This window comes from Martes martes, assembly GCF_963455335.1.
Source record: "Martes martes genome assembly, chromosome: 9".
Taxonomy (NCBI): Eukaryota; Metazoa; Chordata; class Mammalia; order Carnivora; family Mustelidae; genus Martes; species Martes martes.
Genome location: NC_137896.1, coordinates 15879511 through 16021782, shown reverse-complemented (window position 1 = coordinate 16021782; position 142272 = coordinate 15879511). Strand labels below are relative to the sequence as shown.

Genomic DNA, 142272 nt, shown 5'->3' with positions numbered 1-142272 from the left:
AAACTCATGAAGTTGTTAACGTCTTTGTACAAAGACTGCACCATTCTGCCTGCCCTGGGGAGGAAGACTTTGTACTAATCTCCCCGTGCTCTCCTGCAGTAAAGAGCAGAAGGAGGGACAGAAAGCCCCTATCAATGGTGCTCTCACCATCCGCTAACTAGTCAACAAGCCAGAGAGGGTCGAATAAGTGTCTCCTCATAGGGGCCAGAGTAGAGAACAGAGGAAGTGCTGCCTGGCCTCTAGTTTCACAAAATAATAAAATAAAGCCCTGAACATTTGAGTTGTATTCACCATCTTAATGCATGGACTTCTGTAGGTTTTGGATTAAAAGATGCAGGACAGGCTAATGAACAGCCAAAAAATAAAAAAACATCCCCCAAATCTCACCACCCAGAGACAAAAACCATTCGCTTTTAGAAAGCATTCTTTCCACATCTCTACTCCAACAGTCCCCAGCTGGGGGCAGTTTTGTCCCCCAGGGGACATTTGGCAGCGTCTAGAGACATATTTGGTTTTCACGACTAGGAGGGAGTGTTCTGGCATTTAGCGGGCAGAGGCCAGAGATGCTGCTAAACATCCTACAATGCATAGGACAGCCCCCCGCCCCACTCCACACAAAGAATTTTCTAGCTCAAATGTCAGTAGCACCGAGGCAGAGAAACCCTGCTATACGTGTATGGATGTGTGGCTCTGTGATCATTACATAATTGAGTTCACACTCTGCCGGCTGTTTGCCGTCCTGCAAGAACATATGTATTGCTCGTGGTCAAGCACTGCCCATTCCCTAGAGAGGAACTCGTTTAATTTTTTACCAGAACTCTGTAAGAGAAGGGAATATTACAGATTTTATAGCTGGAGAGACTGAGGCTCAGATAGGTGAAGTGTCTTGCCCAAGGTTGCACAGCAGTTAGTTCTGGTGCCGAGTCACAAGTCCAGGACTAAGGGATTTCAAACCCCTCTTTTCCCACCAGCTACAGATTTACTCCCTTTTTCTCCCCAAAGGACAATGAGGGACCTGAGAGTAAGACCCTTGAAACTCCCTTGCAGAACCTAAGGGAGACAAGGCTTTAGTCGTTCAAGTGATTCTGTTATTTAAACCCTCTCAGTAGTCTGGTTTGTATTTTCATCAATATGATCTGTCAAGAATTAAAAGAACACTTTCAAGTTTCTCAATAACCGCTTTTCTGTCAGTTTCCAGTTGGCATTGCAACTTTGTTTCTGTATTTATTTATAAGCTACGTTCCATCCATAGCTATTATTATCTTGGTTGTGGATTAAACCCTCCATCAGTTTATCAAGTGACCTTAGTCTCATTGAATTTCCCTTCTTTTTTTTTCTTTTTTCTTTTTCTTTCTTTCTTTCTTTTTTTTGAGAGAGAGAAAATGGGCGGGGGCAAGCAGGGTGGAGTGGGGCAGAACAAGGGAGAGAAAGAATCTTAAGCAGGCTCCACACTCAGCACAGAGCCTGATGCGGGACTCCGTCTCCCAACCCTGAGATCATAACCCGAGCCAAAATCAAGAGTCAGATGCTTAACTGACTGAGCCACCCAGAAGCCCCGAATTCCCTTCTTCTAATAGCAGTGTTGTGACCCCCTGCCTTCTTTTTGTCTGCATTTGGCTGGTGTATCTGTAATTACTGTGCCTTATTTAATTTCAGGTATGTGCTTTGACGTTGTATATGGTCAGATTCGGATTGAGTTTCCCCAATCTGAGAGTCATTACCTTTTAATGGATAGGATCTTTTTTTTTTTTTAAAAGATTTTATTTATTTATTTGTCAGAGAGAGAGAGAGTGAGCACAGGCAGACAGAGTGGCAGAGGGAGAAGCAGGCTCCCTTGGAGCAAGGAGCCCGATGTGGGACTCGATCCCAGGACGCTGGGATCATGACCTGAGCCGAAGGCAGCCGCTTAACCAACTGAGCCACCCAGGCGTCCCATGGATAGGATCTTTTTTAATGTATAGGTACTTTTGTCATGGATATCTTTGGTCTTAATTCCATTTTCTTGTTTTATGTTTTATATGCTTCTGTTGCATCTCTTTTTTCCTCCATTTTCCTACTTCCAATTAATTTGGTAAACAGAATATTTTTAGTGTTCTGTGGTCTGAGTGTTTGTGTCCCCTCAAAATTCATATATTGAAATCCTAATGCCCGATGTGATGGCTTTAGGAGGTAGGGCCAGGAGGGTAGAACCCCAGGGAATGGGATCAGCGCCCTGATAAAAGAGACTCCTTGCCACCATGTGAGGACACAGCAAGAAGTCTGCCCTCGCAATCCAGAAGAGGCCCCTCGCCAGAACCCAACCCTGTGGGCACCCTGACCTTGGACTTCTACCTTCAGAACTGTAAGAAATAAATATCTGTTGTTTACAAGCCATCCAGTCTGTGGCCTTTTGTTATAGCAGCCTGAACAGACTAAGACTCATCTTCTAATCTTTCCTACCTCCTGCTAATTTGATAAACAGAATGTTTTTAGTTCTGCCGGTGATTATTTTTATATCTTTAAATAACACGCTTTAACTTCCATGTCTGAAGATACTAAATTCAGAAACGAAAAAAATAGCAATTGACTCCCTTTCTGAGAGATTAGAAAATCCGTTCCCTCGTGTGTCCTCGCTCTCTCTCCACGCCCTACTTCTGATCTTTGGGGGTATGTTCTGGGTCGCCTCAAGTAAAATTGTAGGGTTATTTTGTTAGGTATATTGTTTAAAAATTATAATAGCTACATTCTTATAAAAGTGTACTTAAAATTATATTTTATAGGGATGCCTGGGTGGCTTAGTCAGTTAAGTGTCTGTCCTCGGCTCAGGTCATGATCCCAGGGTCAGGGGATCGAGTCCCGCATCTGGCTCCTTGCTCAGTGGGAAGCCTGTTTCTCCCTCTTCCTCTGCCTGTAGACCCCCTGCTTGTGCTCCCTTTCTCTCTCAAATAAATAAAACCTTAAAAAAATTGTATTTTATAGAATTATAAAAATTTCATAATTGTTCAATGGTCAATTAATTTAACTTTACATAGAAATAGTTACAGAGTATTACCACCAAACAATGCAACAGCTTTCCTTTCCAGGAATATACTAGATGCTTTTCTCTCAAGTTCTTTGTTTCAATTCGACTCCTGGTTGACCAGAGTACATTTTCAAGTATTTGCTTCCCACTCCCTTCCCACCCCCAACAAGGATATACAGATGATATACTTCCTAAACCCTTGCATATCTGAGTCACATGTAAATATCCACTGCCATGGGGCATTTCTGGCACCATCTATTTTTCTTTCAGTTGCTTTAGTGCTTCGTCTTCTTCCGGATCTTCTTCCCACTATCAGAGTTGAAGAGCTAAGGCCATCAGATTTTTATTTTCTTTGAAGACTGCCTGCTTCTTCTGCCTGAATCTTTATTAGAGTTTTTCTTTATCCCCGAAATGCAACAGTTTCATCCCAATATGTGTCTATTAGGTTTTTTTATTCCCATTCAGTTTACTCAGCAATGCTTTTTTAGCTGAAAATACTGATCTACCTTTGCTTTCAGAATGTTTTCTTCTATTTCTTTTTTGAATATTGTTTCAATGACACTTTTTCTATTTCTTGCTGTCCAGGAGTACAAATGTCCCTATGTCAGCTGTAGATTTCCTTCTCCAGATCTCAGTGTGTGGGTCAGGATCAGGTCAGGAGACAAGAACCATGCCCATTACAGAAAGATAAACTCAAAATGGATTAAAGACCTTGATGTGAGACGGGAACCCATCAAAATCCTAGAGGGGAGAACATAGGCAGTAACCTCTTCAACATCAGCCACAATAACTTCTTTCAAGACATGTCTCCAAAGGCAAGGGAAACAAAAGCAAAAATGAACTTTTGGGACTTCATCAAGATAAAAAGCTTTTGCACAGCAAAGGAAACAGTCAACAAAACCAAGGGACAATCCACGGAATGGGAGAAGATATTTGCAAATGACATTACAGATAAAAGGCTGATATCCAAGATCCGTAAAGAACTTCTCAAACTCAACACTCAAAAAACAAATAACCCAATCAAAAAATGGGCACTTTTTTGAAGTGAAGAGACACTTCTCCAAAGAAGACATACAAATGGCTAATGGACACATGAAAAAATGCTCAACATCACTAGCCATCAGGGAAATACAAATCAAAATCACAATGAGATACCACCTTACACCAGTTAGAATGGCAAAAATCAACAAAACAGGAAACAACAAATGTTGGCAAGGATGTGGAGAAAGGAGAACCCCCTTACACTGTTGGTGGGAATGCTGGTACAAGCTGGTACAGCCACTCTGGAAAACAGTACGGAGGTTCCCCAAGATGTTAAAAATAGAGCTACCCTATGACCCAGCAATTGCACTACTGGGTATTTACCCCCAAAGATACAGATGTAGTGAAAAGAAGGGACACATGGATCCCCGATGTTCAAAGTAGCAATGTCCACAATAGCCAAACTGTGGAAGGAGCTGAAATGCCCTTCAACAGATGAATGGATAAAGAAAAATGTGGTCCATATATACAAAGGAATATTACACAGCCATCAGAAAGGATGAATACCCACCATTTGCACTGACATGGATGGAACTGGAGGGGATTATGTTAAGTGAGGTAAGTCAAGCAGAGAAGGACAATTATCATATGGTTTCACTCATATGTGAATCATAAGAAATAGCATGGAGGACAATAGGGGAAGGGAAGGAAATCTAAAGGAGGAGAAATCAGAGAGGGAGATAAACCATGAGAGACTATGGACCCTGAGAAACAAACTGAGGGTTTCAGACAAGAGGGGAGCTGGGGGATGGGGTAACAGGGTGATGGGTATTAAGGAGGGCATGTGTTGTGATGAGCACTGGGTGTTATATACAACTAACGAATTATGGAACACTACATCAAAAGCTAATGATGTGCCATCACGATCAAAATTCCACCACATTTTTCAAAGAGCTGAAGCAAACAATCTTAAAATTTGTATGGAAACAGAAGAGACCCCAAATTGCTAAGGAAATGTTGAAAAACAAAAACAAAACTGGGGGCATCACGTTGCCTAATTTCAAGCTTTACTGCAAAGCTGTGATCACCAAGACAGCATGGTACTGGCACAAAAACAGACACATAGACCAGTGGAACAGAGTAGAGAGCCCAGATATGAACCCTCAACTCTATGGTCAAATAATCTTCGACAAAGCAGGAAAAAATATACAGTGTTAAAAAGACAGTCTTTTCAATAAAGGGTGCTGGGAAAATTGGACAGCTAAGTGTAGAAGAATGAAACTCGACCATTTTCTTACACTATACACAAAAATAAACTCAAAATGGATTAAAGACCTCAACGTGAGGCAGGAATCTATCAAAATCCTAGAGGAGAACATGGGCAGTAATCTCTTCAACATTGGCCACAGCAACGCCTTTCTAGATACGTCTCCAAAGGCAAAGGAAACAAAAGCGAAAATGAAATTTTGGGACTTCATAAGGTAAGAAGCTTCTGCACAGCAAAGGAAACAGTTGACAAAACAAAGAGGCAACCCACAGAATGGGAGAAGATATTCACAAATGACACCACAGACAAAGGGCTGATATCCAAGATCTATGAAGAACAACTCAAACTCAACACACACAAAACAGATAATCATGTCAAAAAATGGGCAGAAGACATGAGCAGACACTTCTCCAAAGAAGACATACAAATGGCTAACAGACACATGAAAAAATGTTCATCATCATTAGTGATCAGAGAGATTCAAATCAAAACCACATTGAGATACCACCTTACACCAGTTAGAATGGCCAAAATTAATAAGACAGTAAACAACATGTGTTGGAGAGGATGTGGAGAAAGGGGAACCCTCTTACACTATTGGTGGGAATGCAAGTTGGTGCAACCACTTTTGGAAAACAGTGTGGAGATTACTTAAGAAATTAAAAATAGAGGGCGCCTGGGTGGCTCAGTGGGTTAAACCTCTGCCTTCGGCTCAGGTCATGATCTCAGGGTCCTGGGATCGAGCCCCGCATCGGGCTCTCTGCTCAGCAGGGAGCCTGCTTCCTCCTCCTCTCTCTCTGCCTGCATCTCTGCCTACTTGTGATCTCTCTCTGTCAAATAAATAAATAAAATCTTTAAAAAAAAAAAGAAATTAAAAATAGAGCTACCCTATGACCCTGCAATTGCACTACTGGGTATTTACCCCAAAGCTATTGATGCAGTGAAAAGAAGGGCCATCTGTACCCCAATGTTCATAGCAGCAATGGTCACAGTCGCCAAACTGTGGAAAGAACCAAGATGCCCTTCAGCGGACCAATGGATAAAGAAGATGTGGTCCATATATACAATGGAGTATTATGCCTCCATCAGAAAGAATGAATACCCAACTTTTGTATCAACATGGACGGGACTGGAAAAGGTTATGCTGAGTGAAATAAGTCAAGCAGAGAGAGTCAATAATCATATGGCTTCACTTACTTGTGGAGCATAAGGAATAACACAAAGGACACGGGGAGAAGGAAAGGAAAAGTGAATTGGGGGAAATCAGGGGGAGACAAACCATGAAAGACTGTGCACTCTGAGATACAAACTGACAGTTTTAGAGGGGCGGGGGGGTGGGGGGTTGGGTGATCCTGGTGGTGGGTATTAAGGAGGGCACGTATTGCATGGAGCACTGGGTGTGGTGCATAAACAATGAATGCTGGAACACTGAAAAGAAATAAAATGAAAAAAAAAAAAGCTAATGATGTACTATACAGTGGCTAACTGAACATAATAAAAAATTTTAAATAAATAAATAAATAAATAAATAAATAAAAAGAGCTACGCCTGTTGTTTTAAGTAACTTAAAGTAAATAATTGTTAACTGGTGTAAAAGGACTAACTAGGTACTTGAAAAGGCAAAAAGAGAATATTATACGCCTAGCAACTCTAGGGAGCAACTACCACCCCGAGGGCTGGGGAAACAAAGGGAAGAAGTTGGTTTTATTAAAACTTGGAAGTTTGGAGGAAGGGCTCCACACAGCTGAAAATCAGCCCTCTGAGGAGCTGCCACCCCTGGGCTGTGCTGGTATCTCTGAGCTCAGAGATGGAGCCCCTTGATGCTGGGACCAGACCTTATGTTTCCTGTGCTCTAACCCAAGCGTGTGATGTCTCCTGCCAAGGCCTGCAACTGTGACAGGTCCTATGCAGGACACTTCAAGGCCTTGGTTCCCAACTTTGGTACACACTGAAATCATCTGGGGAATATTAAAAAGTACTGATGCATGGATCCTATCCCCTGAAATTCTGAATTTTCTGGTCCAGGTGCTGCTGAGAATTGAGTTTTAAAAGCTCCCCAGGTGATTCTAATATGTAGCCAAAGTTGAGGACCAGTGGTCTAGAATTATCTACGCATAGGACCTATTACTGCCTCCGAGAAAAAGGATAAGACTCGTGTTCACAGCACTGGTTTTATCACATCATGATAATCACCAAAGAAAGCTTTTTTTAAACTGGCAATGCCCCTCTTCCCTGCCCCCGCCAGAGGCACTGATTTAATTCATTTGAGTTGGGGTCCACATTGGAATTTTTAAATCCCTAGGAGTTCTAATGTGCAGCCAGGGTTTAGGTAGAAGAAAGACCCATAATACTTATTTCTCCTGATGGGAGTTTTGATGGCTGGATAAGATATCATAAGGATGCAAAAATTTTTTTTTTAAGATTTTATTTATTTATTTGACAGACAGAGATCACAAGTAAGCAGAGAGGCAGGCAGAGAGAGGGGAAGGGAAGCAGGCTCCCTGCCAAGCAGAGAGCCCGATGCGGGGCTCGATCCCAGGACCCCGAGATCATGACCTGAGCCGAAGGCAGAGCCTTTAACCCACTGAGCCACCCAGGCGCCCCCAGGACGCAAAAATTTCTAACATCATGTTAGCATTGAGAATGCTAGGTTGGTAGGAGAAGTCTAACAATTAGATGACTATAATAGGGAACCTCTCCACCATGACATGTCAGAAAAGGGGATAAACCCACACACACGTGCACACACACGGTGGAGAGGACAGCGTAGGAGATAATTATGAATGTAGGATGAAAAGATAAAAAGATAAGTCTCAACTTCCTTTAATGTAATCGTCAGTTAGCTTTGGCCCACGTTGCCCTGGGTCAGTTGTTCCTAGAGCAGCAGCGATAGCATCACTTGCGATCTTTGTAGTTTCTGACTCTACTGAGTCAGAAACTGGAGGTAGGGCCCGGCCCTACTTTAACAAGACTTCTCGATGATTATCATTTCTCAAATTTGAGGTCCACTTTCCAAAGCAGTGACATCTGGAAGAGTCACAAGAGAAAAAAACAAAATGCCAATAGGCATTTTGTCCTCCTATGTCCCAGGACCCCCTTCGGTAGACAACTACAGAGAGTAGCCTACCCTCCCTCTGATAGACCAACTGCATCACCATAGCAACATGGATGCTCCTGGTGGGTCTCAGACATTCACCATGAGAACAGCTTTTCTTAATAAACTGAAGAATTTGTACATAAAATCGGATTCCTGTGCCCTTTGTCCCTTTGCCTGCCTATGACAACTAGTGCTAGCTCTTCAGCTTTTCCTCTGGCATGCTGAGGACTTATTTTTGTCTAATCCCACCTTATCCTCTCAAACTAGTTCAGAGTCCTCCCAGATTTTGACAACAGATCCGCTGATGGTCCTAACTTTTGCCTACTGTTGTGAATTTGGTTCCTTTAGCAATGCTTTCATTAATGCCTCTGTCAAATTTGGATTTTGGAGGGCCACATCAAACTGTGGACACTAATTGAGCTCAGAATAAAATAAAGCCCCTTATTTATTTTCCATGGGTAATTCTAAGCCACATCTTCTCTGTGCATTTCAGCTGTTGGCACTTTATTTTTTTTTTTAAGATTTTATTTATTTATTTGACAGAGAGAGAGATCACAAGAAGGCAGAGAGGTAGGCAGAGAGAGAGGAGGAAGCAGACTCCCTGCTGAGCAGAGACCCAGATGCGGGGCTCGGCCCCAGGACCCTGAAATCAGGACCTGAGCCAAAGGCAGAGCCTTAACCCACTGAGCCACCCGGGCGCCCCGAGCTGTTGGTACTTTAGATCCGGGGATACAATCTCATAACATCTCAAGAGATATTAGCATGTCATTATTTCTTGATTCAATTGTGACCAGCTACCAGACACAGTTCATGTTGGGGTGAGCCACTGTCCTGGTTTGCCTGGGATGGAGGAATTTCCCAGGAAGCAGAACTTTCAGGACTAAACCCAGGAAAATCTCCCTGGAGCAGATTTTAACCAGTAAAAATAGGATCTGATGAATAAACCAGAAAACTTGTTTCTTGGTGGGTACGATAGGCAGCCTCCAAGATGACCCCCAATGACCCCACCTTTGGTATTCAGACCCTTGTGTGAGCTCCTTCCTTTGAGATCTAAAACTTGTTAAATAACAGTAAAAGTGATGGGACACCATTTCTGAGATTAGGTTACAAAAAGACTGAGACTTCCAACTTGCTGGCTTTCTCTCATTTTCTTCCTTGCTGTCTCTAAGAGAAGTCAATTGCCCTGCTGAAAGGTACCCTACAAACAGGTCCACATGGCAAGGAACTTGTCTCTAGACAATTGTTATGGATTGAATTGTACTTCTCCAGAATATATGTTGAAGTGCTAATCTCCAGTACCTAAGAATGTGATTTTATTTGGAAATAGGGTCATTACAGATGTGATTAATTAGATGAGGTCATACTGGAGTAGGGGAGGTTCTTAATCCAATGTCCTTATAAGAGATGTCCTTATAAGAGAAAGGACACAAAAACACAGACACACAAGAGGAGAAAATCATGTGAAGGTAGAGACAGGCTGTAGCTGTAAGCCAAGAAATACCAAGGCTTGCCAGCCATCACCAGAAGCATTACCATGTTATGTCAACTATATCGTGAATTTTTGTAACCTTCATTGGGTCCTTTGCACAAACTATCCCTCTCACTGTGTGTCCTCTCCATCATTGTCCCCCTCTACCTATTAATCCTTCAGTTTCTCCTGGGTGACCAACCATCTAGGTTTACCCAGGCACGGGGGTTTCCTGAGACACAAAACTTTCAGCATTAAAACCAGAGCAATCCCAAGCAAACTGGGATCAGTCACCCACCCCAGCTGAGATGCCCCTTTTTCCCAACAGCTGCTCAGAATCCAAGGACAACAGTCAAACACTTACCCTAGGAAGGCTCTTGCCTGTTTCACTCTGCAGTATCTCCGTACTTTCTACCTCCATCAGCTTGTCACTGAGAGCTATTGTTAGTTAACAATGTATTGTAGACCAGAACTAATTGCAATCAATATTTTATTAATTCTCAAACAAAAGGTTGCCTTCAATTAACCAAGTGTGAAAAAAGTTGATTACAGTGGTTTGCACATATGCCCATAGTCAACATCACCAATTAGCAGGCTTGTGCCCCAAAAGCGCTCATTAGTGCATGCAATGATAACACATCAACAAAAATAAACAGCCATGGTGCTGTGGCATGGTTTTTCTAAATTCCATCAAGGACAGGGAAAGAAACATAGTATTATTTATGCAAGATTGTGAAAGCAAGCTTTACACATTATGATATGAAACACAACCACATTTTCAAAGTGTTTGCCAACTGTGCAATCCCCTATAGGAGACATACCTTACCTGAGATGCTACCATGTTTTACGTGCAAATGATACACCATACAGGCTTGTTAAATAAAGTTGCTGAACCTTAGAGCTACAAAGGGTCTTGGAATTAATTCTGTGTGATCACAAGGCTCAGAAAAATGAAGTGACTTTGCCAGGGTAGCACAGCTGTGAAGTAGAACTAGGACCAGTGATTTATTCTAGAACAGGGGTTCTCAACCTCAGCACCACTGACAGTTTGGGTTGGATAGTTCTTTTGTTTTTTAGACTTATTTATTCATTTACTTACTTGCTTATGAGACAGAGAGAGAGAGGAGGCGCAGAGGGGGAGGGAGACAGTCTCAAGCAGACTTCCTGCTGAACGTGGAACCCAATGCGGGGCTCAATCCCAGGACCCTGAGATCATGACCTAAGCCAAAATTAAAAATTTGGACCCTTAACTAACTGAGCCACCCAGGTGTCCTGGGCTGGATAATTCTTTGTTGTGGGGGCTGTCCTGGGCATTATGGGATGTTTAGCATCCTTGGCCTCCACCCACGAGATGCCAGTAGCAGCCCCTCACCCAATCATGACAAACTGGATTATCTCCAGATATTGTTCCCTGGTTGCGGTGAGGGTGGGGGGAGAAGGGGAACAGAAATGCCCGTATTCAAGGGGCGCCTGGGTGGCTCAGTGGGTTAAAACCTCTGGCTTCGGCTCACATAATGAGCCCAGGGTCCTGTGATCGAGACCCACATTGGGCACTCTGCTCAGCAGGGAACCTGCCTCCTCCTCTCTCTGCCTGCCTCTCTGCCTACTTGTGATCTCTGTCTGTCAAATAAATAAATAAAATCTTAAAAAAAAATACAAATTTTGGGAGCCCACACTCTAGACCCACTGCTTCTGAAACTCTGGGGGTGGGTCCCAGTAATAACGCCTTCAGGGGGCTCTGATGCTCCCTCAAGTTCGAGACAGTGGTGTCAAATGTGTCCCTATTTCATAGACAAGGAAACTGAGGATGAAGAACTCCCATGCCTGCCCAAGTTCGGATTTAGTCCTGACTTAGTAACAGCAGAAATAGACTTGAACCTCACTCAGTATGACATCAGGGACCACTGCTTCTGCTCCACTACATCTCCTTAAAGACGGGCAGCAGGGGATGAGACTGGATTAGGACCCAGTCTGTCTCTTTCAGACCATGGACACCGCAAACTCCAGGTCACCAACCCCAGGCCCCTTTGTGGTGACTGTGGCCTTTGGGATCCGAGGCAACGAAGACAAGCATCAGAGCCTGGAGAAGTGTATCAAACCTGACTAACTGTTCCCAGGTCAAACTGAGCACCTGGGGAGCAAAGGCACTGAACAGCATCTCCAGATCCTCTCTCAAGTGAGCATTCTGAACAAACTCTTATTGAAAAAATATTTCACCAACCCAGCTCACCCACAATCTTTGAGGGAGCCTTCACCCCATTCCTCTGGCTACTACAGAAGCAACCATTGCTTCTGTGACCTCACTCGTCTGGCCTCAGCTGGGTACTTGACCTAAGTGGAATCCTTCCCTGGGACTGAGAATTGAACTTATCACTCCCTGATGGTTAAAACAGTGATATTTCAAGTTCTGGAGATATCAGGCTTCCTGTGTTCTACTACTACTACTACTATTACCAGCACAGAAGTGTCTTTCACTTACAACCAAAGAGTCCTGACTCAAATAAGCAAGACTTAAAAACAAAAGAGAAAAAGTCCCTTTCACCACCATGACTAACCCAGGGGAAGGTAACATTGTTGATAACATTCAGGAGACAAGAGGGAAACGTATTACTGTAACTCTCACCTGTAACTCAGGGAAGTTTGATCGGGAAAGTCCCCTCACATCTTCTCCAAGGCCTGACTTCTGAGGATGGTTCTGATCCTCCCTGAGAAACCAGAGCCATGCCAGAACCCTTGGCCCCAAAAGTTATCCTTGGATCTCACCAACATGCCCAGCAACAATAGCTCAGACTGATAGCAAAATTTCACATAGGAAGGAGGAAGGGAAAATACGAGTGAGAAGGACTACAAGTTACAAAAGGATGGAGGCTGGTTCAATAGATGAGGAGGTGCAGGAGTGATGGGGAAATCAGAGACAAAATATTTTTTGCAACAGCTATGACTCCAGAACTTCCTGCTTCACTGGGGAACCCAAACTCACCCTACACACACACTTGATATGCACCTTTGTATAGCCAACAACAAAAAGTATCTGTGGCAGAGACATGATTTTTTTTTTTTTTTTGGATGGCAGGATGAAGGGATGGATGGTAGACGGATGGATGGATGGATGGATGGATGGATGGATGGATGGACGGTGGGTGGATCATGGATGGTAGATGGATGGTAGATGGATGGATGGATGGATGGATGGATGGATGGATGGATGGATGGATGGTGGGTGGGTGGATCATGGATGGTAGATGGATGGTAGATGGATGGATGGTTGGATGGTGGCTGGATGAATGGACAGATGACAGACAAATGCTGAATGAGAGCATGTAAGTCCTCTAGGGGCAGAATTAGGAGCACCCAATTGAGGTGAGGCAATACCTCAGGCTGGTAGATCTGTTAGGTGAGTGGAACAAGTGACTATGAATGGTGTAGAGAGAATACTGCTCAGGGAGACAAAAGCACACCTTTCCCCTGACCTGCTGTGTGACTCTGACCCACTCCCCGCATCTCACCATCCTCATTTTCACATGTACACAAACACATAGGGCCATCCTAGCTCTCCCTCTCTCTGGTTCCTTCCATCTCCTGGATGTGAGGAATCTTCATGAGGTTGGGTGTCCCCAAACTGTTAAAGCAGAGCCATGTTCCAGGCCCTCTGCAGAGCAGGTTTCACTGCCCATCTGCCAGTCCTGTTTACAGAGTGACACCAAGATGGGTGGGCAGTTGGGAGGTCTCCAACTTCTCTGAGAACATCTCTGCAGATGCTTCTGTAAAGGGTGAGACGTGGGCCTTGTAGCAAGTGAGAAGTTTGGAGTGCTGCCATGCCATCCTGCCTGTCCCCACGCTCACCAGACAGGCACCATCCCCTGAATGCGAAGCACCAATAATTCCCCATGGGGGTTCTGGGTCCTTCCATGAGATGAGGGAACCCTGTCCTGCCTTGGTGTCAAAGGATACATTCCTGGAACCACTGGAATGATGGTGTTCATGGAAATGGTGCAATGCTACAACCTCTGGCGTAGTGGTTCCCCTTTGCCCCATTTTGGGTGCTTCCTGCTGCTCACCGACCAGGGCACTGTCAACTCTCCTTTACAAAGAGGTTCCTGAGTCCCCGTGTAACCAACGGGCTGACAGAAATGTATACTGAGGGGCTCAACATTCTACGTTCTCTCCTAAACCCAGTCAAGATGTCTTGGTGAAGATCATTAACAAACAATTTCCTTTTATTATCATCAGGCACTATGTCATAGGTCCTGTGCCAGGGTTCTTCCATTTAACGCTCACAGTGACCGTGCAGGAGGTAGTTTCTCTCCAATATAATACTGATGAGTAAACTGAGGCTCAGAGAGGGTGTTAACTGGCCCAAACCACATCGTGAGCCAGAGGCAGGACTGAGATGAGAATTTTAGTCCATACACAGAGCTTGTACCCTAATCACCAGGTCACACTGCTCCTCAGCATAGCCCAGATCTTAGCACCAGAGACTCTCTGGCTGCAACCTCACCACACCCGTTGCAGTTCCGGGTCTCAATATCCCTCTGTTCACACCATTTCGTCTCCCGTAAATGCTCCAGGCTCTCCTCATGGGTCCCCTCTGCCGTGAAGATATTCTAACCCTTCCAAGCCCCCAAGGGAAAGTGAACCCATCTATCCTGCCTGCCCCCACTGACCCTGCAGGTCCATCTATCACAGGCAACATTTCCGCCAATGTGTAGATGCCGATCTCAGCCTTCTGGCTTCTGGCTTCCGGGAAATACGGTCCTTGTCTTACCCATTTCTATTTGCCCAGGATCTAGCTCAGTGTTTGGCACATGGAAGCTCTCAGCCAATAGTGGATGGAGAACCAAATGGACTGAAAAACCTCATCAGAAATCCAATTTCAAGCTAGTCCGGAGAGCAGGTTCCTAGGGCAGGGGTGCCTGGCACACAGTGTGTGCTTGCTCATAAAAACTTGCCTCGTGATGAAGAAGAGGAATGAATGAATGATGAGCACAGCTGAGCATTTACACACTGATTCACTGAACGTCTTCCTAAGCAACCAGATGCAATCACAGCATTTAGAAACGGAAACATCAGGTACTTTCTAGTAAATTGACCATTAACTCTAAGGTCCCTGTTACAGGCTGAAGGTCTGAACCCCACCCCACCCCCAAATTAAATATGTTGAAATTCTAATCCCAATGTGATGGCATTTGGAGCTGGGGCCTTTGGGAGATGATTTGGTCATGAGGATGGAGCTCTCAGGAACAGAATTAGTGTCCTTAGAAGAAGAGGACAGATTGCTAGCTAGTTCTTCTTCCACCACAGGAGGGTACAATGAGAAGCTGGCAGTCTCTGACCCAGAAGAGGCCCCTCACCAGAGCCTGACCGTGGTTGGCACCGTGATCTCAGACTTCTCAGCCTCCGCAACTGTGAGAAATAATGTCTGTTGTTTATACGCCACTCAGACTATGGCACTTCATTACAGCAGCCCAAACTGACTGAACGGTCTCAGAGTAACTTTTCAAACCTTAAACCATCCTTCTGAGACAAGAGAACTTCAAAACGCAATAAGAAACTAAGCCTCAATTCAAAACCTAGACAATAAAAGGATATTAGTCCCTCACATTGCAGATAGGCTTGGCCTAATGCTGGAGGGCTAATGAAATCCTCAAAATAAAATTTTAATATATAAAGTCTTTTTAGAGTTGAGTTCTCCCAGATGGGGACCCTGAGACAAAGGTTTAAGGGCAAGCATTTTATTTGGGAGGCAACCCCAGGAGACATCAGCAGGGGAGGGGGGCAGGAAACACAGAGGAGGGATGGAGGCCAATTAACAGTGGTTATCAGTCCGGTTACTACCGTGGGCAACTACAGCTTGATCCTACAGGGGACTCTGGGAGACAGTACAGACCCACTGAAGGGCAAAGGGAGCTGGGTGGTTATTTTCCAATTCCCATCTGCCAAGCCTGCTCCCAGGGGCATTAACTCCCCAGTATTTCCACCCCGCCCGCCCATGCACCGGGGCTGAGGGATAGCCCCTGAGTGGAGAGTGGCCAGTTCCTGCAGGAGACAGCCCTCAGCGTACTCAGGAATGGCGAGTGCCGAATGGGTGGGAATGAGTCATCGACAGTGTCTGCTACAAAGCCCAAGGGAAGAACTGAGCAAAGCAGCAGTGTTGATCTCCAACTGACTAACTAAGAGGTATCAGAACCTAATGTAAACTAAGCCAGAAAAGTGGGGCCCTGAGACAAAAGCAAGCTCTGGGCAGAGGAGACGCTAGAACCTTCCATCTGTCTCCTCTCCTCCTTTCTTTGGAGGATATATGTCTGCCTTTCGTCTGTTCTCCCTCCCCAACCTGGAATCTATTTTCTTCTCAGCCTGTGCCTTTCTTCCTCTTCCCCCTCAATATCTTCCACCCACCCCTCCTGTCCCTATTTTCCCATCTCTTAAGAGCCCATAACATGAAAGCAAAGTATCTTGCTTAATATTTGTTTACTTAGGAACAGTGAGTTTTATGTACACTGTTCTTAATTAAAATCTCAGCAAGTTTCTATTTGTGGATGGAGAGGCATTCTGCCCAAGAAGGGGGGCTTTCAAATCTTGGCATCTTCTTACCAATGCACCCCCAGCACTTGGAATGAACACTTGGGATTCAGCCTTTCATTTGGGGCCCATGAAGCTATTCATGTTCTCAGCAACACCAATTATTGGCAATTTCACTGTGTGAGGGAAGTGAATTTCCTTCCAGACATGCTGTAGTGGTGGTTCATCACTGCTTCATCTGTGTGGGTGGCCCGCGAGATAAATGCTCATCCGAAGTGTCAGGCAGGGTATCTACAGCAAAGCACTTGGTCTCCACCCAAACCATCGTCTGGAGTAACTGCTCTCTCCTGTCACTTTGGGGGGGCCTCCTCTAAATGACTGCATCAAGAAAGAAAGTTTCCCATTGTCTTCCAGACCATCTTCTTCCCTTCCAATTCATTCTCTACCTTTCTCTCCTCAAGATCACTCAGGTGTCACCTCCTCCAAGAAGCCTTCCCTGGCTTCCTCAAGCTGGCAGGCATTCTCTCCTCTGTGCTCCCTGAAATTGGGACCACTTGCTTATGTGGCATGGTTTTGTCTGCTCACCAGGCTGTGGGCCCATAAAAGACAAAGTCCCCATCCTGGTCAACTAGTCTCACTGGAAATTCAGCAGAGAGTACAAGTTTGGTAAAAGTTGAATGGATGGATGGATGAAATGAATGCTGGGACTTACTAGAGGCTGAGACCAACTGGCAAGAACTCTTGGGCTGATAGCCAGTGACCAATGTAAGGAATCCAGAGGTCAGGAAGCCCAGGGGGTGGGTCAGGGGGCCAGAGGACTAAACCTCACCCATATGGAACCAGAATGTACCACTCCTGTGGATTTTACATATTGGGCTTCTGGAAATGGAGTTCCACTTCTTTAAAAAGTTGGAGAACTATGACTCCACAGTTCCAACTGCTGCTTTATTTAGAGGGAGGGTGGTTTAGAACCTAGATTTACTGACTCCTGGTCCAGTGCTCACTCAGCTCAATACCACAGCCAAGTCCACCCAAAGATGTGGGTCTGCTCCCTAAGAGGGGAGTCTGGGATGAGGACATGGGGGTTAGGCAGCAGTGGGGGTGTGGAGCAGCAGGACAGATGCTTCCCACCCAGAGTGGGAGAAGGAATGTGGCCTCCAGGTGTTGGGGAGCGCTAGAGGGGATGGGCTAGGGACCTGAGATCAAGTGGAGCTCAGGAGCCTCTACTAGGTAGGGTGTGGCGGATCCGAGGCCAGGAGAAGACCCCTCTACCTTCCTAGGCAGGTGGATCAGGATGGCCACAGGCCTGAAGGGTGGAGGTCAGGAGCGGCCTGGAACATGCAGTGAAAGGGGAAAACCCCCGCTGGACCCAGGTCCCACCCTGCCCACATCTCACCTTGTAGGGAAGAGCAGAAAGGCCAGCAGCCTCTGGGAGGCTGGGAAGATTGGGGGAGTTTCCCAGTGGCTCCCTGCCCTGGAGCCCCGGCCAAGAAGCAGAAGGGTGGTGGCGCCACCTCCCGGCGCCTTCGGGGAGTGCAGCTCACGCCCAAACAGCCTCAGGCCCTAGGCAGTAGGGGTTGAGGGTTCTGAGAAAAGGCAGGCCCCAGAAGAGCAGATCAACCATTTACTATTCCTTCTCCTGCATGTTATCATGGACAACTTCGAACATAATCAAAAGTAGCGAGAATTGTCACGAACTCCCAGATACCCATCACTCTACTTTGCCAATTAGTGCACAGCTAATCTTGCTTCCTCTTTACCCTTTCTCCACCTTACCCCTTCCAAATTATTTCAAAGCAAATCCCAAACAACACGTCATTTCACCCCTAAGTGTGTTCTTATGTCTAAGTACTTTTACAATGTAACCACAATACCACTATCCCACCAAAAAATAATGTAATTCCTTAATATCGAATTTCCAAATGTCCCATGAATTCACACATGTATTTCTACAGTGTATTCAACAGAATCCTAATCAAGTCTACATATTGTAACTGGTTCCATGTCTTCTGAGTCTTTTTTCCCCCTCAAACATCAGCCACTTATTATCACTCACCAGTCTTTGGGTTTTGACTGGGTGGCTCTTCTGCCCCATATGGTGTATTCAGCTGCGTACCTGGTTCCCTTTGCTTGGGCCTCTCCATATGGCTTCCCTCTTTAGGAGCGTAGAGAGTGGGAGGTTTTTCTTCATCTATAAGTTTCTCCTCCATTTGGGTTTTTTTTGGGGGGGTGGGGGTGGGGTGGTTTTTTCGTTGGCTTGTTTTATTGGAAGCTCATTTGTTCAAAGAACCTAGTGATTTGTCCGACATTTCTCACAGTTGGGATTTTTGTTGCCTGCACCCCTGCGGTGTCATTTAATATGTTCCTCAGATTTCTGAGTTGTAAATTCTGTCCGTTGGAGTTGAATCCAGAGGTTTACTCAGAGTCTGTCTTGATCACTTGTTCACGAGGCAGGTGACATCAACTGACCTCTTCTCGTGAGGTCAGCGACCACCATGATCACTATCTACATCTGTTACTTCACTGGGGATTGGAGAACTCCAATATTCTAATTCCATCACTCACTGTTTACTTTTAAACCCAAGATTCATTATAGATTCAGAATTACTTCCCACAACAAAATGGGCCCCTTGGGAGAAAATCTGCTCCTGGACCCTGGGACAAGTCCTCCCCCTCTTCCAGAACTGTGCTGTCCAGTGAGGTAGCCACTACCCACATGTGGAACGTGGCCAGCCCAAATTTGAGATGAGCTGCATGTGTAGAATATGTTTCCAGGTTCAAAGACTTGGTATGAAAAAGTAATGTTAATATCTCATTCACAATTTTTATATGATTTGCATGTTGAACTAATATTTTGAATAGATTGGGTTGAATGAAACACACTATTAAAAAATTAATTTTACCTGTTCCTTTTTACTTTCTGAATGCGGCTACTAGAAAATTTTAAATTACATACGCAGCTCACATTTATGGCTCACATTCTATTTCTGTTGACAGCGCTGGTCTAGGATCTAGTTGTCTCAGTGAATTCATTAACTCTTCCTAGAGCTCTTCCTATGTGACAGGCAGTGCTCAGAAAATACAGCAGTGAACAAAATAGACAAAGCCCCTGCCCTCATGGGGCTTGGATTCCAGAAAGAAGAGACATACAATTAGCAAATCTCAAGTACATCAGGCAGTGAAAAAGTGTTGAGGACAGGGAGAGATTAAGGAGGAACCTCTGGTAAGGAGAGCTTTGATCAGGAAACCAAAAGAGGCACAGAGTGGCCTCTGGGCATATATGGGTGAACAAGTAAAAACAGACGTCAAAGGAGAGAGGACAATCTTGCAAAACCCATGGAAGGAATTCGGTAGGGTTTTATCCTTTTTTTTTTAAAGTGAGCTATAATTTACACATGGTAAAACCCACCTTTCTGAAGTACACATTTCTATGAATTTTGACAAATACATAGAATCATGATACCATGACCAAAATCAAGACACAGAATATTTCCATCATCCAAAAACATTCCCCTTGGCACTTTCAAGTCAACTTCTCCTGCTACCCCCATACTTGAACAACTACTTATGTACTTTCTGTCCCTATAATTTGGTCTTTTCCAGAATGTCATATAAATGGAAACATATGAGTCTGGCTTCTTCCACTTAATACAAGGCTTTTAAAAGTTGCCTGGTTCTTGCATTTATCAGCAGTTTGTTCCTTTTTATGGTTGAATAGTATTCCACCGTATGGATGTGCCACTGGTTATTTATTCACCAGCTGATGGACAAAAGAAAATTAGAAAGCAATAAAAGAGAAAAAGGTAAACAAAAAGAAAGCATACTAAATGGAAAATATGAAATAAGAGAGCAAAAATGAGGCCTAATATAATACTATTTATAATAAAGATAAATGGGTAGAAGTCGTCGGTCAAAAGGTAGAGAATCTAAGATTGGGTAAGCAAAACAAGATCCAGGAGTATGCTATTTACAAGCAAACACTTAAAGGATACATAAATTAAAGAGAAAATGATTTAAAAGTATATATCAGTAAATATGAACCAAAAGAATGTTACAGTAATCCTAATAGCAGCAGTCCTAAGATCTGACAAACAGAATCCAGTGGAAAGCGTAGTAGCATAAGAAAGAATAACAGATTTTCAAAGAACCACCCAGGAGCATATATTTTCATTAAAAAAAAGTACCTTCAAAATAGATGAAATGCCAACTTGCAGAATTAGAGAAATAAATAAATTATTTTTTAATTTAATTTATCTGTCCCAGAAACCAATCAAACAGACAATCAGCAAGCTGATACAGGAATACAGAACTCCTAATCTTACAATCAGCCAACACTCTTTCTGAGCACACACAGGATATTTATAAAAATTGACCATTAAAATAAATGAAAATAAATTTTGAAAGATCAGTATCAATCTCTTTTTTGGACAGTATGCAATAAAATCAACAAAGATAACTGATAAATTTCTCTTTTATCTGGAAACGAATATATTACTCAGTAACCTATGGATTAATAACAAAATTATAAGAACTAAGCAACCAAGTACTACATGTCAAAATTTGGGAGAACACAAATAAAATCTTTTTTATTTTTTTTATTAACATATAATGTATTATTAGCCCCAGGGGTACAGGTCTATGAATCACCAGGTTTACACACTTCACAGCACTCACCATAGCACATACCTTCCCCAATGTCCATAACCCCACCACCCTCTCCCTACCACAAATAAAATCTTTAAAAAAAAAATTGGGGAGAATAGATGAAAACAATATCTAGAGGGAAATGCATAGGTTAAAAAGTATTTATCAGAAGCAAAACAAACAATAATAGAGGGAAAAAAGAGAGAGGCAAACCAAGAAACAGACTCTTAACTCTAGAGAACACACAATGGTTAACAGAGGGGAGGGGATGGGGGATGGGTGAAATAGGTGATGGGGATTAAGGAGGACACTAGTTATGATGAGCACCAGTGTTGTATATAAGTGTTGAATCACTAATTTGTATACCTGAAACTAAATTACACTGTATGTTAAACAGAATTAAAATAAAAATTTTAAAAAGGAGGAAAACAAAAATTATTTATCATAAAATCAGAAAGATTTAACGCAAACAAGTTAAATGTTCAATAAGGAAGATGAAAAAGAGCAAGAAAGATGATAAGAGCTTGAACCAGAGTAGCAGAGATGAAGATTTGGGATATTTTTCAAAAACTGAGTGAATGGGATGGATGTATGAATCTGGAACTCAGTGGGATAGCCATATGTGGACAGATAAACCTGGAAACCATCAGTATATTTAAAGCCATAGTCGGAGAACTAAGTGTAAATAGAGAAGAGCACCTAGCTCCAATAGCACCAAGAGCACCAATAGAGGACCTAGGTGAGTTCACCAGAGCCTTAATTCTGAGTCTAAGCTGGTTAAATTATATTGGAGTTCCCAGTATATGCTAGGTGCAGAGACACTGCCTCAGACCAGCAAGTCACCAGAGCCTGGGATGTAAACAAGAATACCCAACAATGAACGTAACTATCAGGTAGACCAGATGTTTTCACCATCATCATCACCATCATCACCATCATAATCATCACCATCATCACCGCCATCACCATCATCACCATCATGATCACCACCATCACCATCACCACCCCCACCATCATCACCACCATCACCATCATTATCATCATCATCACCATCTTCACCATCATTATCATCACCATCATCATCATCACTACCACCATCACCACCATCACCATCACCACCACCACCATTATCATCACTACCATCATCACCATCATCATCATTACTACCACCATCACTATCATCACCATCACTATCATCACCATCACCATCATCACCACCATCACCATATCATCAACACCATCATCACTACCATCATCACCATCATGATCACCACCATCATCATCACCACATCATCATCATTACCACATCACCGCATCATCATCATTACCACCATCACCACCATCACCATCATCATCACTATCATCACCATCAACACCATCACCACCATCACCATCATGATTACCACCATCATCATCACCACATCATTATCATCACCACCATCACCATCATCAACATCAGCATCATCATCACCGCTACCATCAGCATCATCATCACCGCTACCATCACCATCATTTATTCAATCTCTCATACTCAGATGGTATTATTACCCTGTTATGTGAATGAAGGAGACTCTGAGGTTTAGCCAACTTCAGTAACTTTGTTCACAACAATGGTAGGATTCTAGTCCAGACCTCAAGTACTGCATTGCCAGGACCAGAATACTCACTGCCACACTGTTTACAACAGCAAAAAAACTGAACAAAACCCAAACTGCTATCACTGAGGGAACGTTCAAACAATTATATGTATGAGGTACAGATTGATACATCTAAGATCTACTCTAAATTCCATAATAGGTAGAGAAGCAGGAGCACTGCACATGGGCGTCCACCGTTGGGACTCAACCGTCCTATACCACTGATAGGTATGTGACTTGCGGCAAGTCATATCACCTCTCTGAGGTGATATGATCCTCATCCATCCAGTTTCCTCATCCATTCAGTGGAGGAAAGGCTCCCTTTCCCCGCGAGCTCACAGGTCTGTGGTAAGCCAAATAGAATCAGATGTGAGAGATTTTCATGTCAACAGAGGCCTTTGTAAACATGGGGGGAGGGTGGCTGCTGCTTCCAGAACAGTGAACAGGCCTGGCTCCACTCAGGGGATTCCTAGAACTTGGGGAGGCCCTGTCCTGCCAGCAGTGTGAGAGGATCAGATTTCAGGACCTCCATGTCTCTCTAGCTTTGCACACACACACAGAATTACCCTTAGACTCTAGCAACCAGGACCTCCCTGCCTTGTACCCCTACTTTATCTTTTTAAAGATTGTATGTATGTATGTATGTATGTATGTATGTATGTATTGAGAGAGAAAGAGCAAGACAGGGGAGGAGCAGAGAGGAAGGGAGAGAATTTCAAGCAGACTCCACTCTGAGTGCAGAGCTCAACACAGGGCTTGATCTCACGACCCTGAGATCACGACCTGAGCCAAAATCAAGAGTCGGATGCTTAACTGATGGAGTCACCCAGGTGCCCCTTGTACCCCTATTTTCTTTCTTTTAAAGATTCTATTTATTCATTTGACAGACAGCATGCAAGAAGGCAGAGTGGCAGGCAGAGGAGGAGGGAGAAGCAGGCTCCCCGCTGAGCAGAGAGCCAGATGCAGGACTCGATTCCAGGACCCTGGAACCATGAACCAAGCCAAAGGCAGACGCCCACACAACTGAGCCACCCAGGTGCCCCTGGAGGGACATCTTCTGATGGCCAATGCCCCCTCACAGGGCAACGAATCTGAAGCAGCAAGAGATTGTGCCTCCTGTAGTGCCCCCCTTCCTAAATCATAAATCTAAATCAGGCTGCAGTTCCCCATGGCCCCAGAACTCCCTGCCTAAATGTCTGCTACTGGGAACCACTGCAATCCTTCTCTGGGTCCTTCCTCCTAGGGGTGGGCAGTCCCCAATGTGCGCACCCCTAACCTCAAAGGGCCAAAAGGAGGCCATTTGCAGGAGGATGTCAGGAGGAGGGGAGGGTTGGGACATAGAGAGTGGAGTAGTTGCCCTCATGGAGGGAGACGCCTCGTGGTGCAGGACAAAGCAGGTAACAGGAGGAGAAGAGGAGGCTCCAGACCAGAGCCTCCATTTGTACTCCGCCCCAGACCTCTCAAGTACTGGGCTCGCACACAAACATCCTAACACTTGATCTTTCCCCTCCCCTTCCCCTGCGAGGCTGGTGATAAAACATGGGGAGCAAAAACAATCATTGCTGGAGGCCTAATTATGGCGAGCAGCCTGGTAGTGCCGTATATAGACTCCGCTTTGGGGGAAATGTGCTGATTTATGCAGTTCCCAACATTTAAAGGTGGAGACCAGACTGTAGCTGAATCAGATCTGATCGCTCTCTGGGACAAATTGCACTCCTGAGCCGCTGAGCACAAGTCGGTGAAGCATTGTCTCTCTCGCCTTCCCCTGGTCTATGTTGGCTTCGCCTGGGGTTCTCTGGGTTCCTTGCGCCCACGCCTCAAGATGGCGCCACAGGTAGGAAAGCGAAGTCAGTCATCACTGAGCACCTGCTCTGTGCCAGGCTCTGGGGAAACTGAAGCACATCAAACCAAGGCCTCTGGGAGTTAGTTCGCAGCTAAGAGGGTCTGAGCTCAGACCCTCTTGGCCTGAAGGCTGTCCAGCTGTGAAAGAAGTAAAAATGGCACCCAATCCCCCTCACATCTCACACTGGCACCTTCTTGCGTGTTACTTTGAATGCCTTTCCACTCTGACGCTGGGCTCAGTCAGGTGACTTGTTTTGGCCAATAAGATGTCGGCAAATATGATGTCAGGGAAGGTTTGAAAAGCTCTCTGGCCGTGGGGCTTGTCTTCTTTGGCAGCTCTTGGGAGCTACTATGAGAAGAATGAGAGGCAGCCCAGAGCCATGTGGAGAGAGCATCCTGCTTGTCATCTCAGACATCATAAGCCAGCCCTGGTCACACACACACACAAACACACAAACACACACACACCCACCCAACACACTGCAGACCACAAGTGAACCCAGCCTAATCCAGAAGACCCACCCAACGGGGCTCTGCCGACATTTCCAAACTGCAGACCTTGAGCTCAATGGATGGGTGTTGTTTCCAGCCGTCCACAGCAAAGGAGAGGGCTGAGCTGGACAGAGCAGGATGAGTGGACAAAGGAGGAAAGATACACCAGGCAGAGAGAACAGTATAAGCAAAGGCATGTGGGCAAGAAGGACTCTGTTTTCAGAGAAAGGAGTCACCCAAGATAACTAAACGCAGGGTCTCTGGATAAAGAGGGCTGGAGAGTTATGCAGAAGCCTTGGCACGGGGACCTCAGTGCCAAGTGTGGGAGTTTGGACTTAATCCGGAAAATAGTGGGAAGGTACTGGAGGAATCCGAGCAAGAGAGGGCCAAGGTGAAGTGTGTATTTTGCAAAGGTCACTTTGGCAACCACGAGGGGAATCAGATGCCCCCCCCTCCACCTCCAGCAAGGGGCCAGTGCCCTCAGCCTCTGCCAGGTGTCAGGCAGCAGCCCTTGTCCCTCCTGCCCTCCCCCAACCTCAGACAGGAGCTGCCGAGGAGGTCCCGAAACAAACACATTTTCAGTGAACCAAAAGATACCAGTTTCCAGAAATCAATTTCCATGTCTGAGACAACAGCAGTGCTGTGTTCAGGCCAGTGACAGGCATGCTAGAGTCTCAGAGCCAGTGACAAGGGGGGACAGTTGTGGACAATGAGAAGACAGCTGCACAAAACCATCCCTTTTTGGAGTCGGATGGAACCTCCAGGGCCAGCTGGCCCAGCCCCCTCCGAAGTAGGTCCTCATCACACACCCTTTGTTACATACCTTCAGTGCCAGGGCGCCCGGCACCCTGCCCAAAGTTCTTCATCACAAGCTAATTATTGGCTCATGCCTCCTGCCTCTGCCCACAGTAGTCTTCAGAGGTGACCAGATGCCTACCAAAACCACCATTTGTCTCTTCTCCAGCCTGTACATGATTCTCGAGTGACTGGACTTGCAGACTTCATTCCCCAAACCAAATTTCTACCCATGTAGCCTGAATAAGATTCCATGGCACTCCCATCAGCCCTGCCCCTGCACCACCTCCAGGATCCCCTCTGCAGATAAGGGGGTGTTCTGTACACCCTTCTGTTATAGCTGAACCGTAATTCTTTTCCTACATGGCAAGATGATTAAAAAACAGACCCGAGGCGCCTGGTGGCTCAGTGGGTTAAGCCTCTGCCTTCGGCGCAGATCATGGTCTCAGGGTCCTGGGATCGAGCCCCGCATCGCATCGGGCTCTCTGCTCAGCGGGAAGCCTGCTTCCTTCTCTTTCTCCCTGCCTGCCTCTCTGCCTGCTTGTGATCTCTCTCTGTCAAATAAATAAATAAAATCTTTAAAACAACAACAACAAAAACCAGACCCCAGCGCCAGTTCATCTCTGTCCCTTCCCCACCACACCCAGCCACAGCACAAGGTCCGCGGTAGGGTGGCAGCTCATGGAACGTCCGCTGGAATGACTGGGCCTCTTCCCTGGAGAGTAAGGGCTGCTGGATGGATCCCACTCGGGGAAACAGCCTAGTACCAAGCATAGGGGCACAGGAGCTAGACTGCTTGGGTTCAAGTCCACTGGACCTCCCCACTTAGGCAAACACACCGGGGTAACACTGGTTCTCTTACACACTAGAGAGAAACGCAGCGATGTGTGGCAGACACCCACAGACGACAGCTCACAGTGGTCACATCTCAACATCTTTCAATCTATGGGAGTGATTTTTTCCAAATGGCTATTAAGCTGTTACGACACAGCTATTTTTAAATTGTTTAGACATAACAACTTAATAAACAAGACTACTAGGTATTTCTTTTGGTCTCTGGGCACTTGAAAAAATTACCAAAATACTACAGGTACTGGGAACGGAGAAATTGTGGGACTCTCCATTTCAGGCATTTGACTTCACCTCTCTGGTCCTCAGTTTCCCTAAGGATATATGGGGGAACCACAATAATACATCATAACATTGTTATTAGGATTAATTGAGGATATATGCTGTATTTAGAATAGTACCTGGTACGTAATAACTGCCCTATACACATTATTATTACACAGAAAGCCACATCAGTAGTTGGCAAGATTATAGAGGAAATGTCAAAAACTTAGCAGAAATCTGATCTCTAACATTCTCTTCTTTGGGGGCGCCTGGTGGCTCAGCCAGTTGAGCATCTGACTCTTGATTTCAGCTCAGGTCATGATCTCAGGGTCATGAGATAGAGCCCCATGTTGGGCTCCACGCTGGTCATGGAGCCTGCTTGAGATTCTCTCTCCCTCTACTACCCCTCTCTTTCTCTCCTTCTCTAACAACACACACAAAAAATTATCTTCTCTTTTTTTAACATGCTTATTAATAACTACATACCATGTGCTTTGACATGTGTTGCAGACAGCACTGGACTGGGAGTCAGAAGATGTGTTCTAGTGACAGTGCAGCTTTGAAACCTTGAGCAAGGCACTCCTCCCTAAGCCTCAGTTTCCTAGTCTGTATGTTACTGGTGCAGTGGTGACCCTGGAGATGAGGGGGAGGGAGTTAAGACACTTTCTTCAAGTGTCTTCTGGTCCCCTACAGGGACCAGACCACAGATGGAATCACACCTCTTGTACAATAAACAGTGCAAATATCAGGAAGTGGGTGATTAATAGTGTGCAATTGATATGCTAATTACAAACCATCCTTATTAGCATGTTGCTGCAAATTCCCCCAGGCTTTGGAGGCCACAATCTGAAAGAATGAGTTTCTCAGCTTAGTCTGAGTTGAAGGTAATTAAGCACGTCAGAGCTACAAAACCACATGCTTCAAACTGATTCAGACCTTTCACTAAATTAGACCATCTCAGAATGTGTAGGAATAGTGAGGTTTTGCCAGCTGTATAATCAGTTCCGTATTCAATTCCTTAAATAGAGATTTATTGATTAGCCAACCTACTGTTTTTAAAATGTAGTTTTGTCTTTGAAAAAAAAAATAAATAAAGCTTCCCTTTAAAAAAGATCTCAGTTTTCATCAGATCAAATTTCCTTTGCCTTTTGCCTCTAGGGTTCCTTGGGATTCTAATTTTTTTTTTGAATGTTAAGTTATTCCTTTATTAGATAGTCATTGAAATCGACCTCATTCCCATAGAGGGATGATTATGGGCACAGAAAATGCATTCATTCCTTTTACAAGGCTGGTGGCTGACAGAAGTGATTCTGCTGGTGGCTTCAATGGAAATGTTGTGTTTCATAAAACTAGCACTGAGATTGTCATAAAGCTGATTTTGGTATGTGTTCCTAAATTTAAAAAAAAATGAAAATAGAAAAATGGTTTCTCTTGGATGAGGACTCTACTTGCAGAGATAGGACTTAGAGATCTAAACTCCCCCCCTCTGCCCCACTCCCCAGCTAATGAAGAAGATGGGTGTCACTTCCTGACTTCACCCCCCTGTTAACTAGGCCACTCAGGTCCGTCTCTGAGCCTGGAGCAGAAAGCAGAGCTACCCATGGTTCCCAGATCCTCCCTATGGGCACAAGGCATTTAGATATCATAACCCAAGAATGTTTAGACTCAACGAAACAAACGATTACCTTTTTGGCTTTTAAAAAATTGCTTTATCCCATCCTTGAGACTGACCCCATGAGCTCACACACACCACTGGTAGAAGGGAAGTCCTCCCACAATGAGAGAGGGATGGAGTCAGAACCAAAATCACCCTTACCATAGGCTGCTAGAGTCAGACAGCCCAAACCGTGCTCTGGCACTTACTGGCTGTGTGACTCTCAGCAAGTCACTTACCCTTTCTGTGCTTTGCTTTTCTCATCTGCCCAGTGGAAGTAACAGTTGAGAATCAAATCACTTAATATTGATCAAGAGCTTAGAAAAGGGGCTGGCATACATTATTTGATGAAAGCAAGCTGCTGGGATTTTGTCTTGTGTCTGGCCAACAGATGGCCTCCTGTACTCCCGCGCCTCCTGCATTCCTGTGCCTCCTGCACACCTGTACCCTCTGCACACCTGCACCTCCTGCACATCTGTGCCTCCTACACACCTGCACACCTGTGCCTCCTGCACACTTGCACCTCTTACACACCTGCACACCTGCACCTCCAGCACACCTGCACCTCCTCCACTCCTGCATCTCCTGCACACCTGCACACCTATGCCTCCAGGACATCTGTGCCTCCTGCACATCTGTGCCTTCTACACACCTGCACACCTGTGTCTCCTGCACACCTGTGCCTCCTGCACACCTGTGCCTCCTACATACCTGTGCCCCCTGCACACCTGTACCTCCTACACACCTGCACACCTGTGCCTCCTACACACCTGCACACCTGTGCCTCCTGCACTCCTGTGCCTCCTGCACACCTGTGCCTCCTACATAGTTGTGCCCCCTGCACACCTGTACCTCCTGCACATCTGCACCTCCTACACACCTGCACACCTGCATCTCCTGCACACCTGTGCCTCCAGCACACCTGTGCCTCAGGATAGTCTACTTCCCTGGTAAGCTCACTGCTCACTTTCTAACTTCTGGCCTCTCCTGCCTTCCACTCCAGACAAAAGTCTGTCAGGCCTTGACATTGCTCAAAAAGCTCTAACTTGTTCTCATCTGTCCTCTTACCTTTTCCACAACGACTGTTTCAGACCTGCCTCTCCCATCAAACTGCAGGCCCTCACTCTCAGTCTGTTTCTCCTTCTTTGCAATGAAAATAATGTCATCAGATAAAACCCCCTCAGCCTCCTTCCATACCCCTCACTCTGTCCTGCTCCCAGACGCATGCCCTCACTCTCTGACCCATCCTCTTCCCTGCCAAACTGGAGAAGATCCCATCATTTATCCATCAGAGATTGGTTGGTTCTCATCCCTGGTAGGACCTGATAGTGCAGTCATATGGGTTGTGCACTGCACAAAAGCCGCTAGTCAAGGTGCCAGGAGGAACTAAAATCCAACCCATCTTTCCTTTCCAAGTCCTATACCCTGGCATAAGATGTCCAGATATGCAGGGCTTTTCTAATTCATCCACCCAAAGTGGCCCATTTTTCAAATGTGGACAAAAAATATCACAGGCAAGTGGGAACCTTGGCCCCTGAGCCCAAAACTTCAGATGTTCCTACTATTTTGGAGCCCTTTCTCACTCAATCACCTCTTTTTTTTTTTTTTTTAAGATTTTATTTATTTATCTGACAGGCAAAGATCACAAGCGGGCAGAGAGGCAGGCGGAGAGGTGGAAACAGGCTCCCGCCAAGCAGAGAGCCCGACACAGGGCTCAGTCCCAGGACCCTGAGATCATGACCCGAGCCGAAGGCAGAGGCTTTAATCCACTGAGCCACCCAGGCGCCCCAATCGCTTCTTTATTAGCCTCTCCTTCTCTACCAGGTTCTACTGTTGGTTCCAGAGCTGTCATGATCCGAGGGTAATGTTACAAAAAAAAATTGGCCAACACTTGGAAATGGGGCAATGAAATTCACTGTGTTTCTTCAGTGCTGGGTGTAGCCAGGCAGTTTCCCCCACCTCTCATTATCTGATTTTCTAGGGACTATGCTGTCCAGTACAGTAGCCATTAGCTACATGTGGCTCCTGAGCACTTGAAAAGTGGCTAGTCTGAACTGAGGTGTGCTATTAAGTGTCAAATACATACCGGATTTCAATGACTTAGGGCCAGAAGAAAATTTCCTTGGTCCATTTTCATCAGGAAGACACAAAAATTACAATTACACCTAATATTAGAACTTTGAAATGTGTAAAACAAAAATTAACAAAATCTAACACTCCTCTCAGCTACTGATAGAGCTGAATTTTTTAAATCATTAAAAATGCAAAAGATTTTTAAAAAAATTTTTAAAATGTAAAAGATTTGAACAATCTATAATGTAAACCACCTGATTTAATTTATATTAATAGAACACTATACCCAACAATAGCAGAATACACATTTTTTTCAAATGCTCGTGGTACATTTGCCAAGATAGACTATATCCTGGGCCATTAACTAAGTCTCAAAAATTAAATTAAAGTAACACAGAATTACATTTTTCTGAGCATGACTTTTAAATTTAAAATCATTAGCCATTTAAATGTATGAGTGAATGAACAAATGAATAAAATCATTAGTAATTAGATATATAGAAAATAACAAATATTTGGATATTTAGCAACAAATGGGTCAACGAAGAAATCATAAGGGAAACTTTAAAACATGTTTATATAAATAATAAAAATACAATATATCAGAATTTGTGGAATGCAGCTGAAGCAGTGTTTAGAGGGTTTTTCAGAATCTAAATATTTATGTTAGAAAATAAAACAGGTGTAGGGGCGCCTGGGTGGCTCAGTGGGTTAAGCCTCTGCCTTCGGCTCAGGTCATGGTCTCAGGGTCCTGGGATCGAGCCCCGCTTCGGGCTCCTTGCTCAGCGGGGAGCCTGCTTCTCCCTCTCCCTCCGTCTGCTTACTTGTAATCTCTATCTCTCTGTCAAATAAATAAATAAAATCTTTAAAAACAAAAAAGAAAGAAAGAAAATAAAACGTGTAAAATAAATGACCTAAGTTTCCACCTCAAGAAGCTAGAAAAAGAAAAACAAAGTTAGCAGAAATAGATTTTTTTAACAAAGCAGAAATCATCAAAATAGAAAATGAACAACAGAGGGAAATTAACAAAACCAAAAGCTGTTTCTTTGGAAAGATTAATAAAACTAATAAATCTTAGGGGTGCCTGGCTCATCAGTCGGTGGAGCATGGGGCACTTGATCTCAGTGTTGTGAGTTCAAACCTCACATTAGGTGTAGAGATGACTTAAAAATAAAATCTTTTTTAAAAAATTCAGGGCGCCTGGGTGTCTGAGTGGGTTGGGCCTCTGCCTTCGGCTCAGGTCATGATCCCGGCTTTCTAGGATCAAGCCCCGCATGGGGCTCTCTGCTCGGTGGGGAACCTGCTTCCACCTCTCTCTCTGCCTGCCTCTCTGCCTACTTGTGATCTCTGCCTGTCAAATAAATAAATAAAATCTTAAGAAAAAAAATTAATAGGGCTCCTGGGTGGCTCAGTGGGTTAAGCCTCTGCCTTTGGCTCAGGTCATGGTCTCAGGGTCCAGGGATCAAGCCTAGCATTGGGCTCTCTGCTCAGCAGGGAGCCTGCTTCCCTCCACCCTGTCTGCCTCTCTGCCTACTTGTGATCCCTCTCTCTCTAATAAATAAATAAAAATAAAAAAAATTTAATAAACCCTAGCTTGACTGAAGAAAAGAAGAAAATGTACACAAATTACCAATGTCAGAAATGAAAAAGGAGAAGACCTTATAAATCCAACAGATACTAAGAGAATAATAATGGAACATTATAAATAAGTTTATGCTAAAAATGATTTAGACAATGTACATAAAACAGACAAGTTCCTTGAAAAAGACAACTTAACCAAAATAGATTAAAAAAATAAATAAAACAGAACATCTAAATTGCCAAGTAGCTCATAAAAAATTAAATCCATTGGGGGCACCTGGGTGGCTCAGTCGTTAAGCATCCGCCTTCAGCTCAGGTCATGATCCCAGGGTCCTGGGATGGAGCCCCACATCGGGCTCAGTCGGAAGCCTGCTTTTCTCTCTCCCTCTCTTGTGGTCCCTCTCTCGCTGTGTCTCTATCAAATAAATGAATAAAATATTTTAAAAAATTTAAATCCATAATTTAAAACTGTCCCACAAAGAAATCTATATGTGGTTTCAGCGAGGCTTTTTTTTTTTTTTTTAAGATTTTTATGTATTTATTTGACACAGAGAGAGAGAGAGAGAGCACAAGTAGGGGAGCGGCAGGCAGAGGGAGAGGGAGAAGCAGGCTCCCGGCTGAGCAAGGAGCCAGATGCAGGACTCGATCCCAGGACCCTGAGAGTCATGACCTGAGTGAAGGCAGACACTTAACTGACTGAGCACCCAGGCGCCCTCATCAGCGAGTTTTATTTAAAATTTAGAAAAATTTAGAAAATGGAAAAGAAAACACTTCCTAATTCATTTTAGGAGATAACCCTAGGAACAAACCCCACAAAGAAACTATAGGAAAAAAAATCTATACCAATCTCCCTCGTGAACACAGACACAAAATCCTTCACAAAGTATTAGCAAATAGAATTCAACAACATATATCAAAAGCAAAAGCCATCATGACCAAATTGGGTATATTCTGGGAATCTAAACTTGGTTTCAGCCACACAGAGCCAATCAATATAATTAACCATATTAACAGACTAAAAAGAAAAAGTCAAGACTTTTTTTTTTTTAAAGATTTTATTTATTTATTTGTCAGAGAGAGTGAGCACAGGCAGAGAGGCAGGCAGAGGCAGAGAGAGAAGCAGGCTCCCTGCCGAGCAAGGAGCCCAATGTGGAACTCGATCTCAGGACCCTGGGATCATGACCCAAGCTGAAGGCAGCCACTTAACCAACTGAGCCACCCAGGCATCCCAGTCAAGACTTATTTAAGTAGATGCAGGAAAATCATTTGAAAAAAAAATAATAAATCAATAACCATTCATTTAAAAAAAAAAAAAAACTTTCAGCAATTCAGAATTAAAAGGAAACTTCAGGGCCTGGGTGGCTCAGTTGGTTGAGTCACTGCCTTCGGCTCAGGTCATGATCCCAGGGTCCTGGGATCGAGTCCAAATCGGGCTCCTTTCTCGGCAGGGAGCCTGCTTCTCTCGCTGCCTCTGCCTGCCTCTCTGCCTGCTTGTGTGTACTCTCTCTCTCTCTCTCTGGCAAATAAATAAAATCTTTAAAAAAAAAAAAAAGGAAACTTCAACCTAATTCACGGCATATTCAAAAAACATACAGCCAACATTATGCTTAATAGTTAAATGTCCTAGCCAATGAAGTAAGGCCAGATAAATAAGTAAAAGACAAATAGATCAGAAAGGAAGAAGTAAAACCGTCTTTTTTCACAGATGACATGATCGTTTCCACAGAAAACCTTAAGGAATCTACAAAACATCTACTAGAACTAATAAGTAAATTAGCAAACTTGGAGCTACAAGGACAAAACTCAAAAACCATTGTACTTTTATATTCCAGCAGTGAAAAATGAGAAAGTGAAATTTGAAAAACAATTTCATCGACTGTATTGTCAAAAAACACAAAATACATAGGAATAAATTTAACATGAGATACTACCTCTACATTAAAAACCACTACATTTTAAAAGTTCTGCACCCAAAACCACAAGACATTACTGAGAGAAATTAAAGAAGACCTAAATACTGGAAAGGTACGCCAAACTTATCAATCGGAATATCCAACATCTTTAATATGTCCCTTATCTAGACACTTAATGGATTCTCAACCAGAATCTGACCAATTAATTTAAAGAATTTGGCAAACTGGTTCTAAAATTTATATAGAAATGCAAAGGACCTAGAAATATCCAAAGCAATCTTGAAAAAGGACAACTTGGAAGGACTAGGCATCCTGACTTAAACAGGCAATGACGCCCCAGTAACTGAGATATTACAACACTGGCACAGAGACAAATCCATCCATGGAACAGAAGAGAGAACCCAGAAACATAACCTCATCTACGGGTTCATTTGGTTTTCGGTGAATACGCCAAAGCGACCCAAAATGAAATGTTTTCTTTCTTTTTTAAGATTTTATTATTTATGAGGTGGAGGGAGGGAGGAGCAGAGAGAGAGGGACAAGACTCCCTCCTGAGCGTGGAGCCCATTGCAGGGCTCGAACTCAGGACCATGAGATCATAACCTGAACTGAAACCAAGAGTCAGGTACTTAACCAACTGAGCCACCCAAGTGTCCCGAAAGAAATGTTATTAACAAATCTTTCTGGGACAACGGGATTATCACATGTTAAAAAAAAAAGAGAGAGAGAGAGAGAGAAAGGAAGAAGAGAAAGGAAAAGAAAAGGAAAGGGGAAAAAAAAAGAAAATTTAAAGAAAAAAAAAGTGACCTCAATCCTCACCTCCTCACACCATGTACAAAAGTTAAGTCAAGATGGATCTTGGGCCTAAACTGAAAAGCAAAAAGCACAAAACTTCTAAAGAAAATGTAGGGGACTTTCTTCTCAAATGAGGGAACAGGCGTCTTAAGCAGGGCTTACGAAGCAGTAGTCACTAAAAAAAACATTAAAAAATAATCATAAGGGGCGCCTGGGTGGCTCAGTTGGTTGGGCCTCTGCCTTTGGCTTAGGTCATGATCCTGGAGTCCTGGGATCGAGCCCCATATTAGGCTCCCTGATCCTCAGGGGGGCCTGCTTCTCCCTCTCCCTCTGCTGCTCCTCACTGCTTGTGCTCTCTCTCTGTCTCTGTCAAATAGATAAATAAAATCTTATTAAAAAAACTAAAAATAATCATAAAAGTGACCATCATAGAAAAAAACTGTAAATTAGACTTATCACAATTTTAAAACTTCTGCTCATCAAAAGATCTCTCTAAGAAAACGAATATGCAATTCTGTGAAGAAAAAAATGAGTAAAACATAGGTATCTGACAAATAGAATGTATTCAGAACACATTTTTTAAAAAACTCCTACATTGGGGTGCCTGGGTGGCTCAGTTGGTTAAGTGTCTGCTTTCAGTTCAGGTCATGATCCCGGGGTCCTGGGATCAAGTCCCACATCGGGCTCTCTGCTCAGTGGGGAGTCTGCTTCTCCCTCTCCCACCCCCATGTTTATGTTCTCTCTATCTGTCAAATAAATAAATAAAATCCTTAAAAAAATAAAAATTTTAAAATGCCTACAATTCAATAATTTTAAATTTAAAACAATCACAGTTTAACAAACTGTTAAAATTTTAAATTATTAAAATTTAGAATAATTAAAAAATGGTGACAGTTTAACAAACCCTTCACAAGAGAAAATAGATGAGTGACCCAAATACACATGAGAAAGTGTTCAACATCATCAGTCATCAGAGAAAAGCAAACTAAAATTACAATGGTAAATATCCCTATTTACCAAAATGGCTACATTCTAAAACCAACAACACCAATTTTTGTTAAGACTGTAGCATAACCAACTACTGGGTATTTACCCCAAAGATACAGATGTAGTGAAAAGAAGGGCCACCTGTACCCCAATGTTCATAGCAGCAATGGCCACAGTCGCCAAACTGTGGAAAGAACCAAGATGCCCTTCAAGGGGGCACCTGAGTGGCTCAGTGGGTTAAAGCCACTGCCTTCGGCTCAGGTCATGATCCCAGGGTCCTGGGATAGTGTCCCGCATCGGGATCTCTGCTCAGCAGGGACCCTGCTTCCTCCTCTCTCTCTCTGCCTGCTGCTCTGCTTGCTTGTGATCTCTGTCTACCAAATAAATAAATAAAATCTTAAAAAAAAAAAAAAAGATGCCCTTCAAGGACGAATGGATAAAGAAGATGCGGTCCTTGGGGCACCTGGGTGGCTCAGTGGGTTAAGCCTCTGCCTTCGGCTCAGGTCATGATCTCAGGGTCCTGGGATCAAGCCCCACATCAGGCTCCCTGCTCGGCAGGGAGCCTGCTTCCCCAACCCCCTCTGCCTGCCTCTCTGCCTACTTGTGATATCTCTGTCAAATAAATAAATAAATCTTAAAAAAAAAAAAAAGATGCGGTTCATATATACAAAGGATAAACACCCAACTTTTGCAGCAACATGGATGGGACTGGAGGAGATTATGCTATGTGGAATAAGTCAAGCAGAGAAAGTCAATAATCTTTTGGTTTCACTTACTTGGGGAATATAAGGAATAACATGGAGGATATTAAGAGAAGAAAAGGAAAAGTGAAGGGTGGGAAATCAGAGGGGGAGATGAACTATGAGAGACTGTGGACTCTGAGAAACAAACTGAGGGTTTTGGAAGAGAGGGGGTGGGGGGATGGGTGAGCCTGGTGGTGGGTATTAAGGAGGGCACGGATTGCATGGAGCCCTGGGTGTTGTACATAAACCATGAATCTTGGAACACTGCATCAAAAACTAATGATGTACTGTATGGTGACTAACGTAACACAATAAAAAAAAGTTATATCTAAAATCTATAAGCAAATATTAAACTAAAGTTAATAACATGCAGGCTAAAGTATTTAGAGGTGAAGTGTACAGATACCCATAATTTCCTTTGAAATGCACCAAAAATAAGATGGGCAATAAGTTAAAAGATGAATTAGCAAATGATAGGCAAATACAGCAAAAGGTTTATTGTAAATATAGGTGATGGGTATATCAGTGTTAAATGTATAAATCTTTCAGCTTGTCCATACATTTGAAATTTTCTATAATAAAATTTTAGGGGAAAGAATGCATATGTTCTTCAACTCAACAATTTCATTCCTGGGAATATATCTCATAGAAATAAAAGTACTATTCTATATGTATAAGAATGTTTTCTGCAGTGTTGTTCCTAGTGAACAAGAAATGGAAACAAAATGAATATCCATCAGTACGGGTTCACTTAAATAAAGTGTGGCACATCCATGCCATGGACTATTACATGGCCATTAAAAGGTATCAATCACGGCGCCTGGGTGGCTCAGTCAGTTAAGTATCTGCCTTCGGCTCAGATCATGATCCCAGGGGCCTGAGACCGAGTCCTGCATTGGGGTCCCTCTCACTGCGGAGTCTGCTTCTCCCTCTCCATCTACACCGCCCCCCTACTTGTGCTCTCTCTCTCTCTCTCTCACTAACTCTCGCTCTCAAATAATAAAATCTTCTTAGAAAAGGGAAAAAAAGAAAAGAAAAGAAAAAAGAATGAATCAGAGCTCATCATGATAGTGTAGAGGAATTTCACCAAGATACAGTTGAGGGAGAAGAGCAAGTGTGAATATGATCTTTTCCTTTTTTAAAGGCAATCGCACACATGTGTGCATGTGCACGCGTGTACACACACACACACACACACACCTGCATGGGATTATACACATAAAAAGAAAAAAATGGAAGAACATATATTAAATAGTTAACACAACTTATGGGAAAGACTAAAATAAGAGTGGAGTGCTAAAAAAAAAAAGAGTGGAGTGCTGATTTGGGGCTAAAGGGGGGAAATCTATAGTAAAAACAACATGTATGTGATGCCATTGAAGTTAAAGTTTCCATATGCACGCAGCGTGTGGGACCTAAAGAGATGCATAGAAGGCTGGGCGCCGCAATGCTAACAGTGGTCATCTCAGGGTGGTAGGACTCCAGAGGACTCTTCTTTCCTTTTTTTTGTTGGAAGGAAGCAAGGCAGGGAGGGAAGGAGAAGGTTGTTGTTCACACTATTGCTACATCCTTACCTCTCATTCACTGCTCAAGCCATAGCCCACCCCGCCTCTTGCCAGGTTCCTGTCTTACCTGACCTCTCTCCAGCATTTAACACTGTTGACCCTGGCTCCTTTCCAGGGTCCCTCCTCACTCCCTTCCATCAACTTCCATGACACGCTTCTCCCCACCCCTCCCTCTTTGGTCATTACTCCTCTGTCAATTTCGTGAAATCTCCTTCCTTTTCCCATCTTTCCCGCCATCCTCCTCTGGATATTGACCTCAGACCCCTCCTTTTCTCAATTTAACTGCCATCTATGTGACAACATCTCCCAAGTGTCCTTCTTGTGCTCTGACCAGACATCTCTATTTGGATGTCCCACAGGTTCATCAGACTCAGCATGGCCAAAACTAACGTTATCATCTTTTCCCCAAAACCTAATGCTTCTCATTCTGCAGGCGGATCTCAGGAAACGGCAGACATGGTTGCCCACACAGTTGCTTAAGCCATAAGCTCGGGTATTACTCACTCTCTCTCACCCTCACAGTCGATCAATCACCAAGTGTTATCAAGTCCATCTCTGGGGTCTCTATCACATCCATCCTCTTGTCTGCCCCTCCACTTGGTCCAGGTGCCATTCATCTCTCTTCTAAATGGCTGAAGCAGCCTGTTAACTCATCTTTCTGTCTACCGCCTCCCATTCATCCCCCAGAGAAGCCAAAGAGATCTTTCTGAACCACAAATCTGATCCTATCACTTCCACACCACTTTCCACTTAAGACTCCTCGAGGGCTTCCCATTTGCTCTCAAGACCAAGCTCAAACTGAGTCATGACATATTGGCTTAAGTATATGTTCAGCTTCCACCAACACACGTCCCCTCCAGCCCCTTGACTCTGTCTTCACCCCACAGCTAAGGAAGGAGAGTATTGCTGCTGGTCAAGCTCAAGGTCTAGGGGACGAAGCTAGTAGATGGCACAGACTGAAGGCCTGGAACACTTGGGAGAGGTGAGGATGCCTTTCCCTCCTCAGAAAACGATTTGCTAGATGGCTAAAGTAAAGAGGAGGCTGCTTCTGCTAGGGTGACAGCCTGCCCTCTCTCATGCATGCCTCTGACTCCCAAAAGGTCAGGGATTGGGTGGAGATTGCGCTGCTGACCATAGTGAAGAAAAGTCCGGAGAAGTCAGATTTTCCTTTAGCTTTCAGGAGACGTCTCCGCCCAGCCTTCTTACTAGCATCCTCCATTTTAATTCCTAACACCTCAATATCAGCTTGGGACCAAGCCCAGAGGGTTCCTTTGCTAGGGACTCTCCTCTACACATACACAGCACAGTAACTGTACAATTAAATCTTATCAGTAGAGTGTACGATGTACATTCCCCCCCCCCCCCGCCCCCCGCAGATCCGAGCTCACAAGCCAGCAGATCAGCCTGAACCGGCTGCAAAAACTGAAGTTAAGGGGAAGGGAGAGGGTGAGGCTGGTCAGAGGGGCCTCCTCCCCTTACAGGTACCCCATAAAGTGGTGACACACTACCTTTGGGGTCCACCTGTGGCTTTAGGTACTGGCCCTGTTCATCACTCACTGTGTGGCCTTGGCCTCAGTCTCCTCCCGCGTGAAGACAAGGAGACCTGCGGTGAGACCGGCAAAGCAGCAATGGCCACTACAGATGGGGGTGAAGCGAGCTTTCCAGAAGGGTCCCAACTTGAATGCTTCCTAAAGAACAGTAGGCCATTCTCTTTCTTTTGCTAACTTCCACATTTACATATAAATTGCTACCTAATAGCTCTGCCCTCCTTTATCTTAGCTCCAGGTTCTAATGAGCTGGAAAAATGGTCCTGTGTGAGGAATAATGAAGCTTCCAGGCCGAGGAAGGAAGACAGTGGTTCTTGCCTCGCGGTGCAGCAGGGAAGGCAAGGAGGGAAGGAAGGGGGTACACGATGCCCCTTCCCCACTGGAACACACGTCCCAGTGTCCCAGAGAAAGGGAAAAAAGCATTTTTTTATCAGTTTGGAACGTGGTAGAAAACCAAGCTGAAAATATGTGAAATCCACAACACAGTTTGTGAACAGTGAGTCATAATTTTATTTTTCTGCCCGGCGTGCACATCGCAAATTTTTCATCCAGGCAGAAACTAAAAATAAAAAATGAGCCAGGAGCGCCATCTGGGGTGAGGTCTGTTACTACCTCTGCTGCCCGAATTCAGAGATCTCTGCAGGCCCGTGGGGATGTAGAAGAGATGGTGTGAAGTCCCTCGGCCCCAACACACATGCACACACCTGTGCGCACTCTTACACACATGCACGGACGTGCACGCACCCAACACATACTACTAGGTACTCCGCCCCCCCCCTTCAAGCCATTTCTGCAGAATCTCCACAACGTGTGAAGTTCAGATTCCCATTTGGAGGTTGAGGAAACAAAGACTTCAGCTAAGCAACTAGCAGATTTGGGATTCAAAATCAGGTCTTTGTGATTCTAAATCCCAGGCTTACTTAGATTTCACCACTGAATGTGTCTCCTGGAGCAGAGGTTCTTAACTGAGGCCAGTGAAAAGAATGCAGGGGCTCCATTCACATCTTTATTGTCTCCCACTTCTAACTGAAACTCCGCAAATCTGAACGGGTGCAACAAATCAGGACCGTGACTGTGTCACCCATGGAATCACAGATATTTTCATATCTTTCATACGTTGCTGATATCTCAAAACGTCACTTAGGCTTATCACAATTTGAACATGTCAGTGGTTATTAGACCCACTACAAGATCTTGTCATTTCATGCGTTAACAAAGAAGCACTGTGGTCGCCAGGTGGCTCCCGGAAAAGAAAGCTCTATTGCGCAGTATTTGCTAATTCCCACGGTGTAAATATTCCTACCACTGCCAATTTCAAGGATGGCTATGTTTAACAATTGGTTTGCAAATTTCCTGAAAATTTAATGATCGTTGGTTAAAAGCAGGGACAAGATGGCTTCAGCACACCACTGGCGAGGGAGAGAATTTACCTGGGTTTGTCCTCCTCCCTATAGGTACCTGTCTTTCCTAAAACTCCCTTGGCCTTCAGTATAGTGACGTTAATAATAGCAATCATAGATTTGAAATATATATATTAAATCCTTACTCTAAGTACTTAACATGACCAATATCATTCAGTCCATCAACGACCCTTTAAGGCAGATAGTATCGAAGGGGCTCTCAGTGGAGGCAGGGAGATGTGACTGTACCCCTCCGGGACATTTGGCAATATCTGAAGACATTCTTGATTGTCGTAACTGGGTTCACTACTGGCATCTAGTGGGTAGAGGCTGCTAGACATCCTACAATGCATAGGACACACACACCACTCAACAAAGAATTATCTGGCTCAAAATATCATTAGTGCTAGAGTTAAGAAATCTTGCATTACTGTTAGTCCCATTTTTGAGATGGGAAAACTGTAGCCCATAGAAATTAATGTGCCCAGGGGCACCTGGGTGGCTCAGTGGGTTAAGCCTCTGCCTTCAGCTCAGGTCATCATCTCAGGGTCCTGGAATCGAGCCCCGCATAGGGCTCTCTACTCAGTAGGGAGCCTGCTTCCCCCTCTCTCTGCCTGCCTCTCTGCCTACTTGTGATATCTCTCTCGCTGTCAAATAAAAGGAAAGGAAGGAAGGAAGGTAGGCAGGTAGGTATATAGGTGCCCAAGTTCACAGAACTGTCATATAGTAAGTTTTCTGCAAAAACTAGTTCCTACTCCTTGACTCCCTCACTAGATATAGAGAAAGGAGCTTACTAGAAAGAAAGCAGCCTGCTGAGGTTAGTCTGGCAATGGGTGTCTCAGAGAGGGTCAGGCATGACATGTTAGAGCATCTAAGACCAGCTGCTTAGTGAGAAGACTTGACCCCAGAAATGATTCCCAAGGTGGGTCAACCAGATGGCCCACTGGGCTGCCAAGTTCATTCAAGATAATAAAATGGACAGGGTTAGTGAGGGTTGTTCTGCCACAAAAATTAAGCATCTGCTATGTACCTGCACTACTGTAGTTGTTGAGAATAGCATAGGGAACAAAATAAAAGTGGTGGCTCTTGATCTTGTGGAGTGTACAATCTGATGGAAGAAACAGAAAAGCAAATTTTTTTTTTTAAAGGACTCTTTTTCTCTTTTTTTCTTTAAGATTTTATTTATTTGTCAGAGAGAGTAAGCACAGGCAGACAGAGAGGCAGGCAGAGGCAGAGGGAGAAGCAGGCTCCCCGCCGAGCAAGGAGCCGGATGTGGGACTCGATCCCAGTACCCTGGGATCATGACCTGAGCCGAAGGCAGCCGCCCAACCAACTGAGCCACCCAGGTGTCCCCAGAAAAGCAAATTTTAAACTGGGTTAAAAAAATTACAGTTCATGAGAGATGCTTTGGAGGAAGCAAGTGAGGTGCTATGATAAAAAATTTTAGGAGGACTTTCTTTAGAGAGGGTGGTCAAGGAAGGCTTCCCTGCAGAGGTGATGTGTGAGCTAAGACCTGAAGGATGAGAAGCCGGCCATGGGAAGAGAGCATAAATTCAAAGGGATTAGCAGGTCAGGTGATGGGACTGAGTAGGGAAACAGGTTGACGTGTTCTAGTCATCAAAAAGAGGTCACTGTGACTGGGGCACAGAGGACAGAGGGGAGGGGCAATTCAGGACCTAAGAGTAGTAGGTCAGCAGGGTCCACCCACCTTTCTGTGCAGAGGACTCAGAACAGGTGTGAGAAAGCCAGCCCCAAGCTCTGAGGACTCGGCAAGTGAGTAGACCTGGGATGTGTGGGAGGGAAAACTGGAGGTACCTAGACCAGCTTCTGGCACATTCTAAGGGCTCTCCCACCCGACTTTCTTAACCCAACACTTCTGCTAAACCAAAATTCCCAGATGCCAGGACCCGGGATCCAAAACACATGAGTGTATATATGTGTGTGTATGTGTATGTGTGTAGAATAATGATGGTCACCAAACAGTCAAACAGCATTGGGGAAATCTTCAGCTCCAAGGTCAATCCCAGCACTAGACGCCAACACACCTGGCTCTCTGCTAAGAAAGTTGCCCTAATAATCAGTCATTTGTGGGGCGCCTGGGCGGCTCAGTCGGTTGAGCATCTGACTCTTGGTCTTGGCTCAAGTCTTGATCTCATGTCTGTGAGTTTGAGCCTCGAGTGGGGCTCCATGCTGAGCCTACTTAAGAAAAAAAAGTATTCATTTGTGTAGCCACAGCCCACTTATGCCACTTATCACCACGCTGTTCAACAGCAGCAGGATGGGCTGGTGCTCCAGAGCTGAACGAACTTTGCTGAGCAAGTTCACAAATCCGGTACTAAGCTCTGTGTACAGAAGCCCAGAATTCTGGAACAGGGAGGCTCAGCTCAGAGGACAGGCGCCGGCGGGAAGCTGAGGAGGCAGGGCAGCGGAGGAGGGGAAGAAACGGGCAGAGTGGGTACGCGGCCGGTGCCAGCTGCTCCGCAAATCTTCACTGCACGTGGAATCCTCGTGACAACCCCTGTAGGGGTACCGGTTCCCCCATTTTCCACTCGGGGACTTTAGACGCAGGTCCAGGAGTGGGACTCAGAGCCCCCATTTCTTCAATGAAGTTCCCACCAGAAGGTGGGATTTCACTGCCAGGGATTCAAAGAACTTCTTTATCCACTCAGAACTTCGATAAATGAGCAGAGCGGTTGTGGACGTCTGAGGCAAATGTGGCCTGATGTGGGGAGGTAATGTGAAACAGAACTTGCCAAAACTCTCCAGAAATAGTGCATGCCCAGGAGGTGAGCAAAGTTATTGGGAACTGGAGACCCACCTAACTCCACAAAGGGGAAAATGTTTTCGAAACTATCAAATGGATCCAACTGTTTTGCACCTTCAGGAACCATGACGTTCTGTGTCCCTTCACCCTACCACTCCCTGACCCACTTATTACCTTAAGAGGACATTTGTTACCTTAAGAGGAGTGCAGACACCACCTGAAATAAAAAAAAATCGTAGCTTGGCTTTGAGTCTCTACAGAGACAGCAGTCTTAAAACCTGGCCTGGGAAAAAAAGAGAGAGTTTCTCAATTCCAGAACTTAACCCTACAAATTAAGGGCAAAGTGTGGAAGTCTGAGCCTGAAGTTTATGACAAGCGGTCACGCAGTGGGATTCAGGAAATGAGGTCGGGACGTGCCCACCCCGTGAGAAGATGGTAGTCTCTTCCAGGCCTGGGGTGAGACCGAGGAAGAAGGAGACTCAGAGAGAATGTGAATTGGGGAAAGACACTGCCTGGTCTCAGGGACTCATGCCGCCACCTCCCTCGGCCTTGGCCCCAATGTGGGAAGGTAAGAAACTGGCACTCCTAGTAGGTGAGTGGGAAGGAACAATCAGAGGGGTCACTGCTACACTGAAGCTCGAAAAAGACACTATGCCTTTCGGTGCCACCGTGCCCGCATGGAGCCACCAAGATAGTGAAGAAATAGCAGAAAGCCTGGGGTATCTGTCAGGACTTAGTCACAAAAGCAGGGCGTCTTCAAGAACTACAGGAAGAAGGTATTTCCTATTGGAAGGAGAGCTTACATGGGTGTGGGGGGACCTGGGGAATGGAAGGAAGTGAGAGGGCCAGAGAAACAGCCGCTATCTTGTCTGCCAGAGCGCTGACCTGAGTGGCCCCGTCAGAGCTTTCAGGGAAATGCAAGAAGCCACTTCTGACTGCAAAGGGAGACCACAAATGCGGACGTCCTTTGTAGGGGAGTCATGGAAGGAAGATGGAGAAAAGAGAGCAGATTTGAAATCTGCATGGAGGAGTGTCTGAAAGATCATAAAGGTGCAGCTGGGAAGGTACCAGAAGGAGAGGAGCCACAGGGGACCCCAGATTCCTGGCTTGAGCAGCTGAGTGGACTAAGAGCAATCCACCAAGATGGGGAAGACAGACGGGGGGAGGGTGGAGGGCGAGGACCACGCTGAGATGAATGAAGTGCTTGCCTCAGGCACCAAACACAAGGGTGTGCTAAAACCCCCCAGTAATCAAGATAAATAATGTCTTAATGCACTATTTTTTTTAATCAAAATTAATGCAAAAAAAAAAATCCATGATGAACACGATCGGTATTACTGATTTTTCCTTTTGCTTTGGGCTTCAGTATGGCTCGGCTTGGCACCATTACCGATCCTGTCTTGATTTAAAATTCGGATATTTTGTGCATCATGGATTTTTTTTGCCTTTGCTTCTTTTTTTTAACTACTGCATTAAAATATTATTTGACAGCTGTGGGCTTTGGTGCCCTCTCAAATGTTGTACCAGGTACAAGGGCTTCACCTCCTCTAGTCCCAGCCCTGAGGAGAAGAGGAGGTCAACTAAGAAGCCATCTTGGATGTATGCCAAAATTACAGCACTGGCAGATAGATGTTAAGTGCCTGGACCCGAGTAGATCTCCAATACATGTTGAATGGACCCACTGGTGCCTGACTTAAATCCCCCAAGGCCTTATCATTTCAGGGCATGCCAGCTGCCAACATTTGCACTTCCTGCCTGAGGACTGTCCTGGCCCCTGAGTGAGATAGGTTAGAAGGCGCTGCTAATGAACACGCTTACAGTCGACCTCAACCAACCATCCACCGGAGCCAGTGTGTAAATATTCCAGCTCCCTCGTCTCTCAGATGGGGCCATTTTGAGGTATATATGTAACGCCATTTCCGGAGTCCCCAGGTGAGATTAAGCTCCATCACCTACAGTGTAACTGGGTTGATAACACACCTCTAAGCTCTGTCCCTTCCCCCACCTCCCTTCCCTACCCTCTTACCCACATTTTCTGGGATCACCTCCCAGGTAAACGTCACATACTACAATCTTTTTCTCAGGCCCTGCATCTAGGGCAGGGGCATTAGACCTGGCACTAGACCAAACCAAGACAAATGTGTGTCTTTCCCTCCCTTCCCCTCTTCTCTGTGGAAACACAGAACGTTCTGCACATGCTTGGAAGTCCGGGTGTGCCCTCGAAAGAGAGACCCCTGATTCCAGCACTCTCCTGGGAGGGAAGTTAGTAGAGGTAATTGTCAGCCAGCACAGGGAGGCCCGGATCTAGGATGGGCTGGCTGTGTTTCTGTAATCTCTGCACCTAGAGTTGAAAAATAATTGGCAGACACCTTTCCTGGCCATTAATTCTTTACAGCAGACGCTGAGCCCTTGGGGCAAAACCTGATTGTCTGCAGTTCCTGCCAGCCTGGCCCTGCATTCAGAACAAGGAGCAGGACTTTCCCCTCACCCTCTCTACAGACAACCAGGCTTCTCCTTCCTTCTCCTCCTCTACCCACCCCAGAGCCAGAGAATGGCCAGAAAAGCTGTTTGGACGCATTGGAGAAGACGAGAACTAGCCCTCCATCCAGAGGGATGGGGCTAAGAGTTGAAAGCTGTGGTGGAAATCATGAAACATAGAGACATGATTCATGCTTTCTCTTCAGAGAATACTTGTCCAGCATCTACACTCTTCCCCACGATCACCAGTAACCCCTGCAATGATCTCACGCAGCAGGTTTTATTTCTATGCCCATTTGATAAGCCCAGAGGCTTAGAGAGGGCAAGTGGCTTAGCTTAAGGGACAAAGAGCCTCTCCTTGTCCAAACTGCAACCAGGCTCCTCTAAACCCTCCTCCCAACGAGGCCCTGACTTCAGGGATTCTGTGTTCGCCCCCGCTGAAACATACCCTTTTAGCAAGAACCCTGCTAAGTCGGTTGAGCCGGGATCCCCCACCCTTATGGTGATCACCATCTGATCCTCCTTGATGTCCAACCACGTCCCTCGTCCTCCACCATCCACGCCAGGTCTAGCCACCCTGGCCTGCCTTCAGCAAGAACCCTGTGAGGTCACTTCAACCAGAATCCCCCTTACTCCTGATGTTGCCTCTTAGTAATATCCCACCCACCAACCACCCCCGGCTCCTCAGCTATAAATTACTTGTCCTTGTAGTGTTGGGAGATGAGCTCAATCTCTGTCCCCTACCACAAACCCCATAACAGTCACCTCTATACCTATCCCCACGCACTCCCGAAATTAAGTCTGCTTAGCGGTTCTTCACAAGCGTCATCACGAACAATATTCCCTTTAAACAGATCACATAGAGAAGATGTCGACCCAGGTCTAATGCCAAAGGCCTTTTTCTTCCCTATATCATATGTTGTTTTTCTTCCTTCAGTAAACATTTCCTGAGCACCTGCTATGTGCTGGGCCCTATGCTGAGCTCAGAGGAGAACACAAAGGTGAGTAAGAAATATTTCTTTCTGGGGCAGCTGGGTGACTCAATTGGTTAAGTGTCTGCCTTCAGCTCAGGTAATGATCTCAGAGTCCTGGGATCGAGCTCAGGCCCTGCTAAGCAGGGAACCTGCTCGTCCCTCTGCCTCTGTCTGCCACTCCCCCTGCTAGTGTGTGCTCTCTCTCTCTCAAATAAATAAAATAATATTTAAATATATATATATTTATATGTATGTCTGTATATATGTACATACATGTATGTATGTGTGTGTATATATATATGTATACAGATATGTGTGTGTGTGTGTATGTATGTATGTATGTATGTAAATTTATTTCCTCTAAGAGGGAAGAATAAAATCTTTCCCATTCTGCCCATTCTCCAGCCCAGGGTTCCAGGCCTGTATTTACAGTATTTACAGATACCCATAGGGGCTTGAGCTACAAGGCCAGAATGGAACAGGTGCCCACAAAGTCAGAGTACTGACAGCCTGACCCTTTGCAGAAAAAGGCTGTCACCCCCTGGTCTATACCACACCAGGCACTGAAGAAACACTGTCTTCGTTGCTCCTCAATTCAACTCTATGAGCTGCAATTGATTATGCCCATTTTACAGATGAGAAATGAGGCTCGGGGACATTGGGGGACTTGTCACATTGCTGGAAAAGTATAAAGTTGGATAATCCCAAAGCCCACCACCCTCCCCTTCCAGATGTCCCTTCACTGCTCCAAATCCTGTCTAAAATGTTGGTGGCCAAAGTTTTGAAACACTGACCCTGACACTTGAAACAACCCACAACTCCTGCCAGGACTGGGCCACTGGGCCACTGGACTCTGCCAGGAGGGTCTGATTGTGGAAGCTGGTCTGGTCTCCCGCAAGGCATGTTTCCCTCCAGCTGGATCAAGAGGTCTTTCATGTGGTAAACAGGCATTCACCTGCTAATCTTCAAGCTGACGTGGGGTAGTTATTTCTATTGGTTTTATTATTGAACCTTTGTGGGAAGGGCAGGGTGACAACCACAGGGGAAGATGACTGGTTGGGGGGGGCAGCTGGAGTGTGGGGTGTGCCCCGTGACAAAAGTATCTTGGGTTAGTTCACTAGAAGCCACCATCCATACGTTCTGATGGGGGGGGGGGAGGTGCTCTGCAAACAGAGTTGCAAGGGGAGGTGGGTTGAGCTGAGCTAGCTGCTCTGTTATCTCAACGCTCTCCTCCACAATCAAAGTTGAACACCTCGCTGGGAACACCGGCATCTCTCTGCCCAGGGCTTGATTTCTAGCTGTGGGAGACCTTGGCCACAGAATGAACACTCTTGGAGGTGGCCCTCGAACAACACAGCTGGCCAGCTGATAGCCTCACTCCTTGGTCTGAGGGGTGTTCTGCTGGCTCCCAGAGTCCCCAGGGGAATTAAGCTGCAGGTGCCACCGCTGTCATCAGCCCAAGAACTCACCCTTTCCAGGCTTTCTTCCCTTCCCTGCCATGTCCTCCTCTCCCAGGGACAGGGAGGTTTCCTGGGATCACCTCCCAAATTAACTACTTGCACTTTCATCTTATCTTAGATCTCCTTCCAGAGGAATCCAAACTGAGGTAAGTAAGCCCCAGGAGCTCGTCACGCCTTCTCACCTGATCTCTACCTCAGCTGTGGGAGCCAGGATCATCCCCATTTTTTAGAGGTGGAGACTGAGGTACTCATAGAGTTTAGGCAGTCAGAACCCCAACCAGACAGGGATTAGCATGAGCCAGAGGCTCATAAGAGGTTCCTGGTGGGAGGGGATTTGAGCCTGTCTTCTTAACCACAGACTGAAATTGTCCCAGACCCAGGCTGAGCCCCAAATTCACACTCATTCTGCTCCAGCTCCTGTTTGCCTCTCGCCCATGGCCTTCACTCCCCCAGAATCCTCCGTTAGTGAAGACAGCTGGAACGGGGTCAGAGGTTATTTCTAGGATCAACCTGTCATAAAAGATGGAGGACTAAAAGTTCTTAGCTTGTAACAGTTCCACAAAAATGATCTCCGCGGGTACACTGAGGGAAAATGGCGTCGATGAACTTGCATTTATTAAACAGTAATAGCCAAAACCTATTTAGTGCCTACTGTGGTCTCTCTCCCATACAGATGGGGGCCCCCAAAAAATGTGGGGCGTGGGCAGTGAAAGCCACCCATGGCAGAACAAAGGAGATGGGTGTTTACTGAACACACTGCGGGGCGGGGTGGGGGGGTGGTTTGGGTAGAACAGCAGAGGAGAGGCTGTCTACAGGAAGGGTGGATGGGGGCTGTGTTTAAAGGCAGAAGGTGAGGAGGTATGGGAATGTATGGAATCCTCCCTTTTTTGGTAACTGTGTCTGGTTGTAAGTAGCCTATTGGTCAGTTAGGGCCTATGGATATTTTGAGCTGGGTCGCCCGATGCGCCTGTCTGGATTCAGCTGGGGGGGTGGGGGGGCCCTGGCCCTCTGGCCTTGCTCTACGTTCCATTGTTCAAGCCTGTTGCCTAACAGTGGCCTCTACACCTATCTAGTAATTTCTGGGCACTATTCTAAAAGCTTTATAACAAAATACTTTTTTAAAATGCTCACTCTGGGGACGCCTGGGTGGCTCAGTCAGTTAAGCGTCTGCCTTCAGCTCAGGTCATGATTTTAGGGGTCCTGGGGTCAAGTCCCACATGAGGCTCCCTGCTCAGCAGAGAGCCTGCTTCTCTTTCTGCCTACCTCTCCCAAATAAATACATAAAAATAAAAATAAATAAATGAAACACTCAATTTGGGGGCACCTTGGTGGCTCAGTCGGTTAAGCATCTGCCTTCGACTCAGATGGTGATTTTGGGGTCCTCGGATGGAGCCCCATGTTGGGTTCCCTGCTCATCAAGGAGTCTGCTTCTCCTTCAGCCTGCCGCTCTCCCTGCTTGTGCGTGCGCTCTCAAACAAATAAATAAAATCTTTAAAAATAAATAAAAAATAAAATGCTCACTCTCTGAAACAGGTACTATCACTTTTCCCATTTTACAAACAAGGAAACCGAGGCACGAAGAAGTTACGAAATGTGTCCAAGGTCACACAGCTAGCAGATGACGGAAATGGAAACAGAACCCAAGCAATCTGGCTCCAGACATATGCTTTTAATCCTTATTTTTAAAAAAGATGAATGAATGTAGAAACTAATACAACATTGCATTGTATGTTAATTATACTTCCATTTTTTAGAAAAAAAGTTAAAAAATGAAGGAAGGCATATGAAAAATTTTAAGAGTTTGAGTAAAGCCCTATTTGACTCTGGCAGCATTAAACCAACAGTGGTTGGGGCACGCCTCCCTTGGGGTTAGGTGTAAAAACACACAGAGAAGGTAGGGAAACCAAGAACGGAAATTACTTGGTGGACTGTAGCTTAAAGCCTGGTCGGCTCTCTGGAGCTGACTGACCCTAGTGTTTGCCTGATTTGGGAAAGCCTACTTGACTGGGATTGGTTATCCTCACTGGGTTTTGGTTTGCTTACATGGGCCACCAAAGCCTTAGAGATACTTCCCCCTTGTGGGTTCCTGTTGAACTGATTTACCACCCTCTTCACCACCCTGTGCCCGTGGCAGAAAGTGAGGGTGCAGACTGCTCCTTTGCCATTCTGAGTAATATTCCATTTTGCAAATATGTTACCTTTGGTTTATCCATTGACCTGGTGATAGACATGTAGGCTGTTTTCCAGTTTGGGATTATTATGGGTAGAAGTGCCATGAACATTCCTGTCCAAGATTTTCCTGGTTTATGCAGGTTTTCATTAATCAATTAACTAATTTTTTAAAAATATATTCAGATTCAGGGGTGCCTGGGTGGCTCAGTGGGTTAAGCCTCTGCCTTCAGCCCAGGTCACGATCTCAGGGTCCTGGATCAAGCCCCTGGATCGGGGCTCTCTGCTAAGCAGGGAGCCTGCTTCCCCCTCTCTCTCTGCCTGCTGCTCTGTCTACTTCTGATCTTTCTCTCTCTGTCAAATAAATAAATAAATAAAAATCTTAAAAAAAAAAAACAAACCTGAATTAGGGACGCCTGGGTGGCTCAGTGGTTTGGGCCTCTGCCTTCGGCTCAGGTCATGATCTCGGGGTCCTGGGATCGGGCCCCACATCGGGCTCTCTGCTCAGCGGGGAGCCTTCTTCCACCTTTCTCTCTGCCTGCTTGTGATCTCTCTCTCTCTCTATGTCAAATGAATAAATAAATCTTTAAAAAACCCTGAATTTTTACATATATGTATATATATATATATATATATATATATATATATATATTCAGATTCAGAAGGCTGGGGTGAGCCCAGGAGACTTCATTATTTTTTTAAGATTTTTATCTATTTATATGAGAGAGCAAGCACAAGCAGGGCGAGTGGAAGGCAGAGGAAGAGGGAGAAGCAGACTCCCTGCCGAGCAGGAAGCCTGATCCGGGGCTCGATCCTGGGATCATGACTAGAGCCAAAGGTGGACACCGAACCAACTGGACCACCCAGGCACCCCTCATTAATTTATATTTAATTGCCAAGCAATACATGAATGCATTCTTTCTCCTATCAAAAGGATGCAGAAGGCAAAAGGCAAGACTCCCTCATACCTTGCACTGGCAACACTCCTCAAACTTTATAACATGCACACAAATATACCTGGGAATCTTGTTTAAATGTCCGTTATGATTCAATGGGTCGGGGGTGGAGCCAGAGATTCTGTGTGTCTCACAAGCTCCCAGGGCTCGCTGACATGGGCAGGGGCTCCACAGACCACACTTGGAGTAGTAGAATTTCTCAAAGCATGGTGCCCTGACCATCTGCGTCACAGTCCCACCGGAGGACATGGAACAGGCGCATTCTGAGGCCCCGCCCTGCACCCAGTGACTCCACCCCGAAAGGATGGAGTCTGATATATTCTTATTTAAATGGGGCTCACCAATGTCTGAGGACCACTCCTTTGGGTCTGTAATTTTTGGAAGGGCTGACTGGGTCTGTCTTGTTCCTGGTTATGCCCCCAATGCCTAGCACGGTGCCTGGGCCGTGCAAAGTGCTTTTGAAAAAGACTTATTTTCTCTCCCTCTGCTAGGGCGTGGGTTCTGTATCCGGGGCACACCCTTGGGTGCTCTCTGGCATGTTGCAGTTCCCCCCGACTCCCCTATCCTATGACATCAAAGGGCCACCACTGGATGCCGCGTTTGCCCCCAGAATAAGGGCTGTAGTGAAAAGCAAGAGCATGTGCAAAGCACGCAGGAATATGTTTCAGCCTAAACTTGTCAAATAGTAGCATGGAGAACTGATGATGGGCAAAACGTCTGCAAGCCGCAGCCCAGGGTCTGGCAGAAGAATGGAAACCTACATGCACCAGCTCAGGGACCATCTGGGAGGACAGCCCAGCATTGCCTCCTGGGGGACTTTGACAGCGGGAGACCATGGTATCCCTAAAGCAGGCTGTGGGTTCTGCAGCTAGTGTCTTCAGAGTTTCCCCATGGCCTCACACTCCTCACCTGACACGTAGCCAACTAGGATTTCCTCATCACAGCTCTGTCTCCTGGCTGCCCCAGGAACAGAGACTCCCTGCCAATAAGCACTGTTTTTCCATTCTGCTGCCATGCCTGCTTCCATTCTCAAGACAAACACTCTTTGCTACAAATGGGCTAGTCCGACCCCAGTTTGGTTCCATGCAGCAGAAGAGGTAGGGCTGAGTGAGGAATTAGATACCAGCTACCACCATCTCTGCCAACAGCTCTTAAACAATCTGCCTGGAGAACAATATGGTCGCCGCAGCAGTAGCATTGGGCAAGGGCAGGCAAGTCAGGGGTGGGGACACAAGGTCAGCTCTGGGGGCCACACCTGAAGAGGGCCACAAAGGAGTCTGAGTCCAGACTGGTCAGCAGCCAGGGTGACAAACAAACTTGAAAGCAGGCCCCAGGAGAGACTGGGGGACTGTGGGCATTCAGCCAGAAGGGAGGACTCGAACAGAGGGTCTGAGGGCTGCCCCCAAACATCTGGAAGACCGAGGTGTGGGAAACAGATGTAGTTATTTGAATAGCCTCAGGGACATAACCAGGACCAGTGGCTGGACAATTCAAGAATTTACTCAAAATGAGAGATGTCTAAGAAGGGACTCAGCTGTCTGGTTAGGCAGTGAACGCTCCACCACGGGAGATATTCAAGTAAGAGCCAGAAAACCTCTGGGTGAATAAGGTCTTGACAATGAGAAGATTTAGATTCAGGGACCTTCAAAGACCTCCCTCTCCCTAAGCTCCATTGAGACCTGGATGCGGCATCCGGTGAATTCATCTACCGCTGTTATCATACCAGTGGCCACCAGATGGCAACAGAGCCCCATCTTCCCAGTCAAGCAGCAATTCGTTTACAGAAACTAATTGGAAAACAAAACCAAAATAAATAGTTCTGATTCAGACAAAATGACATTCACGGGCAAAGATTATGAATCAAATCCTCAGGAGCTTTAGTCCCCAGCACAATCCACAGGGTTCCAGGTCAAGTAAATCATAAAAATTTTTGAGATAATCCTTTCTTGAAAAAAAATTTTCCGTTGGGGCACCTGGGTGGCTCAGTGGGTTAAGCCTCTGCCTTCGGCTCAGGTCATGATCTCAGGGTCCTGGGATCGAGCGAGCCCTGCATCTGGCTCTCTGCTCAACAGGGAGCCTGCTTCCCCCTCTCTCTCTGCCTGCCTCTCTGCCTACTTGTAATCTCTGTCAAATAAATAAAATCTTAAAAAAATTTTTTTTTTCTGTTGAAGTACAACTTACATATAGCAAGGTACACAAATCATAAGCATATAGCTCAGTGAGTTCTCGCAAATGGGGCACATCTGTGTAACAAGAAACAAAATATGACCAGAATTCCAGAAGCCCCCTACCTCATCACCACCACCCCCGTCCTGACCTCTAATGCCACAGACTAGTTTGGCTGTTTTTCTCCATGCAGGGAATCAGATGGTATGGATTCCTTTGTGCCTTGCTTAGATGGTTATGTCATGAGGTCCACTGATTTTGCTGTGTGCTGTCGATCAGTCTCCTTGCCATGTAGTAGTGTGTGGTGTGAATAAACCGCAACTGATTTCTCCATTCTCTTGTTATCCGAGAGCTCATACACAGGCTACTAGTAAAGGGCTACTACATGTAATGCTGCTGTGAATTTCTAGATTCCTTACGGAGAGCATGTATACAAATTAACTTATGGAAATGCTACGTCGCAGCCATAGATGCTAGCTAGCCTTTGAGCCTTAGTAGACAGTCTAGTGGACATTACCACATGATTTCCAAAGTGACTGCACCAAGTGACATTCCCACAGACAACGTGTGAGAATATCTGGGGCTGTCTGGCCACACCAGAATCCTCTGTCTGGATAAGTTGCAGTGAAAGAAACGTGGGATCTGGAGTGAGCATCCCTGCAGAAGTTCTGAGGGTCCGGGCCATGTGAGCGAGTGGGCTTGAACCAGAAGGAAGAAGAGTCCATCCCACCAGCACGCCCTGATGAGCCCTTCAGCAATGGTATCTGCAGAATGGACAGCCTCACTTCGTGAGCTCTGAACAATATTGCTAGAGCGGCGCTACTCTCACCGAGCGCTCGCTGCATGCCTGGCACTCTCCTCGGTGCTGGGGATAGAACAGAGAGGAAGCAGACATCATCCCTGTGCTAATGAAGCTCACGTTCTAGTGCTGGTGGGCACGGACAGTAAGTCAATGTATGTCAAGTGGTGAAAGTTCTATAAAGAAAAAACGGAACAGGGTAAGAAGATGTAGAGTGCAGAGAGGGGTGCTATTTGAAAATGTGGGCTATGGGGTGCCTGGGTGGCTCAGGGGGTTAAAGTCTCTGCCTTCAGCTCAGGTCATGATCTCAGGGTCCTGGGATTGAGCCCCACATTGGGCTCCCTGCTCAGTGGGGAACCTGCTTCGCCCCTCTCTCTCTGCCTGCCTCTCTGCCTACTTATGATCTCTGTCTGTCAAATAAATAAAATCTTTAAAAAAAAAAAAAAAGAAAATGTGGGCTATGATGAGCTGTCACCTCACACCTGTCACTATTTATGTATCTGACTGTTGTCTAAGAGACAAGAGGCAACAAGCATTGGCGAGGCTAAAAGGGGACCCTGTGCACTGTTGCCGGGAATGCAAATTGGTACGGCGCTGTGGAAAACACTGCGGGGTTTCTCAAAAAATTAAACATAGAACTACTATATGATCCAGCAATCCCACTTCTGGGAGTATACTCAAAGGAAATGGAAAGCATTATTTCAAAAAGAGATCAGCACTCCCACAGTTGTTTCAGCATTATTCACAATAGCTATGGAAATAACTGAAGTGTCCATTGACAGAAAAATAAAGAAAATATATATGGAATATATATGGAATGTTATTGAAATTCCATATATATGGAATATATGGAATATTCAGGCATTTAAAAAAAATCCTGCCTTGGGGCGCCTGGGTGGCTCAGTGGGTTAAGTCTCTGCCTTCGGCTTGGGTCATGATCTCAGGGTCCTGGGATCAAGCCCCGTATCGGGCTCCCTGCTCAGCGGGGAGCCTGCTTCCCCCTCTCTCTGCCTCTGCTCTGCCTACTTGTGATCTCTCTCTCTGTCAAATAAATAAATAAAACCTTTAAAAAAAAAATCCTGCCTTTTGTGACAGTATGGATGGACCTTAAAGGCATCGTGTGCTAGGTGAGATGAGTCGGACAGAGAAAGACAAATGCCACATGTTCTCCCTTATATACGGAATCTTAAAAAGCTGAACTTGTCAAAACAGAGCAGAGTGGTGGCTGCCAGGATCTGGAGAGGCGTTGGGAAAATGGGAAGACATTGCTTAAAGGGTACAAATGCCCAGCTGTAAGATGAGTAAGTTCTGGGGGCCTAATGCACAACATGGTGACTAGGATTAACAATTAACAACTATTAACAACTGGGAAAATGTCGAGAGTAGACCTCAAGTGTCATCACTCCACATGCAACAATGGTAATAACATGAGGGGCTAGAGGTGGTAACCAGCCTGACTGTTGCAACCAACTCGCATTCGCTGAACTGTTGTGTGTTGAATCATCACACATTCTACCATTAGCTTAACCATGTTGTATGTTAATAACATCTCAATAAATCTGGGGGAAAATAAAATATGAAAGAATAAAAAAAGGTAAGTGGTTAGAAGAATGATAACGTGACTTTGAACAGAAACCAGAGATGGGGAAAGAAACCATAGGAAAAAGAGCATCAGAATCAGGGAGCCATTCAATGCAAAGGCCCTGTGGTGCATGTGTGCTTGGCATGTTCAAGGCATAGTGAGAAGCAAGTAGAAGGGTGAGTAAGGAATGCTGGGAGAAAGTTAGTGAGGCCATGATTATGTAGGACCTGCTCTCACTGATGCTCGAAGATAACCATAAACCCAACCCAACACACACATACATACTCAAAGTGTTGGGGCTTGAAGGCCTGGGGCACCCATTGCTGTTTATAAAAATGCAATCGTGTGTATATTAACACTGGCCTTTCTCACTTAACAACGTACCATGGGCATCTTTTTTAAGTTCACAGCATGAATTGGGGCAGGCAAACTTTTTCTGTGAAGACCCCGCTCGTATATACTTGAGCCTCTGTGGGCAGACAGCATCCGTGGCCGTTGCTCAATCCTGCTCTCGTCCACTCCAGAGCAGACACAGACCACACGTGAGGGGTGGGTATGGCTGTATTCCAACAGAACTTAACTTACAGGGTGGCAGGCAAGGAAACCACCTAAGGTGGTAGCTCCCAAACCCTGACATACAGCTTCCGTGTTATACTCCCAATGCCAAGAGTAGTGCCTGGCACATAGTAGGCACACAATAAATATTTGTTAAATGAATAAACTTAATGTATTTTTAAGTGGTTACAGAGTATTCCATTGCTAGAATATCATCTTAGGGCCTGAGGTTTTACAAATTAATCCTCTTATCAAGAAGATTTCCAGGAGTAAGGTGGTTGGGTCAAAGCCTTGTGAACTTTCAGCTTGTCAGTGGCTCACTGCCTCCTTGAATCCCTTTGTTCTCTTGGCTTCTGTGACACTGTACTCTGGTTTCTTTCCCTACCTCTCAGCGCAGTCTCTTTTCCTGTATTGAAGTTTCCAGAGTCTTCCTGGCAGGCAGAATACGGACCCCCGCCGAAGATGTCTACATCCTCCTCCCCAGAATGCAAGATGTTGCCTTACATGGCCAAAGGGACTTTGCAGAAGTGAGCGGCTCAGTTGGTTAAGCGGCTGCCTTCAGCTCAGGTCATGATCCCGGGGTCCTGGGATGAGTCCCTCATCAGGCTCGATGCTCAGTGGGGAGCCTGCTTCTCCCTCTGTCTGCTGCTCTCCCGGCTTGTGCTCTCTCTTTTTCTCTCTCTCTGTCTCTCTCGGTGACAAATGGATAAACAAAATCTTTGGGGAAAAAAAAAGAAGAAGGGATTAGGTCAAGGATGTTGAGATGGAGTGTGTATCCTGGATTATCCAGGTGGGCCCAATGTAATCATGGGGGTGGGGTGGGAGTGGGGTCTCCTAAGAGGAAGGCAAGAAGCTAGCATCAGGAGATTTGACAATGGAAGCAGGGGTCAGGGTCAGAGTAACTGGATGCAAGGTCTCAACCAAAATTCATGGCTTTGGAAATGGAGGAAGGGGCCACAAGCCAAAGAATCCAGTCTCTAGAAGCTAGAAAATGCAAAGGAACATATCCCCCTCCTGGAGCCTCTAGAAGGAATGCAGCCCTGCTGACGCCTGTTTTAACCCAGTGAACCATTTTGGACTCCTGACCTCCGGAACTGTAAGCTAATAAATCTGTGTTGCTTTAAACCACTGAGTTGGTGGTAATTTTTAGAGCAGCCATTCGCTTTATATATAGGAATTAATACAGTTCCCCAGAGTGTAGTTCTGAATTTTCTTCTGCTCTCCATCTAAATGTACTCTTTTGGGGTTTCCATCCAGTTCGTGACTAACTCACAGATTTATATCTCTGGGCCACTGTGTGCATTTTTTTTTTCCACTTGACACTAATAGATTTTATTTGTTTATAGGTTCTTAATGCATGTTTTACTGGGCATGTGCTTGGATGCTGTTGGCCCAAACTCATGTACTCAGAAAGGAAAAACAAAACAACTGCACATTCACAGTTAATCATAATTGGATGATTACATTTCCTCATCATATTGCTCAGATGACAGCAGATATTTAAATAGTTCAGTATATCCCATTGCCTTGAGTGATGAAACCTTGTTATCCTGCCGCTTCTGGTGAAAATTCTGGTTAATCCTTGGACACTTAGAACGCAAAAGAAGCCCATTCTCAGTGCCATACATTCCCTCACCATCACAAGCGATACCTCAGGGGGCAATTCTGTGTCTCAGCAGACATTTGTCAACAGGTCAAGACACTTTCGTTGACCCCCAACATTGGCAACATTTAATCCAATACTGCATTTGTAAAGTACCTTTAATCTCATCCCTTCTGAGGTTCTTTCAATCATCTACTTCCCATCTCTTTTAAACTATGTCCCTGAGGTGCGTGGGTGGCTCAGTGGTTAAAGCCTCTGCCTTTGGCTCAGGTCATGATCTCAGGGTCCCTGGGATTGAGCCCCTCATCGGGCTCCCTGCTCTGCAGGGAGCCTGCTTCCCCCCTCTCTCTCTGCCTGCCTCTATGCCTACTTGTGATCTTTGTCTGTCAAATAAATTAATTAAATTAAATTAAAAACAAACAAACTATATCCATGACAATTTCCATTTCTGAATTCCATTTCTGCAGCAACTCCTGCTACATTTGCTCCACTCCAAGTAAACATACTTGAGTTGCCATGGTTCACCCCAAATCCACTCAGGATGACAGCTTCTGGGATGCTAACATTTTCAGACATCATACAGCAAAACCTACCAGAATCCAGCTTACACACACTTCAAATCAGATGGCATTGGGATTGAAAACCACAATGTGGGCTCTAAACTGTCCAATCTGGGAAATTATGGATTCAAAGTTATTAACACTCTTTCCCTCAATGACAGATTTCAGCAGTTTTCTCCACAATTTTAGAATCAGCAATAGAGTGATCTTTATTTGCCACAATTGTAGGTATCTAAAGAAATGGAACTCCTGTGCTGTACATCTATGATTTCTCCTTTGAGTTGTTCTTCCGAAATAACAACAGAGGTGAGTTAGATCATTAAGACTCCACAGAATGCTGACGACCCAATACCCCCTTTAATGATGATATTTGAGACTTCGTCTACAGACTTTGTCTGTAGCTGGTGTGTTAGGAGGGTTTTTTTTGTAAGAGTAGCCATTGTGGGGCACCTGGCTGGCTCAGTCCATGGAGTGTGTGGCTCTTGATCTCAGGGTGATGAGTTTGAGCCCCCACGTTGGGTATAGAGATTATTTATTTAAAAAAAAAAGGAGGGGGGTTGCCATTGAGCTCTGGGGAAAGAGAGGTGAGAGGAAGCAGAGGATGACACAGATGCATCTTTCTCTTTAGGCAAATGAACTGCAAAGAGAGGCAGCAACACCCCATTTCCTGTACATATCCTTTAGTAAGGATATTACCCCATTACCTTCCCAAAAGGAATGTTCAGTACAACCAACACTGTATCGGTGCTTTTCTTGATTCACCTCTCGCCCATAATGAATTTTAACGATTCTTTAAATATTGACAATTTGATGAGTGTGAAAATGTCTCATCGTTGAATTCTCTTTTCCCTAATTAATATAGCCCATGAATTTTTAAAGATCTAACTTGTACTGTATTCATCTAACTTTAACCACAGGCTCTTCAGCCTTTACCACTAGATGCCAGTATTAACACTTCTCCCCCTGTCCCTGCAACCAGCTTGCGCCTAGACTTTGCCAAAAGTCCCCTGGAGGGCAAAATCGCCCTCTTTCAACCAGCTGAAGAATATTGAGGTTGGACCACTCAAAAGGAGCTGGAGTATTCGGAGATACTTGAACAGCAAGTGATATCTCACTGATACGGTTTCCTCTCTTGGCTTCTGTGACCCTGTGCTCTCCGGGTGTTCCCCGTCTCTCTGCTCCCTCGTTCCCAGTCTGTCTTGCTGTTGTCAAGTTTCAAGAGTACACCAGGGCCTTCTGCTCTCCACCGAAACTTACTTCTTCGGGGTTTTCATATAGTTCTCCAGCTTTAAAAGGTATCTCTATTAATACACTTTTAAAAATGTATATTTCTGCCACATTTAGAAAAGGTGCCTTCCAACCTGTTGGGGGAAGAGATGGCGCTGGGACACCCGGGGACAGCGCACCTCTGCAAGAGGGCTGTCAGGTCTCGCTCGACTTTCTTGGGCCAGGGGCTCCCTTTGCGAGCACCCACAGCGAGCGTGGAATGACCAGGTACACAGCAATCTACAGGTGACTCCAGCTGCCGGAGCTTCCAGAAAGGCCCACGGAGGGAGAGGGGGATGTGCCGCGAGGCGGTCAAGGCTGACGATGGCTGGGAGTGAGACCACCAGGGACAGAGACCAGTAGAGCTGGGCGCTCACAACGCGATCCCGCCCGGGCCACCGCGACTTCGGAGCTCAAGCCCGGGAAGCGGTGAAATGAGCTAATCCTCTGTGTCCGAGCGCCGGTTCCCCGCCAAGCTGAGCGTGAGCGCATCGGCGGCAGAAACGAGCAGCCTCGCTTTCAGGAGCCAATCAGAGACCACGAAGGCCTATTATGACAACTTCAAGAACCAATGAAAAACCGGAATCCTCCCGGCCGGCCTCCCGAGCGCCTGTCCCGGGAGAGTCACCGAGAGGAAGTTTTGTAGAAAGTACAAATTAGAAGACAAGTCTGTGGCTCAACAACGGGACACTGCGTTTACAAAGATGCGTGTAGAAAAGTGTGAGCGAACAGAACCTCACCTCACAGAAACCTCGCGGACGGGGAACTGCCAGTCACCCGCCTAGCCCAGGGCTCTAGCGCGGGAGGGTACGCGCTGCGCGCTGACGTCACGCGCCGGCCCCGCCCCCCAGCCCGCCCGCCCTTATAGCGTAACCCTGGCGCGCGCGCACCATTGTGTGGCTGGACTCGGCCGCCGCTGCGGTGTGAGGCGCGTGTACAGGCTCTCGCCGTCCCCGCACCCGCACCGCGGCTTTTGCCTTGCGGTCCGCTGTTCGATAGCCAGCCTTCGGGGCCCCTGCCCGCCACGGACATGCCGCGCGTCTACATAGGACGCCTTAGCTACAACGTCCGAGAGAAGGACATTCAGCGCTTTTTCAGTGGCTATGGCCGCCTCCTCGAAATAGACCTCAAAAATGGGTGAGTCGGGCCTGGGCGCCCGCGTCCTCCCGCAACGCCCCGGGTCTGGCGGCGGCGGGGCCCTGCCGGACGGAAGAGGGCCAAGGCCGCGGCGCCGCGTGGCAGGGCCTCCAAGATGGCGGCGGCGCGGGGCCGCGGGAGCGCGCCGGGGTGTGGGAGCGAGCGCGTGCGCGTCCCCGGCCTAACGACGCCTGCCGGTTCCCGGCCCTCGCGCCGCCCCCAGGTACGGCTTCGTGGAGTTCGAGGACTCCCGCGACGCCGACGACGCCGTTTACGAGCTGAACGGTAAAGAGCTCTGCGGCGAGCGCGTGATCGTGGAGCACGCTCGGGGCCCGCGCCGCGATCGCGACGGCTACAGCTACGGAAGCCGCAGTGAGTCCCACCCCCGCGCGCTCCGCGTCCTTGGGACCCTGGGGGCGGGGCTTAGGGTGGGCGCAGGCTTAGGGTGGGCGGGGTGGGGCCTCCCAGCCCGGGCAGGCGCGGTGGCAGGGGTCCATTGATTACAGTGTCCCCGGGCTTTGCTGCCTTCGCGCCTGCCCGGGGCAGCCACGGGACGCCGGAGCGCGGGGACTGGGTTGTGGGTTTTGCTTAGCCAGGGTTGGGGTGTTTTGGGGGGCGGGATAAATTTTCTTATTTTTGGTTATTTGCTAAGTTGGGAGGGGGGTGGTTTGGGCCCCTGTCAGCACTGTCGTGGGCTCTGCCCACGGAGGAAGTGAGGGATGGCTGTATTTGTTTTATTCCCCTTGCTTACCTGACAGTGCTTTAGCTAGAAATGGGAATGTGTTAGTGTAGAAGTTTGAGGGCAGGCTGGGTGGGGGTGGGGGGTGGGGACGGGGTCAGGGGAAGGGTGTTAAGTTTAGATCTTAGATTAATTAAATTGGCGGGGGCCAAAGAAAATGCTATTTTGAAGTAATGTGGTATAGTACCACAAAGTAGATTTAAATGAGCTTTATGCTATATTCGAACTAGTTGGGGCATGTTATTGGGAGGAGGTGGGAGGGGTTTGGTTATGTTAAATGTTTGATGTTGAAATTGTTGCATGTTGAATTCAAACTTTTTAACAAGTCCTTGATGTTTCAATTTGAAAGTGACCAATGGGGCTGAGGCTGTGTCCACTGAGGCTAAGATGACTGCCTTTCCTGATTGGCCTTGGCTTTTCCATACATTGTGTGACCCTTGCCCTATGACCCTTTGGCTGACCTTACCGGAAGCCATGACGACAGCAGCCTTTTGCCATTAGACGCAGGGTGATGGTGAGGATTCCAAGGGTTAGACAAAACTGGTTAATCTGAACTAGGTGACTGTTACCTTGCGTGTTTTGTGGCCAAACCACCACCAAAAACCTCACACTGTGATGTAAGTACTTAGTGTAACTAGTAAACATTTTTGTAAAATGTAGAAATGCATGTAATCAGTTAAGTTTTATATTTTACAATGTTCTGTAAAATAAAACTTAGCGAGGTAAATTGAATAAAGGAGCAGTCACTCTCTAACAGATTGTAGGAGAAGTTTAGTTGGATTTAGTCTGTTTGACTTGCCCTTAATTTAATTTATGGCAAATCACAACTGTATCGAAGGTTTAGCAGTATAATAGCAAAGTCCTACTCCAGTAAATAAAAGTTGATATGTTTGTACTAACTTTCAAGAAAACATGCATCCCTATCATTACAAAGCATCTAATTATTCTGTTCATGTGATAAAGGTGGTGGAGGTGGATACAGCAGTCGGAGAACCTCTGGCAGAGACAAATACGGACCACCTGTTCGTACAGAATTCAGGCTTATTGTAGAAAACCTTTCTAGTCGTTGCAGTTGGCAAGATTTAAAGGTATGTGCTATAATTTGAGATAAAAATAATATGACTAATGTTGAAAAGGTAGGCTTTTATTTCATTTTACATCTGAGAATTGAGTACAGTATGTAGATCTTTTTCTTTACGTTTCTAGGTTTGACCAGTCTTGTTGCTTTCTTAGGATTTCATGAGACAAGCAGGTGAAGTAACCTATGCGGATGCTCACAAAGAACGCACAAATGAAGGCGTAATTGAGTTCCGTTCCTACTCTGACATGAAGCGTGCTCTGGATAAACTGGATGGTACAGAAATAAATGGCAGGAATATTAGGCTCATTGAGGATAAACCACGAACGAGCCATAGGCGATCTTACTCTGGAAGCAGATCAAGGTAATTTGTTGAAAGATAGGGGAAAGGAGAGGAAACAGTACTTGCCAAGAGCAGAGGAAAATCAAATGGCAGTACTTGAATTGGAACTTAACTGAAACAAGTTCATTATTTGGTGTCCTTTTTATTGTGCATCATTGGTTTCTTTTCCAGGATGCTTTCAGGTGGATTTAATTTGCAGTAAATGATTAAATTTTGTTTGCGTATTTTTTGTAAACGACACAAAAGTTCGTTTTGAGATGTATTGAGATTAAGATTTTTATTGTGTTTCTGGTTATAGGTCACGGTCTAGAAGAAGGTCACGAAGTAGGAGTCGCAGGAGCAGCCGCAGTAGATCTCGAAGTATCTCAAAAAGCCGCTCCCGGTAAATAATAAGCTGTTCAGTTTTTTTTTCTGATTGTTACTGTGCTTGTGTGTTCTGGCAAGGTACTGAAAAAAAAAATCAACTCTTCTTGTCCAGATCCAGGTCTCGGAGCAAAGGTCGATCACGTTCTCGATCAAAAGGCAGGAAATCTAGATCAAAAAGCAAATCAAAGCCCAAGTCTGATCGGGGCTCCCGTTCGCGCTCTCGAAGCAGATCTAAGGAGTATGAGAAATCTCGAAGCAGGTCTCGTTCTCGATCTCGTTCCCCCAAAGAAAATGGAAAAGGTGATATAAAGTCAAAATCTAGATCAAGAAGCCAGTCTCGTTCAAATTCACCCCTACCTGCCCCACCCTCAAAGGCACGGTCCGTGTCCCCTCCACCAAAAAGAGCCTCAAGATCCCGCTCTAGATCTCATTCAAAGTCAAGATCACGGTCCAGATCGAGTTCCAGAGATTAACCTAGAACTCTATATTCTTTGCACACTATTATGGAACACTTTCCTACTTGCTTAGGCAGTTACTCTTCCATGTTTGTACTTGGCCTCTTCTGCAAGAGGAATCTCCTGAAAATGGGGCACACAGAAATTTAATTTGTGGCCAAATTTGATGAAAAAAAAAATGAGGTTCTAAAGAAATGGTGGCATGAAGTCAAAGACCCTCTCCCTTCTTTGTAGAATTAAGATAACTTTGATTTTATAGCTTTTGAGCTAAAATAACTTTTGTAAAGACTAAGCTCATTTAGATTTTTTTTAAGTATTTCAGCAGGATCTGCTGCAGGGATTTTGTTGTTTTGTTTGCTTTTAAATTAACCGTTTCAAGCTTTGAATACCTAAGGCTTTAGAGGGAGATCCCAATTTTCAATTATGTTGGCTTTTTATAAAGCTTGAGTTATGTAAGATTTCAATAAAAATTTGCTACCAAGTTGATTGCCTTACTGAATAGGTCACTTAAATTCCTTTAAATATTGATAATTTGTTCTTTGTGAAACAGTGTAAATTCTACATAAGTGTAAAAGAAGGCGAGTCTCAGACCAGCAATAAATTATTCCATTTGGATAACATTTGTGCTGTTAATCAAATTTGCCAAAGTCTATCTGCCCCTTTGAGTTAAGTTAAAAATAAAAGGTATTTTGTAGTCAGTTAACATGATTTTGCCTAAATTGGTAGGTTTTAAATAATGAAACTTTTTAAACTTATGTTTGCTCCAAACTCTTGGAAGAAGTAGTTCTTAACACTTGGGATCCCATTTAGCCTAGTAATTCTACTTTCTGGAAGTGGTCAGTGTAATTAGTGTTTTGTCAGAGTATGGTTCTGTGGTCTTTAATGTTTGTTATATAAAAATGGAAGTAGCCTTTCTTTGATTGGAAATTTAGTATATTCTTGTTCAAAGTGGAAAAGCAAATACTGCATTTTCTGCTGGAAGATCATTACATTTAACAGGCACTTAACAGGTTGCTTGGTAAAATCAGCTTATTAAAGTAAAATTCTACCCAACAGTCAGTCCTCCTTGTAGTTGATGAGGTTATGTAATAATTGGTTAGATCATCCCTGTAACTTTACGACATATGGTTGGCTTGAAAAGAATTTACATAGATAAACCCTAACCTTTCTGTACTTTATTATGAAGTGTAATATGCTATGGAAGCCAAATTATACTGCAAATTTGTAGGAGGTACTGGGTAACCAGTTAGTCCCTGTATCTGTAGACCTAATTAGTTAAAATTGCAGTTTGAGAAATGAATTACCTTAGATCTTTTTGTTCAGGTACTTTTCAATGAAATTAAAGCACTCATTAACCTTGGTTTGAAACTGAGATGTAGGTTATTTGACTCAGCTTTTGTATCTTCTAGGAGCTGTCACTGTAGGTATCAAGGGCTGGGTTGTACTATATAATAGGGCATGATGGTATGGTGCTCATCATGCTGCAGGTATGACTAGAAAGCATGATAATCTAGAGTTGGTTTATAGGTTCAAATAATCCAGAAGGCATACCTGATAAAATGAGGCTACTTTAAAAAAAAAAGGAGTCAAAGATTTTAGGCATCAGAATCAGAGTAGCTGGCAGTACTTGATAATGAGTAAAAAGACTTGTTTTTGAGAAATTTCTGGGCTTCCTGTTAACAGAATCTTAGGAATACGGTGCCCCAAAAGATTGATGCTTCTTCCATAACCTTATTTTCTTTACTTTCATACTTCCTAAAATTTAGATATTCATAAGAAATGGGTTTTTTTTTCCAGTATAAACTTCAGGATTTCAGAGAAGACACTGGTGTCTACAGTCGTAGTTCATTATTTTGCCTACTTGAAAGAACAGAAATCACAACTCTTACATGAAGAGGCACATCTCCAGCTGCCTTTCAAAATTCGGTTTAAGAATTGGCTTTGACCAAAGGTCTCTTGTTTTCAGGGAAAAAACAAAAGCTTTTAAAACCACAGCCTTTTAAAAAGGAAGGGGGGGAATAATCACAATGTGAAATTTGACTTTGTAAAGTCATCCTTCAACCGGGCTTTCTTGTATTAGTGTAACATCACATGGTAATAGGTTTTGTGTACGTTGTTAGCTGCCCCCGAAGTGGGTAATTGGAAGGTAAATGCCTATACCCATAAGTTTTCTGGTAATAGCAAAGACCAACTTAGTGAAAACCTAGTCCTAGTCCATACCTGTGGACCTGTACATCATTGGATATGCTAAAGCCCTAGAACACTGATCCACTTAAGAACAGAATTCACTGAAATGTTTAGTTCCTTGCTAACTTATAAGTAGAATCTGAGAGTCTACAACATGCCATGTATACATCTGTGGCTAGATAGAGTATTAAACAGAGTAAAAACAGAAAAGAGCAACTGAGGATTCCCCTTTCTTTTACCTGATAATGTTGATTGATACGCCATAGTGCCTTTAAGGCCAGTTTGAATCCTACCAGTTCCTGTGATTACGTTCCAGTCCTGTGTTGTTACTACCTTCATCTTGGTATCTTCTTTTTCCCACTTTGTTAACCAACTTTATGCTTTATCTCCTCAATAAAATGCTTACTGAGGGAAAGGCTCGTTTTGAATTTATTTGTATTCCCACTTAGTGCCAAACATTTGGCACATGGTTTTTTGAACTAGAGTTGGCCATTGGCAAGCCATTCCTGACTTGAGTAGGAGAAAAGGGCCTTGTTTTCAGTTCCCCAGAGACCTGCGTTTAGGATCAACATAGTGGATAGCTTATCTTGGGGGAAAGTCTTTACCAGTCAATCTTGAATGTTATCCATGAAATGGTAAGCATAAGTCGTGAGTTGTGAAGATAGGTTAATATCTAGGGTGTCTGGCTGGCTTGGTGGAGCATGTGACTTGATCTCAAGGTTGTAGGTTTGAGCCCCATGTTGGGTATAGAGATTGCTTTAAAATCTTTTTAAAAACAAAGGTTAGGGATGCCTGGGCGACTCAGTTAAAGGGGCTACTTTCCACTCAGCTCGTGATCCCAGAGGCGTGGCATTGAGCCCCATGTAGGGTTCTCTGCTCAACAGGGAGTCTGCTTTCTCCCACTGCCTGCCATTCCCCCTGCTTGTGTGCTCGCTCGCACTGTCAAATAAAGTCTTTAAAAATAATAAAGGTTAGAGGGAAGTGTCCAGAATAGTACCTAATGAGTACTATCTGCCACTGTGAAGAATTAAGCATACGAAACCTTTTTTATATTGTCTTACCTTATTTTCACGTGAAATTTACTTGTTACCTTGTAGTGATTGAACATTTTCCGTAACAGTTATTTCTCAGGAAAAGTAAGAAGCTTTAATCACCTTTTCCAAAGTCCTTAACCTAATTTCCTTAATTTAGGACTTGGAGCACGCTAAACTTGGGCAGTAATTCACATTGTTACTTACCTTTTTTTCGTAAAGTGTTTTGTCACTGTTCAATTTCAGTCCTATGGCAGTTGAATGATCTTAAGTTTTTTGGGGGGTCTTTTTAAAGATTTTATTTATTTATTTGACAGATCACAAGTAGGCACAGTGCTAGGCGGAGGGGGAGGGCAGGCTCCTTGCTGAGCAGAGAGCCCGATGCGGGGCTCCATCCCAGGACCCTGAGATCATGACCTGAGCCAAAGGCAGAGGCTTAACCCACTGAGCCACCCAGGCGCCCCAAATGTTCTAAGTTTTGACTTAATTTTAATTACAAAAGAATATGTACTTAGGAACATAAAGTGTCTTCCCTTAGAGCCCTTTGGCTAAGGTAGCTGCTCTTAACAATATGTCTGTGCCTAGATTTTGGTCCTAAAATCTGTTCCAATAAGCTGTTCTTACCACAAGTGGTATTCTACAACTTGTTTTTACTTAGAGATCTGCTATTTTAAATGACCGACAAGTATACTCCTGAATGTATAAACATACTTTTTCAGTACCAACATTGTTTTACTGAAGTAATCCCTTGGCTTATGTGGCAGGAATGAAAAATACTACTTTTAATATTCAGTATCAAACAATGAGAATATAGAGAGTTTTAACATAGTTTAGTACCTGGTAAATTTACAAACATTAAAGTTTGAACTTTTTTAAGCGGTACCACTTACTGAATAAGACGGATACATGTATGTTTAACACCATGTATGCTTCTGTGTGCTAAAAGGATGAGTTGATGGGATTATGTAATTGATCTAGGTCCTCAATAGCTTGTTTAGATTGTCTTGGCTGTGTAACAGCAGCCCACAGATGGGCCCCCAGAGTAGTACTTAATAAATGCTTAACTTTTTTTTTTGAGAGTTACTTACTTATTGTAGAGAGAGCACGGGAGACTTATTGTAGAGAGAGCACGGGAGTGGAAGAGAGGAAATCCCCAGACAGACTCCCCACTGAGCTCAGAGCCTGACTGGGGGCTCTATCCCAGGAGCCTGAGATTGTGACAGAGGAAGTGAAGAGTCAGCTGCTTAACCAATTGAGCCATGCAGGTGGCCCAGTGATTAAGTTTTTATACTTGAACAGGAAAGAATTGTGGTTCCTTCAGAAGTTGGGAGAGAAGCATAAAAGAGTTAATAACAGCAAATTCTACCTTTGACCCTTTGGAGGAAGCCAGGATTGCTAGTTTTTTGTGTATCCTTCTGGAAATGCAAATCTAGAAAAATTGATAGTCCCCAGATAGTTTATCATAGGTCACTGGAATTTTACAAAGACAAGTAACAATAAGTATTACAGCTCAAACCCTAGGAAACTACTTGTAATTAAATTTTTATTTACTGTTAACATCCATCTATTTATACCTATTATCAGTATCATTTCTAAGGAAGTCCTAGAATTATGATTTATAAGCAGAGGTAGAATTTAAAGCCTAGTTCAGTTCCTAACAGCCCTGAAGCATTAAAAAAAAAAAAAATGTGTGTGTGTCAGATAATTCCTAGTGAAAAGCACTTAAGAGATTAGATTGAGGAAGGCTCAGAAAGTACAGAATGCACATACTTTCAAGTAGAATTATTCTGGTAAGTAGGAAAACTCTGTACGGAAAACTACCCTTTTCAAATTCGCTAATTATACTTTGTTTCATTTACATGGGTTTTTTGGTTTTTTTGCTCCTGAATCCTAGGAAAGTAGAGACACCTTGCTGTTCTATCCCTAAAAACTATTTCCTAGTAATGGGACACTGTCTATGTAACTACAGTGCCTACCAAAAATAGCGTCAGTAGTTTCTATTCCACGATCCGTAGTTCTGTTTCATTAGTGGTCTGCTAATATTCTTTACATTAGTCAGGATCATTTGCCACATTTTGTTGTCCTGGTTCTTTGGTCTCTTCTAATCTAGACCGGGTCCTCTTGACGTCATTTTTGAAGAGTAGAGGACAGTTAACTTTGTAGAATTTTCCCTCAATTTGGGTTTGTCTGATGTTTCCTCATGATTGCATTTTTAGCAGGAATATCACAGGAATGAGACTGTGCTCAGTGCACCGTATCTAATCATTTGTAATAACCTGTAAGTCACTATTTCTGTGAATAGACAGTCTTATAAAGTTAAAAGAAGGAGGGGCGCCTTGGTCGCTCAGTGGGTTAAAGCTTCTGCCTTCAGCTTGGGTCGTGATCTCGGGGTCCTGGGATTGAGCCCCATATCAGGCTCTCTGCTCTGCGGGGGGCCTGCTTCCTCCTCTCCCTCTCTGCCTGCCTCTCTGCCTACTTGTGATCTCTGTCTGTCAAATAAATAAATAAATAAAACCTTAAAAAAAAAGTTAAAAGAAGGAGTTTTTGGCTTTAGGGAGGGAGCCAATCACTCAAATTTAAGAGCTGCTGAAGGGAGAGCTTTATTGGCAACAGATAGTACTCCATTACCACTGAAAGCAGGAGAGTGATTCTAGCCCAGGGCCAAAAAGGGAGCAGGAAGCCACTTTAAATAGATGAGAGATGGCAAAGATGAACTAGAAATAAGCTGCGTCCTCACATAGAAAATAGTGCCCTCTAGTGTTGTGGGGGTAAATGGCTATTATCCAAGCACTTGGCAGATCCTTAAAGATTAGCTGCTCTTAATAAAACATTCTGTAAATAGTCAAACCCTGAAACTTTTAGCCAATGGAGGAAAAGGTAGGCAAAGCAGAGTTGCTGAATATGGTGCCCAAGTATGAGAGTAATTGACCACTACTACTTTTTAGCTATCATAAACAGCTTTGAGTGTGCTATTTAAATATATCGCTGTTCTTTTGATTTTAGAAGATTGCAGACACCAGCTAGAGAATAGTGATGAACCTTGGGTAGTTACTCGGCTTTAACAATATAGATCTGTCTGCTTCCTCTCCAGGTAATTTTGAAGGAAATCCTAGACATTACAGCTGAGGGTAGTTCACTATATACCTCTAAAAATTATCTTAAGTCTCCTCAGTTTCTTGTTCTTTGTAGTATATTTGTTGATGGTCACTGTTGAGTAGTTTCTTAGTCTTGATTTTGCTGATTGCGTTCTCATGGTATCGTCTAGCATGTTCTGGACCTAAGAACAGTGGTTCTCAAAGTGTGCATGGACCAGTAGTATCAGCAGCATCCTCTGGGAATTTGTTTAAAATGGAGTTTCTCAAGCCCCACCCTAGATCACTGAATCAGAAACTAATTTGGAGCCCAGCCATAGGGGTGTTATAATAAGCCTTCCAAATGATTCTGGTCCATGCTCAAGTTGGAGATCCGTTATTCTAGAGGCTTTGTCAGATTCTGGTGGATTTTTCCTTCCCAAAACTACTTGGGTATCTTGTCATTGGCAGGCATTGATGATCTTTGCCTAGGTCCATTAAACCATGAAACCATGATTTTAAACACCTTTTTTTTCAATCCATGGCAGTTCTTCTTACTGGTGTTGCCTTTTTCTATAGTCAGTGGAAGTCAACTCAGGTTGCCTCCTGAGTTCATTCAAAGCAGCCCTAGTAATCTTACCAGTTTCCTTGCTTTCTGATATGGTGGGATTTCTAAACTTAACTTTCTAGTCCCAGACCTGGAAGCAGCCATTTCTCTAATGAACCCAGGTTATCTTTATTTGGAAACGGTATTTAGCAAGCAAAACCTGAGCCCTTGTGTGTTCATTGCTTCGCACTGGATCTCTGCTCTTGTGAAGGTCCTTTCCTGCAGGCTAAACATCCCCTCAGCTGTCTCAGTGTGGCAGTTTTAAAGCCCCTAACCATCTGTGTTGTCTCCCTGTATTCTGGGTGGTCAGGTCCCTCTTACAGAGCGGGGCCTGCTAGTCAGAGACAGCACTCCAGATTTGCTTTAACCTGCTCAGAGCAGGGGCGCCTGGGTGGCTCACTTGGTTAAGTGTCTGCTTGCAGCTTGGATCCTGATCTGGGGTCCTGGGATCAAGCTCTGCCTTGGACTCCTTGCTCCATGGAGAGTTTGCTTTTGCTTCTGTCCCTCCCCCCTGGCTTGTGCATGTGTGCACACGTGCTCTAACTCTCAAATAAATGAATACCAATCTTTTTTTAATATCATGAAAAAAAACTGCTCAGAACGAGCAAGTAGTTACATGTGGACACCTTGCCCTAATAGACGCTTAGCTGAATTCTGGGTCAGTTCTGGCAAAGGAATGAGGAAACTTTTTAATATCCCTACAGAATATCTTCCACTCCTTCAGAGTGTTTAAGCAAATAATGTGTTCTCTTGCTCTGGGTAATAGGAATAGCCGGAGAAGGAAATTCAGAGCATAAATTTCAGTGTGGTTGTAGAGTACACAACAGCATTGTAATTGGAATCAGTAAATAAGATCTTAAGTTACAGCTTTTGCTCACCTTTGCTATAGATGACATTCCCCTGCAGACCCAGCATCGATAACTGGCTGATTGTAGTAAACTGATTAGTGTAATATCCTTAGTCATAATGGTCCAAAGTCACATTCAGTAAACATTTAGTAAGAGCCTTGCCAGATTCGTTCATAGATCTACATATATTTCTGTAAATCTTACCCCCCCCCCCCCGCTTTTTGATCAGAGTACCGCCTGTCCCTTGATTTTGGCCAGTGGAATTTTGGCAGGCATGACATGTTTAGTAAACCAGATGTTACCCTTCCCTTCCCTAAAGATGCCTACCTTCTAATCCTGTAACCTATCAATATGTTACCTTACGTGATAAAAGGAACTTTGTAAATGTGACTAAGGTCTGGAAATGAGAAGATTATCCTCGACTATCCAAGTGGGTCCAGTGTAATTACAACAGGAAGGTTGAAAGTAAAAAGATAAGAAAAGGTTGATGTGAAAACAAGCAAAATGAGAGATTTGAAGATGCTACACTACCGGCCTTGAAGATGGAAGGGACCACTAGGCAAGAAACTAGATTGTTTACAGCCTCTGGACGGAGCACAGCCCTACCCACAGCTTGACTCTGAAGGTCCTCTCCAGGCTAAACAGCCCCTTCTCAACTCATTTTGGACTTCTGATCTCTACAGCTGTAAGGTAACACATTTTTCTTTTAAGCCACCAAAGTTGTGGTAGTTACTGCCGCACAAGGAAAAGCCCACTTGTACAAATGGGCTTGGTCTTTGGCATCTCAGTCATCACCATGACAATAATCCCCTTTGTAAGCCTGCTCGTAGGGGATGAGACAGGTGGGGCAGAGCTCTCAGTTAGCCTCAGCCACCTACAGCTTGAAACAACAGCCCAGCCTAAATCCACCAACCTGCAGAGGAATGAAAAGGGAGAACTTAGGGGTTATTTCATTTTGCCTAAACAGATATTTGACTTTTTTTTTCTTTTTTTTTAAGATTGGAATACTTCCAGCAGCTCCCTCCCTGTAGAGTTTAGGTTGGTGGTGGCCCTCATTGGAAGGGCATAGTGTCTTCTACATACAGCCCTCTTTTTCCAAGTCCTGATAACCACTGTCCCATTTTCCTAGCCCAGTGATCTTTTGCTAACAATTGTGATTTTCCAGCAACCGACACACACCTTTAAAAACAGACCCTTTATTAAATTCTCTTCAAATTTACTTAGAGTGTATTCCATGTTTCCTGTCATGACCCTAACAGATAAAAAGTAAATATTTCCTATTTCAATAAAGTATAAAACATTGCACTTACTTGATGAAGTCTGCTTTTTTCTTTTGCTATCCAAAGCCAGGAAAGGTTTTCTTGAGTTAACAAGTACACCAAGGAACTTTATTCTTAGCTCTCAGTAGGTGAGCTTTTCTGAGGGACATATCCACCCACTCTGCCACCCTCATATCTGGCTAACATGGTCCAAGTACCTGGCTTGTACCAGAAAGCCAGTGTGTTTGTTCCTCGAGTGGAAGAAGAAGGGAGATTGGAAGGTAAGTTCCTAGCAACCCCATTCCAAATAGATGATTGTGTGTTAGGAAGTGCTATGGACTCTGTATCTCCACAAAATTCATGCAGCAGCCTAATCCCGATGTGAGGACACAGCAAGGTGATGGCTGTGAAGCCAGGAAAACTTCACTAGACATGAAATCTGCAGCACCTTGATCTGGATGTTCCAGCATCCAGAACTGGGAGAAAGGAGTTTCTGTTGTTGTAAGCCAGAGTCTCGTCTGTGGTGTTCTGTTCTAGTAGCCCGAGTGCACTAGGACATGAAGGTATGTGGAAAATGAAATCAGAAGATGGCCTGGAGCAGATAGAGCCAGAACAAAGCAACATACTGCCTTGTACAGAGACCAGGATCTTGGACCACCTTTCCTAAGTGGTATTCGTCCCCACTGACAAAGCAATTCTTTGGGAAGAAAGTCCTTGGTACTGGGAAATAACACCTTGAGATCCAGTGAGACCCAGTTTGGGCTTCTGACCTCCCGAACTACAAGGTAATTTGTGCTTTTCTAAGCCACTAACTGTAATTTGTTCCACAAAAGAAAATAAATATTCCTTGATTCAGTTGATTCTTTTTTGTTGGGTACCTAGTGTCCTAAGACAGGAATTCTATCAGTATGTTGAGAACAAGGTTCAAATGTTTAGCAGGGTGGGGGGAAGGGAAATAGCTGAGGCTCCCCCTCACCGAAGCAAGTTCTAGCGGTTACAAACATAAGCTTCCATTCCCAAAGCCAAATACAATTTTATCAAGTTCTGAGTAACCCATGTGTGGGGGAGAGCAAGACCTGAAGCTGATCATGTTTGGGAACTTGGGTCTCCCTTGCCTTTCCCACTATGGACCCACAAATACGTAGTCTGGGTATGAGAAGTGTCCAGTCCTCACACTGGTTTCAGTTCATACTACTCCCAGTATCACCTAGACTTAAGGTGATCTCCATCTCCTGCCATTAAGTGTGTGATGAAACCCAAGTCCTTAGCAGCTGGTCCCCATCTCTAATCAATAACCACCTCCAGGACAGGAGAGACACCAGGCCACCCCTACTCCCATGGCTCTGTTTCCCTCTTTCATTTCTGACTCCTGGTTACCCTTTCAGCCATGAATTTACTCTCCTTCCTCCTCTGCTTGCTTTTTTTCTTACAATATTTTATCCATGATTCTGGGGTGTTTATGCTAGAAAAGGCTCCCTATTAGTAAAGTCTGTTAGGTCGTAACCAGGAGTATGTTCACATTGAACAAAAAGGGCACATTTTGGTGATTTTCCTAAATAGACTGCCTCAATGGTGAATTCTGTAGAAACAGAAGTGGGCTTAACAATTTTCCCAGTGCTTCTGTTAACATTTCAAACAAATTTGGGTCCATTCTTGGGTAGAAGGTCAACTTGGAGTAGACACTGGGGGTTAGTGATTTGTACAAGAGGGGTCTGTCACTTGAGGGAAGGACAGGACTTGCTTCCTTGCTCCTGAGGGCATATAGGAGCAGCGGAACAAACGGTGGCCTTAGGAGAAGCCACCATCCCCAAATCCCATCAGCTTGGGAGGAGCTCTCCATCCCTGAAGGTGTTCAAGCAAGCAAGACCACTGAAAGTGCTAGGACCACCTGTTAAGACTGTTAATGGGCAGAACAATGATGTCTCAGCAACTCCTGTTGGTTCCTGCATCCTGCTAGCTCAGATTCCACTTGTCTGTCTGAATCACTGTAAGACACATTTGTAATTGAGAAGCCATGTGTTTATGTAGTTTCATCACTTTCTTATAATCCAATACCTAAAATAAATCTTTTGGAAAATCTAGAACAAGCAGTCTGGGTAGAGATGAGAGAAAAAGAGGATGGTTGTGTGTGTATTGGTGTGTATAAAGAGACCGCTATTGTTATGGCAACCAGCATCCTCAACTGATGCAGTTCTGTTCCCAATAATATGAGATGTGATTAAAAATTGACATTGCAGCAAGGAAGAACACATGTAATGCGTTGGTGTAGCAACCAGAATAAAGTCTGCATAAATTTAAACCCGATGATCACAATTTGGGGGATTTGTCTACGATTAATTAGGAATCCTTTTCTCATCTGGACTGAAGTCAGGAGCCTGGAGGTCTGACCTGTGTCCATGACCTTAGGCCAAAAGGACCTCAATGTCCTTTTCTGTAAAATAAGGTATTAGGTTTAATCCTTTCGTGTGGGAGGGGGGCCCCCAGCTCTAGGCTATACCAAGAGCTTTCCTGTTATCTGCATGCAGCATATTACTAGCAACTATTTATTGAGCACCCACTCAGTATCCAGTTGAGTGCTAAGGATACAAAAAACTGTCTCTTGAAGCTTGCAGTCTCTCTCTCTTTTTTTTTTTTTTTTTAAGATTTTGTTTATTTATTTGACAGACAGAGATCACAAGTAGGCAGAGAGGCAGGCAGAGAGAGAAGGGGAAGCTGGCTCCCCGCTGAGCAGAGAGCCCGATGCCGCACTCAATCCCAGGACTCTGGGATCATGACCTGACCCGAAGGCAGAGGCTTAACCCACTGAGCCACCCAGGCGCCCCGAGCTTGCAGTCTCTTAACCTCTCCAATTACACAAATCTATGTGAAGCTACAGCTGTGGTAAGTGTAAAAGGAGGTATTTTGTGCTATAAGAACCAACAACAGATGTAACTAGTTAGATCAAGGATATTTAAGCACAAAGCGACAGTGACTTGCTCAAGGTAACACCACAGCGGGAACCATATGCCATGAAGCAGTGAGTCTTTACAAATGGAGAAATGAAGTACCGGGAGGATAAGGTGATGTCCTCCAGGTCACACTAGAAGCCATGGCAATAGGTCATCTAAACGCAGGCGCGGCTAATGAGGCCCTGTATGCCTGTCAGGGACGGAATCGGAACCCGTCGCCCTGGGCCTCCTATCCTCTGGTCCCAAAGCCCTTCGCCCCTTCTGAGGCCGTTTTCGGACGCTCCCTGGCTCCACTTCTCCAGGGAGGGGATGGGGCAGTCGCGGTGGGAAGGCACTGGACAGCTCAGCGACCCAGCCGGCGCGCGTGCGGGAGGTCAGCCCGTCTTTTGTCACTGACCACTCAGCTGGGGTCCGGCGGGCTCGCTCCTCGGCTCGGCCGGCCCCGCGCCCCCCTGCGCGCTGCTGGCCGTGACGCGGACGGCGGAGGGCAGGATGAATCGCCACCCGCCTCGCCTGCGCAGCCCTCTGGTCGCGGCGGGGAGAGGCCACCAGGCCCACGCGGCCGGGCCCGCGCCCCCCGATCCCGCTCGGCGCGCGCTCCGCGCCCCGCGTCCTGCAGGGAGGCGGGCCCGCCCCCTGAGCGCGCAGGCGCGCGCGGCGCGGGGCTCGGACGGCAGCTCGGCGCCGGGCGGCCACGGGCGGGCCTCGCAGGTAGGGAGCCCTCGGCGGGGGCTCGGCCCGGGGTGCGGGGCGCGGCCAGCCCTGCCGCCCGCCCTGCCGCCAATGCTCGGTGCGCGGCCCATGGCGAACGCCGCCGGCGGGGGGCGCGGGCTGGGGAGGAGAGCGGGGGAGCGGAGCGGAAGGGGTCCGGGCGGAGCGCTGCGGGGCGGGGGTGGCGGCTGCGGGGCGGGGGGCCGCGACCGCGAGCCGGGGCGGGGGGGCGGCGGGGCGGCGGCTCCGATTTTAGTGAAATGCAGTCAATTAAGAGTTTTTCATTAATACGACGGAGGGTGTAGAGGGCGGGCTCTGAGGTTTCTTAGGAAATGGGTCATTTGGCAAACTTTCTTTTTCCTACCATTGATTTCCGATTTTTATAACGGGAAATGGGATTATTACTATTTTGCCATAAAGAGAAAGAATAAAAAGAATTCCGCCATTTTGGCGTCTTAAAAAGTAACCGTTGCGCGTAACTGACGGGTCAGTGGCCGCCCCACCCGCCGCCCTGTGTGCTGGTCCCCCGAAGGCTCGCGGGCGGTGGTCCCGACCCGGAGCTGGATTGCCCCCCTCCCGCGTCCCAGCCGCAGCTGCGGGGAGAGGCCCCAAGTTTGCGGCGCTCAGTCCTGCCGGGGCTCTGAGTGTGTGTTGCTCCCCACCCCCAACACCTATAGCCAGGGCTTTTATTGAGCGTCTGTTGTATACGAGGCCTTGAAGGGCAGGCAGTTGGAAGGAACCTTAGCAGAGAGACGACGAGAAAATAAACAGGGACATCCTCATGCAATAAATATTTATTGAACATATGCTATGGGCCAGACACTGCTCTGGTGTCCAGGGACCCAAATGGGTATTTTGGGTCAGGTTCCTTGGAACCAGACTCCGAGAGGGAGATGTGAGCGCAGGTTTACTGGAGTGCCCTTGCGAATATCACCTGTAGGACAGGGAAGACAGCAAGGTGGTGGGAGGAAGTTGAACAGCCAATGGCCTGGGACAGGCCCCAGCCTGTCCCAGGGGAAGCTCTGGAGTGGACAGGGAGGGCGCTGCTGACATAATCTCAAACTGAGGCTAGGGGGCGAGGTCTTTATTCCCCTTATCAGCTGGTCTAACAGGATGGCTGCTTCCAGGAGAGGGCACTTGGGCGAGGCAGCTCCCCTGGCTCAGGGCAGTTCCCAGAGAAGCTGAAGACTGCCCCCTGACAACCTGCAGGGCCGCTGGGACCTCCCACTTTATCCCCTCCTGGAGGAGTCCCTGAACAGCATTGGGGTGGGGGGGGGGGACGTGGATCGAATTCCAGCCCCTAAGGCAAGAATGGCTAAAGCTTTTATGGATTTCAGTACCATTGTTTCTTACACTGTTGACCACTTTTTACTCCCAGCTCTCTGATTCATTCATTCAGTGCCGATTTGAGCGGGCCTGTCAGGCTTTTCGCACGTCGGCAGCTTTGTTCCATCCCTGGGGGAGACAGACAAGTTAATGCATAGTTAGACTGTGGTGGAGTGGAGTACAGCCGAGGGGATGATTAACTTTGTTTGGGGGTGGATTCTGGGAAAGCTTCAAAGAAGAGTGTCACTCAAGCTGGATCTGGGAGGATGATTAAGATTTTTCCAGACCTATGGGATGCGGAGAGGTACCAAGCAGAAGGAACAGTGTGTGCAGAGGACAGAGGAGTGGGGTTCTGAGGGTGTGATCAGGCCGTAGGGTAGGAGTAGATGGCTTCCTAGCACGTGGCTTGGGCCTGGGAGCCATTTCAGACTGGTTGCGCTGCTGTGTGTACCGAGTGAGACGATGTTTATGAAAATGCTGCAGGAGCTGCAAACACGAGGGGTGGCAGTGGGAGAGGAAGAGTGAATTCAGATCACAGAGAAAGCAGTTACGGGCCTCAGAAGAACTCATGGTCTAGCTGGGGAGGAAGGACACGGAAGCAGTGGGTGCCGCAAGCCAGGAGGCCACAAGTAGGTGTGATGGGTCCCAACATCTCAGATGCACCGGCTCCTCTTTCCTCCTGCGTATTTAAGGACTTGTCTCCTAGAATTATTCTTTTCCCTGCACTGTCCGTTTTTTCCTCTCCATAGGCTCATTTTCATCAAATACAAACATGCTCTAATATCTCCTATTTAAACAAACCAGGGGCGCCTGGGTGGCTCAGTCCGTTAAGCCACTGCCTTCGGCTCAGGTCATGATCCCAGGGTCCTGGGATCGAGTCCCGCATCCGGCTTCTTGCTCAGCGGGGAGCCTGCTTCTCCCTCTGCCTCTGCCTGCCATTCTGCCTGCTTGTGCTCTCTTTCTCTCTCTCTCTCTCTCTCTCTCTGACAAATAAATAAATAAAATCTTTAAAAAACAACAACAAACATACCACGCCCCTTCCTTGAGACCACATCACTCTCCAAATGCCATCCCCCAATTCCATGCATTCTCCTTGACATCACAGCTCCCTGATAGAGTTGTCAGTCCCATTGCTTCCACTTCCCTTTCTTCCATTCTTCTGTGAGGCGCAAACCTTATCATCAGTTTCCCCAACTAGAATGTAGAGTCTGTGGCAGAGGGCAGAGGTTTTTGTCTGTTTTGTTCAGTGACAAATCTGCATTGCCTAGAACAGTACCTGGTACATAGTAGGTGTTCAGTAAACATTGAGCTAATCCAGGATCTCTCTCTGGAACCCACTCCAATCTGGTTTATGTGTCCACAGCTCCTCCGAAGTGACTCTTGTCAAGGTTTCTAAGGACCTCCTTATTGCCCCAATGGTCAGCTCTCAGCCCCCACCTGACTTGATCTGTCAGGGGCATTTCACACTGAGCAGTCCCACTGTCCTGAAACTTTCCTTCTGTGTCCTCCAGAAGTTCAGAATCTTCTGGATTCCCTCTGACTTGAAGGCAGGCTCTTTTCCAGATCTTCCTCTTCCCAACCTATAAATTTTGGTGAGCTCCAAAGCTCCTACCTGTTTCTTTATACTCAGTTCTGTGCTTTTCAATACCAGCTATCCACGATGGTTGTCCAGTTCACATCTCCAACCCAACCTCATCCCTTATTTCTACAATATGTTTTGTGAGAGCACTTTTGTCTGGTTTGAGACTGTATTCCCAGAGCACAGAATGGAGCTGACACCTAGTTGGCCCTCCAGTGTTTGCTGAAACAAGGGCAACAAACCCAAGCAGAAGGGCAGTCCCCTTGGCCTCCCTTCCTGGACACCCCCAAAACATGTGAGAGGTTCTGAAACAGGAACGGAGTTCTTCCAGGAGTAATCACATGCATTCTCAGTGACTGCCAAGATTTTGAATAAAAAGATTGACTCTATCTAAAAGAACTTAAAAGTGGTACAAGTACATCAGCTGCGAAAAGCAAAATAATTAGAACTGAAATTCAGGGAATTCTATTTTACAATCTTAACAAAGGGAAACACACCTTGGTTTGAATATTGCCTCCATTAATCAGGTTATATATCTAGTCTTCACCTACCTGATGATATAATACAGAGGATGGATTCTCTGTTTTAGGGAGGAAAAGCTGGAAAGTAAACAAGTGCACAGGAACAGCAGGTAGGAGGAAGGTGGGAGAGACAGCAGCCCCTCCAAGCTGACTTTGCTAGCAAGCAGCTTCTATGTTACCAGAAGTTACCCAGCTCCCTGGAATTTCTTTTTTATTTATTTTTTTTGAAGATTTTTATTTATTTATTTGACAGAGATCACAAGTAGGCAGAGAGGCAGGCAGAGAGAGAGGGGGAAGCAGGCTTCCTGGTGAGCAGAGAGCCCAATGCGGGGCTTGATCCCAGGACCCTGAGCCCATGACCTGAGCCAAAGGCAGAGGCTTAACCCACTGAGCCACCCAGGCACCCCTGGAGCTGAGTTTCACACTGTCTTAAGTCTGTCTTGAGCTAAGGCCATGTTTTCCTTTAACTTTATGCCACAAGCCATTGTCAAGGACTGCCAACACCTTAAAGCAACCAGCAATCAATCACACACCCAGAGCTTTTTATTAACAAGTTGAAATTACTGAAACCAACACATATTTATTTAGCACCTTCTGTGTGCAGGCACTATTCCAGGGGCTGGCTCTATAGCAGGGAACAAGACAGGTAACAGTCTTCGCCTTCATGGAACTTAGATTTCTATAGGGGTGACCGATGACACACAAATAAGTGAATGAAGATCATTATTGATTATAATGAAGGATCCAAGGAAAGAAACACAGTAATGGAATGAGCAGTAGTGGCATGGGTGAGTGGCCAGGAAAGACCTCTTCTGAGGAGGTGACCACTGAGCTGAGGCCTGGAGCATGGAAAGCAGGTAGCCAAGCAGAGAGCTTGGGGAGGAGCATTCCAAGCAGAGGTTAGAACAAGGATCAAGGGCTCTGAGGTGAACATGTTTGTTAGTGAGTAGAAGGAAACCAATATTTGTCAGTGGTGGAGAACAGGTGGTGGAGGATAAGGTCAGAGGAAAACAGGGGTCAGATTCTATAGGGTAAACCTCTATGATTTTATTCTAAGGGCAATGGAGAGCCAGGGAAGAACTTTAGGAAGGGAAATTATGTGATTTGGTTTACATCTTTTTTTTTTTTTAAGATTTTTATTTATTTATTTGACAGAGAGAGAGAGACAGTGAGAGAGGGAACACAAGCAGGGGGAGTGGGAGAAGGAGAAGCAGGCTTCCTGCTCAGCAGGGAGCCCGACATGGGGCTTGATCCCAGGATACTGGGATCAGGACCTGAGCCAAAGGCAGGCGCTTAACCGCCGAGGCACGCCCCTGTTTTACCTTTTTAAAGCTTTCTCTTACTGGAGAATAAACTGTAGGAGGCAAGAGAAGAAGAAGGGAGATCAGGTAGGAGGCAGTTTCTGAAGTCCAAGGAGGGCTGATGGGAGTTGGGACTTGCAAGGCAGCAAGGAGATGGAGAGAAGTCAGATTCTGAGAGGTGTTTTGCAAATAAGCCAACAGGCCAATTATAAGATCTGTAAAGTTTTGCTGTCCAGTACAGTAACTATGGCCACTGTGACTATTAAATTTAATTTAAATTAAGATAAAAAAAATTCAGTTCTTCATTCACACTAGCCACATTTCAGTAACCACATGTGGCTAGTGGCTACTAGTGTGTTGGACAATGTAGGCATAAGACATTTACATCATCACAGAAAATTCTCCTGGACAGTGCTGGTAAGCCACTAGGACAGTGGCCAATACGTTTTAGGAGTTAAGTAAATGATAGATGTTAAGTATAGTTGTTACATCGTTAGGTCTTTTTTCCCCATATATTTACTTATCCATCTGCCTCTTTATTAAATACTTTCTTGCCATTGCTTTATTATATGGAAGAGTCACGCACTACCTGGGTTCTCGAAGAGCACATCTTTGCTTTTCACATGTGTGCGTTTGTTCAGCGGACGTTCTAGTGCTCACTCTGTGCTTGGGGTTGGAAGGATTGCGGCCAGGGGGCATCAAAGAATGTGATTGGGAAAAATGACCTACCAGGAAAATGGACCTTATGAGTGAGAGTGAATTTGGTACTTGAGGGCTCTAAATCCCCACCGGAAGAAGAGTCTAGTGGGGCTGGAGGTGGGGCTTGAGAAGAGGGGAGTTTGGACTTAGCCTGAGCTCTGTCGTTGGCAGCTGGCCAAACAGAACCTTGGCCTGAGACCTACTCCCAGAGTCAGTTGTGTACCTATACATCACAGTTTACAAAGCACCCTCACACCTGCCCATCTTCCAGAGTCCGGGGGAGAGGCAGGGCCTGGCCAGAGCCCTCACCTGGGTGACCTGGTTAGAGCCAGGAGCCAGACTTAGTGTTGGTATCCTAAGACACCGTGCTCTCCTCAGGGCTGAGGCTTTTCTCTGCAGGGTGACCAGCTCCTCCTCAAAGAAGGCTCTTCCCTCCCTGATCACTGTGGGGGTCGTGTTCAGCTTGTAGGCCTACCAGGATGGAGGGGAATGCCGAAATGGAGATGCTGACACTGAAGGGGCCCTCCACAGGAGAGGTCAACATGCACCTGGTGGCCAGAGACAGCCCAGGTTCCAGCTCTCACCTGCCGGCTACTGCCTTCATCATCCCAGGTGGGCCAAGCCAGGGGCCTGGGGGGAGGAGCAGCCCCACACCTGCCTAAGCAGGTGTGGATCCCGAGGACATACTTTCACCTGCCTACACATATGCATGGGCCAGGGCCACCAGGCTCACCTGTGTCATGTCTGTGTGTTTGTTCGTAGCCGGCTCGGCCACCCTTGGCCTGCCCAGCAGTGCCCTGGATGTTTCCTGTTTTCCACGGGAGCCGATCCATGTGGGCGCTCCGGAGCGAGTGGCCGGCAGCGTACCTGTCACGGCCACCGTTCTGCCGCAGTTAAGCCCCGGGCCTGCGGCCAGCTCCGGCGCCACCTCAGTGCGGCTCCTGGAGTGGACGGAGGCCGCGGCCCCGCCTCCTGGGAGCGGCCTGCGGGTCAGTGTCTGTGGGGATTGGCGGGGGGGCTGGCGAGGGGCACCTGTGGGGCGGGGCCAGCGGGCCGGAGGCGGGGCCCGAGGGGAGGGAGGAGGAAGGAGCCCGCGATGGAGGGTTCTGGGGTGCGGCTTTGACTGAGGGACTCTAGGGGCATGGCTTGGGTGGAGGCGCTGGGAGTCTGGCGGGCTGCTGGGGGCGTGGCTTGGAGCGAGGCACCCGGAGCCGAGCCTTGCGGAGTAAGGTCACGGGAGGGGACCTTGCCGGTCGGAGGTGGGTCGAGGGGGTGCAGGAGTCCCGTCCTCAGACCCTCCCATGCTGCAGTTCCGGATAAGCGAGTACGCACCGCTGAACATGGTAGGAGCGGAGCAGCCCGCGAGCCCAGAGCTGCGGCCCGAAGGTGTGGCCGAATATGAAGATGGCGAGGCCCCGGCGGGAGGTGGCGATGCGGGCACCCAACAGCCGGGTAGGACCCCCCAGTCCCCAGGCTGGGGCCCTGCCCTGGTGGGGCAAGGCCCGAGCTCCCTAAGGAGTATCCATGGGGCGGCAGGGGGAGGATGGGGTGGGTGGCCTGGGTTCTGCGGGTGTGCCCAGGAGTTGGTCCTGAGATGGCGAGGACTGGGGAGTGGGGGAGGGTCCTGGGGAGCCTGAGGGGGCGTGGAATCCGAGGTGGGCGGAGCCTGAGTGTGGTTGTGTTGGATGGGAGGCCTGAGGTCACTTTGGCCCCCACAGCGGACCTCCCCCAGGATCCTCCAGAAGATTCCCCCCAGGATCCCCCAGAAGATGATGGCACCTGTCAGTGCCAGGAGTGTGGACCTCAGCAAAGCGCGGTTCCAGATCCTGTTGGTTCCTCCAATGATGACTGCCCGCCGTTGTTCCAAGAGCGGTAAGGGGGAGGGAGTTGCACCCCTACTTGCTCTGCTTTGGGGACCCCATTCCCCCTGTTCCGGGCCTAGGAGAGGGACTGGGTGGTGTAGGGTGGGTGGTTCTTTCTCTCAGGCCATCTGTCCCTCAGGTCAGTCATAGTGGAGAACTCCTCAGGCCAGAACTCCTGCACCAGCGCTTCTGAGCTTCTCAAACCCATGAAGAAGAGGAAGCGCAGGGAATACCACAGCCCGTCAGAGGAGGAGTCAGAGCCTGAGGCCTTGGTAGGAAGAGGGCTGTGGGGAGGGGAAGGGGAGGCTAGAGGCTACACGTCTATTCCCACTGTCCTCCCCATTAATCAAGGCTGTGGGGCAGGGCCAGAGAAGATACATGATGACTCACTCATCCTATTTTGGGGTCCCGTGTTTAACTCAGGTCCTGTACAGGGTTAGAGGAAAATGATTAAATCACCTTCCTGCTTTTCTGGAGCTCCCATCTCAGTCTAGTGTCAAGGCTAAGTCCCATTCACATACACCAGCACCCAAGGAGATGAGTAGGCAGATGGAAAGCTCCATCACTGGAACCCCGTCACGAAGCCAGAGGCAGAGAAGGTTGCAGAGAAGCTGGAAGAGACAGAGCATGAAAGTTCCAGTGGACAAGTAAGATCAACACACAGCAGGTCTGAGGAATGGAGGGGACTGTAGTCAGACTGTGTAACCAGAGGCTGTATGCTCATGTGAGTGTGTGCCCACGTGGTAGGGGGTTGCCCGCTGGAGCCATGCTCCTGCTGGTAACCTAGAAGAAATTCCACTTGTTTGGGGCAGAATACCATGTGACCAGAGAGCCAGGCAGGGGCCTGGAATAAGTCTGGGGCTTCACTCCAACCCATGAGGACAAGAATGAGGCTTGCTTTCCACAGGAGAAGCAAGAAGAAGGAAAGGATCCAGAGGGACAGCCGGCTGCTAGCACCCCAGAGAGCGAGGAGTGGAACAACAGCCAGTCTGGTACGGTGGTCTCCGTGTGTGTCTGCGTTGGTGTAATGTGTGTATACATCTTTGGAGGTGTGAGGCTGGAAGCATGGGTTACGTATGTGGTGGTGTGTTGTACATACAGAGATGAGTATAAATTAGTGTATGTGTGAGGGAGAGAGAAAAATGAGACACGATGTTTCTGGTTTACACATTAGTATATGTGTATTTGTGGAGGGATCGTATCATGTGCTTGTTTATCCTCTATTAGCCAGTTGTGAATAGGCCTCACAGCCAGGCTCAGAATCCAAAGACTTAAACAGCTTTTTATGGCATCACAGGGCATTGCTTCCCTTTGATGGTGTGAACAAGTTTGTGCTGGCCATTGGTCTGTCCTTGCTATCAGAGCCCCCATTCTGGCCTTTTGGTTCTTAAAAGGCGGGGGGGGGGGACATGGGGCGCCTGGGTGGCTCAGTGGGTTAAAGCTTCTGCCTTCGGCTCAGGTCATGGTCTCAGGGTCCTGGGATCGAGCCCCACATCCAGCTCTCTGCTCAGTGGGGAGCCTGCTACCCCCTTTCTCTCTGCCCGCCACTCTGCCTACTTGTGATCTCTCTCTGTGTCTAAAAAATAAATGACTGTTTAAAAAAAAAAAGTTGGGGGGGGAACAAAGGCCATTTATAGTCATCTCTGGCCCTCAGGCCTTCTCCGTTCCCGTGTGACAACAGTCAGCTGGAGCTGAGTAACATTCATCACACTTGTAATCACGTAGGTACTGTATAACAGCTTGTTTAATGTCTATCTTCCTCCCTCAAAACTGAATTTATTTGATTAATCATTGTATCCCCGGTGCTTAGCTCAGCGATGGGTGTTACATAGACTCTCAGTGTTTGCTCGGTTCAGGAATGCATGAGGTGTGTGTTGGTGATTCCGCTCGGACCGTGGCTTAGTTGCCTGAGTGACTGTCATTCCTGTCTCAGAGAGAGCCAGAGGATGAGGTGAGTTCTTAGGACATTCTACCTTGATGGATCCAGTACCAGCCAGAGGAACCCAATCTATGTCCTGGGCTCCGAACTCTGCAGTGTCTGTTAGAAATTCTGCCCGTTGCAAGCAAACCAGATTTTCACTGCTGTCTCTCAACCCAAGGCTCTCACATCAGAAGCCGAAAGCATAGCTCTCATTGGTTTATGGCTTCTTAAATCTTACCTAGAAGAAGGAGACAGTCCAACCACCCAAGACAGTTGCTCAGTTGCTCTTACTTAGGGGATCGATTCATGAATCAGCATTCTTCTAGCTGGGTCCTGTTGGCCAGTATGGTTATCTTTTGATTCATACCTCTTGCCATCTCAATAGTAAATAAACATCGGTGTGGCATTGATTTCTATATATTTTCCTCCTTGCGTCTTTTTTCCTCTTTTCAAGGGAAGATACTCTATCAGTTGGCAGAAGTTTGCATGTATGGCTCAGTTTTTTTCCAGTTGTTTTTGGGGTCTTTTGGCAGAAGAATCTGGCATAAGGGGTAGGGGTAGCAGGGTTGTTTGAGTGTCCTGTGTGTGTGGAGAATCCATGTTATAGCTATACTCTGGCAGTTAGATGGCCAGCTCCTGGGTCCATGCTGTATGGCCTGATGTGTCTAGTCCTGACAGCATGTTCTAGTAGTTCGTGAGTTAGAGCCTTGTAACTCACGTATGCACTCGGGCTCTCTCTCTCATGTATCCACGTTATGTTTTCAACGGCCGCTTCGTGTGAGGAATCTTTTCTAACACACCGTGGTCAAAGTCTTCACAATATATGTCATCATTAATAGCTATTTTGATATTCTCACATCACCTCTCATTCTGCCGACATCCAGATCAGGTATCTGTGGTGGCGTTCTTCGGGGTCAACTTGTTACAGCCTTTTCAGATTCAGAGCAGCCCCCTAAAATTCCTGTTTAGTTACCTCAGACATATGTTTTTGCCCATTCTTTTTTTTTTAAGATTTATTTATTTATTTAAGAAGGTGGAGGGGCAAAGGGAGAGGGTGAGAGAGAATCTCAGGCAGATTCCCTGCTGAGCATGGAGCCCAGTGCAAGGCTCGATCTCACGACCCTGAGCTCATGACCTGAGCCAAAATCCAGAGTTGGACGCTTAACCGACAGAGCCACCCAGGCACCCCACATTTTTATCCATTCTGAATTGGGTTGTTTATCTTCTTCCTAGTCTTTATATATTCTGCATATAAGTCCGTTGTCAGATGTATGTGTTACAAATATTTTCTCCCACTCTGTGGCTTGCTTTTTCCTTTCTAAATGACGGTTTTTGAGGAACAGAATGTTTTCATTTTGATGATGTCAACTTTATCCATTTTAAGCAGTTAGTGCTTCATACATAATTTTACAAAGTAGTGTCGAACAGCTTTATTGAGATGGAATGCACATACCATGTAATTCACCCATTTGACTGGTACAAATTCAGTGTTTTTTAGTGTATCCACGGAGTTGTGCAACCATCACCACATTCAGTTATAAAGCATTTTCATCATTCCAAAAAAGAAGCCCTGTACTCATGAGCTGTCATTCCCCCCAAACCACCATCCTCCTGTAGTCCTAGGCAACCCCAAGTTCATTTTCTACAGATATGATTTGCCTGTTCTGGACATTCACTTAAGTGGGATCATCTAATACATGGCCCTGTGTGACGGGCTTCTTTCACTTAGCCCCGTGTTTTTTGTTGTTGTTGTTGTTTGTTGTTTTTTCTTTTATTTGACAGACAGAGATCACAGGTGGGCAGAGAGGCAGGCAGAGAGAGAGGAAGGGAAGCAGGCTCCCCGCCGAGCAGAGAGCCCGATGCGGGGCTCGATCCCAGGACCCTGGGATCATGACCTGAGCCGAAGGCAGAGGCTTTAACCCACTGAGCCACCCAGGCGCCCCTTAGCCCCATGTTTTAAAGGTTTATCCACATTGAGCGTGCATCAGTATCTCATCCCTTTTTACTGCTGAATGATCGTCCATTGTATTGGATGTATCACACTTCATTTGTCAATGGATGGGTATCTGGGTTCCTTCCACTTCAGGGCTATCATGAGCAATGCTGGTAGGAATATCTGTGTACAAGTTTTTGTGTGGGTATGTTTTCATTTTCCCTGGGTGTGCACCCAGGAGTGAATTGCTGGGTCATGTGGTAACTCTGCGTTTAGCTTTTTTTTTTTTTTTTTTTTTTTTTTTTTACGTTTAGCCTTTTAAGGAACTGCTAGGCTGTTTCCCAAAGTGGCTGTACCATTTTCTCTCCCCCCACCCCAGCAGCATATGAGGGTTCGTTTATTCACACCCTCATCAGTGCTTGCTGTTGTCTTTTTCTATTATAGCCATCCGAGTGGGTGTGAAGGGGTAGCTCATTGTGGTTTTGATTTGCATTTCCCTGATGGCTAATGATGGTGAGCATCTTTTCATGTGCTTATTAGCCATGTATATATTTTCTTTGGAGAAATATTTATTCAGAGCCATGCCATTTTTTAATGACATGGAAGAAACACATTTTTTATCAAAATACAAGGAATCCCTTACAGAGCTGGGGAACAAATTGGGAATGAGTGTGGGATTCAGTATAAGTCATTAATCAGTATGACTCTTCTAGATACCTTCTTAATTGAGGTCCCTAGTCTAAATTTACATGCAAAATTCTGTGAATTATTTATTTTTCTGGGGAGATGGTCCGTGGCTTTCATTAGGTTTTCAAAAAGGTCCATTTATATTTACTGGAAACTGAAGGCCAGGTAAAGATTAGACCATAGCATTTTGGAGCTCACCCTCTTCAGTTCTCTGCTCCCGGTGAAAAGTCTGGCTAGAACCATTAATTTGTGAGTTCTCTCTACTTTTTTTCTTTTTACGATTTTATTTATTTATTTGTGGGGTGCCTGGGTGGCTTAGATGGTTAAGCGTCTGCCTTCAGCTCAGGTCATGATCTCAGGGTCCTGGGATCAAGCCCCACATCGGGCTCTCTGCTCAGCGGGGAGCCTGTTTTCCCCTCTCTCTGCCTGCCTCTGCCTACGTGTGATCTCCCTCTCTCTGTGTCAATTAAATAAAATTTTTTAAAAATCTTAAAAAAAAGATTTTATTTATTTGAGAATGAGAGAATGAGAGAGAGAGAGAGAGCGCTCATGAGAGAGGGCAGGATCAGAGGGAGAAGCAGATTACCTGCTGAGCAGGGAGCCTGATGCGCAACTCCATCATGACCTGAGCTGAAGGCAGTCGCTCAACCAACCGAGCCACCAGGTGCCCCAACAGATTCTCTCTACTTAAACGACTGAAGCAGTGCTGAAGAAGCTTCCTAAGAGATTAAGCAGAAAGAGAGAAAATGGGAGGGAATTACTGTATTTCTAGAGATCCACCATTGAGGAGCTGGGTTGGGGTCGGAGACAGAAGAACCACTAATGGCAAAAGAAGAGAAGGGAGATACAGCTAAGAGGGCGCAGCACGAAGGAAATGTGCAGATGGTAGGGGCGTTGGTAGCACGTGGAGATCAAGAGAGTTGAGGAATGAGAAAAAGTCACTGGACTGTGGCCCTGGTGACTCGAGAACAACTTCACTAGTGCGCAGAGGTGGGCCTGAGACTGGGTGATGCCGAAGGAAGTGTGTCAGAAGGATGTAAAGTTGTTCATAATACCCCCTTATCTTTTAAAGTCTGCAGGATATGTGGTGATATCCCTGTTTTAATTTCTCTTATTACTCTGCATGCCTTCTCCCTTTGTTTCTTTTTCCCCCAGCTCTATTGAGATAGAAGAGTTCAGACTAAGCAAAACACAGTACTGGCCCTTAGAAAGCTCGTAGTCCGATGTCAGGGAGAGATGTACGAACAGGTAGTTATCATGCAATGGTAGAGTAAGTGTTGTGTTTGAGATATGTAGGTACGAAGGACTGTCACAGAACAAACTGCCTCATATAGTCAAGGAGGCTTCATGGGGTAGGTAGGTAGGGTGACATTCCATCTCTGCATCCATACATCCATGCATCCATCCATACATGCATCCAAGCATCCATACATACACGCATTCATACATCCATACATCCATGCATCCAGGCATCCATACATCCATGCATCCATACATCCACACATTCATACATCCATGCATCCAAGCATCCATACATCCATGCATCCAGGCATCCAGGCATCCATACATCTAAGCATCTAAGCATCCAAGCATCCATGCATTCATGTATCCATACATCCATGCATCCAAGCATTCATACATCTAAGTATCCATGCATCTAAGCATCCAAGCATCCATGCATCCATGCATCCAAGCATCCATACATTCAGTCATCCATACATCCATGTATGCATATATACATCCTTCTGGTCATTCATTTAACAAACATTTGGTGATCATCTTTCTGTGTAAAACCCTATGCTAGGTGCCAGAGGTATGACTGGGTCTTGAAGGATGAGAAGAAGATAGGATGGGACAGGATCTATGGTAAAGGGATAGGATGGGCAGGATTTATAAGACAGAGGGATTAGGGTACGCACATGCACAGAAGCACACAGGGGCATGGAAATGCATGATCAGGCTAGTTCACGGAGAGCTCTGTATGCTGCAGAAAGATGTCTGGATTTTTGTATTTTCTGGTTGTAAATCAGAAGCCATCGTGGACTTTAAAGCAGAGAAATAAACCTGTTTTATTTTAGAGCTTTTCTGGTAACAGACTGCATCTAAGGCAGAGAGATCAAGCCAGAGGCTCTTGGACCAGGTTCAAAGACAGACGAACAGTGAGCACAGAGAGGTAGGGATAGTTCGAGAGCCAGGTGGAGCTGGAGTCAGCAGGTCTCAGGGACTGAAGGATCCTTGGGGGTGAAAAAAGAGACCTGAAGGATCCCTCCCAAGTCCGTGGCTTATGTGGCTGGTTGAACGGATGCTGGTGCCACGGACTGAAATAGACTGCACCAAGAAGGCCAGAGAAGCAACCAGCTTGGTTTTGGACAGCCTGGGCTAGCTGAAGAAAGTGCTAGCCGAGAGCACCTAGTCTAAGAAAGCAGGAGTAAGCAAAGGAACGTTTCTGGAAGTCAAGAGAGGATCAGTACCACAGGGAGTCTGTACCATACCTTGCAACACATCGTAAAAAGGTGCCCTTTCTGAGCAGACCCAATTAGAAAAAGGCAACCTGAGTAGACTCAGCAACACGGCTCAGCAAGGAGCCCCAGCTGAATGTCAGCCCACATTCACCCTCCTGGCTGGGCGTCTGTGTGCGACGCACAGACCGCACACCCGTACCCAGGAACTTTGGGACTTCTTTGGTCTGGAGGTTGTACCTAACAGCTCAGCCCATTGTTCACCATGGAAGATGGATGCAGGAAGCTGGAGGAGACTGGGGTTTTGGTCAGGGAGGGGAGGTCTAATCAGGACTGAAAGGTTTAGTAATCAGGCCCCTTTTCCAGTGGCTTCCAGATAATCTCTTTTCTCATCTGTGAAAAGGATTACTATGAATCTTACCTTTCTCCTCAGTACATTGTATGAGGATTAAAGGGGTCCATGGATGTGAAGTCTCTGAGGCATCCCTGTACCCCCGGTTTCTGGCACCAGCCCTGGCACACAGGAGGTCCTACTCAGTGGTCAAGGAATGGTTAAGGTTAATGGAAGTGGTGTGTGAGAACAAACTGCGCCGTCTGTATACTTATTATACATCATGACTAGTGAGAGAATCCAGATAATTAAAGAGCCAAATGACAAGGTTGGGGTTGGGAGGCCAAGGGACAGAAGATGAAGTCAGAGGTCTCTGCTGTGGCATGGAGGGTCTCAGGACTGGGCCACTTTGGGGTACAGCCGACAGAAGATGATCTTGGGAGTTAGGACCAAGGAGGGGCAGAGGTGCCTGAGGGGAGAAATCCGACAAGTGGCTCATGTTACGGTGAGGAACAGAGGAGAGAAGAATGTCATCTCATCTCTAGAGAGAAAGGGATGGATGATGGGAAGGGCTAGTGATAGAAGTGGTGATTTGGAAAAAGTGGAGAGATATTATCCAGGATGATGTGGGACTGTAGTGGTGAGAGACAGAGAGACAGTGCCAGGCCTGGGGTCCCGAAGCCTACTCTCTCCCCTGGCATGTTCAGGAAGTCTGGGGAAAGGCCAAGTGGGAGAAGCAAGGCTTTCTTGAGGGAGCACAGTAGGTGATGTGTTCTTGGGACAATCCAGATTTCACTCAGGACAGAGGGTGTGCTCTGTCTGGTGTGTCCGTGTGGGTCTCTGAGAGTCTGATGATGAAGAAAATCCTTGCTCTGGCCCAGCTGGGTCAGGCTCAGTCCAGTGACCCCGGACCTTAGGCAGCTCCTGGGGAGGAGCTTCTAGCCACTTAGGTTCCAAGTAAAGAAAAAAGCGTCTTTGTGAGTGACAGAGCCCTCGACATTTGAATGACCCAGGGCAGCAGCCAAGTGGGCCAGAGCATGGCAGAGCTAGAATCCAGGTAAGACAGACTTAGGGGAGCCCTAGGGAGTCCCGAAACTCAAGACCAGACTTTGCATTTCATGAGGATCTTTGACTCCCAGCATCTCATTTACTCCTCCAGACGACTCCCTGTGGTAGATGAAGTTGTCTGCATATTGCAGAGGACAAAATGGGGGGCAGAGAAGTTACTAGAAGAAGCTGGAGCTGTTTACCCAAGGGACATGAATTGATTTTTGCAAGTAGTTGCCTCTTTCATTGTCCATGGCCTTCAGTTGAAGGCAACCCAGGCTGACCTCGTGAGCCTACCTCACACGTTGCCAACTGTTCTAGTCTCTAAAGGATGTTTCTCTTCCATGCTGGTGGCCAGGTCCCCACCGCAGGCTAACCTGAAGTTCCTTCAGGGGACTTGGTCTCCCCTCCCCCTCCCCAGTACCTGGAGCTCTGACTGTAGCATGCGTGCACGTACGTGTGTGTGGGGGGGGGGTGGTGCGCGTGCATGTACGGCGTGTGTATGTCTGAGAGGGCCATACAGTCTGTCTCTATTCTGTGGGCACGCCAGACACATGGATATGTATTTGTGTCTCTGTGCATACCTCTGTGTTCAGAAGAAGGAGGATGGAAAAATCAGAGTTTCTCATTTCTGTGTGATCTTGCTCCTCTGTTTCTTCCTCCTTCCATGTTTTCTCTTTCCTTTCTCTCTTCCTCTTTTCTCCCGTGAGCTTAGGTGGCACTGCGATGAAGTCCTCTGGCTCAGGACTTGCCACTCAGCTTTGTCAGAGAGCAGGGTCCCTCTGTGGCTGAGACTTTGTAACCTCAGTTACGTGCTCTACAGTCCAAAGTACTGTGGCTGGGGGATGAGGGCGGACAGGCTTTGGCGTAGCCCCACCGGAGACCGAGGCTCACCTGAAGCCTGAGCCCCTGGGTCTGGCGCCATCGTGGCTGGGAGGGCCTAGAGGGCAGCACGCAACCATAGACAAGGGTTTGTTTTGGAGGTAAGGTAGAGTTGATTCGGGGGAAACTGAGGAGAAGAATCTGTTGGGAGCAGTCCAGGGGTCAGTCTGTCTGTCTCCTGTTCACAGCATCAGGGGAGAAGAAAGAAGGCTGGTCCTGGGAGTCCTACCTCGAGGAGCAGAAGGCTGTCACTGCCCCTGTCAGCCTCTTCCAGGACGTGAGTCGGATAATTTCTACCTGGGAAGAGCTTGTATGCCCAGTCCAGGAACTCACTACCAAATTCAGACCTTCTGGTGTATTGTGTGTCTGATATCCCTCAAACAAACAAACAAACAAACAAACAAACAAAAACTGGCAGAATAGAAGGGGGAGAGGCTGGTTAGGGTCCCAGAATAGGAAAGGACTCACCATGAGAGACTTTCAGGGTAGGAGAAAGTAGAGGGGTGGGACCCAGGCTTGCCCATACTGTACCTGTGGACTTTGCAACCCTCGTACCTTCTACCCAGTTCTGTACGCTCATCTTCCCATGGCTTGGGTAAGGGGGAGCCCTTTAGTCCAGCCCTGACTTAGCCCACATTTTTCAGACGACCCGGGAGCTAGTCCTGCTCCTTGCACTAAAGATCCCCAAATAAGTTACCCCTTTGGTAATATGAGGCGGGTGGGGCCTAAAGGCAGCTCCTTCACCCCAAGCCCACTAGGCAAGGATAAGGCTGGATGGAGGCTGGGTCCTCCCCAATCTGTGCGTTGACAGTACCAGGCAGTCACTCATAATAAGAATGGCTTCAGACCGGGCATGAAGTTGGAAGGCATCGACCCTCAACACCCGTCCATGTACTTCATCCTCACCGTGGCCGAGGTGAGCTGAGGCAGGCACCCACATTCTGGAGATGTCTCTTTGGGTAGACTGATGGGGACTGCTGGGGGCATGGAGGGCCTGGCTTGGATGAGGGAGACGCTGCCCTGCCCTCAGAAAGCTCAATCTTTAGGGGCTTATGGTGGAACACATAGAAAGGAACAAACACCAAAGTATTGGGCATGGTGATGTTACTGAATGGTGTGTCCTTCCGTGTAGGGGCAGGGGGCAGCCCAAGGAGGAGAGGGGCTGAAAGCAGGGATATGTGTGTGTGTCCAACCAAGATCCTGTCCTCTAGGAGCTTGTGCTTTGGGAATCACTGAGATAAACACATCAGCAACATGCAGCACGGGCGGGTGGGGGCGGCGGGGATGGGAGTGGAGCAGCAGAGGTTGCGCAGGGCAGCACCCAGGGGGCAGAAGGGGTTTCATAGAGGAAAGTCCTCCTGCTGAGCCTTGAGGGCTAAGTTGTGAATGAGTAGGGTGTTCCCGGCAGAAGCAGCAAAGGAGCAAAACTACTGGGGCATGGGGAAGGGTGCCAAGTTCAAGGAGCTGCCATCAGCTTGGTGAGGTCAGAGCAGTGTGTGAGCAGAGAGCAGGGAGATATGGTAGCAGAAGGCAAGGCTGTCAGCGACCCTGAACAGGCCTGAGCCTTGGTAGGTGCCCATGGGGTTCTGTCCAGGGCTCCAAAGGGCAAGAGGGTGTCCTAGACTCCGCCTGTCACACCCAGAGCTCAGGGCTCATGAGCACCTGATCTGTCCTCAACGTGGCATGGGAGAGCTCGGGGCCACGTTCGGGATGGGGGGAAGAGTGGTGGGGTGGGGAATCTGCTAGCATTTGAGACCCGAGAGACCACCAGCCTGGGCTAGGAGAGGTGAGGGAGAGGGAGTGGGTGTCCGCTGGCGTCAGAGTCCCTGTGATTCCCCATCCTGGGGCTAGGTGTGTGGCTACCGCCTACGTCTGCACTTTGATGGGTATTCCGAGTGCCATGACTTCTGGATCAATGCCAACTCCCCTGACATTCACCCTGCCGGCTGGTTCGAGAAGACTGGACACAAGCTGCAGCCCCCCAAAGGTAAGGCCTGGCTGGGTTGCTCACAGTGACCTTCCCTTCTTCCCCGTCAGTCCCCCTTCCTTCCTCCCCATTCCACAGCTGGCCTTCGTGCAGTCCCACTATGACTAGGAACCCAGGGCTTCTGCTTTGCCCTTGCCCCTTGGGTGTCTACCCCGGTCACATCCCGCCTCAGCAGGGTTTCCTGGGCGGGCTCTTGAGGGTTGGGAGGTCCTTGGGCTTTCCCTATTCTGGTGCTTGGGTGTGGGCCACCCTTGCTGCGGCCCAGCCTCTGTCTGCACGGCCCTCTCTTCTTCCCCCCCTGAGGGGCCCAGGTTACAAGGAGGAGGAGTTCAGCTGGGGCCAGTACCTGCGCAGCACACGAGCTCAGGCCGCCCCCAAGCACCTGTTCGTGAGCCAGAGCCACGTGAGTGCCCCGGGGCGAGAGTGGACACCACCCTCAGGGACAGAGTCCCTGCCCCGGGCCTGGCTGTCCGGACTCCTCCAGGAGAAAGTGCTCCTACCAGTCCTCTCAGCTTTGTCCCAGCAGGCGGGACCCTCTGGGCCGGCCCAGGGCCAGAGGAGGAGCTGGTTCTAGGTTCTGGCCCGGTTTCCCCTCCGCCCTACTGCAGAAGCCCTCTTCTCCGAGCACCCCCTGTGAGTCCCTGGCCACCAGCTTGGCCCAGGCCCTGGGACGTCACTGTGCTGGTTTCTGGCTCTGGTTTGCTCTGCAGGTCTTGGTGTTAAGGACCAAGGCTCTGTTCTGGAAGCTGCTTTTTTTCCTTCCCTTTGACCAACACCGTAGCTCTCCCACTTACTCCCAACACTCAGTCCTTGCCTTCTTCTCTGTTCAAGGCAGCTGGCAGCTTTATCCAGCAGTTAAAGTAGCTCCTGATCCCCAGCCAAAGGTGTGAGAGACTTAGGGAACCCCCGTTAAAGTTGTCACCATATCAAAAGTGCAGGGTCCCTGCGGGTCAGAGGATCCCCGTGCCATGCAGTCAGCGACCCTTACTCCCCCACCGTGGTCTGGCCCCAGGATCCCAGGTGACTGGGGGCATTCTACCCACTATGAGGACAGGGAATCCAGACGTTTAAGTCAAACTGTTTAAATCCTGGTCCCACCATTGACTAGCACTGTGGTTCTGGGCAAGTTATTTAAACTTATGAAATGGGGATGATGGTACCTATCTCCATGGGGTTGTAGTAAAGGTCAACAGGGAGGTGACAGTTTTGGAAGCTTATGCCTGACAGATGCCCTTCCTCCCCTCTCCCCACCTCACGTCAGCTCCTCCCTCCCCAGTGCCCCGGTGTTGACCCAGCCGCTGCAGTGCAAGCTTGGCCAGGCTTGCCTGGGGAGGAGAGGCTTGTGCTCACCCTGGGGGACTCTGGGGGAATATGTAACTTCCTGCCTGTCACTCAGCTTCCAGCTCAGTGAGGCTGCCTGTGAGCACACCTTGGAGACCAGAAGCTCCCGAGTGGCTCAGGGCTGGGGATTAGGATTCTGCCCTGGAGGGACCCTCTTTCTCAGCCGATTTCTCTCCTGCTCCCCACCCCACCCCAGGGATGACTCCTAGAGAACTTCCTCCTTCCTGGGCCAGGGGGTTCTGGGTTCATGCTAGCCAGCCTGGGGCTGGCCATGGCAGCCCCTCTTCTTGCCCCCAGAGCCCCCCACCCCTGGGCTTCCAGGTGGGCATGAAGCTGGAGGCAGTGGACCGCATGAACCCGTCCCTTGTCTGCGTGGCCAGCGTGACCGACGTGGTGGACAGCCGCTTCCTAGTGCATTTTGACAACTGGGATGATACTTACGACTACTGGTAGTGAGAGGGCCCGGATTTGGCCTTGGGTCGGGGGGGAGGCTGGGGCCCGAGGCAGGGCTTTCAGACCTTAGGCCCCACGTGGCCCCTGCCTGGTCCTGACATTGACGTTTGTTCCGGGCCTCACTGACTGTCCTGTGGCTTTGATCTGTTATATCCTTAGCAACACAGTGTAATATCAGATGTTTCATCTAAAAATACCAAGGTTAGGATGAGCAAGCTGCTGTGTTTCATGGTTTTCCCTGTGATATTATGGCTTATTATAGTTTGTAGTTAATGCTGCAGTTTTCTGACTTTCTTACCAGCCATCTGTGTAGCTGTCACCAAGCAGCAAAATGAGGATGGGCACTGAAGCTGTACTGTCCTTGTCCTCAGAGTGGCCCTTAGGACAATGACGTATTCTCGGTTTCAGGTGTGACCCCAGCAGCCCCTACATCCACCCGGTGGGCTGGTGCCAGAAGCAAGGAAAGCCCCTCACCCCTCCACAAGGTGACCCTGCTGCCTGAGAAGATGTCCCCTCCCGGGCCTGGCCCCACAGCCCTCTCCTCCGCCAACCCCTTCGCAGGGCCTCAGTAGCAGGGCCTTTAGGATCTGGGTCTGGAGCCTCATCTTTTTGGCTTGGGAATTGAGAAGTCTTTGATGTCAGGAGAGACCTGTCAACCCCCGATTCTGTTGAGGTTTAAGGAAGAAAGTTAAATGACCCCCCTCCCCAGCCCCAACACGGAAGCAGGAATCCAAAGCAAAGAAAGTTTCCGATGGGTATGGGGCTAGGGCTGGAGCAGCAGGGCCAGGGAGGGGGAATGGGAGCCAGGGTTCCCAGACAGCCCAGGGAACTGTGGGGTGGTGATGTGCTTAGTTCTGGTTAGCGCCCCTCTGCCTCAGGAGCCTCTGCCAGGAGCTGGTTCTGGTGGTGCTGGGGGTGAGGGGGATTGTACCCCTTCTGAGCTTCTGGTCCTAGTGTGCAGGGGTGCCTAGACATTGTTTTCATCCTCTCCTCCAGACTACCCAGACCCTGATAGCTTCTGTTGGGAGAAGTATCTGGAAGAAACCGGGGCGTCTGCTGTGCCTACCTGGGCCTTCAAGGTGGTGAGTCAGCTCTCTCTGCTCCCAGAGTTGACCTCTGGGAAGGCATGGAACACTCAGCCAGCCCAATGGAAGGCTGCCCCTTGGGCAGGCCACGATTTCCAAGGCACAGCACTTGGCCTCTGTCCTTGGGGCCTCGGCTACCCTGAGCTGGGCATTGGCCTGAAGGCTGCTGTCCCCCCGCAGCGGCCCCCACACAGCTTTCTGGTCAACATGAAACTGGAAGCCGTGGACCGCAGGAACCCAGCCCTGGTGCGCGTGGCCAGCGTGGAGGACGTGGAGGACCATCGGATAAAGGTGGCTCTGGGCCCCTCGGATTGGGGAGTGTACAGGCTGTCTGGGCAGGAATTCCGTAGACGGCTTTGCGGTCAAGGGCATGGCAGGAGCCAGACATAAGGGAGGCTGCAGGTTGTAGGGAGGAGAGCTCTATACTCAAGGTTGAAGATCTTGGGTCTCACTCTGCCCTCGTCCGTGAGTGATCTTGATGAGCTGGGACCAGTCCTTCCCCTCTTTGAGCCTTTCACGTGGGCCTGATGACCCTTGTCCTGTGCCTGGATTGATGGAAGATGCCAGTAACTTAATGAAGGATGCCCTTGGAAAATGTGGTGGCAGAGGCAGGTTACCGTGAGGTTGGCCACTTGGTCCTTCCAATCCAGGATGTCGCTTCTGACAGACCTGGGGGACAGAGAGAACCTCCTGGAGCTTGGAGGATCTCCTGGCTGAGCTGGGCTGCACGAGGAACCCCTGACCGCCAACGGCCTTTCCTCTACAGCTCCACTTTGATGGCTGGAGTCACGCATATGACTTCTGGATTGACGCCGACCACCCAGATATCCACCCTGCGGGCTGGTGCTCCAAGACAGGACATCCCTTGCAGCCTCCTCTCCGTGCGTACCCATAGGACACTCTGACCCTTTCCTACTAAGAAGTCCGCCCCAACCCCATGAGCTCTGACCGTCCCCCTCCTGTAGAATCCAGGGCATTCTGACTGTCATGCACAGGTGGGCTCCAGTGCCCACAGTGAGCTCTGGGTCCCCCATCCTCCCTGCATCAGTGGTCTCTGCTACACTGAGCTGTGCTTCTGGCTTCCCTGGCTGTTGGGTTTAGGCTGCTTCGATGTGCAGGGGCAGGCTTGCTCAGAAGCATGTGCCTAGGAGGGAGCTCTGCGCCCCAGGGGTTCCCTCAGCACCCAGCAGAGCCACACAGAGCACACATTATGTTTGCTGAGGAAGCTGGGTTCCCTTAAATAAAATCCTGGTCCCTGCAGGTGTCCTGGGAGGTCAGATCATCGGACCACTTAGCCCCAAGACACATGTGGTGTTGATCCTTCTCGATTTTTCTCCAAATATGAGTAGGGCTTAAAGAAAGTTACCAGAGTCTCAAGAATGAAACAGGGAAGCAAACAGGGTAACATAATTATGCCTGATGTGGCTTCTAAGCTACCGCCATGCCCACACCAGCTTGGAGTTGATTTTCACCCATAGGGTTCTCCTCTCAGAGACAATGGACATGGCCTGGGGTTTTGACAAAGCGAATGAGAGCCAAGCCCTCATTCCCCAAGGAGGAGCGGATACTCAGTAGCAGGAAATGATGTCACAGTCTACATTAGGGCCCCGTAGCTGGGGCGCTAGCTCCTAGTGCTGACCGTCCCCAGAGAAAGTGTTCCTTCCTTGCCCTCCATCCCCCATCCCACCCCCAGTCCAGGACCTCATGCTAACTCTTTTCTTCCTGCTCCCCCAGGACCCAGAGAGCCCAGCTCTGCCTCTCCCGGGGGCTGTCCCCCTCTCAGCTGTCGGAGCCTGCCACACACTAGGACCTCCAAGTACAGCTTTCACCACCGGTGAGTGAAGGGCTCCTGCTCAGAGACCCTTGGGCATTGTTCAGAGAGGGGTCCTCTACACCTCCTCCGTGTGGCCCATCAGGCTTCCCCAAAACACTCTCCGAAGGGGGCCAGCCTGGGGAGGGGCTCGGTGGGAACAAGTGTATTCAGCCCAGCGTAAGCCTCCTCCTTCTAACTGTCCCCTAGGAAGTGCCCCACTCCTGGTTGTGATGGTTCCGGACATGTCACAGGCAAGTTCACAGCTCACCATTGCCTCTCGGGCTGCCCGCTGGCTGAGAGGAACCAGAGTCGGCTGAAGGCGGAGTTATCCGACACAGAGGCCTCGGCCCGTAAGAGGAACCTCTCGGGCTTCTCCCTAAGGAAGAAGCCTCGCCATCATGGCCGGTGCGGAGGGCAAGGGTACAGGGCCTCGTGTCCTCTGGGGCCAGGCCAGGCACTGATTCCCTGCCACGGACCGGGTCCCTCTCTCTCCAGGATTGGACGCCCTCCTAAATACCGGAAGATCCCACAGGAAGATTTCCCAAGTAAGTCCTGAGTCCTCTACTGCCATGCCCTCCACACCGTGTTCACAGTGAGTGCTTAGTGACTGGTGGGATGAGTCACGAGGGGACCCAGAGGGTCTCCCTTGGAAGGGAGGCCGCCTCTTCCTTTCAATCCCTTGCAGAGCACAGAGCAGAGGCGAGAGCTCAGGAGTCCCTTCAGGCTCCAGCCCCACTTCACCGGAGACCCTGTTGTGAGTCTCTGGGCCTCCGGCTCCCCACTGTGCAGCAGGAGGAGGCCCCCAGCTCTGCTCCTCCTGGGAGGGAGGACTGGCTTGCACTGTCTAGCTGCGTGACCCTAAGCAAGTCACTTAATATCTCCGAGTCTCAGTCTCATTTGAAGACATGACTGATACTTCTTTCGGGCATCAAGTATGTGGAATAACTACTTAGTGATGCTGTTTACTGAGTACCTACTGTGGGCCCAGCACTGCCACAGGCGCTCTACATACACGGTCGCTGACCCTCACAGGCATCCTATAACATGGACACCATTCTCTTCTGCTGAGAGAAGAGGACTGGGAGGCTCAGAGGGCGAAGTCACTCGACTTGTAAGGGGCAGAGCTGGGATTCAGACTCGGGTCTGACTTCTGCTCTGTGCGGCTGGTGTAACAGACTGGAGGCATGTAGCCAGATGTCAGTTACCCCCTCCAGCTCCTTTGTCTTAGCTTGGGTGCCACGACCAAGTACCACAGACTTCGCGGCTTAACCCACAGAAATTTATTTTCTCACACTTCCAGAGGCTCAAAGTCCCAGATCAAGGTATCCACAGGGTTGGTTTCTTCCGAGACCTTGCTCCTGGCTCACGCATGGCCACTTTCTCGCCATGTCCTCCCACAATCTGCCCCCTGTGCATGTGTGCTCCCGGTGTCTCTCTGCGCGTGTCCAAAATTGCTCTTCTTGTCAGGACACCAGATTGGATGAGAGCCCACCCTGATGGCCTCATTTGAACTTAGTCATCTGCTGAAAGACCCTGTCTCCCAGTACAGCTGACCCTTGAACAAAGGGGTTTGAACTGTGCATGTCCACTTACATGTGAATTTTTTATAGCATGTACTGCCAATGTATTTTCTTTGGGATTTTCTTAATAACGTTTTCTTTTCTAGCTTCCTTTATTGAAAGAATACAGCATAAAATCCCATATAACATAGAAAACCTATGGTAATTGTGTATGATGTTGGTAAGGCTCCCAGTCAACAGTGGGATGTTAGCAGCGAAGTTTTGGGGGAAGTCAAAGTTCTACGTGGACTTGATTGCATGGGGTGTTGGTGCCCCTCACCCCCACATTGGTCAAGGATTAACTGTATAGTCCCATTCAGGGGCACTGGGGGTTAGGTCTTCACCATGTGAATTTGGGGGGAACACAGTGAACCCCACGGCATGTTCCAAAGGGAGGGACAGGGTGACTGAGCCTCCCGTTGGGTGACAGATTGACCTCACGGCTTCAGGCCCTGGCACAGGGCCTGACACACAGCAGGAGTGCTGGGGATCTCACCTCAGTCGAGTGGAATGCCCTTGTCTTTGAGGCCAGAAGAGCGGGTGGGAGAGCATCTAGTTCATGCCCAGTTGGTGGGCGGCACTTAAGCTAGTCCAGTTCTTCAGGAACAGTCTCTGCAACCTGGACGGTATCTAGGATGGTGGTTAAAAGCACAGCCCTGGAGTCAGACGGCCTTTTACGGGCTGTGAGACCTCAGGTAGGTGACCCCCTCTCTGAGCCTCAGCTGGGTCATTTGTGCAATGCTAATAATACGCCCACCGCAGAAGGCAGTAGAGGGCTTAAATGAAAAGGTCAAATAAAGGGCTTAACACCAGTCCCTACTGGTATTATTAGCCCTGAGTGTGGCTGACCTCCTCGTGCTGCCAGTCCATACTCTTCTTGGTGGAAGCAGAAGGCACGTCCTGCAGCTTCGGGCTTGAGTGAGGAGGGGCTTGGCCAGCCTCTCAGGCCCCAGGGTGAGGACTTCCGGGAATGGGACTGTAGTGGGCACCTTTTCTACCCGTCTGTGGGACGGACACCTGGCCAGCTTGCCGTCCAGAGCCATGTTCTGACCACCAGAGGGCGTGTGCCTGTGTGCTCATTCCAGAAGCATCCTGAGAACTTAAGTCTTCAGAGACGGAGGCTGTAGCCCAGAGAGGGCGAAGAAGGGCTTACCCAATAATAATAACAACAATAATAATGCTATGGACTGAATGTTTGTGTCCCCCAACAAATTCATATGTGAAACTGAATCCCCAGTGTGATGGTATTAGAAGGTGGGGCCTTGGGGAGGTGATTAGGTCGTAGGGGTAGAGCCCTCACGAATGGGATCCGCGCCCTTATAAAAGAGACTTCAGAGGCTCCAGTGCTCCTTCTGCCAGATGAGACCCTGTGAGAAGTTGGCAATCTGTTAGCCAGGAAGTGGGCCTTCACCATATACCAAATCTGCGGGTGCCTTGATCTTGGACTTCCAGCTGCCATGACTGTCAGGAATACGTTTCTGTTGTTTATAAGGCCAACCCCCCCCAAAACAAAAAACAAACCTTAGCAGGTTTTGACCGGCCCCTAGTCAGTTTGCAGTTCGATAAGACACCCTGACTGCGTGTGAGAGCTCCTGTCCCATGCTCTGGGGAAGAAAGATAAGGAACAAAGCTCCCTACAGCCTCTTGGCCTTGTCCCCCAAGACTCCTCCACCGGTACCTGGAGAACCAGAAACAGGACCTCAAAGGCAGGAGGCCAGACCTGTGGCCAGGAGACAAAGCGCTGGGGTAGAAGCGGGCAGGGGAGAGGCTGCCGGGGCCACAGGTGGGCGCTGAGAGCTGGCTGAGCGGTGCACGGTGGCAGCTTCCTCGTGGTGCCCAAGGCGGGGCTCTCTGGGGCCGACAAGCAGGGATGGCAGGAGGAGCTGCAGAGAACGGCACATGGGGCTGCCGATAGTATCCCAGGGGCTCGGAGGGTGGCTGCGAGGTGCAGAGTTGAGGTGAAGGGCTGCAGCTTAGGGGCCAAAGGGTCAGGGAAGGACAGTCTGTGACGAGCAGGGGAGGCAGAGAGAGAGAAGGGGGTGGTGGCGAGCTGCAGCCACGTGTCCAGAACCAATGCCCTGTGAACAGGGAAGAGGCAGCTCTCTTGGACTGTTAGAGGCAGGGCAAGCCCCGTGGGACAGTGACCACGTGGCTCCAGGCCTGCCGAGGCTGGTGAGGGAGGCAGGGGCCAGGCTTGTCAGAGCGGCCAAAGGTAACTGAAGTCCAGGCAGGCGGGCGCCAGGCCTGGCCAAGAAGGACACCCAGCAGAGCGGCGTCCCTCAGGAGACCCTGTAGCAGCGGAGCCTGGAGGCCAGGAGCCGGGACTGCAGGCAGAGCGGCAGGTGGCAGGTAGCGTGGAGGTGGCGAGCAGGTCTGCGTAGGCAGCAGGCAAACCGGACTGGGCTAGGGTGAGCACAGGGAAGAGGACCGGAGCCGGGGGCAGTGGCCGCGGCTTCCAGGCCGGGTTCCCGCACAGAATCCCCCTGGCCCCCCGCCGGTGGGTCGGGGCCCCGAAGGTCTCAGGAAGAGGAGGGCAAACCGAATGGGCTTCTGCTGCCGGGGCTGAGCTCCTTGGCGGGTGGAGGCCATTCTGCTGCAGGGCATCTAGAGAACGGTCAGGAATGCTACAGCATCTCCTCATGGGGCCCAGGGTGATGTAGCCTCAGAGGGGGCTGGGGTTGCTCCTGACAGCCGAGCCCCGGAAGTCTGTGAAGCGAGGGGCTCACCTGACCAGGGGGCGGGAGCGGTGCGAGAGGGGTCCCATCGCCCTCCCTCTTGGCTATGCAAGACTCTCAGAAAGGGGCCGCGGCCCTCCCGAGGGGCAGGGGTACGAGCAGGCCCTGGGGACCGGCTTCGTCCTCAGAGTCAGCCTGCCGGCCTCAGCCTCTGCCTCCGCCTGCAGCGCTAGCCGCGGACGCCATGCATCCGTCCCTCTTCATGTCAGCCCTGTCGGCCCACCCGGACCGCTCGCTGTCCGTGTGCTGGGAGCAGCACTGCAAGCTCCTGCCCGGAGTGGCGGGCATCTCGGCCTCTGCGGTTGCCAAGTGGACCATTGATGAGGTGAGAGCGAGGACCCATCCCCGTTCCTCTCCCCTACTTTGCCCTCCTCCCCACAGCCTGGCGGGAGGGCTCAGGAAAGGCCCTGGGCAGGCAGAGACAGACTCGGCTCCGGGCAGCATCTGCTGCTCCTGTCTCCTCCCATGGTCCCTCTGGGTGCCCGGCAGGGGCCGAGCAGTGGTTCAGCAGGCCTCCCCTGGCGGGTGAGGGCCACCCGTGCTGCTAGTCCCCATGCAAGTCCAGGGGGAGAGACGTTTCCCCTGGGCCCCGGCTCGCTCACCCAGCAGCAGGGACATAAGCATCCTCGCAGGCTAATAAGGAAAAATGACGCTGTCAAAGCCCCGAGAGCAGCCGGTGCACGTGGGTCCGCCTCCCCCTTGTGCTCCCAGGCCCCCATCCCCTTGGCAACAGGTGCTTCTCTGGTTTCCAAGGTCTTCAGCTTCGTTCAGACCCTGACCGGCTGTGAGGACCAGGCACGACTCTTCAAAGATGAGGTGAGGTACAAGAGCAGAGTGGGGGCAGAAGGGTCGGTCGCTGAGGCAACAGGGAGCAGATGCCCTCAGCAGCGCTGCCCCCTGCCAGGGAGGGCCCTCTGTTGTCCTGCTTGTGGGAGACTGGTCACAGTGACCCACGTCTCTGGGAAAAATCCAGTACGGACCGTGGTCCAGCTTGCAAACCCTGTGTTCAGATCATCGCAGGAGGGAGAATGCCTCTCGGAGACGGGGCTCCATTCGCTCCTCTGCTCTCCGTGCAGCCTGTCTTCCAAACCCAGCTCACTAGGGACAGTAAGTTCAAGTGGGTCCTGAAAGGCATAGGTCTGCCTCTTACTGCCAGGGTCCTAACACATACGTAACACCAAGACCCGAAAATTTACCAAGGACAAGAAGCAGTGAGTCGTACATTAAAGAACCGTAGCTTTACGGACAGGGTGGGTGTGAATCCCAGTTCTGCCAGTTCGAGCTCTTTACTGTGTGTGAGTCTGCATCTTCTTATCTATAAAATGAGATAAAACAGGGATAATGCGGGCCATAACGGTGACAACCTCGCAGGGCTGTCCTGAGCAATGGCAATGATAAATGGATCATGATACCAGAATGTCTAGTATAATTATATCGCTAGCCTGCTATAGAGTAATACACAAATCCTATCACTATAACAGAATGCCTGGTACTGGGGGGCGTGCTCAGTGGTGGTTTTAACTCTGAATAGTCGTCCTTAAGTCCTCAAGTGAAGAGTTTTATCATGACTCTCCGAATTCACACAGTTTGAAACTGGAAGAGTAGCTTGGAATTTGTTTAGATCTTCCCTCCCAAGAATACACGCATCCATCCCCCTTCATCCAGGAAAGTGTAGTCTCAGCTCCCCATAAATGGGAAAGGCGCCCATATGAAAGAAGTCTGCTCCTCTTCCCCGAGAAGACTCACTCCTTCCAGACCCAGCACAGTCGGTTCTTCATAGTAACCTCGTGCGGGGGAGCCCACAGATGCCACCCCATTCCGGGTGCTTGCCTTCTGGGCTGGTGGTCTTACTCTGACATATGTGTTCAGGGCTGTACCCCGGTTTCAGATGCCTTCTGACCAATGCAGAACACGCCGGTTGAGTTCTCCCGTATGTGCTTTCTGGTTTTGTTTTTAAAAGGGCTTTATCTTTACAGAGCAGTTTTAGATTGACAGCAAAATGGAGAGGAAAGTACAGAGATTCCCCATCCAACCCCCACCATGACACCCCCACCTGCCACCAGGCACAGCCTGCTCCCCCACACCTTATCAGCTGCACTCACCACAGGGGCACACTTGTTAGAATCATTGAACTGACACCCAGATGTTTTTTAATGGAGTTTAAAATGTACATGGAGCAAAATCCATGCACCTTAGAAGTACAGTTCCATGAGTTTTGTGAGACGAATGCACCTGAACCCAGCACTTCAGCCAAGATCTAGAACATTCCCATCATACCAGGGAGTTCTTACAGACGTCTTTCTTGGCTCCTTTGTCAGTCCCCGCCCTCATCAGCGGCCACTGTTCTAATTTCTAGCACCGTAAGTTAGTTATACCTGTTCTCAGACGTCACGTAAAGGGGGGTACAGCTTTTATCCTTTGGTGTCTGTCTCTTTTCACTCAGTGTGACGTTTCTCAGGCTCATCCGTGTTACCGTGTATACCAGTGGTCTGTCCATTCGTATTGCTGAGTACTGCTCCATTTTATGAAGAGCCCATGCTTCTCCCGTTACTGGATATTTGGGTTGTTTTCTCTTCCCCTAGTTGCAAACCCTATATATTTTTTTCTTTTCTTTTCTTTTTCTTTTTTTTTTTTAAGTAAAAATTAAGTTTGCACTAGCTTCATTATAGCCACATCAGACCAGCTTGGAGGTCACGAAAGTCCCCAAGTTTATATCAATTATCCATTATAGTCTAACCACATTTCCAGTTTGTTACTTGTACCACTGTTCTTTTTTTTATTAACCTAATGTAAAACTTTACATTTATCCCTATTAAATGTTATTTTGTTGGTTTCATAGTCTCATTGTTTTAAATTTTGATCCTGTCATCTCTAATACCAGTAAGCCTTTCCAGTCTCATACAACTTGTCATTTGGTAACTAAGCCACACCTTTACCACACCTGTTTCACAAGATAGAAGCATGTGGCACCGGTTAGAGGTCTCCCTCTGTGACGACAGTCATAACTCCTTGCTGAGTGCAGTCATTCAGCCAGCCACAGCCACACGAAAGTTAGGTGCTACAGCATCCTCCCCTTGTCAGAAGAAGGGCTCTCTCCCACCCTGAGCACCTGCTGCATGTCTCAGTTCGGCATGGTCTGGGATACAAAAACAGTGGCCAGAAGGGGCAAAGGGTGGACCACCAGCATCAGACGGAGTCTCAGTGGGGAGCAGGACGCCTGTGAGGGCTGAAGATGACCCTTCCCAGGATCTGGTCTGTGGCATCACCTCCCCCAGGGTCTGGGCCACGCTCCAGGGAGTGGCCGTGGTTGGGCTGAAATGGTACACTCAGACACACACACGTCAAGATTCCCTCTGGCTGGGACACAGACCAGTCATTAGAGAGAAATTAGGGCAAAGCAGACTGACGGTCTCATGGGTAGTCAGTTTGTCCAGTCTGGCGGTTGGCCCAGCCCAGATTCAGACTAAATCACTCTCCCGTCCTCTCTCCTCACAACCCCCCAGCAAGAATAGCTCACAGGTGACACCATGTACCTCCCACTGCATCCCCTGTGCATGCCCCCCCCCCCCGTGTCTGCGTGTTGACCTGCCAGCAGCAGGGACACTGACCTGGGGCTTTTCGGGGGAAGCACAACAGCAGGTGTTTTGAGGCCACTGGCTGGGAGGACTCAGAAGACAGTATGCGCACACACACTGACCTCAGACCAGGCAGCAGAAAGAAAGAGAAAGAGTATGTGTGTGAACATGGGGGAGCCAGCGGAGATCTCTGTCCTTCTCTGTCCCCATCGCTATCTTCCTTTTTTCCTTTCTCCCTCCCTCGTTTCTCCTTTTCCTTCCTCTTCCCATCTCTGTCCTCCTCCCCGCCCCCCCCACCACATCCTTGACTCCGATTCTCTTTCTCCCTGCCCACTCCCCACCCACCTCTCCGTCACTCCTCCCCACGGCCCTCTCCACCTTCTCCGCTTTCCGCCTCCCTCCCCCAACCCCTCAGATGATTGACGGCGAGGCCTTCCTTTTGCTGACACAGGCGGACATTGTGAAGATCATGAGCGTCAAGCTGGGTCCGGCCTTGAAGATCTATAACGCCATTCTCATGTTCAAAAACGCCGATGACACCTTAAAGTGAGTGGCTCGGTGCTGGGCTCACCTCCAGCCCAAGCTGGGCCTCCCTCCGCAGCCGATGCTTCCTTCCCAACTCAAGTTCCTCATATCCCACTCACACCCCCACCACCCTCTACGACTTACCAGGGATGGTGCTCCCTCTCTCTGGGGCTGCTTCCTACAAGGTACATGGGAGTCCTAGCCCCCGAGTCCTGGGCTCATCTGCCAGCAGGCACACCAGTGAGGGTGTGACTGGGCTGGGGGAGTAGACCGGAGGGGCCCTGCCTCTGGCCGCCCCACATCTCTAGCTGACTTGTGTGATCACCAAAGGGTCTTTATCTTAGCGGTTAAGGACAATCTGGTAGAAGGGGAATCCTCGGGTCAGAGGCTCATTTCTCTTGGGCCTCTCTCCATGCTTTTCTTGCCTTGGCTCCAGCCAGGAAGTGACCCAGCCACAAACATACGTTCTTGCTCTGCTGTCTGGTTTCCTGGGCAAGGCCCACCCAGACCCCACTGGCTCTTCCCCCGTAGATGGGTGAGCTTCGGAAACAGGTTGTCATAGGATCCGCTGGGCATCTCTGGCTGCTTTTCTCGGGATGCCAAGTCCAGATGCCTTCCTGAGCATGCTGTTCTGGATGAACTGGCATTCTGGTGGCCCACGCCAAGCCCTGTTTCCAGCAGAGTGGATGGTTAGGACCTGTTTCACCTGTGCAGAAGAGGTTAAGGCTCCACATGTGTTCCCCATATACCCTTCCTGTATCAGGTGTGGGGAAGAGGCAGCACAAGGGTATGTCAGACAATCTCTGGTCTTTCTCCCCAGAGGGGCAGCTCCAGCAGGCATGATGGTCCCCGAAGCTGGGCCTAGCATCCTTCCCTGCAGGCATGGATCTCAGCCAGGGTATTGGCCCCAGGGTGAGGACCCCATGCCTGCCAGGCCTCCTGCCGTGGGGATGTGCAGCTCGGTCTAGCACGCATACCTCACAACATCACATTCGACCTGTCCCGTCAATGTCTTGCTCTTGAGGTCTTACAAAGCCCCCTTGAAGTTGGGAGTTGGGAAGGTGAATTCTTCTGTCTTTGAATTCTCTGTGTTCCGTAAGCCTTTCTGACCACTCTCCATCTGTCTTGCACTGCCCGCCGGGTGCCTGCTGGGGCTCGGGGACTTCAACCTTTCTGTCCAAGTGGGGGCCGAGCCTCCACCGAGCCACTGCCAAACCAGCCAGGGTGGGGCAGGGGCGGAGGGCCTGGAGCAGCTGGCCCCACAGGGAGATGAGGGGCAACCGCCAAGCTCCTGTGGCCCCAGGTGCTGCGAAGGGCCTGCGGGGTGCCGAGCCAGGCCCCTTCCCTCAGTTACGTGGTATGTGTGTGCACATCGCCCCCCGCCCCAGAAGTGTTCGACAGGTGCATCTGTGAGGCTCAGTGTTGGGAAAATGTCAAGGGCTATTATTGTTAAAATATGAAGCTTTATCTTTCCCGTAGAAGTGGAACACCCAAAGCTCTATTGATTTCCTGCCGCAGCCCAGTAGGGGACCCTCCCTGCCGTGGGCCCAGACAGCTCTGGGGGGGCAGCCATTCAGCCGCCCCGCTGAACTCCCACAGGACTTCTGATGTTCATGCCTTTCGGCCCTTAGAGGCAGCTCTGAGCACAGCCTTCCTGGGAAGAAAGTGGGTAGGCCCTGCCTCTGGCTGAGGCTCAGGCTCACAGAGGTTGCATTGGTGCCCCCTTGGCCAAGAGGCAGGAGGGGCCGGTCCAAGCCTCTCTCCCTTGGTTTGCTTGGGTGGTGGCAAAACTCCAGCAACTTGGCCTGGTTGGCTCCTCTTTGAAACTGAGGAGAAACTGGCTTTGTGGTGTGAGGAGAAAGGCAGCGAGGATGCACGGCTGTGCTGTGGGAGCTCCCCACTCCCAAGGAGCAGGACTGGGACAGCTCTGCCACGCGGATCTGCCGGCCACACTCCCAGTGCTTGCCGACAGGAGAGGCAGGCTGGACTACCAAAGGGCCTTGAGGAGAGGGGCCCCAGGCCTCCGAACTTGGAGACCTCAGCACTTTCTGCACCAACGTCAAACTCTTTGGAAAGAAACTGTAAGAAAGGGGGAAAGCAGTCTGCCCTCAGGCCCCTTCACCCACATCTTGTCCCTAGAGGAGATCTTTCCACGTTGACGGGGATGCAAGTGAAGGGAAGGCATCAGCGCCTGCGCCCTGCTCTGGGCAGCAGACACGGCTCACACTTTGGCCCCCAACAGCTGCACCCAGCCCCCGGCCCAGCCCTGGCTTAGGTCAGTGAGGACCTTTCTGTTTAATTTCTGAAGCAGAGAGAATGAACCCAGAGTTTGAAAACAAAGCCTGTTTGCACTTTCATTCACATGCACTTTGGTGGGATTGTTTTTGTACTTTCCGTATGTGTGTGTGTGTGTGCGTGTGTGTGCACGCGTGTGCGTGTGTGTGTGTGTGTGTGTGTGTTTAAGAGCATCTTCTGGTTTAAGATAAAGTGACTCTTGGCTCTTGGGGAGAAAAATTTACAAACTGTGGTGTGTTGTCAGTGTATTGAAACAACATAAATAAACTTTGAACATCTGGGTGATATACAGTCAGAGTCTGTTCCTATTTTCATGGTAAAACATCCAGAAAACACAAAATGAATATCAATAGCGCCATTATTGAAGGGAATAAAGCATTCCCTTAGTTGTTAGGGGGCCCTTATTCTATTTTAAAGATAAGAAACAAAGGGTAAAGATAAGCCGGTCTACTTGTCTACACAGAGAAATGTAAACAATGGGAACCCCCAGAAACAGTGGACAGGGGCGGAAAATTCAGCGAAGCCCTACAGTTTTCAAAATAACATCAAACTGGGGCGCCTGGGTGGCTCAGTCTTTAAGCGTCTGCCTTTGGCTCAGGTCAAGATCCCAGCGTCCTGGGACCGAATCCCACTTCGCTTCCAGCTCCCTGCTGAGCGGAGGGGTTCTGCTTCTCCCTCTGCTTGCCGCTCCTCCGGCTTGTGTGCGCGCATTCTCTCTCTCTCTCTGATGGATGAATAAATAAATGAAATCTTAAAAAAAAAAAAAAAAGTAACACCAAACTTTCAGGTGGAAAATGTCAAGCTAAACCGTCAGACTTCATCAAGTTTCCCAGAGACCGAGCAAACAAAAGCGGCGGAAATGCCCTGTCCAATCCCATCAACCCCTTTCTTGTCAATATCCTTCATTCCTTTGCCCCGCTGCTCTCCCAGACTGCTCAGCTAGAACACCAACCACGGAGCTGTCCACGCCCATCTTCTCCACACCTTTACCCGGAGCTTATCTGACTAAGCCCACTGGTGCCATGGTTGACTGGTGGTCTCCAGCTTCAGTGTGGACCCTCAGGGCTGCCCAGGAAGCAGCTGGGTTTTTGAAGGGTTTACCTTTGATTTCCCTTTTCACTGTCTTCAAACCTCCTGCCCTGTTACCTTCCCTGTTGTCTCAATATATGTGCTCATCATCGATATCACAGAGAAAATGGAAGTCATCAGAAGGAATACCCCACCTTCCTGCCACCTCATCTGCCGGTCTCCTCCCACCCATATCCATCCTTCCTTCTTTCCTACTCACCACTGTAGAAGAACTGATCCTTCCACTTGTGGAAACTTTTCCTCCACCAGCCACGGCTGCTATCATAGAAAAAGAAACATTGAGAGGCAAGAAAGGACTTTGGGAAATTTAAAACTGATTGCAGAGATGATTCAACACATGGGTTGAAAGATGAAGTTGATATTGCCCAGAAAGTAGAAGAAGACGACAAGGGGGCGCCTGGGTGGCTCAGTTGGTTAAGCGACTGCCTTCGGCTCAGGTCATGATCCTGGAGTCCCGGGATGGAGTTCCACATCGAGCTGCCTGCTCGGTGGGGAGTCTGCTTCTCCCTCTGGCCCTCCTCCTCCTCATGCTCTCTCTCTCTCAAATAAATAAATAAAATCTTAAAAAAAAAAAAAAAAGAAAAGACAAGGAAAGAAAAAGGGGAAAGAATTTTAAAAATTAGAGGACTAGCTGGAGATCCAGTATACAACTAACAGAAATGCCAATAAGAGGAACAGAGAGGGGCACCTGGGTTGCTCAGTGGGCTGAGCCTCTGCCTTCGGCTGAGGTCATGATCTCAGGGTCCTGGGATCGAGCCCCACGTCGGGCTTCCTGCTCAGCGGGGAGCCTGCCTCCCCTCTCTCTCTCTGCCTGCCTCTCTGCCCGCTTGTGATCTCTCTCTCTCTCTGTCATATGAATAAATAAAACCTTAAAAAAAAAAAAAGAGGAACAGAGAAATTACATATTTTTTAAAAACTTTTTTTTTAAAGTAACTTTCACAGAGTTGAAAGATAGTAGTGGCCACACTAAAACGTTACACTGAATGCCCAACACAGTGGATGTAAAAGGAATGACACTAAACTACATTAGTGCAAAATATCAGAATAATGAGAACAAAGAGAAGATTTAAAAGCTTCCAGAGGGAATAAGACAGGTCTCATCCAAAGGAACATGAATCAATAACATTGAACCCAATGGCAATGCTGGAAACAAGGGAGTGGAGCAATGTCTACACAATTCCAAAGGAAAATTATTTCCTCCCTAGAGTTCTATATCCAGCCAAGTTGTCAGTCAAATGTGAAGGCAGAAACATACAAAGTTTCAAACTTTTTTCTCCTGTAAACCTTTCCTCAGAAACCCCCTGGAGGATTGCTCCATCAAAGTGAGAATATAAGGGTCCTGGAATAAAGTTCTTCCTGGGCTCCCTGCTTAAAGGGGAGTCTCCTTATCCCTCTCTTCCCCCTGCCGTTCATGCTACCTCTCTCACTCTCTCGAAAAATAAATAGTCTTTTTTTAAAAGACTGTATTTATTTATTTGACAGAGAACACAAGCAGGCAGAGCAACGGGCAGAGGGAGAGGAAGAAGCAAGCTCCCCGCTCAGCAGACAGCCCGACGCGGGGCTTGATCCCAGGACCATAGGATCATGACCTGAGCCGAAGGCAGATGCTTAACTGACTGAGCCACCCAGGTATCCCAAATGAAATCTTTTTTTTAAGTGAGAGAATAGGGTACCTGGGTGGCTCAGTGGGTTAAAGCCTCTGCCTTCAGCTCAGGTCATGATCCCAGGGTCCTGGGATCCAGCCCCGCATTGGGCTCTCTGCTCAGCGGGGAGCCTGCTTCCCCCTCTCTTTCTCTGCCTGCCTCTCTGCCTACTTGTGATCTCTCTCTCTGTCAAATAAATAAATAAAATCTTTAAAAACAAAATAAAAATAAAAAAATAAAATAAAAATGAGAGAATAAGTCAAAAAAGAGATAGATTCCAAAAATGCAAGGGTAGTTCAAGTCTATATAATCACCAGTCTATGTAAAACACCACATAACTAGAATGAAAGGGGAAAAAAACATGATCATCTCAATTGATGCAGGAAAGGCATTAATGAAAACCCAACACCATTTCACAGTTAAAACAGAAAACTGGGGGATAGAAGGGAACTTTCTCAACATGATCAAAGACATCTGCAAAAAACACCACAGCTAATATCATACTCAATGGTAAAAGCTTTTTTTCCTAAGATTAGAACAAGACATGGAAACCCACTTTCACCACTGCTTTTCCATATTGTACTAGAAGTTCTCACCAGAGCAATTAGGTAAGAGAAATGAGGGGCGCCTGGTGGCCCAGTCGGTTAAAGCCTCTGCCTTCTGCTCAGGTCATGATCTCAGGGTCCTGGGAACGAGCTCCGCATCGGGTTCTCTGCTCAACAGGGAGTCTGCTCCCCCTGCCCTCTGCCTGCCTCTCTGCCTACTTGTGATCTCTGTCAAATAAATAAATAAAAATCTTAAAAAAAAAAAAAAAAAGAAAAAGGGAAACAAATAAAGGGCACCTAAATTGGAATGGAATAAGTAAAACTTTTTCTATTCATGGATGACATGATCTTATATACCAAAAAATCAACAAGCAATCCACTAAAGCTAAAAATTTAAGCAAAGGTGTCTGTGCTCATGTTTAGGAAGACTTAAGATTGTTTTGTTTGTTTGTTTGTTTGTTTTTTAAAGATTTTATTTATTTATTTGACAGAGAGAGAGATCACAAGTAGGCAGAGAGGCAGGCAGAGGGTGGGGGGAAGCAGGCTCCTCGCCGAGCAGAGAGCCTGATGCGGAGCTGGATCCCAGGACCCTGAGATCATGACCTGAGCCGCAGGCAGAGGCCCAACCCACTGAGCCACCGAGGCGCCCCAAGACTTAAGATTGTTAACATGTCACCACTACCCAAAGTGACCAACAGGTTCAAACCCTATCAAAATGCCAATGGCCTTTATTGTAGGAATGGAAAAGCCAATCCTCATATCCATGTGGAATAGCAAGAGGACCCTAAAGGCCAAAACAATCTTGAAAAAGAACAAAGTAGGAGGACTCTGATTTTCTGATTTCAAAACTCGCTGCAAATATAAAGGAATCAAGACAGTGTGATACTGGCACAGTATCACAGGCAAAGAGACCAACTGGAGAGAACTGAGAGTCCAAAAATAACCCCAAACATCTACAGCCAATTGATTTTTTTAAAGATTATTTATTTATTTATTTATTTGGCACAGAGCGATCACAAGTAGGCAGAGAGGCAGGCAGAGGGAGAGGAAGGGAAGCAGGCTCCCCGCCAAACAGGGAGCCCAATGCAGGGTTCGATCCCAGGACCCTGGGATCATGACCCGAGCCGAAGGCAGAGGCTTTAACCCACTGAGCCACCCAGGCGCCCCTACAGCCAACTGATTTTTGTTTTTTTGTTTTTTAAAGATTTTTTATTATTTATTTGACAGACAGAGATCACAAGTAGGCAGAGAGGAAGAGAAGCAGGCTCCCTGCTAAGCAGAGAGCCCGATGTGGGTCTGGATCCCAAGACCATGACCTGAGTGGAAGGCAGAGGCTTTAACCCACTAAGCCACCCAGGCGCTCCCCAACTGATTTTTGAAAAGAGTGTTCATTCAATGGGAAAAGAACAGTCTCTCCATCAGAGGATGTTGGACAACTGAATCTCCACACGTGAAAAACACGCAGTTAGATGCCTACCTTATACCATATAAAAAATGGAACTCCAGTGGGTCAACAACCTAAATATAGGAGCTAAGACCATAAAATCCTTAGAATAAAACCCAGAGGTAAATCTTTATGATTTCAGAATTGACCGTGAGGTCTAGATGTGACACCAAAAGCACAAGCAACAACGGAAGAAACAGCTGAAGTTCATCAAAATGAAAAACTTCTGTGCATCAAAGGACTTTGTCAAGAAAGTGAAAAGACAACCTATAGAACAGGAGGAAATACTCACAAATTGTGCATCTGTCAAGGGTTCAATATCCAGAATATATAGAGAACCCCTAAAACTAAACAACAAAAAGACAAACGACCCAAATAAAAAATGAGCAGAGGTCTTGCCTAGACCTTTCTCCAAAGATATACAAATGCCAACAAACACATGAAGAGATGCTCAACCGCTTTGTCATTAGAGAAATGCCCATCAAAACCACCATGAGCTACCACTTCACACCCACCAGGATGGCTGTCATCACAAAATTGGAAAATAATAACTATTGGCAAGAGTGTGGGGAAACCATTGGTTGGAATGTACTAGGTTGGAAAACAAGTTGGTTGCTTGAGGAGGGGGTTGCTTTCTCAAAAAGCTAAACCTAGAATTATCACATTACTCAGAAATTCCACTCCTAAGTAGACACCTGAAAGATCTGAAAACAGATACTGGTTGCCAGTGTTCACTGCAGCCTTACTCACAACAGCCTAGAGGTGGAAAGAACCCGGGTGTCTCTTCATAGATGAGTGGGTAGACAAAACGTAGTCTACCCATACAACAGAATATTATTCAACCATAAAGAAGGATTAAACAACATGCAAGAACCTTGAAGACATGATGCTAAGTGGAATAACCCAGGCACAAAAGGACAAATATTCCGTGAGTCCCTTATAAGAAATATCTAGGATGGGCAGGTCCATAGAGACAGAAAGTAGATTTGAGGTTACCAGGGGCTTGGAGGAAGGGAGAGGGATGATTATTGCTTGATGGTTACAGAGACTCTCTTTGAAGCAATGAAGTCTTGTAAATAGGTGATGGTGGTTGTACAACGTTGTGAACGTACCTAACGCCGCTGAATTGTTCACGTAAAGATGGTTGAAATGGGGGCACCTGGCGGCTCAGTCGGTTAAGTGTCTGCCTTTGACTCGGGTCATGACCTCAGGGTCCTGAGATCGAGCCTCGTGGGGCTCCCTGCTCAGCGGGAAGCCTGCTTCTGCCCCTGCCTCTGCCCTTCTCCCCTGCCCCTACCACCGTGCTCATGCTCGCGTGCTCTCTCACACTCTCTTGCTCTCTCAAATAAAATCTTTTTTAAAAAGATGGTTGAAACGGCAAACTTTGTTAAATAGATTTCCCCACAATTTGAAATTAAGAAAAAAGAAAGAAGGAAGGGAGGAAGGGAAGGAAGAAAGAAACATAGGATCCAAGAAACAGGACCTCCAACAAGAAGAGAGATGAAGGGAACTTGCAGAGAGATGGGAAGGGAAGGGCCAGGTTGACAACTGAGCAACTGTCCAAGGGAGAAGAGAAGAATGTGAAAGGCTCCAGGAAGGATGAAAAACAAAACAAATGAACCAAAACTATCATATCATTGTATGAAGAGAATATGTTCCGCTCTGTCAGAGTTTAAGAGAGAATTGTCTCGTGTGTGTGTGTGTGTGTGTGTGTGTGTGTGTGTTCAATGTTTCAAACCATCAAAGGAGGAAGTATTAACTTTAGGAAACGCTGAGCGTGTATTTGGATGGGTGAGAGCTGAAGTCCGACAGTAGAAAGGAACCCACTTGATAATGCTCAAAACCAACAGAGGAAGGAGCATCAGGATGGTCGTGCGATTTAGACAAATGGAAGTAAATACCGAAGGAAGCAGCTTTTAAAAAGTCGAGAAATGGGAAAAGAAAAAACACGATCTTTTTCATTATCTATTTCGTAGTCCTATTTGATTTTTTTAAATTTTTTTAAATTTTTAAATTTTTTAATTTTTAATTTTTTTAAAGATTTTGTTTACTTATTTGACAGACAGAGATCACAAGTAGGCAGAGACACAGGCGGGGGGGGGGGAAGCAGGCTCGCCGCGGAGCCAGAGGCTTTAACCCACTGAGCCACCCAGGCGCCCCCCCCCCATTTGATTTTTTAAATTCTTGTACATTCATACATTTGTAAAAAAAAAAAAAAATTTTTTTTCTGAAAGAAACCTGGGGGCCCATCTCTGGCCTATGTGTGAACTCCATTGGCTCAAAGGTCCTGCTTCCAGCTTGTGTGGGTGTAGGGTCCTTATAGATCCTATGCCCCTTATACCCTCTGCCTGTGGCTGAACCTGCAGGTGTGAGAGGAGGAGGGTGTGCACCGGTGGGGGAAGCGGTAGGAGTGTGGGCGGGGCACCCGACAAAGCAAGGAAAAGTGGGCTGAATGTCAAGGTGGAGGGAATATTCACGAAGGTGGGTGCACATTGGTTCAGGCTGGCTCCCCTTCCCTTCCCTGAGAACCTGTCTTTGATCTTCGCACCCAGACCACAGAGTCCAGCCAGCTGGCGGGGAGAGAAGGGGGAGGAAGGGACAGGAAGGGTGGCAGGGGAGTGGGGAGGCGGAGGAGGACAGGGAGGAGGTGCACCTCTGCCGGAGGGGCCTCACTGTTTTCTGTGGCCTCGTGGAGGGGAAGGGCCAGTTTAAGCACCGCTGATAGCCATGTCATTTGTCCCACTGTCTACAGTAATTTGGTAGATAGGTCAGAATTAACCCAGCCCTCCCCCGTATAGGAGTTTATCAGACAGAAACAGGAGCGCCAGGCCACAAGCTATTAGCACCATGGGTTTCTCCAAAGCCTCGTTAGAATTCTTGTGAAATTGGTAGCAGCCTAGATGTCCAACAGAGAAACAGTTAGGAGGGAACAGAGGGAAATTAATCCCACATTATACAATGTGATGCAGATGTTTAAAAAAAAAAGCTGACTCTGTGTTGATAGGGAAAGAAAGAGTGTGAGAGAAAGTGAGTTTCTGAACCATATGTATGGTGTGGCCTTTTTTGAGCTACGGAGTTTGGGTTGCAGACAAAGGTCTGGAAGGGTGGTCCCCGTTTAGTTCACAGCGGTTGCTTCTGGAAATGAGAATGAAGATGGATTTGAGGAGAAGCTTTCACTTTTTATTCCACATTCTTCTGTACGCTGGACTTTTTCCAATACAGTTTATGCAACCCCATCGTGGGGGGAGTTTGAAAACTGGCTCTGGGAAGGCAGGGGAGGAGGAGCCCAGTGGAGCTGACGCGGGACGGCTCTGGAAATGGCCAGGACCCAGGGCTTGGCCCCAATCTGCTTTGTGCACTTGGTTCAGCCGCAGCCCCTCTCCAGGCAGAGGCCAAGTATTTGCCCCTGTGTGTGTTGATGGAGGTGGGGAGTAGGGCATGCCAGGCTTCCCCAGGACACACTAAAAAGATTAAGTGGCCCCTGCCCTGAGTTGGAACCCTCAGTCTGGGCAGCTTCAGCTCGACCAGGAGATAGCCTTCCTTCGGTGCAAGCTAGGGAGTGCTGAGCCCTGGTTCCTGAGCCCCAGGTCACTGAAGGGCAGAGCAGAGCACGGGACTCATCTCAGCCGGGGTTCTCTTCCGGGGACGGTTCCCCAAGCGGTGCCCCAGCAGGTGAGCACTAGGCCGCAGACTCGGGCTTGGCAGTGTCCAGCAACAAGGCTGGCTCAGGACAGAATGAGCTTTCCATTCCCAGAGGTATCGGGGAAGGGGTCATCTCAGAGGCTGTGGTCCCGCTCAGGGAAGAGCCGGAGAGGAGAGCTGTGTGAGACCAGCCCTTTCAACGGCCAGTCCTCCAGGCACTAGGGGAAGGAGGACGTGATTCAGCTGTTGGAATCAGGGAAGGCCATGCAAGGTCAGCATTTGGGCTGGACCTGGGAGGTGGGGCGGGAGGCATTTCAGAGAATGGAAACGTGACAGGGTTGAAAGGCACCTCCGAGACCCTTCCTGGGAGGGTCAGGACACACGCCATCCTCGGCAGTCCTCACGAGGCTCGGGGAGCTGGCGTCGCCAGTCCAAGGTCACACAACTTGAATTGTGCAGTAGCTCTTTAAAGTTCAGAGGGTCCCCAGGGCCAGGCCTGTCTCGAAGCTGTCTTCGATTCAGGTCCAAGGTTAATTAGTAACCAGAAGGCCCTGCAGCCAGCTCCTAGCTGGCTCGGGAGCCAAGTGAGTGGGTAACAGGTCGCTCCTGACCGAGAAGGTTGTCCAGCACGTCGGGGCTGGGTTTCAGGTCAGCAGGACCATGCAGAGAGACAGGAGGGCAGAGCTGTGCCCCGGGCTGCTCCCCAGGACCTGACAGAGACCCAGCGGTTTCAGGTGAGAGGCTCAGGCGTGAGCAGGACCCCTGCCTGCCAGCCTGTCGGGCTACCAAACTGACAAACGGGTTACCTGGCTGGCTTCGTTTCTGGCGGCCAATGTCCTCCCTTTCCTTCCTAGCACCCTCTTTCCTAATTCCCTTCCTACCATTTCCTTCCTAACTATCCCTGCCATCCTCCCTTCCTTCCTAATCCCCTTCCTAACTTCTTTCCCTTCCCTCCTTTCTGTCCTTCCCTCTCAACTACCTCTTCCGCCTCCCCTGTCACCTAATCTCCTCTCCTCCTAACTAACGCAGCCACACCCTCGCTCCCACCCCGCTCAATTCATTCCTTCCTTTTCTACAGTCCTAACTTCTTCCTGCAATTCCAGGCCGCGGGCTTCGTGTCAGACTGCCTGGGTTCAAATCCCAGTTAGAGCGTTAACTAGCTTGGTGTCTTGGTCAAGCCACTTCACCTCTCTGTGCCTCAGTTTCCTCCTCCTTCAAACAGGGATCCTGGTGGTTTCTAACCCCTGGCGCTGTGGGAACAAAATAAGACCAAGCTGGCCCTTGGTTGCACTGTCATTGGTATGTCATTGGTATGCACTGGCCAGGCAGGCAAATAAATGAATAAATCACAGTAGTGTGAAGACAGGTGTTATAGCAGCAGTGGACACAGAGGAGGGGATAAGAGTTTAGGGGATCGGGGGGCAGGAGGTGGTCTGGCTAGGCTTCTGGGGACGGCAAATGAGGACAGAGGCAACGGGCTAGCCGAGCAGACCAGAATGGTCAGGGCAGTGCTCCAAAGAGACGGAACGGAGTGACCCCCCCCACCCCCGCTGCAGCCAGCAGCCCTCGGAAGGTGTGAGCAGGTTGGTGCCATGATGGGCCAGAGGCGCATGCGTCTAAGCTCCAGCAGTTAGGAGGGATTACACCCTGTGAGTTCAAGGGCATCCCTGTAGGTCTGAATAGTCACGACGAGGTATTGATGCCCAGCCTTTGGCCAGAAAATCAGAAGACAGTGGTGCAGGTAAGAAAGAAGCTACAGGAGCTGTGAGCTGTTCAGGTGTGGGAGTTCCAGTCAAGGTGATGGGAGTGTGGTGGTGGGCAATGCATATGTCAAAGTTCTCCCCAGGCCTTAGTACCGAAGTATTAAGTGAACAGCAACCCCTCGAGACATTTTACACCAAGGTACGAAGATAAAAATTAGCTTAATCCTCTGTCACCTTGGGTTGTAAGCATCCAGCCTTTATTGGTGCCTATGCACAAATGTATATGTGCATGCGTGCCTCTATTTTCTTATAAAGATGGTCTCCCTGGCACACCTACCATTTTGAAATGTCCTTTTTCTGCTTGACATTGTATCACGCATATATTCCCACTCTGATTTACAAATCTATCGTTTTTCAGTTGGGTAATTTTCCATTTTATATATGTACTCTCCTTGATCTTATCAACTCATTCCTTTTTCATTACTCAAATACATACTGAGCTCTGATCATATACCAGATCCTTATCTAGGTATTGGGGACTCAACAGTGAACAAGAAAAGTCTTTGCCCTCGTGGAGCCGATGTTCTAGTGCAAGACAGAAGGAGTGGATGATGAGATGTCAGAGTGGAACCTGCTAAGCAGAGAAAGTGGTCAGGGAGTGGGCGGGAGCATGCTGTACAGTGACCAACCATCCTGCTGTGCCCCAGGACTGCTCTAGCTTTAGCCCTGAGAGTCTCACATCCCTGGAAACCCTCAGTCTCAGACAAACAAGGAAAATCAGTCACACATAAAGAGAAAAGTCCTCTCTCAGAGGTGACATTTGAGCAGAGACCTCTGTGATGTTCCTGGAAGCCAGCCATGCAGGAGTCTGGGGGAAGAGCATTCTAGGCAGAGTGGAAAGGAAGGGCCAGGGATGGGAGGCCAGAGGGTACTTGGTGTGTTTGAGTGACAGCAAGAAAGTCAGAGAGGCTGGAGTGTAGAGAGCATGGGAACCAAAGTGGAGACAGTGACAGGAGTCAGGTCACACAGAATCTCGAAGACCATGGCAGACTTTGGATTTTAATCCAAGGTGTGGTGGGAAGCGACTGGAGTTTCTGAGCAGCCAGGTCACATGGTCTGACTTCTGGTTTAAAAGTGGTGCTCTGGCTTTGGGTGGAGAAACACTGCAGAGGGTCAAGCTAGAAATCAGGAGACATCAGGGAAGCTATTGCGACGATCCATGCAAGCGGTGACAGTGGCTCAGGCAGGGACGTGGCAGATGCTCTGGTGGGTAGCAGTGCTCCCTGGGTTCAATGTGAAGGTAGAGTCTCCTGGGATTTCATGGTGGACTGGAGTTGGGGGAAGGTTCTGTGTCTTTAGCACGAATTCCAAGTTGCTGGCTTGATTTTTTGAGCAGGTGGGAGATGGAAGACTAAGGGAGGAGCTGGCGGGAGCGGAGGGGAAGGAATGGGAGTCAGGACTCTTGGACGTGTTACGAGTGAGGTGCTTCCAGGCACCCAACTAGTGAACGGCCAAGAGCGCGGTTAGATATATAAACCCAGACTTAGGGGGCGCCTGGGTGACTCAGTGGGTTAAAGCCTCTGCCTTCGCCTCAGGTCATGATCCCAGGGTGCTGGGATCGAGCCCCGCATCGGGCTCTCTGCTCAGCAGGGAGCTTGCTTCTCCCTCTCTCTCTCTCTGCCTGTCTCTCTGCCTACTTGTGATCTCTGTCTGTCAAATAAATAAATAAAAATCTTAAAAAAACAAAACAAAGCCCAGACTTAGTGCAGGAGAGAGTTTGGGAACAAGTGTAGCTAGAGGTCTGAGGACGGAACCCTCGGACAGGCCACCGTTTAGTGGCAAAAGAGGAGGCAGATCCGGCAGAAGGGATGGAGAAAGAGCAGCAGGTTGAGATGGAAAGAAAACCAGGAGCTCCGGAAGCCAAGCGGGAAGACCGGGTGTGCCCAGTCCTCCAGAGAAGCTGGGCGAGCTGAGGCCGAGGAGCACATCACTGGCTCTGGAACGTGGGAGTCACGCGCCCAGGGTCTTGGTGGAGGGCTGGGGTTAAAGCCTCTTTGGAATGGGTTCAAGAGAGAAAAGGAGAAAGAGTGGAAACTGAGTCCAGACGACTCTTTCGAGGAGTTTAACTGAAAGGGGGGGACACCGAAGTGGAACCGAACTAGAAGAGGGATGTCAGGTCAAGAGAGGGAGGGTCACAGCCAGCGGGTGCTCTGAGGGGGCCATTTCAGTTAGGATTACTTTCACGATTATTCTCCTGTTCTACACTGGGCTGCCGAATGAAGTCCCATCAGGGTCTTGCTATTGAAAAGAAATGTCCTTGTGGTGGGTATGTGTTTTGTCAACATGACATCCCGCCCATCAGTGTATTGGTTCAACATTTCTAGTTTGTTGAAAGATGGAAGGCTCTGATATTGTTCACTTGGGTTTGCTTTCTCGGACAACCCCCCACTGGTCCCCTGCTTTTCAGAGTCCAGTGAGAACCCCCAAGGCCGCTGGGCTCAGGTCCCTCCCCGGCCAACCTTCTTAGGCCTGGTCCCGTGGATCCCTCCACTGTGGTGAATTGCAGAGGTCTAAGTGTGGCATACGGTAGCCACATAGAAAGTTCCAGAAAGGCAGGGGCTGTGTCGGGCCCCTTGAACTCTTTCATTCCTCAGAACACCTCTCATGAGTGCCTGGGGAGAGGAGGGGACCCCGTGAGTACCTAATTATTGCACCACATACCACTTATATAGCTGGAGAGCTGTAGGCCAACCAGTCCTGCCCTGGAGACAGTGGGCCAGGGCCCTGGAGCTGCCAGCAAGGAAAGGCCCAAAGGGCCAAGTGCTCAGCAGGCAAAGACCAAGACTGGCTGGACTGGGCCGGACACCTGTGCCTGAAACACCTACAGATTCTTGGAAGGCAACGTGCTCTCAGCTGCCACGGATGAGGTCTCTAGAACCTTATGGAGTCTGTCTATGCCCAGCCTGGGTAGGCCCCAGGGAGCACGTCTTCTTACAGACAAGCCCCCTACACACACACAGACACACACAGACACACACAGACACACACACACAGCCAGAGCCATACACTCGCACACATTCGAACAAGTCTCAGACGTCAGCAGGGCGTTCCCGCAGCTGTTGCCCACCCCCTTCCACCCGCCCCCCAGGGGGAGGCGATGTCCCTGAGGGAACTGAGGTCCCTGGTCCCATCCTTAGCGCCACTGGATCCCACGTGACATCAGCAGCCCGCTTGCTGCTGCTGCTGCTGCGGGTAGTTCTGAGCTGGGTGCCGGGGCCGGGCCGGCGCCAGGCACAGACACTTCGGCCGTTGTTGGGAGAACAGAGGGAGGCTCTCTTGTCCACGGCCTGTCCTCCGGCTCCAACCGCCGGTTCTTCCAGTGGCCTCTCCTCAGGCTGCACAGGTACGTGGGGCTAGAGAGGCCTGGGTCCCGCAGAGGGGCCTATGCGGTCAACCCAGGAGTGGGTGTGGCAGCATTATGGGCCCTCGGGGAGCACGGACCCCAGGGCACTGGCTGAAGCCAGGCTACACTCCCTATCAGGCAGATCTAAAGTTCGTTCTCTCAGGGTCCCACAGGCCTGGGCCTTTTGGAGCAACCTGGTCTAGAGGATTCCCTCCTTTCCCCTGGGGTGACTTTGTCAGCACCCAAGGCCACAGGAGTGGTTGCTCCAGGATCCTCCCTTGTAAAGGTTTTTTACCCAGAGAGGCTAGGCTGTTGTCCAGGCCCCCCAGTGGGTCAAGGCTGTGGTCCTGGGATGTACAGTACCTGCATCATCCATGAGCACCTGGGTTCTTAGGTGGGATCTCAGTTCTTACCTTGGCCTTCCAAGCAGGCACGTGCCATGAGCATCCTGAGCCAGAGCCCGGACACACCAGCCTCCTTCAGCCTGCAGCGTGGGATCAGGAAAGACACTGTGCTCCTAGCTGCAGAGACCAGCACTGGCCAGGCTTGGGTCATCTCTTCGTGGCTCTAGCCCAGGCCCCCAGGCCACTTGCCATTCCAGGGGCATTAAGTAGAAGTCCATGTGGCAGGGAGATAATAGTCAACACAACACAGATCCCAGCTCAGAATTCGGGGTTGCAATGTGCCTGTCTGGGAGCCTGGGGAGCCCAGCCTTCCAGCCCTGGCCATCCTCGACTTCCGGGGCTGCCCCGGTACACAGATCTTGCCACACTGGCTGTCCCCAATCCTTGGAAAGATTAAGCCTGGGAGGGATACCCCTGGGCATTCTCCCGGGCTTTCTCTTGATATGTTTGGTTAGAGAGGCTGTGTCCAGGGTACATCAGTTCTTGTCCCTTGCAGGGGTCACTGTTCTTGGGTAGGAGGTGCTCAGACTGTGGTAGGTGCACGGGGTTGGGGAGGGGTGGAGAGTGCAGCAGTGCCTAGACAAGTGACTCTCCTTCCCCAACCACAGCTCTCTCATGCCTGGTCCCTCTTGTGTCCCCAGAGCCTACCTGATCGCTGCTATAGAATGGACTGTAGCGGGGCTGGGACGCCCAGTCCTCCGGTGAGTGAGTCTTGGTTCCCCTACACACCACCAGGGGGCTCACTTCCTCCTCTAGGGGAAATCTGGGGGACGCTCAGGCCAGCCTGGTGGGCCCACCTAGAGTAGGACTGGGGGGCTGACAGGGGTCACTGTGAGCTCACGGAAGTGGGACATTTGCAGGGTAAACAGGGCACAGAGTTGGGCAAGAGCTTCAAGAAAATGGGGTGTTAGGAGAAGCAGATGAGATGGTGGATGGTTGGGTGGGTTGGTAGACCAGTGGAAAGAAGGAAGGAGGAAGCAGACAGGTTAGTAGAGAAGGGAGCAGGGCCTAGGCCAGGAGAAAGCAGGGGGCTGAGGATCCTAACACTCAGTCACTGCTGATCTTACTAACTTTTCTGTCAATGTCTACCAGCCCTCAAGGGCCAATGGGAACATCAACCTGGGACCTTCAGCCAACCCAAAGTGAGTTCTGGTCTTTCAAACAACTTTCCCCTGGGCTCCCTTCATACCTGGCTCCCCTCTCTTTGGGAATCAGATCCAAGTTCTCTGGTCTACCGTCAGGACCCTCTGCCACCTGGGACCCGGCTTTATCTCCCACTAATTCCCCAGCCTTTGCCCATGCTGAGTCGCATGCCTGAAACGCACCCCAAAGTCTGCATTGTTAGCAATTCCCCCCCTTCAGGCCCTTCTCAGGTTTGGGGCAGGGGCAGAGTTCTTGCCTTCTTTGCAGTTGTGTCGGTTTTCTCCCCAGCTTGTCTGTTGGTTGCTCGACTGTGGATCCCCAGGGGCAGGGGCCTTTCCTCCAAGCCCTCTTGGCTGGGAGAACATGGCATGCTTCAGTGGCCAGGAGGCTTAACTCTTGGAAAGCTCCCTCTGTTCCCCAGCTTCCAAGTCAAAGAGAAGCCTGGATTTCATATCAGAAGCCAGGTTTCCCAAGTTCACAAATTCGGACCTGTGTTCTTCTCCTCCCCCCCCAGCGCCCGGCCCACCGACTTTGACTTCCTGAAAGTCATTGGCAAAGGGAGCTATGGGAAGGTGAGTGACACAGGGAGGTTGGGAGACCTGGGTCTTCCCTTCCCCGGCCTCCTCCACCCTCTGCCTGTCCCTTGCATGCACAAAGCGGAAACTCACAACCTGTAGAATCACGGACGCGGGGCCGGAGCAAGCGGCTGATGGAGAAATCCGAAGCTCAGAGGAGTCATCCCTCGTGGGGTCTTATGTTTGTGCTTCTGCTCAGGTCCTGCTGGCCAAGCACAAGTCTGATGGGATGTTCTACGCAGTGAAGGTGCTGCAGAAAAAGTCCATCTTAAAGAAGAAAGAGGTACCAGAGCTCGTGCTCAGGCATTTCCCCTCCTGCTTCTTGACCCCAGCCTAAGATGTTTTCCCGAGATGGGTCCCAGTGCTGAAGGACCCACGGGGCTGGGTGCAGCCGTGATCATAGCAGACAGAGGGCCGGGTGGTGCTGAGGGTGCTGACCCTTCTCAGAGGACCCAGCCAACCAGCTCACCCATAGGGCTTTCGGGAGGCCCCCGTCCCAGCCCTCCGCCGTCCCCTGGGAAACTCAGGGCTCCATGGCCGATGAGCCCTCTGCCTTGTCTAGGCGCCAGCCTCCCTGTGTGTGCAGTGTTGGAGCCCCTCAAGCCACAGCCACCCCATAGTTCTAGCTTCTTCAGCTGACTTGAGTCTCTTTAATTCCAACCCCTTGAGGGGTACAGAGCGGACCGGGAGAGAGGACCATCAATCAGAGGGCTGAGGCGAGGAAATTGATGTTAACAAGGACATCCTGAGGGCAGATAGCAGAGGTCCTTTAGGGAGGAGATGGCCTGGCAGTTAGCCTCAAATGTGCGGTGTCCAGGCAGGAAAAACAGCATGAACATAACCATGACTGGGACTCCTTTTATGCGGTAATCACGTGTGCTTTCCTTATCGCCCCTGGAGAGAGGGTCAGAGGTTTCTGACCCAGGGGCTGGCGCTGCACGCATGAGGCTGGGGATGAGGCTGACCATTCAGAATCCTGGCTACTATGTAGGGAGCCTGGCTCTGAGGGCACTAAGGAGCCACAGTGGGTATTTGAGCAGGGGCATGAGAAGGTCTTGGGCAGGGCAACCCCATGAATGGTGAGGCCACGTGGGCTGTGCCGAGGCACAGGGGGCTGTGTGGGTGGTGACGTGCGCCCCTAACTATGACCCCACAGCAGAGCCACATCATGGCGGAGCGCAGTGTGCTGCTGAAGAACGTACGGCACCCCTTCCTTGTGGGCCTGCGCTACTCCTTCCAGACGCCTGAGAAGCTCTACTTTGTGCTGGACTATGTCAACGGGGGAGAGGTGGGTGGACTCCTAGGGAGGATTCCCTCGGCCAGACTCTTAAATGCCTGGTACGTGTACCAGATTCTGGAATGATTATCACCTCATCCTCACAACAGACCCATTTTGTAGCTGAAAAACTGAGGCTCAAGAGATAACTCCCTTGCTCACAGCCACCCAGCCTGTCCCTGACAGAGCCAGGATTTGAATGCAAGTCTGTTTGGCTCCCAGCCCCCCATTTCTTGACTGCCCCCACACAAGGCTGCCCAGACTCACTTCAGCACACCTGGGCAAGGTCAGTGTTAGTGGAGTTCTGTGATCAAGATTTCCAATGCCCTCTTTTTTACACCATAGGCCACTGCGGGGGCGGGGGGGGGCGTGATGGGTCCCTGTGGTGAACAGAGACCCAAGGCCACCTGGTGACCCAGAAGCACAGCAGGGATCTGCTGGTCTCCATCCTGAACTGTCTGTCTGGGCAGGTGATCCCAGATTGAACCTGTATGACCTCATGACTTTTGGCCTGATACCAAGATGTGGGTTTTGCTCTGGATCCCTACGTCCCCTAGTAGCGGTAAAGGCCTTTCCCAGGCCAGCAAAAGAGACCAAAGCAGTTGGCCCCCAGACAGACCTAGGCTGGGCTCAGTTTGACAGCTCCGAGCATCCTACTGCCTGGGGCAAGGAAAGATGCATCATTGAATGACCCGGGGTCCCATGGCAGCTCTGCCAGTTATGCGCTACCTGGCCTTGGGCAAGTCACCTGACCCCTCCCAGTTTTCTCTTAGGTGAAACTGGCATCATATTTGATGCCCTAAAGGTAGTCAAGAGAATTGAATGAAGTAAGAGACATGAAAGGATCTGGCTTTGACCCTGGAATCTGGTAGCTGCTCAATCCATGTGAATTAATCTCTCCTGCTGACACGTTGGACACCCATGACTGCTCTGTAGGGTGGGGGCCAGCATGCCCCCCCTTTTTAAGTAGGCTCCATGCCAGCATAAAGCCCAATGTGGGGCTTGAACTCACAACTCTGAGATCAAGGACTGAGCTGAGATCAAGAGTCAGATGCTTAACCGACGGAGCCCCCCAGGCGCCCCAAGCATGCCTCTTTCCATCTGAGTACATTGCAGCTCAGAGAGCGGGTGACTTGCCCAGAGACCCTCTCTCACACACCTTCTCCCCGTCCAGCTCTTCTTCCACCTGCAGCGGGAACGCCGGTTCCTGGAGCCCCGGGCCCGGTTCTACGCTGCCGAGGTGGCCAGTGCCATTGGCTACCTGCACTCTCTCAACGTCATTTACAGGTGAGTCCCGCCTGTGGCTCCGAGCCAGCTCTGGCCCTTCTGCCACAAATGCCAGGGGTTGTGTGGACCCCTAGGTCCTGGTGAACTTGGCCCTTTGTCCAAGGAGGACGGCTCAGCAGTGGGAGTGGAGTAGGAGCTTCCTTTCTGGCATCAAGTGCCCATTCTCCATGGGCTCTCCCTCCACATCTCCGTGAGCCTCCAGGAATAGTCTGCCTGCCAGGACCCTGGGTCCCCTGCTCTACCTCACTAAGGGAGACATCACTGTGCTCTTTTCTCTTGTTTTCTGCAGGGATCTGAAACCAGAGAACATTCTCTTGGACTGCCAGGTCGGTGTGAGTGTGTGTCTATATGTGTGTACTTATGAGCATGGGTGCAAGCATCATGCCTCGTGCATATGGGTAGGGATGCATTCAAGTATGTGTGCATATGTATGTGCGTGTATGTGTGTGTGTGTGTGTGTGTGTGTGGTTTGCGGGGAGCAAGTGGAGGCTCTTGGACTTTGTAGTTTCTCCATGTCTTAGACTGGGTCCCCTGGAAACAGATGGAGTGTTGAGTGCAGATGGTTATTGGGGAATGCTCTTAAGAGATCCAGTTTTAAGGGGGGAGGAGGCAGGACTAGGGAGAGGAGGAAGCCCACCTGCATTGTGGTTGCAAATGAGGTTGCCTTGGCTGATCTTACAGGGGTGGGGAGGGCCCAGGCTGGGGCGACTCTTTAGAACCGTTCTAAACTGAGGCAAGGAGCCTGGGCTTTTGTGCCCTCAAATTGACCGGTCACTGGGTGTGGACCGCCCCTTGGGAGGAACGTAACTTTGGGTGAGAGGAATGTCCCAGAAGTGGGGTATGGGCATGACAGCTCCTAAAGGGGAGATCTGAGCAGAGCCCCACAGTATCCACTCACTCTGTGACCTCCACCAGCCACCTGGCTGCCCAGCTGCCACACGATATGGTTGCTTTCTGAAACACCAGCTCTCTGCCAAGGGAGCTGCCACCACCAGTCCCCTACAGCGAGGATATTCATGGAGCTGCCATGTTGCAGGGCATGGGTCTAAGTCTGTGATAAGCTTGGGAGGGAGGGGGCGGGCAGACAGTGGAATGATACCCCCCCCCCCCCACCTTGCCCCTTGTACTGCTCCTGGCATCCAGTCTAGGAGCTATGGGTCTCTAAGTGGAGCCTATAGCCCGTGTCAGAGGCATGAGACTCCCCAGCTGCTGCCCTGGGGTAAAGCATCTGGGCTTTGGGATTAGGCCTGACCATCCCTTTAGCTTAGACCACCTTCCAGCCCCTGCTCACCCTCCTCTGCAGGGACATGTGGTGCTGACGGATTTTGGCCTCTGCAAGGAAGGGGTAGAGCCTGAGGAGACCACGTCCACGTTCTGTGGCACCCCCGAGGTAAGCCAAACCTTGTAGGAGAGGTCAGAGGTCAGGCCATGAGTGGTTGAGCTTCAACTCTGCTTAGAGCCAACAGGTTCCACCGGGGTGGGGGAGGCCCAGTCCTGTCACCCAAGCCCTTGCCCTGAGCTGGCTTGTCCTCTGCCTTGATTTCTTTGTCTAATGGGGGCATCTGCTCTGGGGGCTGTTAGGGAAATTCTGCAGCAATGCCGTCCTAGAGGAAGAGAAATAGCCATGCAGACTCTATACTCAAGGTAAGGTTTCCCAGCAGCCACATTTAAAAAGGGAAAAGAAACAGGTGGAATTCATTTTTATAATATATTTTAATTAACCCAGTATATACAAAATATTGTCATTTCAGCATACAATCAATATAAAATTGTTGAGATAGATTATTCTTTTTTTTTTTTTTTTGAGATAGATTATTCTTGTAGCCATGTGCAACGAGTGGCTGCCATATTGGACAGCCTGCCCTACAGGGTGAAGTCCATGTGCAGCAGGAGGGCTTGGCCTGACAAGTTAAGATCAGGGCTGGCAAATATAAAACGCTGGTCCACTCCAGCTGCCAAGAGCCTGGGGGGCTAAAATCTGTGGGTCTCAGCAGTAATCCATACATGTTTGTGTGTCCTGCCAAGGCTTCCCTGGAGCCTTGCAGGTGAAAACCTTTCTCTGGACTCCCAACAGTGTTGACCCTTGGACCTTGGACCCAAAGGGGTTCCCAGTTGACCGATATCTGGGTGGGGGCTGGGAGGCAGAGGCTGTAGGACTGGGAAGTGCCTCCTGATCTGGCATGGGACAGGACTTTATCTGCTCTGTTGTTCTCTGTATGCCAGAAAATCTGGATCTCAGATCTCAGCTGGGCCTCCTCCATTTGGTTTTGGAGCAGCTGATGGACAGGTGATCTCTCTGAGCAGGAGCCATTGTCTGTGTTTGCATATATGGCAGGGTGTCCACGGGACAGAGCTGGTGTCCCAAAGCCTGACAGCCCAGCCATCCCTTCCTTGGACATTGCCAGGGGTGAGGAGCAGGGCACAGGACATCCAGGATTGTGGAGGAGACATGGGGTTCCAACACATCACCTCTCCCATAAGTCAGCTACTGCTGTGATGCCGGGAAGCACAGACAAGAGTACCCATGGTTGCTCCCATTGTTCAAGGCCTGCACACATATCCTGTTACGCCCAGATGAGCACATAGCCTTAAAACAGCCCCCAGGGAAGGATCCTGCAACCGCATTTTACAGAGGAGGAAATAAAGGTTCTGGGAGGTTAAATGAGCCCTACTTAGGGCTCAGGTCTGGGTAACTTCCTGTCCCTCCCACATTCACACAGTCTCTCCAAATGGCTCTTGTGGGTTGCTGAGACTCAATGGCAGAGATGCCAGACTAAGGGGTCACCACGCCCTTGGGTTTGGCAGAAAGCATAGATCTGCCTCAGGTAATCTTCTTGTTGGAAGGCACAGCTCTTTGGCATGCATTCATCTATCACTAGGAACTGAGGTGTCCCCTCCTCTTTCCTGATTCCTGTGCATCTCTCTGTTACTGAGGTTTCCAGTACAAGTATGTGCCGCATTTACTTAACACTTCAGCATTAGTCTCCCCAGTGCACTGTGAGTACTCACAGGGTTTTCTGGTTCCCAGGACACTGATAGGATGCTTTTGTGCAAATTAGATAAAGGCATCCCCTTGGGCACATTAATTAGAAAGAGTTATTCTATTAAACATTAATCAAGTTGCCAGATATAACCCTATACTAGCATTATGGCTTGGTGAGTTAATCACTGCCAGGCTTACATCTCCGTACATCCTTTTGGCTGGTACTTTTGTATGGTGCGCCACTTATACAACTGTGTAAGTCTGCCTTTGCACGTTGGCAAAGGGTCAGGCACAGAGCAGGCCTTTGGCAGATGGATGATGACTGAACATACGCACATGCATATCACAGCAGGATCAACCCCTGGTGATCTTTTCTTCTAAGTGCCCTGTTTACAAATGGGGAGACTGAGGCCGAATGTCTTTCAGATAAATGTATTTTCTCCTCAACAGTACTTGGCTCCAGAAGTGCTTCGGAAAGAGCCTTATGATCGGGCAGTGGACTGGTGGTGCTTGGGGGCTGTTCTCTACGAGATGCTGCAAGGCCTGGTGAGTGGGGCGTGAGCGTCTGCAAGGGACACGTGGCTCCAGGAAGAGATGGTGGTGGGTCTCTCCCTTGTGTGGCCTCCTCTGGCCCCTCAAGGAACTGAATGAGCCATCTCTCTAGCTCAAAAAGATGATGTCAGGATTATGGATGTTGCTTTAATAAGGTTAGTTAGCACTTTACAACACACCATCTCATACATGACCCCTTTGGCACTGAGAAACAGCCTTGGGAGGCTGCCACTGGAGGAAATGGAGTTGTTCTTATTTACTGGGAGGGAAACTGAGGCCCAGAAAGGTCACAGTGCCAGTAGTCTGTGGAACCAGCCCCGGGCTGCCTGCTCAGGGGGAGACTTGTGTAGACTTACCCCAGCAGACATTGCTCTGGGCTGGCTTCTCCAGCAGAACGTGGTGGATATGAGAGATGGGCTCCGTGGAGTCAGGAAGAAGAAGCGGAAGCAGGAGGCGGGATGAAGAGTCTCAGGAAAGAGTGGGCTCTGGGCCTGGAGCCGGGCCTGGCTCTCTTCCTGGCCATGTGTCTCAATCTCTTGAGCCTTGTCTCGTCCAACAAATTACTACCCGTCTTCAAAGACGGCTGTGAGGCTAGGCTGGAACGATGAGGGCAAACGTGTTCACTTTGCAAAGCGCAGATCTGGTGCCCAGGCTGGGTTAAGAGGGCTGGGATAGGGGATGCTCCTGGGCGGTCCCCTCTCAGCCTTCCCAGCGGCCCTCTCCCCTATGCCAGAAGTGAGGTCTCTGTTTCTCTCCAGTCTGTGGCGTGAACCATTGCACAAGACGCAGTCTGGCTGAATTCTTCCATTACCTGGCTTTGAGCCAAGTCTCCCTGAGACCTTTCCCCACTTTAGCATGGATGAGCCTCCAGCTTCTCTCTCTCTCTCTCTCTCATCAGCCACCATTCTACAGCCAAGACATGTCCCAGATGTATGAGAACATTCTGCACCAGCCGCTGCAGATCCCTGGGGGCCAGACTGTGGCTGCCTGCGACCTCCTGCAAGGCCTTCTCCACAAGGACCAGAGGCAGCGGCTGGGCTCCAAATCAGACTTTGTAGGTGAACCGCCAGCAGAGCACTAGTCCCTGACGGGGGTGTTCAGCTTCCTGCAGAAGCAGCTCAGAAGCACAGTGATGGGCATCCAGCTCCCCTCCAAAACCAGGCATTGCAAACTCCTTCGTTTGGAAATTCACAGCTGCTACTACTGCTTCATTGCTTCCTTTAGTCCAGTTCTTGAATTCATCCAATGTTTACTGAGCATCTACTACGTGCCAGGCATTGAGCTAGATTCTAGCGATTCAGTGGGCTGTGTCTATGCCCTTGTTAAGCTGATTGGGGGAGGCAGACAACAAACAAACTATGGTATATAATGATTACAGAGTGTGATAAGCAACAGGAAATAAATGAACAACGAGCCAAGATAGACAATAATGGGAGGGAGTGTATTTATACTGGCATGGTGAAGTAGGTCTACTCAGAGGAGGTGACACCTTTTTTGCACACAGCATGTGCAAAAGTCCTGTGGCATTAACAAGAAGAGTGGTCCACTTTGGCGGATTTTGAACAGGGCTCTGGCAAGACCCAATTTCAGTTTTAAGATATTCCTCTGGTTTCTATGCAGAGAGAGGACTGGACTTGTTTTTTGCCAGTGCTAGGCTGCGCATTCAGGATACAGAGATGAGTAATTCACTCTCGATTTCTATAATGAATTCAGGATTTAAAAAATTTATTTTTATTTTTATTTTTTAAGATTTCATTTATTTATTTGACAGAGAGACAGAGATCACAAGTAGGCAGAGAGGCAGGCAGAGAGAGAGGGGGAGGCAGGCTCCCCGTCAAGCAGAGAGCCCGATGTGGGGCTCGATCCCAGGACCCTGAGATCATGACCTGAGCTGCAGGCAGCAGTTTAACCCACTGAGCCACCCAGGCACCCCAGGATTTTTTTTTTATTAAAGTAGAACTTGAAAAATAATCTTATATTCTCTAGTCAACAAAAGATAATTGAGTTGATAAAAGAAAGACCATAGTGCTTTTCTCCCTGGAAGTTTGCTTTCTCTTCTAGCAGAGTGGTTGTGATACATGGACAGACTATCTGGGTTCAGATCCCTCCTCCAGCTTCCTAGTCCTTCCTAGTTGTAGACCCTTGGGCAAATTGCATAACTTCTCTCTGTAATCTTCAGTTTCCCCATCTGCAGTGATAACACCTAGCTCACAGCTGCTATAAAGATCATATGAATTAATATATACAAAGACCTTAGGCCAGTGCCATGTGTTGGTACCCAGACCTCCACATGCCGGATACCATGAAGTGTAACAAACATTTAGGGCTTTTTCCCACCCATCCCTGGCCAGCTTAAAGAAGGGGACTCTCATGAAGACTAGTCCCCTTCTTTCAAGAGGAAATTTGCATCTTAAAAATATGTATGATTTGGGACACCTGGTGGCTCAGTTGGTTAAGTGGCTGCCTTCGGCTCGGGTCATGATCCCAAGGTACTGGGATTGAGTCCCACATCGGGCTCCTTGCTCAGCAGGGAGCCTGCTTCTCCCTCTGTCTCTGCCTGCCACTCTGTCTGCCTGTGCTCACTCTCTTTGACAAATAAATAAATAAATAAAATCTTAAAAAAATGTATGATTTTTCAAATAAGGGATACATTCCCATAGATCAAAACTCAAAGGATTTAAGAAAAAGTCCCTTTAGTTACCTAGTTCCTTAATTTACAGGCAACCAGTGTTAATCCATTTCTTGGGTCCTCGAGATCTTTTGGATCTGGCTATTTAACAACCACACGGGGCATGGGATGGGGAACATTTATGATGTAGGGAGCTGGAGAATCATTCCTTGCCAAACACGGATAGAAAGGGTCCAGTTGGGATAGGAGGAACTTGATGCTAACATTGGTTTAGATTAGAAAAGAAGTAGTGAATGAGGTCCAGGGCTGAGTCCTAAATTCTGGTCTCCAGGAAACTGCAGTTTTTCTTGGGGCTTTACTTCTGTTACTTTCCTTACTGAGCGGATGTGGTCTATTTCTCCGGTTTGCATTCTAGAAGAATCAAGATGCACTGAGGCAGGTGGATGGGGTGGGAAGATCCCTGGGAACCCCAAAGGCAGGTTCTGCAGTCTTGTTCACTGACGTATCACCAACGTGTCCCATGGTGCTGGCATAGAGTAGGTGCTCAGTAAATAGTTGAGGAATGAATGAATGCTACAGGGGAGAAGGGTTTGGGTTCTAGATGATGGTGAAGGGGAGAGGCCTGGCAGCAGAACAGCCCTTTGTCCCATGAAACCAGCTGGAATTACAAGTTACTTTCCCAGTAAAGGTTTTAGAGCTTAACAGCCAGCTGCCAGTAGAGTTGGAGCTCCCAGACGTGAGGAGTAGAGGGTGGGGGTGGGGAGGAGTGCCGTGGGGGAGGGCTACTTGTGATCAGCACTTTCTTCCTACAGCTTGAGATAAAGAATCATGTATTCTTCAGCCCCATAAACTGGGATGACTTGTACCACAAGAGGCTGACTCCACCCTTCAACCCAAATGTGGTAAGAGGTCACTGTGTTCCATATTCTGGTTTTCTGGGGCTGGTGAGAGAGATCTGGGCCACTCTCTTTCTACAGGTGGGATAACCAGGGGCCCAGGTCCACATGGTAAGTTAGAGGCAAAATGGGGTCTAGGCTCCAGAAGTCCTGACTGCCAGTCCGGCTCTGTGTGATGAGCCACACTGCCCACCCTTCATTCTCAGCCCCAATAACCTTCATTGCAGAGCCCTTTACACCGTTTAAAGCACTCTCTGGGGGCTCCTGGCTGGCTCAGTCAGTGAAACACGTGACTCTTAATCTCTGAGTTGTAGGTTCGAGTCTCATGTTGGGTATAGAGATTACTTAAAAATAAAGTCTTAAAAAAGTAAGTAAAGGGGCGCCTGGGTGGCTCAGTGGGTTAAAGCCTCTGCCTTCGGCTCAGGTCATGATCCCAGGGTCCTGGGATCAAGCCTCAGCCCCACATCGGGCTCCCCTCAGCAGGGAGCCCGCTTCCTTCTCTCTCTCTGCCTGCCTCTCTGCCTTCTTGTGATCCCTGTCTGTCAAATAAATAAAATCTTTAAAAAAAAAAAAAAAGTAAGTAAATAGGGGCACCTGGGTGGCTCAGTTGGTTGGGCATATGTCTTCAGCTCAGGTCATGATCGCAGGGTCCTGGGATCGAGCCCCACTTCTTGCTCCTTGCTCAGCGGGATGCCTGCTTCTCCCTCTCCCTCTGCCTGCCGTTACCCTTGCTTGTGCTTTCTCTTACTCTCTCTGTCAAATAAAGAAGTAAAATCCTTAAAAATTTTTTAAAAATAAGTAAATAAACCCCTCTCTGTCACATAGCACACCCAGATGGAATCAAGCCCTGTAAAATTCTTTTTTCCCTCTGGTAATAAAAATGACATATATTCATTATAGAAAGTATGTAGGGGTGCCTAGGTGACTCAGTCAGTTAAACATCTACCTTTGGCTCAGGTCATGATCCCAGGGTCCTGGGATGTAGTCCTATATCGGGCTCCATGCTCAGTGGGGAGCCTGCTTCTCCCTCTCCCTCTGCCTGCTGCTTTGCCTACTTGTGCTCTCTCTCTCTGTGTCAAATAAATAAAATCTTTAAAAAAAAAGAAAAGAAAGTGTGTAAAACAGAGTTTAAAGCCGCAAGGCGGAAAAACTTCTTATCTCACTTCTCAAATGAAATTCCTGCAGGTATATGCCCTCCTGTCTTTTTCTGTGTGTTTTTACATAGATCATACCTAATATATATAGATATCTTCTCCCCTTACCTGTCTTTTCTTACTAGAAACCAATGTCATTATTTCCCCAAATCATATAAAACTTTACAAGTATCATTTTATTTATTTTTAAAAAGATTTTATTCATTTAGCCCGATGCGGGGCTCGATCCCAGGACCCTTGAGATCATGACCTGAGCCAAACGAAGGCAGAGGCTTAACTCACAGAGCCACCCAGGCGCCCTAGAAGTATGATTTTAAATGGCTACATAATCCTCTGTTGATGATATAATGTATTCAACTATGCTCCTAATGGTGAACTTTAGGTTGTTATCATTCTTTCTTTATCATAAAAGTACTGATGTACACTTTTAAGTGTGTATCTTTGCCCAGGGTTCCAGTTATTTCCTTAAGATGGATTCCAGGTAGGGAATTACCAGGTCAGAGAATGTGTACCTGTTTAAGTTCTTTCTTTCTTCTTTTTTTAATTTTAAGTAATCTCCCAATTTTAAGTAATCACCCTATGTGGGGCTTGAACTCAAGACCCTGAGGTCAAGGGTCCCTTGCTCTCCTGACTAAGCCAGCCAGACACCCCCTAGGCTCTTGATTCCCTAACTCTGCGATGCAGAGTAAAATCCACTTCCTGCTAGCAGGGTCTGCTGGAGAATTCTCATCTTCCTTTCTGCAACGCGTGCAATTGTTACTGTTTTTAGCTTTGCAAATTTGTTAAGTAAAACATGGCATCTCATCCTGTTTTAATTTCTTTTATAGTGAAGGTGGTTAGTGTTTAATTAGCAGTGTTAATTAGCACTGATATTAATTAGCGGTGGCAGTGTGCATCAAAGGAGCCCCATTTGAAGCAGACATTGGAGGTTTTCTCAGCCGCTTGCAAAGCGTCCCGCAGTGTCACGCTGCTTGCATCCATGTAGTTCACACACCTCAACACTGCCAATGTTTGCTATCTATACCTCGCCTTTTGTGAATTACCTGTGCATGAACGTCTCTTTGAGCATCAGAGTCTTGACAACCGTTGTCAGATAGGATGCTCTCAGTCCAGGTACTTGGAAAGTTTCTTTACCTGGGGGTGTGGAAAAGACCCTGCCAATAATATTGAATATACACCTTGGAGAGAGAATAATGTAAAAAATGCTAGACAGGGAGGTAATAGAATGCAGCGAGTGGACTGTAAAGTGAGACATACCGGGGTGGATTCCTGGTTCTGTTGTCTACGGCTGGGAGACCTTGAATACGTATCTTTAACATCAGTATCATTTGTAAAAAACAGAGAAAACATCTGTCTTATCTAGGACCACACAGCTGTCAAGAGCCAGGGCCAGGATCCACACTCTAGTCTTGGAACCCTGGTCCCTGAGCTGGGACCCCTGTGCCCTGTGGCCTTTTTGAGAAGCTGGAAACCATGGTCCGTTTGGTTCTACAGCCTCAGGCTTGCATAGTCAAGTAGATCTGTGGACCCTTCCGCTTGCTCACCTGTTCATTTCAGAAAACCCAGGTGGCCTAGTGTTCTCCAGAGGCTGTGCCTTCTTCACAAAGAGGATGGTTCGTTTAGCTCATGCTATCTCACAAGCCACCCCGCAAACTAGGTGTCTTGAAACAATTTTGTATTTCATCCCAATTCAGTGGGTTGGTTGGGTGAGGTTTTTTTGGCTGGTGCCAGGCTAGCCGGTCTCTGTTGGGCTCTGTCATTCCAGTGGCCTAGAACTGCCTCACCCAAATGCTGGGCAGTTGGCCAGCATCTGGGGCAACAGCATTCTTCTTCTGAGGCCTCTCCTACTCCAGCAGACTTGGACATGTTCACTTTACTTGTTCAGACTTGGACTGGACTTGTTCACATGGTGGCCTAGGGTTCCAAGGGCAGCAGGAGAGAACAACTCCCAGTGTGTGTTTTTCAAGTCTTGGCTTGCTTCCCATCTGGTAACGTCCCATTGTCGCAAACAAGTCGCATGGCTAACCTGTATTAAAGGTATGGAGAGCTGGACTCCAGCTCTGAATGGCGAATGGAGGATCATTTTTACGATCTCACACCCAGGTCTTCTTCCCCGACGGCAAAAACAGCCAGTCACTCTCTACCATATTTATTTTATCTTCTTCACAAGGCCTGTCAGCACCCCAGATTGTCTATTTGTCTATTTATGTACATGTTCGCTATCAGTCTTCCTACCCTCTGCATAATATAGGCTCCATGAATGCAGGGGCCCATTCTGTTTTGTTCACTCCTATTTCCAGTGCCATGAACAGTGCCTGGTAGGCATTCAGTAAGCGCGTGTTGACTTGACTTTTCTGAGGGTTGATGTGGAGCAGGCAGGATGCCAGGAGGTTGGAGGCATTGATACGTGGCTAGTGGGCCACGAAATAAAATGACTAACATAAACACATGTGTCAGTGACAGCTAAAGGTGGGTGTCCACGAGGCCCTCAGAAGGGAGACCTGACATCCCTCTCAGGCCTCGTGGGTTCCTTCAGCAGCTCAGACCCCTGTGTTCCCATCTCACTGTTGGTTTCTATTCACAGGCAGGACCTGCTGACTTGAAACACTTTGACCCCGAGTTCACCCAGGAAGCTGTTTCAAAGTCCATTGGCTGCACTCCTGACACTGTGGCCAGTAGTTCTGGGGCCTCCAGTGCATTCCTGGGATTTTCCTATGCACCAGAGGATGAGGCCATCTTGGACTACTAGAAGAGAAGCATTCCTAGCACTGGTGTAACCACTGAAGACAGCTGGTATCCCTCAGGAATTACCTTCCTTACCTAATGCTGCTAGTAACAGAGACTCAGAGTAACAAGGACTTACATAAACTTACATATATCTTTCCAGCACATCAAGGAAGAATGTTGTTAGGTGGTCCAAGGCTGGTTGGACAGGTCTTCAGATACTCACAGGCTTTCTGTGCCATCCTTGGCAATTGGCTTCCAATATTAGGATTGCTGCGTTGCCACAAAGTGGTTCCTGGAGCTCTATAGTCACTGCTTCTGTGTCCTGGGCAAGGAGAATGGAGGCAAGGAGGGGGGAGCAAAATAGCACCTTTACAGAGCTTCCCCAGAAGCACCCGCCAATGGCTTCTGCTCATTAGCCATCCACTCCTACCTGCAGTGGAGGCTAGGATATGTGGTTTATTAGCTGGGCACATTACCACCCCTAAAAACACAGGCTCTGTTGCTAAGGGAGAAGGGGGAAATGTGGAGTAGGCAACTAGCATCTCTCTACCAAAGGACCTCTAGGTGTTTGGATTTTTATCTCCACGTGTAAAATGACAGAGATGTCATTTTATATGTCACCTATAGGCTATCCCCCGACATGCTCTCATTTTTCTCTGTTGATGGTGTCTTTCTTTGTTGTGGGTGGTATTGGACATTTGTTTTTAGGTTTGCCTGCCTGACATCTGAACCCTTTCCTATGTCCAGATGATCTCTTAGCTCGCGAGCCCTGATGAAGGGCAGTAATTACCTCTACTTACAGTGGCTGAAAATGCTAGATAACGGACTTTCCCAGCCTCCCCTGCTGTGAGGACCAGGCATGTGGCTCGGGGATGCACCTGTGCTAGATTTTGACTCAAGGAAGGGACTAGAAGCTTTCATGTGGTAACTGTGGTAACAGTACCCGCAAAACCGAGGAGGATGGATCATATTGCCTTATTTCCGTGGCAAAGTGGTTCTTTCTTTCTTTCTTTTTTTTTTTTTTGTCCCCCCCCCAGACCTGTGGTTCATCAGCTACTTCAGGGTGGGCTCATTGGCTTTTTGGCTTGTGGACAAGGAGAGAACTTTAACATCAGTGTGTGCTGGTGATTTTACTGCCTTTTCTTCCTAACCCTACTCTTTCTCTCTCTCTTTTTTTTTTTCTCAGCTTCTTGCCCCAGAAATAACAGGGGATGGTGCTGGAAAACACACCAATGACACTAACACTGACCTACTGAAATTCCAAGCTGTATCAGGAGGAGTTACTGTTACCCTATGACATGTGCTGAGAACTTTGAAAGAAACGCTCTGATTTGGTTTCCATCATAACAGCAACTGTTAATTGACAAATGTGGAACATGATGGAGAGGCACATTCCCCCAGCTTCCCAAAGCAAAAAACAAGAGTGTAATTGTCAGTAACGTGATAGTACTGTCAAAAGTACACAACCCGCTATTATGGGTTGTGAAACACACAATGCTTCCATGTGGTCTGAGACTGTAAAGTCACAAAATTTTCACCAGGATAGAAAATAAAAATGGAGAACTATGATATTGAATGGATCATGCTTCATCTATGTTTACTGAGCACTTTCTGATCTTTACATGCATTACCTACAATCCTCACAATAAACCAGCATTTAGAAATCATTAACCGCACTTTACAGATAAGAAACACTCATTCTGATAGATTAAGCAACTTGCCCAAGGTCACCCAGCAGGTACAAGGCACAGCTGGGAACTGAACTTGGTGGCTGCTGCTTTTTAAACCCGGTGTTCTCCTTCAGGCTTCAGCAGTGGGAGAAGTGCTCTGAGCACGTCCTCCTTTGGTTTTCTAGCAAACACTGACCATACATCAGGCAGAAGAACTCCAAATCTGTCTAAACCCTCAAGTGGCACAGCCTACGTACGCCCTCTCTAATGGGAATACATCATTTCCATCTTACTAATTTTTTTAACATTTTTCCATATGCTGTTATTAAGTTGTTTTTCCTCCTTTAAAAAAATTAACATATAAT

General features: G+C 48.0%; 3 protein-coding genes across 7 annotated transcripts; all 3 read left to right on the top strand.

The window, feature by feature from the left end:
• The first annotated feature begins 61304 nt into the window (after nucleotides 1–61304).
• Nucleotides 61305–65050, top strand: SRSF6 (serine and arginine rich splicing factor 6). 3 transcript variants are annotated; one of them, XR_013967456.1, is made up of 7 exons: nucleotides 61341–61583; nucleotides 61807–61955; nucleotides 62672–62939; nucleotides 63286–63410; nucleotides 63556–63764; nucleotides 64042–64125; nucleotides 64222–65050. XR_013967456.1 is itself a non-coding variant. In XM_080814288.1 (6 exons), exons 1-6 carry the CDS (start codon nucleotides 61477–61479, stop codon nucleotides 64580–64582), a joined length of 1035 nt encoding a protein of 344 aa, XP_080670414.1. In that variant the 5' UTR covers nucleotides 61305–61476; the 3' UTR covers nucleotides 64583–65050. The 3 variants fall into 3 exon arrangements, 1 of the variants encoding a protein (XP_080670414.1); XM_080814288.1 differs by lacking the exon at nucleotides 62672–62939 and having other exon boundaries at nucleotides 61305–61583; XR_013967457.1 differs by having other exon boundaries at nucleotides 61353–61583; nucleotides 62672–63410.
• An 18081-nt stretch (nucleotides 65051–83131) lies between these two features.
• L3MBTL1 (L3MBTL histone methyl-lysine binding protein 1) lies at nucleotides 83132–108988 on the top strand (the record flags this gene model as incomplete). Of its 2 annotated transcripts, XM_080813234.1 has the most annotated exons (21): nucleotides 83132–83264; nucleotides 83415–83641; nucleotides 83963–84104; nucleotides 84371–84524; nucleotides 84654–84786; nucleotides 85422–85506; nucleotides 93963–94051; nucleotides 94586–94690; nucleotides 95626–95761; nucleotides 96073–96164; nucleotides 97400–97551; nucleotides 97964–98040; nucleotides 98552–98637; nucleotides 98821–98931; nucleotides 99407–99521; nucleotides 100375–100474; nucleotides 100661–100858; nucleotides 100949–100998; nucleotides 104915–105072; nucleotides 105501–105563; nucleotides 108738–108988. In XM_080813234.1, 21 exons carry the CDS (start codon nucleotides 83132–83134, stop codon nucleotides 108870–108872), a joined length of 2541 nt encoding a protein of 846 aa, XP_080669360.1. In that variant the 3' UTR covers nucleotides 108873–108988. The 2 variants fall into 2 exon arrangements, with proteins under 2 accessions (XP_080669360.1, XP_080669361.1); XM_080813235.1 differs by lacking the exon at nucleotides 105501–105563.
• Nucleotides 108989–119518: 10530 nt separating this feature from the next.
• Nucleotides 119519–141815, top strand: SGK2 (serum/glucocorticoid regulated kinase 2). Of its 2 annotated transcripts, none has more exons than XM_080813063.1 (14): nucleotides 119519–119535; nucleotides 120154–120239; nucleotides 125657–125716; nucleotides 126108–126157; nucleotides 126673–126730; nucleotides 126933–127016; nucleotides 127890–128021; nucleotides 129184–129296; nucleotides 129586–129622; nucleotides 130600–130686; nucleotides 132730–132825; nucleotides 133730–133885; nucleotides 136273–136362; nucleotides 140095–140898. In XM_080813063.1, the coding sequence occupies exons 3-14, from the start codon at nucleotides 125681–125683 to the stop codon at nucleotides 140257–140259; spliced, it is 1104 nt and encodes a 367-aa protein (XP_080669189.1). In that variant the 5' UTR covers nucleotides 119519–119535; nucleotides 120154–120239; nucleotides 125657–125680; the 3' UTR covers nucleotides 140260–140898. The 2 variants fall into 2 exon arrangements, with proteins under 2 accessions (XP_080669189.1, XP_080669188.1); XM_080813062.1 differs by lacking the exon at nucleotides 119519–119535 and adding an exon at nucleotides 141424–141815 and having other exon boundaries at nucleotides 120102–120239; nucleotides 140095–140303.
• The last annotated feature ends 457 nt before the right edge of the window (nucleotides 141816–142272 follow it).

What these genes read in the sequence shown, in the direction of transcription:
- SRSF6 (XM_080814288.1), top strand. Translation starts at nt 61,477, where the DNA reads ATGCCGCGCGTCTACATAGGACGCCTTAGCTACAACGTCCGAGAGAAG. An exon ending in GAAATAGACCTCAAAAATGG is followed by an intron (nt 61,584 to 61,806) that starts GTGAGTCGGGCC and finishes CGCCGCCCCCAG; the next exon opens with GTACGGCTTCGTGGAGTTCG. An exon ending in ATCTCAAAAAGCCGCTCCCG is followed by an intron (nt 64,126 to 64,221) that starts GTAAATAATAAG and finishes CTTCTTGTCCAG; the next exon opens with ATCCAGGTCTCGGAGCAAAG.
- SGK2 (XM_080813062.1), top strand. Translation starts at nt 125,681, where the DNA reads ATGGACTGTAGCGGGGCTGGGACGCCCAGTCCTCCG. An exon ending in CGTTCTGTGGCACCCCCGAG is followed by an intron (nt 130,687 to 132,729) that starts GTAAGCCAAACC and finishes TCTCCTCAACAG; the next exon opens with TACTTGGCTCCAGAAGTGCT. An exon ending in ACGAGATGCTGCAAGGCCTG is followed by an intron (nt 132,826 to 133,729) that starts GTGAGTGGGGCG and finishes CTCTCTCATCAG; the next exon opens with CCACCATTCTACAGCCAAGA.